This window comes from Molothrus aeneus, chromosome 8, assembly GCF_037042795.1.
Source record: "Molothrus aeneus isolate 106 chromosome 8, BPBGC_Maene_1.0, whole genome shotgun sequence".
NCBI lineage: Eukaryota > Metazoa > Chordata > Aves > Passeriformes > Icteridae > Molothrus > Molothrus aeneus.
The window spans coordinates 30,717,296-30,860,492 of NC_089653.1; the positions used below are offsets into that span (position 1 = coordinate 30,717,296).

Sequence of the window (143,197 nt, forward strand, 5' to 3'; positions counted from 1 at the left end):
TTCAAAGAGATCAACAATTTGTATTTAAGGAAGAGAGAGAAACCATTTTTCTGCTACAGCCATGTGAAAAGAAAGCAGCAGAGTCAGTGCAGGGGAGGAAGGGGTCCTAACTGAAATCCAGAAGTTACACTTGACTTGTTAACTTTACAAATGCAAGTTTTCTTTCACCTGATAGCACGTTTGCAGCATAGAGCCCCAAATTTATGAATGCCAAAACAAATCTGCTCAGGGCAATTGATCACTTACTGACCTACACTTAGACTCATGAGACTGCATTTGAAATAAGGTTTAAGCCCATCTGAAAATCTCTTCTTTTTAAGAGGCTTGAGAGTGGTTATTGAGAACTGTCACTCTTTATTTTAAAGTAATAATACAGCATGTGAATTACACTGCAATATGTGTAGCATTTGGGCTGTGAACTCTCTGCTTAGTTCTAGGTGGAAGGTTGATTGATGCTGCTTCTTGTTTCATTTTCATCATCAACAGCACTGTGTGAGAATACACAATGTCTTGTAACCTTCTGGCTGCTCCAGCTTTGGGAGCAGCATTTGAGGCATTCTAGAAGAAGAGGTGTGAAAGTTCAGCTGCCTGCATAATTCCTGCATGAACTCACTTCAGTGGCACATTGCTCATGCAGGGTTACATTTCAGCTGAGGACACAAACCTGACATCATGTAACAAAAATACTTAAATTGAGGAAAATCAGCTGTGGATTTTTAGAACTGAGCTTTCTAAGCAAAGTGTGTGGGGAGGTATAAGGCCCTATCTTTTAATGGTTTCTCTTAGTAGACCACTAAAATAATCCAGATCAAAACCACCTCATTAACTGAGGTGGCACAGTGGAAATTAGGGTTATTTAAGTATTTACAGGGAACTAAACAGGTGCTAGATTTCTAATACATGTCATCTGCTGCTAATGGGGCCTGATTCATGTTTCATTATTCAGTGTTGGGCAGAGTAGGTGGAGTCAAACTGAATTACAACTGATGGGTGCTTTTAAGAAGCAAAGCTGGAGGTGGAGCTGCACTCTGCCAAGTGCTGCTTTAAAAGTTGATTCTTAAAGTCGGTGCTACTACTGCAGAGTTAGGTACAACTCAAAACAAAGTGAGGTTTCATGATGTGGCCTAATAAGGGAAAGCACATTTGTCTGCCCTGGAGCTGCCTAGCTGGAGACTGGTGCTCTGACTCATAGGCTCTCTTTGTTTCCTCTCTTGCTCAAGACTCAACTGCGCCCAGTCCAGCTTATATGTCTGGACACATCAGCATAGCTACAAACCCTGCATATGGGCTGGGAGCAGGGAGGGGCCAAGGAGGAGGCAGCTGGAGATTCCCACCCATTCCCTGTGAGCTCCTGACCTACTCTGTGCAGAGCCTGTTTGCTGCCTTGACTCGGTACCAAGGATGTGAGGAGCTGGCAGGGGAGGGGAAGGGGATTCCTCCTTCTCTGCCTTTCTGCAGGATGGTGGTACCTGCTCTGTGCTTTCACCCTGGGGGACAGCTGGAAACTTTGCTTTGAAACTCAGGTAGAAAGCACTTAAGAGTTTAAAGCCATGAGAATTATTACATTAATTCTCAAATACAGCTGTGCTCAACAAACAGCAGCTGTGCTGTTGAATGCAAGGCTTTCAAATACACGGTGCATTTGCAGTAGCCATTTCAAAAAATTGAACAAATTTTTTGTTCAAGAAATGCAATTTATTCAAAAGCAAATGATCCCCTGTCAGTGAAAGGCACTGATTCAGCTCATTTGAAAGTAGCAGGCGGGATATGAAAAGCCTGTACATGGAACCACAGTAAAAGCTTAGGCTATTTTCTGATTGCACTATCTTGTCCAGCTAGTGCTATTTTAAATGCCAGTAGTGGCCTGTTCTCTATATTTAAACCCTCACAGCAGCAAGGCATTGTGTTTCCTGTAAATATAGCACTTTGACTATTTATTTACAGGCTGCCAAGCCATGCCATGCCCCGAGGAAGGGGCAGCAGGTACATTGCCCCCAGGGAGCAGGGTGAGACAGGAATTGGTGTCTAATTCCTCTCCAGAGGCAGGGACAAACCCTTTACCTGGGGTCTGTTTTGCTTTCAGCTCGATGCTGGCTCAGCTGTGTTTGCAGGCAGGGTGGGGAGGGAAAGGGGCACAAACCACGCTCCACCCAGGAGGCAGGAAAGCAGCACAGCAGTTTGTAGAGGCAGATTCTGCCCCTGCACCTCAGGCTAAGGTAAGTCGAGGAAAGGCCTGATCCAGTGTCCTCAGGGAGGGTATCTCTTTTAAAAATAATTATAATAAAAAAATAGCTTCTGCTGGCTGGCACACAGCTGCTGAAGAGGACAAATCTCAGTCAAGGTATGCTTATGAGAAGGTTTTAATTTGCTACGTTTTCGGCTTCCCTCCTTAAATAATGTGCATGTCTTGATCTTTTTAAATACTCAGGTAATCAAGTAGAAGGCACCATATCATGAACTCAAATAAAATGTACACAAACATGGGGGAAAACTGGCTTAGACTAAAGGCCTAGTAATGGGCAATAATTTCTGTGCTTTTGGTCCTGTTGTGTCCAAGAAATAAAATGCAGATGTCCTAGAAACAAATCTTGGTGCTGTAAAAGTTGAATATCATAAAATTTTGGGTTTGTTACAAAATCCAGCAGTAAAACAGTTTTTTTGACAGAAACAAATCCAGCCTTTCTGGGCCACTTGGGTAAAGGAGGCCTTCAGGAAAAACTAATCAGAGCCCAGCACTTGCTGTGGAACACAGATTGAAGCCAGAAGTTAACCATACAAAATACCATTTCCTGGAGCCTTACTGTAAATATTAAAACTCTAAAGCCAAACTTCTCTGGGTAGATATAGTACTGCCATTAATGAAATATGAACTCAATCATTTTAGCATTTAGCAAGCAGTGGTTTTATTGGCACTTTCACCTATTTATGTGCAATGGTACAGGAGAGCCAAATACAAGTGTGTTTATTCTTTCTTGAGATAAATCTTCTGCTTAAAGATAAATGGATGGCACTGAGATCCATTGGCCTTTAAGACTGGATAATTTGGGTTCCTGAGCTCTGCCCAAAGAACACATCCATGGGGTTGCACGAAGGGACCGTGGATGGTCTGTAACACTATAGACCAATGTAACTGAATGCCAGCCCCTCTAATCCAGAGCAAGAGTTATTTTAAGATGGGCAAGAGGCTGGTTACAAAGCAGGGGAACACACCAATTCTCAGTCAAACACCTTTCCAGGATCTATAAATAAGCAACTTAAAAAGAATAAAGAGGCTAGTTCAGTTGTTCCTGCTGGAATTTCCACTCCAGAAGTTGGAAATCTGCATGAAAGGAAGGAACAGGTCCAGCCAGCCTTTATCTTCCATATGTCCCTGCACCAGCAAATTGTAGTGCAAGCAGAAGTGGAGGGTCTTGCATTAAATTTCAGACTGTAAGAATAAAAGCACATTTGCCACACATATTTCAGAAAACAATTCCGAAATGCAATGTTCTGTAAGGACCCACTTCATGTTTCAGAATTAAAAATGTAATCTGGAGTTCTTCATCCCTGGTTCTGTACATTTGACATCTATTCAAGGACTGTGCAATGTTCTCTGACGTGTGCCACAACAAACACAGAAATCACTGATAGGGTTTGCACTAAAGATAACGTTGTTGGAAGTCTTGGGAAAAAGGCTGGAGATAGAGATGAAAATAATTAACTATTTCCAGTTAATTATTTCATTTCTAATGAAATATGGTGCCTATGTTAGGAATGAGGTGATCAGGCAAGAAAATGGAACAAACTTTGAAATATTACTACTTATATCTATTCAGTGGGTAGATGATTCATCTGACTTCACAAATATAATTTTTTTAAATGGGAGATTAACTGAGTTTTAAAACAGTAAAAGAAATACCCTGAATTTAGCAACAACAGGGCTATGGAACTTAGCCTGTTTTTTACTGCATTTATTCAGCCCCTGACAGTGAACAGATGAGATTTGCAAAATCATCCGCATGGGTTACTTGAAGCCCTGATTTATTGCTTTTCATCATTTTGTGAACTTTGAGTTCTCATCCATTTCTGTCTTGTCAGGAAAGCTCTGCTCCTTCCATTTGCAGAAATGAGCAGTGTCTGGAATAATTCCCTTGTGCATTTCCCACAGGGCTGGCAGGCAGATAATGTGGGTTTTTTCTGCAGCCCATACTGATCTGTGGCAAAGAATAGGAGTTGTCAGCACTCTGTCTTGCCACTCCAAGTGCACAGCTCAGATTGTAAAATCTGTTAGTGAGAGCCATAATGTTTAACCCAGTGTGAGCTTGCCTATTTTATTTAAATCAGGATGAGATGAAAGCAAGGAAAACCTAAAGCAGTTTTGCCCAGCAGCCACACATGCAGCAATTTTTGCTTGCAAAGGACTGATGAAATGATAACACACATCCCCAGCTGGGCATTTCAGGTGTTGGTGAGTACTTGGTCCCCAGGACCTTCCCTCGTGTCACAATTGATGATGAGCTCCTGTCTCATCCCCATTCCTGCTCTCCCCAGCTGCCTTTCCACAACCATGAAATGTTTCTTTCCCTTGACCTATTACCACTTAGAAAAAAGAGCAAGACAGAGCATGTGAAGATTTCTCCTAAAAATTTAAAGAGTTTGTTCCAAAAAAGTGCTGGGAGTTCAACTCGAACCTCTCTCATCAATGAAAAGTGATCTTGACCTTGAGCCAATAAACTCAAACATTTGTCAAGGTTTCTGCATGACTGCATACCCAGTATAAAGCCAGCTCTTAAGATGGAACATGCCTGGAAGAATGAAAACAAGGATCAAGGTAACTATAAATCAATCCAAATTGGGCTTCTCTCCACCCAAGAGTGAAATCATCCAATTTGCTTTAAAACTTTGGAAAGTTGCACTATGGCAGATGGAAGCATCTGCTGGTGCTGAAAGTGCACTGAAGCACTACCAAATTTTAAATGGCCTTATTTGTTTCATTTAGTTCCTAAGCTTGTTAACTAGCACCCTGACAAATATTAAATCTTGTACATCAGAGGTATCTTTTCATTCTAAAGAGTAGTTACTTCAATATGCTACTCTGTGACAAACTAAAGTATCAGGACTGAAGTTTAGCTGTATGGATGTATTAGATTACACAGAATAAAGGATGTAAGGTAGGGCTGGATAACAATATCATAAACAAATACTGCTGCCTAGAAACAGCAGGCATAGACACATTAAAATATTTAAGGTACCTTTAATATTAACTACCTAGCAACAAGTCCCTGATTACTTCAAGGAGAATAGGCACTACTGGAGAAGGCAGGAATTATAGCAATTATTATTGTTATACCTTTTTTCCCCCCTCAGTAACAATTAGACACGTAACTCTTGTTATATAACATACAATTACCTGCGTAGGGAATCCCTGCCTTGAATAGTTTGTGCTTGACTACGCTAAGAAAGAGGCATGGTTGTGAAATTAGAGGATGGGATTTGATAGAGCTGCATGAGAAGCTGCCTGGCTGAACTCTGGTTCCTCCTGTACCTCAGATTTATGGTGTGAGCCCAGCAGCTCCTCTGTGTGCCCATCCCTGGTTTGGGATTGCAGTCAGAGTCTAATGTATCCAGCTGTGGCACAGGAACCTGAGGCACCTCACAGGATGTCATTCGATGAGAGAACCGGGGCAGGGTGCAGGTCTTGATGCCTCAGGTTTGGCTTTTCTATGTTTCCCATTCTGTGCTGCTTTAGTGTGTGGGTCTGGGCTCACATCAGGGGATGCTGAGCTCTGTGCACAGAGCAGGGAGACAAAACAATTCCTGCTCCAGCTGGGCACCAAGGACAAATGATCCAAATCTCAGCCCCAGAGCACAAACCCCGTGGGCTGGAGAGAGAAAAACAAGCAGGGTGGGACTGCAGGGGCTAAAGCTGGAATGGGACAATGAACTGCAAGATGCAAATGGAGCAGAACTGATCCCAGGGACAGAGCCCGTGCCCGCTCGTGCATTTTGGGACCATTTTGCTTCACCTGGGGTGTGGCCCTGGCTGGGCTCTTGTGCTGCCCAAGGTGTGTCCATTGAGGCTTTCTAATAAATCCCTGCTTTATTCTTTAGCTCTGTTCAGTCTCTGTTCTAGGTCACCTTTCACAAGGCATCAGTCTCTCCTCCTGGGACACTGCTGATGTCCCCATGAGGGTCCCAGAGTGGCACTGCCACCTCCCTGCAGCACCACTGCCCCTCCCAGGCACCAGAATTTCCTCCTTCTGTGCTGGAAAAGCAGAAGGACCACTATGGTTTCCTGTAATAGTGAAGAGAATTTTCTCACCTTGCCTGTGCCCACCGTGCTGGCAGGGTGCTCCCCAGCGGTGTGGGCAGGCTCTGGGGGATGCCTGCATTTCTAGGGTTTCTTTTCAAAGCCTATAAAAGGTGTCAGGTTTGCATTGGAGGCCTTGGCGTCCTGCAGTTCCAGTTTTAGCAAACAACATTGACATACCCATCATTTTAACAAACACTTACAGATTTGGCTTCCAAGCTGGGTTTTGTAGAACACTGCTTGCACACTCTTGATCTTCACGTAAAAACAATAAATATTTCCAGTCTAGGTCTACATGAACATAATTACCCCACCACAGACATTAGAGTTTCAGTTTATAAACCCCCCAAAAAAAGCCATTGGCTCATTTCTGCACCTCTTTATTCCATAACCACAACTCTAATCCTCATCCCAAATCTCAAAACCACCCACAATCCTAATCCATCAATCTCAAAATACAAGCCTGCAGATTCAGAAAGAACAAACCCGGAATTTTTCCAGCAGCTCTTCTGGAGTGAACACAAACAGCAGATCTTAATTTCCTGCGGCCTTGAAACTGAGCACAGCCTAACTGAGGGAGAGGATGGTAAACTGAAGTGGACAAAGCACTGGGGGAAGGTGTGGTTTCAAACACCTTGTTCTCAGTGACACCTGCTTTTGAGATTAGTGAGCAGGTCAGCGTTGGTGTGATGGGCCTGGCTTTTCTACAGGAGAGAATGAATCAGCCAGCTGCAAAACCAGGCCCTGTATCAATGCTCACACAGAAAAGCTTGCAAATTTTACTCACTCACTTGAATTTTTGGTTTTTATCAACCAAGGAATGTAGAATTGAGACACATCTTTATTATTTGTGAGAGTGTATTGTACTTTCCTCTGATAAATCTGATAAAAGTTATTTCTTTAGCATAAGTGATGCCTTCTTGGCTTAATTAAAATTGAACATGCGTTCTCAGATTTTTACAGAGAGGCTTAAAGCATTTATCTTGATAATTTATTCACGTTTTGTACCATCCAAGCTACATCACCAAGAGGGTGAAATTCTCTCAGTGTTACATGGTGATATTTTTACTTTTTGTCCCTCAGTTTTCCATTGGGAGCTCTGCATGAGTCCCCAGTAGTGGCTGGTGAAGCCTGATCCATTGGAGTAATCCCCTCCTGCTGCTTCTTTTCCTTAACTCTCCTCTCAGGGGCAGGAGATTTAAGGAGCTTTTTGTGCTTACAATTTCCCCTGTCCTCCCTGGTGGATTTTCTGTCTCAAGGACTGGACAGCCAAAGCTGTTCAAAAGTTGGAACAGAGCCTGAGTATATTTATGTAAATGACAGAGCAAGAAAAGACTCGATTTTTGTATTAGCTCAAATGGACATTTCCAGTGTGAGTCAAGCAGGTCATGTGCAAAAGGCACATCTTGGGAAACAAAACCTGAAGGGTCTGTCAAATTTTAAATCTTGGCAAAAGATTGGCAAAACAAAACCCCAATAGTCTGTTGAATTTAAAATCTCAACTCCTGAAGTTCCTTGGGCTTGATCTGAGCCACTTGTTCCTACTAAAGTGTTTTGCTACATGATGCTCTGCTAAAGTCAAAGTCCACTCAGTGGAAGAACCCAACAGTGCCAGTGAGTGGTGATGAAGCACTCATCATACCAATTTTGAGATGGGAACATTAAGGTTCGATATTATAAGAATTTTCTTTCATTCTCTGGGTTCTCAGGCATTGGGAATTGGTTGCCCATGGCGATGGTGGTGTCACCATCCCTGGAGCGTTCACGAGGAGCTGGGTGCAGTGCTTTGGGGTTTAGGGGCGGACAGCTGGGCTGGATGATCCCGCAGGTCTCCCCCAGCCTTGGCAATTCAGTGATTCTGTGACTTCGCACAGGCGCACCATGAAAATGGCCCATGAGAGCCCCATCAGCATTAACCAGGAGGTTAATGGTGACTAAAGTGACAATGGTGACTAAAGCCACCTTGCCCCGGTGCCCCGAGGCTCGGCGCTGTGCGGGGACACCCCCCGCTCGCCTCGCTATGACGTCATACACAGCCCCGTGACGTAGCGCGGCGGCGGCCGGCAGGGGGCAGCAGCGCCCCGCGGATGGCGGCGGACCCGAACCCCGCGGCTGTACCGGAAACCGGGGCTGTGACGTCACCGAGCCCCGCACGGCGCGACAGAGACGGGAGCGCTTGTGCCGGTCTAAGGGCACGTAAACATCAGATGGCTCAGGTGCTGCTCTTAGAAACCTCCAAAACCTCCAAACTGCGAAATAAGAGCAGGATTTAAGTAGTCCCAGCGCTTTGTATCGGCTATTTTTACTTATACAGACTTGGGAGATGTACTATGAGGAGCAGCAAGATGTAAAATTTCAGCCCTGCTTTTAAATAAAGTGCTGCTTGAAGGGAAACGTTAGGCTAACAATCTCCTGAGGTCCCTGCTGAGCAGCAGTGGAACACTTTGATTTCTGAAAAACCCATTTTGAAAGGGCAAGACATTAAAATCGCAATCAATCTATTCAGTAAATGTTTCTTTTGGTGAGGGTGCTCTTGGTCAAAGCCAGGCTGGGTCAGAATTCATATGAGCCACCATTTCCCTGAGAGGAAGTGATTGCATATCCCTTCAGAGTGACTTATGTCACCAAGAAAGGCTGCCAAGGAGCCACAAACCTCTGACTCTAAGGATTGCTCCAGTTTTTATGGTTTGATAGCTGAGACAGCCTTCTCTTGAACAAACTGGGCTGTAAGAAGAAGACATGTAAATACAGAGCAAAAAATTGGTCTTTGTGCGATGGAGTAGTGTCCACATAAATTAATCCTATTATCACAATTGTTGGGGATTATTTTTCACCTGATTTCCATCTCAGAGAACTTTGCATGCTCCTGTGTGTACTTGTGTAGTCTTTTAATTACCTGATTCCAAAGTGCTTTCCAGTCATGAAGTACTCCATGGCAGAGGTCATGTGCCCATTATTCCAGTTTACAAGTAGCACAGGGAATTATTTGAGTGTCAGTTATATAACCCAGTGGTGTTGATTCCCAGTGCTCCTCAAATCCTTTCCCCACAGGCATTATAGAACAGTGGCAGGACATAAATTTTTCATTTTATCTTTCTTAAACTGAATCAAATATATTAAACAAAACTGATATTTAAAATTACACACTCTGACTGAGAATCTATCCTATTGCCACGGTTGATTTTGTTAGTATTAAATTGTGTTTGCTTTTGGATGCTGTGTTTGATTAAGAGTGGGACAGGAGCTCCTATTTTTAGGATTGTTAGCAAATTTAACTAGAGTTTGTGTTTATGTTTTTCACTGTAATTAACATTGCAGCTTGAGGCAAATCAAATCAGCCAAACAGAACAATTGCTTGTGTGGTGCACCAGCTGGTCTCAGAAACCTCATTTCAAACTGGCTTAGTTGAGCAGAAAAGTTATTTGGGGACTTGCTCATCTTGCTTTCTCATTTTTTGGGGTGTTTTTTTTTGCCCATTCAGGGCTGTTTTTTCTGTAAAGAGGTAAATATGTCTGAGGGGGGAGAAATGGAATGGCAGCCTTTTTGCTCTTTTTTTCTCCTTTTTTTCCTTCCACAGCTTACAACAGCCGCCTAGGAAAAAAAATAAATTAATAAATGCCACAGAAAGAAACAAAACTCTTGTGAAGGAGGCTTTCTTTTCTTAATTGAGAAGCTGTGGCCCAAACCTTCTGGTGAAGTATCTGCAGCCTTAGGGAAGTGCTGGGATCCACTGAAATGTGACAATTCTACCATTTCTCAGGTGGCTCTGGATGCCCAAGTTCAATTTGCACCATATTTCTAACGAGGCAGTGACCTCAGAAGTGCAGCACACAGGACATGACATGAAGCCCGTTGTTCAGAAGGCTCAGAACCCAGCAGGAAGAGGCACAGAAAGCAAAGAGGGTTGAGTAGGATGGATGTTGCAATTTCTTGCAGCTGGCAAGTATTTGCAGTTCTGTGGGATTGCTACAGAAACTTCTACTGCTGCTTGACAGATCCATGCATGAGACAAGAAAGACAGGGAATGGGTGAAAAGAAGGTTAAAGAAATGTGGAAATGGGCAAAGAGACTGAGATTCATAAAAATTAAGGGTGCAGCAAGTCCTCGTAGGTTGTGAATAGGAAGAGATCACATTATCTCGTTCCTGTCTTGCCTAACCTGTTCTTAAACAACACCAGCAAGGAACAGTGCCCAGATAATGTCACTGAGCTGTCTATTCCCAGGCCTGTTTAGCCAAATGCTTTGTTTCTAACTCATTCTTTGTTTGTCTAACTCATTCTTCCCGTGGTTATGCTCAGTACTTGTATTTTCTGGAATAAGACTTGGGATTGTTTAGCCTCAAAATGAAAAGACTAAGGGGAGAACCTTTTCAATGTGTGTAAATGCCTGAAGGGAGGAAGAAAAGAAGATGGGGCTAGACTCTTCTCATGGATTTCCTGTGAATGGACAAGAGGAAATGGCTGCAAACTGAAATACAGGAAATTTCACTTAGAGTTAAGAATTTTTATTTTTCTGTGAGGGTGGTCAAACAGTGGCACAGATTGCCCAGGGTGGGGTGGAGTCACTGTCTTTGGAGATACCCAAATCCCTCTGGACATGAACCTGGACAACCTTCCCTGGCTGATCCTGCTGTGAGCAGAGGGCTTGAACCACAGGTACCTTTCAGCCTCCACCATTCTGTGCTTCAGCAACACTGGGCAAAGAAACCAGTTATTCTTGTCCTCTTTCCAGCAACTCTTGTGTGTTTCAGGACTGTTTTCCTGTTTCCAATGAGAAACCAGTCCAAAAAAATCCCTCTTCTTGAAATAATAAATCACAGCTTTGAAAGTTCAGATTACCCTTGATTTCCTTTGGCTTGTTTTTTGTAGATAATTCTTAAAATGGTTGTATCAAACTGAATATAGAATTCCCACTGAGGTCTGAGTCAGAGCAGAGTAAAAGGATTACTGCATAGGTCTTATGCATAATGCTCCTGTGTATTCATTGTAATATGAATGGATTTCTTTTTCACTTTTTTGTTGATGGCTCCTCCATCAATTTATGATCTAGGATTAGCCCAGAACTCCTGATTAACCAACTGTTCCTGAGCTTGTATTTATACAGATGATTATTACTCTTGAAAATTTTTCCTCTTGCCAGGCATTTCATTCATTTCAGGTAATTTATTCAGCTTGCCACAATGACCTCACAATGGAATCCTGATACACAGGGGGCTTTCTGACCCTTCTAGCCTGACGAGTTTCCTAAGTACACTTGTTATTCCATTATTGGGGCCATTGGCAAAGGTCCAGGATAGCACCAAACTGGAGTGTCAACCATTAGCAACCACTCTCCAGGAGAAAATTCCCAAATGTTAGGACTGTGGAGGTGCCAGAAGTGGACCATATTTCCTTAGGTAGTTACAGGGAAATCACAAGGAACAGGATCAAAAGTCATATAAATTGCAGGCACAGCTATTGCCCAGGTCTGCTAAACTTTCATAAGAAGAAAGGATCTTACTTCAATCTCATGTTTACTATCTTAACTGTTCACGCTTTGTTGTCTTGGAGGTATTTGAAAGTACATACTTTGGGTTTTTTTCTGTTCTTTCTTTTCATTTAAGAAAAGATGTAAAATTCTGTGACTCTTCCTACTTTCCCTTTGTTAGGTTCAGGATGGTGGCACAGATTCCTCAATACATAGTAAGTTATAAGCACCCAGTGGTTTCACAGACATTGGGAAACAATAGGAAATTAGAAACCTGAATACTTTTCCTACCTTCTGGGGCCTCATCCTCTGTCAGTTTTCAAAGGTCAGCACTTACTTCTCCAAGCTGATCATGTCTGCAGCTGGCCCTACCAGACTGATGACCCAGTGTAACTCCTGCAACAACAACACATGCTTCTCATTTTCCCTTCAGTAATCACTCAGGGACAGCTCTATTTCCTCCTACATCCTGTATGGTGCAATGGTGTATATCACCTTAATACATAAAAGAGTGCCTTGCAATTCTTCATGTGTCTCTTCCCCCAAAGAGGCAGTTGACCATTTATATGCAGTTTCTAGGCTATTTAAAAATTTTGTTTAGGAATGCCTTTGACCTTATCTCAGAAACATCAGGTGAAGCTGAGTCATTTGTGTAGCTCCATACCTGTCAAAATGTTACAGCCCTCCGATTTATCACACATAGCCATAAAGCCAGAGTAAAAACCTATTACAGAAATGCAGTACATAAATTCTTCAGATAGATAGATGTTGTAATATAATTAAAATATCAAAGTGAAAAGCACATTGCCAAGTGTTTCACGTGGCTCTTATGCCACCTTGCTCCACACCAATCTTGCCTCTCACTGGCAGTCCCCCCCACAATTGCAGAACCTGACTGACTCCAACAAAAATACAGAACTGCCCTGAGTTGTTTGAGGTATGATCATACATAAATTCTATTTTATTATTATTACCATAAAAGATAGACCTTGCTCTCGTTTATCTGCATATAAATACAAATGTAAACTGTTGTCATGGCAATTTAAAACATTTTACACATATCATTGTAGTCTGGCTATAAGACTTTTGCATAGTAGGGAACAAATGTTACCTTTAGTCATCAATGTAAAAGTGTGGTGCAAAGAACCTGCTGTGTGTTCAAGGACAAGGACTCACACTTTCTGATTTTCAATCCTCTTTTTCCGTCTCATGTCTATCTTCTTTCCCTAGGTTTGACAATGACCTACATAGCATTGCACAAGGAAAGCAAAGCCAGCAATAAACACTTTTAGCCTGTATATAGCAATGATCATCTCTCCCAGTCACTCAAGTATAGAACATATAATCTCACAGGAAAATGAAGTTCTTTTAATCTTCTGGTTTTGTCCTTTGAGAGTCATAAGAATTCTAATTACTGGCACAGTACTTAACTGAGCATCAAGAGCTTGAGGATTGCCAGATCTACACAGGACTTTTTTATGCCACAGATGAAGGAAAAGCTGATAAGTGTTTTTTCACCTAAATTGTTGCCTGGCAGCTAGAGTTTCTGCTCTTGGGGGGAGAGGGTTGAGTGTCACTTTCTGAACTTCACACATCCCTACTCCTCTTAAACACTGAGGTGTCTCTGCAGTGTAAATGCAGCATTATGTAGAGGCTGAGCTTCTGTAAATAAGAGTTCTCTTGAAGACCAGTGGATACGTGTGTGAGTGAGGTTTTTTATGGCTCCACATTTCTGCCTGAGTAATTTCACTTCCAGTGTTAAAAGCAATCAATCACCTCATCTCTGTTGGTGAATGTCTGAGATAGAGCAAGGCTTCCAGAAGAGCACTCTTCCTGTTCCACCTCATGACATTTGGGAAAGGTGATGGAGCTGAAAAAGCTCCTTTGGATGACACTCTCTGAGGCTCATCCCAGAGCTCTGCTGTTCCATATGTGGGCACATGAATTGGTTTCCTTAAGAGTTGCAACAGAAAACAGGAGATGTACTTTAGAACTGCCTCTGACAGGCTCCAGCTGCTGAGGGGTCTGTAGGACAAAACCAGATCTAATCTTAAATGAAGCCTGAGGAGGGGTCTGTAGGCCAAAACCAGATCTAATCTTAAATGAAGCCTGAGGAGGGGTCTGTAGGCCAAAACCAGATCTAATCTTAAATGAAGCCCCTGGAGTGGGCATAGCTCAGAAGCTGGATCCTCAGCAGCAGCTGTCTAGTTAAACTCTTGCTTTTAATACTGGAAGTGAAATTACTCAGAGGGCAGTTCTATGGCACTGTGTCCTAACCTAGGCACGGTTGGCATTAACAGACCCATACCATGGACATGATCTGATTCTGCTCACTGTGACACTGGCACTGTCTGAGTGACACTAAGGTAGGTGACCCCACAAAATCAGGCTCCTTCTGCTCAGTAAGGCCAGGTGAGTCTGTTCTAACCTCAGTCACTGTGATATCCAGTTTCAAAAATAGTATTTAATAGGTTATTGTGCATCTGCAAACCCAGCTGACAATATACTGCACAAATGCTTGTGGCTATCCAGCGCAGGCATGGGACAGGAATAGAAACACACAGCTGGGAAGGAGGCAAGGATTATTTAAGCTGGCTTTAGCAGCATCCAGTATTGCTGCTGAATGTCACAGCGTGTCAGACCTTACCCTGCAAAGTTCCCTCCGGAACAACTTCTGGGGTGAGGAAAGGAGGGTTTGACCCCAAGTTAATTTGTGGCATAGGCTTTTGCTGTAGCTGTACAAGTGCTATTTTGAAAGCATGTTATTCTCAATATAGAGAATGGAGTGATATAATATAAATATTTATGTTAAAACTTTATTAATTGAATGGAGTAATAAAGTAATTTTCCATCTCAACTCGGTAATGCTTAAATCCTGGAAAGCTGAGACCACTGGCTTCCAAGCTGATGAAAAATGCCTCATCATCTTATCCCTTAAACACCTTATTCTGTTATTGACCTTGCCTTTTGTAATGGCTCTAAATCCCTGGAATCTGAGCAGCCATTGCTGGCTCTGCACAGCACCTCGCACAGTGGGGATCCTTATCACAACTGGAGCTCCTGGGCATGGCATGAATGTAAACAGTGCATAATAATTCATAAATATTGTATAAATAATGAGTGCCAGGAGACCAGGGAGCAAGAGGAATGTGATTCAACCCCTCCCTCCCACTTTTCCTGCATTTATTTCCATCACATATGACTGACAGATTTTTGCACTGAATAGCTAATACATATCCTTTTCCTAGGGCAGCCAAACCCAGGGAAAAGTGACAAAAAGACATGTATAACACTTCAGCACTTGGCAACTACTGTGTTCTTCAGGTGTCATTTGATGCTTGGCCCCCACAGCATTCAAAGTCATGCAAAAATACAAAGTTAGTTATGCAAAAATTGAATATATATATATATGCATTCAATTGAATATATATATATATATATATATATATATATATATATATAGTTACTTTTAATGTTTTATTGTCTAATCTACTGATACATCCTGAGGAAGAAGCTGGATTCAATCAGCTGTTCAGCAGTAACATTACAAAAACGATGATGTTTTTTGTTTCTATAATATTAAAATGGAAAAAAAAAACCCTAGGGAAATTAAAGCAACTTCCAAGAAAGCTAATTGTAAAATGAATTCAAATTGGCTAAATGGTATCAGGAAAAAAAACCTTTTAAAAATCTTTTTTTTTCTAAAAGACAAATTCCAGTGATCCTGAAATTTTACTTTTTATCCTTTCTAAAGGCAGAATTTTTCTTTTTGTAATGTGAGCTATTTTGCTCTTTGGACAAACCCCAGCCCAAATTACAAGTAAAGAAAGGGAGAGAAGTTCTTCCAAAGGGTAATAAAACCATTAACTTTTCAGACTGAGGAAAAGTGAGTAGAATCTGTTTTAAATGAGATGCAAATTTGATTACAATGGCCGTGAAGAACAGCCTGCTGTTTACTTTGGAGAAATTAGGAATTAAATGCAGCCTTGGTACAGTATAAACCATATTTTAACTGAGGAAGGCAGCCCAACAACACAGTAAGGAATCTTTTTGTGTGCACCAGCTTGGTCGGCTTGGCAAAGTGCAATTTGCAATTCCAGAATAAAAGAATCGTAGGCAATCAAAACATTCTCATTTATTTTTGAAAATGGTCCCATTGATTTGCTCTTAAGAGCCAGTGCAACAGAGGGAAATCAATGCACTGTCCATAAGCCTTAGAGTGTATTGCAGATATTAACCACATACACATTGCTTTGAAGGGAGAAGGTTGTTCACTTCCTAGTGCTCACCGAAATAGAAATATTCCCATTGCAAGTAAGAGATCTTCATGGCGAAGGAGGAAATACCAGAGTTCCTCTTCCTTTAGATATAACTACAGCTGCCACAAAAAGCTTCTTCAGTGAAAAGAAAGCTAAAAATAAATTCAGGCAAAAATTCTTATGCAGAACTGCTTTCCCTGGGTTTTGAGAGTTTTCATTTTCTTGCCAAAAAGCGAATGTTCCTGCCAGTAGTTTTATATTTTTCTGTTATAAAACACAACACACAACTATTTTTCAGTAGTACATTTACAGGCACTTCAGAAAATGTTCTAGTCCCAAACAAATCTCTTTTATCCACTAGATTGCCTGCCAGGAGACCCTCTTGTGTTGCTCTTGCTCTGAGGAGGTTCCTTCTCAAAGCAGACTCTTCAGTCTCTGTTTAATGCACAGCAGACCCTCTCTAAAAAGCACACAAAAGCTTTCTCAAAAACATATCTCAGAAGAGGAGAGAAACCTCACTAAGAGAACCTCCCTAAGCTCCAAAGGAAAACAGAAGTGGGTAGGGAATGCCAGGGAGGAATATAGAGGGGTTGCCTTGGGCACAAAGGGATGAACATAGAAGAGACAAAGCACTGTTGGATTAAAAACTAGCAAGGAGTACGAAGGATAACAAGAAAGGCTTCTGTAGTTACTTTGGCATCATCAAAAAAGATGACCCAAGATTTTTCTAATGTTTCTCTGGAAGCTGCCAGGAGCATTGAGGCCAAACAAACAAAACAATTGTTGCATGACTTCTTAATAGCCAACATTTAGAAATAAAGTTCCTCCCCCCGTCTACAGTGCCATTTCCAAATCTGGTACCCTTCACCTCAGGAGGAGTGGTGTATTTGTCCAATCTATCCAGCCAATTGGACTTCCAATTGTATTTCCAAGTGTGGAGTGTTACTAAATCACATCTCTTCCTGTTAACCAACATTGAAACTTGAACTCAAGCTGCTGGCAATCAGGTAACACTGAGACTGCATGACTAATTGTCAGCCTACGCATTTCCCTACCGTCAGCTAGTGACAATGAATTGCAAAAATGCAAAATTAATCTTTCAGGTTTTTTCTCCTATGCTAACTAAAGCTGAAAGGCTCATAAAAACAGCACCCAGCTGTGAATCTATGGAAAAACACGCTGAATGCAAACAGAAAACTACCCACAGGGAGGAAAAAAAAAAAAGCTCTGATCAAAGCGTGAAAAAGGGCAAAACAAAAGTCTGTCCTTGAAATCCCTGCAAGCATTTTAATGGTGACCCTGTGCATTGTGCTACAACACTGAACTGCTTGGGAAATGCAAGCAGAATAGAGATGAGAAATATTTAATGAATGATAGTGCAGACTAAAGATATGGGAGCAAAAATGATGTTTGGACCCACTGAGAAGCTCAGTTCCTAGTCCCAAAGCAGAAAAGTTCTTGAAGTGCATACTTATCTTAAAAGATGTTATGTTCTATTAAAGCTATTTAAATTATACATTTAAAGTCATGCCTGCACTTAAATGCTTTTTTAGACTGTACCTCCCAAAATCAAGCTCTTCCCTGGCTCTTGAATGTTCACATTTAATAATGAGATTTCTCATTTCTTAATGTCCTTTAGTCACTTAGTGTTTTGTAGCATCACTAATATGTATCAATGGAGAAAAATAGTATGAGAAAAACAGATCTTTTCAAAGAGTGGTTTGAAAGTAATGTTTTTCGCCTACTGTAGGTGGTTTAACAATAATTGGTAAATGTTTTAGTTTGTGAATTGAAGCAGCCAGCAGCCCTTCACTGGGACGCCGGGTGCCCAGCAGAGCTGCTCCATCCCTGCCCTGGCCGTATGCAGGACAGGATGCTTTCTGTTTGTGTCCATCTCTTCCTCAATTTCACAGCGAGTGGGACTTCAGCTTCTGTGATGAAACAAAAGCTCTGGAAGCTTGTGGACAAGCCCTCAGTAAGGCTGGGAAGGGTCTGCAGCAGTGACAAGTTTGCATGTACATTTTCCAGTGTTGCCTGCTGAAGAAATGGAATGATTTGCCCTTTCATCAGATGCCGCCTTCTGGATAAATATTTAACATAACGACGAGCCGTGTGCTGTGGTCCTGAGATTTCCTTTCAGCACGAGTTATACCGTGTATCACCTTCTGAGGGCTGAGGGGAGCGGAACTCAGGGGAGAGGGGATGAGAAGATCCGGACTGAGGGGAGCGGGGACGAGGGAAGGTGGGCTGAGGGAAGGTGGGCTGAGGGGAGCGGGATTGAGGGGAGCTGGGCTGTGGGGAGCCGGGCTGAGGGGAGCCGGGCTGTGGGGAGCCGGGCTGAGGGGAGCCGAGCTGAGGGGAAGCAGCTGAGGAAAAACCACTGTACGACCTCCGGGGCCGCAGACCCTCCGCCTCCCCTTCGCAGACCCCGCCTCCAGCACAGGCCCCGCCCCCTCGGGCCCCGCCCCCTGCTCTACCCCTTTAAGCGCGCGCGGGGCGGGGCCGGGCGCTGTCACGTGCGGCGGCGGGAGCGGAACCCGAGCTCGAGCCCGCTCCGCCCGCTCGCGCCCCGGCTCCGGGGCAGCGCCCGCGTGCGCGCGGCTGCTCGGGAGCGCGCGCCCCCGCGCCGGCCATTCCCCCTTCCGCCCCGGGGCCGCGCGCGGCGGCGGCGGTGGCGGGAGCGCCCCTTCCTCCCGTGCCGCCCTCCGTCCCTCTCCGCCGGCGGCTCCCCCGCGCCAGCATGGAGCTGTTCCAAGCCAAGGACCACTACATCCTGCAGAGCGGGGAGCGGGCGCTCTGGTGCAGCCGGAGGGACGGCAGCCTGCAGCTGCGAGCCGGTGAGGAGACCCCCGCGGCCGCGCCCGCCGCCTGCGCGGGCAAGGGCGGGCTGGGAGCCAGCCGGGAGCGGGCGGGGCCGGTCCCCGGCGGGTCGGTAGCGCTGCCCGTCGCCCCGCAGGTCGCAGGAGCAGCCCCGGGCCGCGGGAGGTCCCGGTGTCCCGGCTGCCGCGCCTCTCCGTGCGGTCGTTTCCCCGGTAATAAAGCAGCGCTGCCCCCGCTCCGCGCCCGGTGTGACCGGAGCGGTGCCGGTGGCCGTAGGCAGCCGGTGATCCCCGGGGAGCATCGCTGGGGCGAGGGGCCGGTGTCCGCCTTACATAAGGGATGCTCCCGGGCATTGCGTCTGTGGGCAGATGGGTCCCGTGGTGGCCTCTTCCAGAAACTGAACAGGTGGATACAGCGGGAGGGACTGGGTCATCTGTAAGGTCCATTCCAGCCCTTCGACGTTCTGTGATTCTGTGGCTTCTGAAGTGCTTCTGAATTTTTCAGTGATGAAAGGCTGTGTGACCATTGCTCAGGGCTCCACTGTGTATTAGTACAAGACTGAAGGGAAGGCAGCGCGAGCAAGAATTGAGCTGTGTAAAAGGGAATTTTGAAACCATGGTGGTTATCCTGTCCTACCTAGGAGTAAAGGTGTCTCTAAAATAAAATGCCACCCTTGCTTTGTGCCATGTGTGCTCCCTGCCCATGGCAGGAGGTTGGAACCAGGTGGTCTTTAAGGTCCCTTCTGAGCCAAACCATTCTATGAGTTTTTGTCATTCTCTGTGATTCTAATACGTAGTTTTGGTGGAGAGGACCACGCTGACCCTGCTTGTATGAGAAAGAAACTCTAAATAGCTGTGTTTCACCAAACATGTGGCAGGCTGCACAGATGTTACTTAGAGCTTTCTAAAACTGGGATCTGTGTTATGCCAAAAAAGGTGGCTAAACATGTATATGACCAGGCTGGCTATCCAAGTACAGTAGACTTTAGGAGCTTCTGTGAAAGGCTGGTCAAACTTTAAACATAAACATCAAATACCGTTGTTATCTGTGTTTTTTCAAAGAACTGTTTTTCATACTTCACTTTCTTGTGTCATGTTTTCATCCTTGAGTTGTGTCTTCTCAGTGTAGTTTGTTTATGTCTCTTAGATAAAATTGCAATCTGTGTCAAGTTAGCATGACTAATTCCTGTCCATCAACTTCACTAATCCAGCAATGCTTTGATTTGCAAGTGACCTTACAAAATAATTGGTGTTAAGCTAGCAGGCAGTGCTGCTATTCAGTGAAATGTGTGCTTTCACAGGGGAGAAAACCCCTCAGGTTGAGGTTTGTGATGGTTACAGCCATCTGCATGGGCTGAAAGCTCTTCCTTGACCCACAGTAATTAAAACAACTAATGATCTGTAGTTCTGGAGATTAGTGTTTGATAACTTCAAATTTAAAAGCATCAGTGCCTTGGTTTCATGCAGCCATTGCTGCGTTTTATTTTTTCTTGGTGTCCTTTAGCCTCCTGGAGGCTTTGCCAGTGCCCAGCAGTTTGTCTGCCTGCTGTTCAAGCAGCATTTTGTCCTGTGCCTGCCTCTGCGTTTTCAGGCAGTTTCCATGTGATCCCTATTGTGTGTGACCTGCAGATTAACTAAAGGTAATGTGATATTGAAGTCCCCTGGCCCGCTTGAAACTCTCAATTGTTAGCAGTGCTTTCCCATTCCCATGTGTTTGCAGCTTTGTTTTTCCAGCCCTCTCTGTGGATCATCTTCTTGACAGTGGACTGAAATGAAATACCTTAGCAGGTAGAAAGTAAGCCCAAGAAAGAAACAGTTCTCTCACAAGGAAGTGTTTCTTGGATCAATAGCTCTTTCTTGTATTAAGACAAAACTTCATATCCTCAAGTTTGCAATTTTATTACATTTGACCATTTATTATTGGGGCCAGTTTCATGCCTGGAAATGAGTAAATGGATTTCTGTGTGATGAGTCACTGCTGTGTTAAAAAAAAAAACAACAAAGTCATAACTTGTGTTCATTGACATGTTTAATAATCTGTCAAAAGGCTGTGATCTGGCTCTGTGTCTCTGCTTGGTTTTGGAGGCCTTGGTTTTAAAAATTCTGTCTCACAGAGGCTGCTCTGAATTAATCTTTGCACATTCATGGGTTGAAATAGATAATACTGGTAAACCTTGCAAATCATTACTTGAGAGAGTAGGTCTGAATCTAAAGAGCTGATGCTAAGCTTGAAAGTACGCCCCTCCCTCAGCTATAAAGGCATGTTCAGAAATTGGCCGATATTGAAAGCTGTATTTCTGACCTCTTTGAATCATGGAGATAACAGCTTGAATTAAAAAAAAAAAAGTCAAATAATCTTGGTAAATATTTGCCATAAGCAAAGTCTGAGGTTGGCCCTCATTTGAAAGATGTCAGCCTGTGTTTACAAGACGTTTCTGGGTTTTTTCAATTCTCTAAAGTGAAAGCACTAATGAGTCACCTGCAGGAAATCCATGAATCACTTTGGCATCACAGACTTTTTTTTTTAATAATTTGGCTATTGAGAGTGTGCATTTTTCAGTGTAGTGAAAAAACATGTGCTGTTCAACCATGCCTTCCTTACATGAGGTCTTGGTCAGGATTTCACTCTTGGATTACTCTGTTTATGCTCTGGGTGGCTCTTGATTGATAGTTCTACACAGATTACAAATATTTTTTTATTGATGATGTTTGTATAAATTGTGTTTATTTTTGCATATGAATACATATATATGTGTGTGTAAAGGCTAAAAAGTATTGAAGGCACTGAATTCTTCTCAGCTTTTTTTAGCAGCAGTAGAAGGAATGAGACTGTTATGGTGTAAAGCTTCTATTATCATTGTGCTGGCCTTGATAGTACTCCAGGCAGTAATGTCAGAGAAGTTCTACTAAAACTGTTTCTTCTAACTGTGCTGATTCCCATTGCTCTGGAGAACAAAACCCTACCAAATATTTTGAGGGATACACAGATTGGAATTTAACTCAGCTTTTGGGGATGTCATGCTCAAAGACTTCATTGCCTCTGCCTGAGTTAGATGGGTTAAGCTGTGTTTTACCTCTGGAACTGTAAACTAGTGGCAGATGGCCATTTGTTTGTTTCAAACAAACACTTTAGGAATTTATTGTTACAGAATTCATTTTCATCTGTTGAAAATGGTTGTGAGTCAGCAACTGAAGCAATGCACTTTAAATACATTCAGTGAGGGATGTGTTACCAAACAGTATTTTCAGAGTAGCAGGGGACACATTTCATGTTAGGTGTCTTAGTCTGATAGTGTGAAGTCATCTCTGAATCACAAATCATAAGGCCATCTAATATTCCAGCTGTGTGCTTGCCTTCCTCCTCCAAGGCATTGCAGGAGTCATGTAGAAGTGACTTGTCAGAATTCCTGAGCTGCTCCTCATGGCTGCAGACTGGAGGAGCAAGAGCAGTTCCTTTGTGCAAGCCTGGGAGCGCTCAAGTGAAGGCCCTGAGCTAATGAATGGTGTAAGGAGTGATGCCACGGCCACCAAAGCATTTATTACTAAGTTTTATTCTGCAGAGCAGTCCTAGACAGGGCTCTGAGGGGTGACAGCCTGGCTGTGAAGTCATGCTGCTGAATTGTTTCATACAAAAGTGCCTTCCTGAATTTCAGTAGTATGTCTTGGAAACTGCCTATCTATTCTGGGCAATGAATTCCACAGGAGGCTGGAACTTTAGTATTTCAAGTCACTTCAGAAGGAACCTCAAGCTGTTTTTTGACACCTTTTTAGCTGCAGTGGGTACTGCACTGTTTCTCACCCTTGCTTGCTCATTCTGTTCCTCTGTTCCCTCCCCTCTCTAGGTTGTCAGCACCACGTCCTTGTGGCGTCTGTGACAAACCAGATGTCAGAGCTGATCTGCATTAGCTGGAGAATGTAGGCTGAAAAAATCTGCAGCACTTGGGTCCCTGGTGCTGCTTTTGCCTTCCTGGGAAAGAGAACAGAGGGGAGCAGGGGAGTGGGCTGGGCTGCTCTGTATCCTGCCTCTGATTAAATATTGCATACATTAGTCACTGTGGTAGCTGCTGACTCTGAGATGAGATCTTCCTATATATTTATAAGAGAGAAATTATTTTGTACCTTTTATAAATAAAATCTACTTTGTAATTCCACCTGCAGTTCTTTTTATGGAACATAGTAAAACTAAAACTGAGACTTAAGTGGGTAGGTAGTGTGTTAAAGCCTGGCCTGGTGAGAATTAAATACACCTTGAGGTGAGGTGTTTCTTTACTTTCCTGTAGAGTCTTAGGAGGTGATGAGTTGAATATGACAAGGGTGTTCCCCTCTCTTTTTTTTTCTCTTTTTCTTTCTATGAAGAGTTCTGAAAATGCCAAACTTGTCCCAACTCAGATGTGTAGATGTCTTGGAATTCCTGTTCATGCTGAAATGACCTGAGGTTTTAAATACAGGAAAAACTCCTAATGCTAATGCCTCATATCTTGATGTTGCTGGTTCTTTTTTTTTTTTTTTTTCCTTCCCCCAGTATTAAAATGAATCTAATTCAAGTGGATTTCTTTGGCTTGTATTTTTCTGGCAGAAGTGACTCATCTTTGATCTCATCAGTTAGTATTAACTAAATATTGAGTAGGAAATTGCAGACTAACTGCAGCTAAAATATTTAGAACAGAGGACTCTGATTTCAATTAAGAAAGGTCTGCATCTGTACCAAGGGCTTGTCGTTTTTTCATGAGAACACTGCTCTTCTTGTTAGGTTGTTTCACAGTTTATTGGTGTGGGTGATATTTCATCTTTATGTGTAAGGAAACGTGAAAACTTTTGTGATTTTAAGTTTTAAACTCTGAACTGCAGGACAAGGCAGCCACTTGTTTGATGTGCTGCTTGTGTTCTTTCAAAACAACTGTTGCAGATGGGAATGGGATAGAAAATAAAGTAATGGGAGTGGAGTATGAAGAAGAGGAGAATTTATTGGTTGTGTATCTAGAGGAAGAATTTGGAAGTAGTGCAGAAACTGTTTTTTATTAAAGCTTGGCTTTAGTAGTCAGGACTATTAATACTTAATCATCAGTTGTATTTTCTTGCTCCACACATCTTCCCCAATAAAAACTGGGAGAGGACTTTTTTCCTGAAAAGCTGAACCCAAATGAATGAAATAGCATTTGAACACTGAGGTTTTCCTTTTAAGGCAGAAACCTTACTTGAATAGAGCCCTGGAGCAGTGTTTGCTGAGTCTCTGAAACACTGAAAACAAGGCCCTTGAACATCCTTTGAACTGGAAAACGGAATTCTGAGCCAAATTTAAAAGTAAATAACCTTGCCCAAGAGCTGGTTGCAAGATCTGAATGGCAAATATGCTGGTCTGTCATTAATTGTTATCTTTCAGTTTTTTTCCTTGTCTGTTTCTCAGTTAAGGAAAAACAGCAACTTTTGCACATGGGGTGATGGTTAAGTTTTTCCCTATATTTGCATGCCTTCCAGTAACACTTAAATAATATGTTGCTGCTTGTTATCTGAGTAGTCAAATTTTCCCCAACAATTAAAAGAAAATAGAAATAAAGGGAGGAATACGGGGGGTGGTAGTGGCTTGAAATCCTGTCTGTTCCTGAAACACATGCCAAATTTTTGAGTATAACTCCCATATTTAGTGTTAGAAATGGTTGTTCCCAATCCATAACTCATCTTGTGCTTTGAGACTGATGAGTTGGACAGTCAGAGAGGAAATTTAATTATGGCATCAGAAGAACAGGTGATGGTGAGGGAAAACTTTACCTTGCTTCAACTTGGCTCACACTGTAATTCTCCCATGGCTCTTAAGGAGCATTAGCATAAGTCAGCTCAGTGATTAGTAAAACAAACTAATTTCCATAATTGTGAAATCCTTCTGCTCAGTAAATGTTTATGTTTTAAATTTTTGAGCATAGGATAGCTTTCCTGTGTTCTTCTTTCAGTATGGCTGTAGCTGAGCAAACTTTTAATAGACAATCTTCAGAATGAGTGAACATAGTGTTTAAGCTGTCAGGTTTGTAAGTAGGTTTGAATAAAATCTTTCTCCTGCCTGATTGATAGTTTCCTTCTTGCAGAGTAAATAGGATTTTAAAAAATGTAGACAGCCTACTGCTTTCTTAGCTTTAAGGGTATATCCTCAAACAACTTGAGCTCTGTTGAAATATCAGCTAAAAATGGGAATGAATGTGTGTTGGTGTGGAATAATATTAATTAGTGCAGAGTTGTTGCTTTTGGAAGGATAAAAGATATTTTTTCCATTTCTATTTTACTTCTGAGAAAATGTGTTTGCTAACAGAGTTCAGCAATGTGAAGAATAAAAGGAAGCTCTAAAGTTAAAAAGAAAAGCAAAATAAAGCCAAACCAACCAAGCAAAAAACCAACCCTCTGAGCTCCAGTGGCTTGGCACTTATTTGCATTTTAAGAGTCCCTGCTGGGTGATTTTCTGAGTGGTATTTACAGGTTTGTGGAAGGGATGTGAGGAGCTGATTCTTATCTCGAAGGCTGAGGTGCACATCAAAGCTTTTTGGATGTATTTAGCCATCAGTGGTCTCTGAAGTGGGGTGCACACACCTTGGGGGTGCTCAAGGCAGTCCACCGGGGGTGTGGGAAGAAAATACTTTGTACCATTAATAAAAATAAACGCTGTTTGAAAATAATGCTTATTTCACCCATTAAAAACCTCTTATCTTTTTTATGTTTTATAATACACGCAATAAAAATTATTTACATGTTCTACTGGACAAATAAACATACATATTTGGGATATGTGCTAATTTAGTTTTTCTTGGTGTGGCATTTGATCAGAATGTTCGGAAGGCAGTGATGCACAGGCTCAGACTGTGTTTGGAGCAGTCACTGGTGGCAGCAGTTTGTTTGCACTCCTAGCACAGGGGCTCCTTGTGCGGTTCCATGTAGCACTGGAGGCTCTCCAGACAACTGAACATTTCCCGTATGTTTTCCAGTTTCCCAAGCAATGCCTGGTGACTCAAGGGATTTTCTGGCTGCACCAGAATACAAAGAAGTATTTCTTTATCAAGATGAGCAGTAGGGATTCATTTATTCATTTTTGTTAGTTGCTTTTTCCTGCTTTGGCAGCAGCACTATAAATGTCTATTATTGCGTGCTGCCGTCCCCACTGCTTTAAATCTGTCACTAAATTGTACTTGACCTGTTTGTGGTCATCTTTTTTAATGCTGAGATATTGAAGGGAAGTGTCCCAGAAAAGCAGGTGATTAACTCAAGGGATAACTTGTTTAAAGTTTGGAGGAGAACATGCCAGTAAATAAAGTTAACACTTCATGACAATTAAGAGCTTGTAATACTCAATGTCTTAATGCTTCATCTTTCTGCAAGTAGCTTAAAGACAGTTTTAGAAGTCTGTGTTGAAAAGAAAACTCAATTAGCCTAAGTTTTATTTGTATAAGTAGTACTTTATTTCCTCCAAGAGAAAGAAATTCAACTTTATATTCTTAAGTCTTCCCAGTTAATTTGTAATCTCTTAATCCTGGCTAAAATTCCAGAACACTATTCAAAGATGAACTGGAACTTGAAAGCAGACTTTCTTTTGAGAAGCCACAGGAGATCATAAAGGTCAAATAATGCTAATAATAAAGCCTTGCTGTTGTTTTTGATCTAAATCAGACACAATTTAAAGGGAAAAAAAAACCCCACCCTTAAATCTATTTTAAAATATTGAAGCTTCTTCCTGAAAATTAACACTTCTGGTGTTAAAATTTACATTAGCAGAGCTGCGTGATTTATTTTGGCTGTACATAGTGAGTCATTCTGCTTTTATTTTTTCTATATAAATATCCATGGCTTGTGTTGAATGATGAAAATGATGGAGAATCAGTGCTCTGTCAGACCCCAGGAAGACTTTTTGAGAACTGCCACATGAATGTCCATGCTCATTCAGGTAGGTGTAACCTGAAGGAAATCCAGGGATGATGTGCATGTTCTGTATTGAACACACTGTCAGGAAACACTTCCTAGCTGAGCTTCACTCCCAAATGCCAACAGCAAGGGACATGAGAGGTGTGTGTGCCCTCTGAACTACAGCAGGGTCGGAAAAAATAATTACAGCTGCTCCATGGCTTGAACCAGGCACTATGGGCTAGATTCAAATGATAACAAATTAAATCATCTTTTCTTCCTGCCTTCTCCTGAGGAAGCTGCCAGCCTTGCCTCCAGCCATTCTGTGTTGAGCAAGTGGTTTATCCCAAAGCAGTGGTTTGTTTTCTAATCAGAGTTTGTGCCTGACCTTGGATCAGCTCAGCTGGTGGTAGACTGCAGAAGGAGCCAGAAAGCAGTTTTGGGTTTTGATGCTCTTCCAAGTTGCTTTTGTATCACCTTTATCAGGGTTATGTGTGTGTAAACACAAAGAATGAAAGAGACTTTATCTGGTGGTGCAAGGCTCTGTGTGCTGCTGGTGAGCTCTGAGGGTGGTGGTGGTGGTGGAAGTCAATCACATCAAAGCTGGTTTTGTTATGAATTTGTGACAGAACTTCTGTTGTGCTGCAGCTGAATGCTGATACAATCACTGTGAATGGTAAATGCATTGCAGTGGTCATTTATCTCTGACAGGAATCAGCAAAAAACCCCAACGTTTGTTTCAGTAGCTTGAATTTATTTAGTAGGATGAGGGAAAGAAAGAATGAGCAATTTTGTACTTCAGGATGGAAGCTTGGTGAGCAAGTGTATCCATCAGTGTTAAGAGCTGTCAAACACTGGCAGTTCTCTCCAATTTAAACACATTGAGGGCAGCAGAGAATTCTTCAAGTCAGGGAATATCTTCCCTGGGACTCATCTCACTGCTCACAGTGATTCTTTCTGGACTTTCTGCTTCCATTGACAGTGACTGTTTTGGCACTGCTCTTTTATCATCAGCACAGTACTGTAAGAAGTCTGTTTCAACATCCCTGTGTTGCAGTTTAAAGTTGATAAGTCTTTGTTCCTGGCTCTGTGAGGTTTAAAGGAGGACTGTATGACATTTATAGGAAGTTAAGCTTGTGTGGGGAAACAAGAGTGACTATTGATAAGTTGTATTTCACATTATATCTCAAAACATTGTCTGTTTTGTCTGTAAGGAAAGTTCAGTTTCCTTTGACAGAGCCTTGTGGTGGTTAATTCTTACTGATAGGCATTTCTTTAAAAAAGAAAACAAGAATCAAACTTGTCATGAGTTCTTTCAGCATTCAGCAGTCAAATGTGGCCAGGTTTCATGTATACTGTCTGAAAACTTTGAACTGAACATTTTCAGTTTTATTTTGTATGGTTATTTTTACGACTTTAAAAGGATGTGGGTACCTTCTGTAGCCTGTATCACTGTCTACCATCTTAGGTTGCCTCTTAAATTCTGTAAAATATAATACAGTTCAATACTTATATCCTGCAGGCTTCCAGTTAACATTTTTGGATCTCTGAATCTTTGCTTATGTAATGATTTTAAATATAGAGTGGTTATAATTTTCAAAGATACAAGACAGTGACTGGAGATTGCTGCTGCCAGTTTTCCCAAATGGCTTCAAGGAAACAGTCTTGATCAATTTTAGTGTTAGACAAAAGTTGGAGGCATCTTTTTCCTATACAGAGTGGATAGGAGTGCACTCAGCATGAAAGCCCATCTTTGGGCCTGAGTGGGAAAATTATATTTAAACCTTTATTTTGTTTGGCTCATCCATCTCTTATTTCCAGAGTGCACTCATCAGGAGCTAGAGGTTCATATTGGTGTTTTCTGTAGTGATATTTATTCAGCATGGTTGGGTGTTGGCTCTGAGCTGAGATAGGATTGTCACACAGGAAACTGAATTCTAACTAATAACAAAGTTCTAATCAGGTTGGAATCAGATTTGCTTTATTTAGTTAAAAAAAAACCAAAAAACCAAACAACTGCCTTGCTTCTGTGCTGTCACACATACTTTCCTATAAAATATTATCTAGAAATAGTGTATGAAAACCAAATTTTGTGGTGCTGTCACCAAAAGGAAGTCTGTGATTCCACAAGTGGTGTTTTTTTCATAGCCTGCAAGCATTTCTCCTGTAAGGCTTCTTTGCATCTAGGTTTTCTTGGACACTGAGAAAAACATGGTAAGCTCCTTATATATTGCTAAATGAGTCTTTTTTTCCTCTATGCCCTGCCTTCCCCAAGGAAAGTTTTCTTAAAGCAGTCAGCCTTTACCATGAGCAGCTTGATAATCACCCTGACCTGAGAGCCAGTGCTGCCCAGCTGGTGGGTCTGTATTTGCTGCCTTTAAACTCTGAAAGTGGAATATTTGCATTCCACAGTGGAATGTTTGATTCCAAATGCATTCTCATCTTTTCCAAAATTTGTCTGTACTTAAAGTTTAGAGCCATTTCTCATTGTGTCTCTGCTGCTGGGGTAGGAGGATTCCTGTAGAAGGCTTGGATTCCACAAGAGGAATAAAATATCTGTGTAAGATGTTCTATTTTCTTATGTCCTTTTTCTTGTGTTCTATTTTCTTATAGCAGGTCTAAAATTTTCTTTCTTTATTCCTCTAGTTAAAACAAAAATCTTGTTTCCTCATTTTTTTTTATCTCTTGTAAACTCCTAGAGGAAGGCTCCGGATAGCAAGTGAGGTTTTTTTGCTAATAATACTTTATCACAGCAGGAAATCAGAGTTTTAGAAAGACATAGAATGTATTGTAGATTACCAAGCTTATGGTGGTCATGGCAAACCTTCCCTGATTTGGTTCTTTAAATTCCTCCTGTGTCTGGCTTTGTTTGCTGCTTGATACCACTGGCAGGTGGAAATATGAATTTAAGGCTAATTACAAAGAGAGCAATGAGTAGATGAAGTGTGAGGCAGTGCAGCTGTAGAAGAGTCCAAGGGTTTAGACAGAACTGGGAAGGAAGGGGGAAGGTTTGGGAGTGAGGAAGGCTGCCTGCATTCCTCTTTGCTGCCAGTGCAGATTTCCCACTCAGCACAGAGATTCTCCTGAGTGTTATTTGGAGTGAAACTGAGCTCAGGCTGTTCTAGGGCTCGTTTTGTATGAGCACAAATCTGCCAGGAGGATACAAGATGTGTTCAGGTGCTTCAGCAGGGACTGAGGGCACACCAAACCTGTCACACCCACTGTCACTGACTTCCTGATGCTCAGCTGTGTTAGTCTCCCCAGGGAGTTGATTTTATTCTGCCATGATTCACACGAGGTTCTGTGCAGCTAAAGTCTCCAGAGAAAGGAAGAAACAGGAATTTGGTCCAGTGTGGTTACACACATTAATTGCAGCCCTGCATGCTGCTGCAAACATGGCTTTAAATTCTGCTGCTGTGGGCTTTTAGTTCTTGCTTGTCTGTGTCCATCCCATTTAATGAGTTCATTCCAGATCTACCCTGACTGCAACCATTTCTACTGTAGCTCATGGAAATGCTTGTATTTAATGAGGAAATTAGCTGAATCTTGTACTATTAAATGTTATGCTGGAAGCTGGGAAAACAATGTGTGTTCTTGGAATATCAAGGCCTCAATTACAAATCTTTCAAGGATGATTCAGTGTTCTAAAACAACTGTGTAAAAAAAAATCCTACTGTCAGTTGTCACCTGCAGATCTCAGATTTACAAGAAGAAACGGAGGTATTTTAGATAAAGTGTTTATGTAGATAATTTGTACTCTTTTGTGAGTTTGTTCTTTCAAATATTCATCTACTTACACCAATAGCTACGACATTCAGTCTGGATGTTACAACTGGAGAAGCTCTTTTACCTTGGAACAAGTGTGTTTTAGTAAATAATAAGAAGCTTGTCCTTCATGGTATAGAAAAGCTTCTTCTCCTTTGAGATTTTTCTCTCCTACACAGATACTTGCTTTGAAGTATTTGTTTTCACTTTAAAGATTTGAATTAGGAATTTCCTTTTCCCCCCACTCTCAAATCCTTGAACAGGTACTGCAGCACAGTTAGAAACTCATTTTCTTCCTGCTTTCTCTTCTACTTCCTATGTGGTTCTTTGGAATTTGTTAAGAGTTGGAGAACTAGAAACCTAAACCTTAACTTTGTGTGCTCTGATATTCCATGTGCCTGTGGAGAGTGCTTGAACAGAAGGGGAAGTGTCTGTGTGTGTGTGTTTATAGAAAGAGGATGTGAAAGTCATAGTAATTGGATACAAATGGGAGGGAGCTGGGGGTGAAAGTCAACATCTGCTGGGTTTTGAGGCTGTGCTTGGTAACTCAGTGACCTCTATTCAGTTTCACTACAGCCAGTAAAATTTTGCTTACATTAAAAATTCTAGTGGATATGAGAACAATTAAGCCTCCATTAAATTTAATCACTGCTGCCTAAAGCTACTTTCCCCCCTCAAAAATGTGGAAAATATCTGTGGTAGGGCTTTATGTTGAAAACTTAGTCACTTTTTCATAGCAAGCAAAAATGGACATGTACATCATCTTATTATTGCTGGAATTATTTTACATTTTCCACCCTCTAAAGTGGGGAAAGTGGAGAAGGGTGACTGTTCAATTTAATTGTCCTGTTTGGTTTACTGTTTAAAAACAGGAGCTTTGTTCTTTTTTTGCAGCCACTGATCTTCTTCTGGCTTGGAATCCCATTTGTCTGGGCCTGGTAGAGGGAGTCATTGGGAAAGTCCAGCTTCATACAGGTATGTTCTCATCTGATGGGGTTTTTGTTTACTGCTGAAACTCTGTGATATTACAAATTGTACTGCCTAGCTCCAATGGAGCAGTGTAGTGTTCTTTGCTGTGGGGAGCACTCCCCAAATGGACTTGTCAGGGTGGTTCTGTTATAGCTGCACATGTAAATTCACTCTGCTCTCCAGTGAATGAATTGTGGTTTGGCATTGTCTTGTAAAAACAGAGACCTGCATTCACAAATACTAGAAACTTGTGTTTGAAATTCTATCTAAATTTCCATGTGAGATTTATAAAATTCTTAAATCTTTTGTAATAATCCTTTCAAGGAGATTCCTGTTGTTCTCCTGTGGTACAGTGCAAAAACTAATAAAGGAAGCTTTTACAAAAGTATAAGCTTGAATTCTCAATGCTGTATGAAAACCTGAAGAATAATTGTTGCCTTGGTAGAGGAATTTTTGAAAGCAAGAGGAACACTTAAACTTGTTTGCAGTTAAATGACAGAGCTATAAAACTCAAGCAGGTGTAGAATTCATTGTTATTTTAATGATAAGCTTGTCTCTAACTGATAGTAGTAATGTTTTCCTGTAAAATAAACTCACTACTCCTTTTGCTTTATCAGCTGCAAATTCCTGTAGCCATAATAAGTATTTATTTTGATATATACCAGCTTTGTCCAGCAAGATAGCTCTGCCAGTAGAGTTCTGGCAGGTAGGAAAGGTGGTCAGCATCCCTTGCTCTGTGCCATTGTTTTTGTGAGTGCCTACACCCTGCATTTAAAGTAGTGCCTGGCAATATGATCAATACAGGTAAAGTTTCAAGTGTGTTCCAGGAGGGCAGGATGGATTAAGTGCTGAAATGGATCAGATGTTTGTGGGGCCTTGAATAGAAACAGATTGCTCAGGGTGGCAATAATGGGATGGAGAGCAGGGACTGGGACACCCTGGCATGAGTGTAGGGCAGACAAATCCTAGGAGTTATTGTGGCTCCACAGGTACTGTGACCCCTGGTCCTGTTTCTGGGATTGATAGTTCAGAGCCCACCTCTCCATGAAGTTTATGGTCATGTCCTCCTTCTAGTCACATCACTTCATCTTCTTTGAGTTCACCTGATATTTCTGTCTGTGCTCATTCTCCAGATTTGTTCAACCACCCTTTTTCAGATCTGGTGCTGTGAAGTGGTTCAGACTCTGCCATCTCACTTTCTGTTCTCTTCATCCAGGTTGTCTGTGCTGGTCAGGATGTGCTGTCCATGATGAATGATGGCTAAACTCCAGTAATGCCCTTTTTCTGCTGTGGGAAAGTGCTCAGTGATTGGTTTTGACACATGTTTTTGTCTTTGTGTTTGTGTGGAGTGTGGTGTTTTAAAACCAGGCCCTTGGGTACACAAAAGCCTTCCCCCCTTCTCTCTAGGGAATCTACTTAAAAAAGCCTTTGAAAAGGGACACTTCAAATGCTTTCTGGAAGGTTTTTTTAGTGTGTTGTGGCAACTGATGATCTTTGCATGTGTTTTTATTGTGAGCTGCTTCCTCTGCTTATGAAATCTGAGTTGAAACTTTCCCCAGAGTGTGATACTTCAACAGGTGTCATCTTGCTGTTGTCAGGTAAATTAAGATTATCAGGTAATAAGCCTGATATCTCTTCTTTCCATGTGTCCTATAGAGCTCCTGAATCAATTAAGTTCATCCAGGTATTCCACTCAGCTGCTGCTTAGGTCAGTGGAAGTGTTTCCTTTTGTCTCTGCCTTGGTCAGCTGCCACCATCACAAACTGTTCATCCTTTTTGTTGCAGATATTCTAGTATTTAGTGATGCAACTCTCCTATAAATGGTGTCTTGTTTTCTACTATTAAATGGCTGAAGAAAGACAGCCTCCAGCTATTTATCCCTACTTTTCTTTTGAGATGCCTTGGAATTTGCTGCCATTTCCTGATGAGTGTCATCTATCAGGCTGCAGTGACAAGGAGAGGGACTGACTGAGGTGTCTCACACAGCTCTCCTCAAACCTGCTATTTTCAATGAGCTTGGTCATATTCAATGTAGCTTGATGTTATCCTCAGGCTGAATCATCTAGCAGTCTGTAACAGTAACCTGTCTTCATTACTTATTCTAGTATCAATCTTTGTCACCTGGAAACTTTATCAGCAGAAGTTGTATAAATATTTAACATGGCTGGATGGTTCTGTCCAGGCTCAGCAGGAGAACTGTGCTGCAGGAGCTGGGTGAAATGCCTGACCTGCAACAGGAGGACTTGCTGCTCTGATTTCTGCTCCCCTGCCCCCAGGTTATCAGGATCAGAAAAATTAGTTTGAAGCTCATTTGGTGAATTTGGCCTTGTCCTGTTCAGAGCCTTGTTATCAGCTGTTGTTGAAAAGAGGTTTTAAAAATCCTTGGAACACGAAAAAAGACTAAGAACTTCAAATGCCTTTTTAAGTGTTGGAGTTGCTACCAGTGCACTCTAGAGCTGTGGCAAAGCCTGTATGCACTTGAATGTCTTGGACATAGATCCTCATGTGTTCTTGAAGGATTTGTTTATTGCAGGAATGCTGGAATTGTCTAAGATGACCTTGAAATGTCCCTGTAATCAGTCATGGGCTGTCTGTAATTTAGCATTGGAATACCCTTGCCAATGAGCTGTAACTAGGGATGGGTTTTAATTTACTCTTAATCTTGCTGGTTTTGTTGCTTGCCTCATACAGGAGAATTTGTAGGAAAGCTGCTGTGACAGGGAAACTGTCTCATAGAAACCAGCTAGCCAATATTACATGGTTTATTTTTTAATTCTCCAAAGAATTTTTGACATGAGGGGGCCAGTTGTACCTCTGAACATAATTGTACACTTAGATTTGAGATTCAAATCTATTTAAAGCCATATTTTGTTCTTCCCCAAAGTGAATTTTCTTAAACATTCAGATACTTTATTTTTTTGTGTGTGTGGGGAACTCAACCCCAAACAATAAAACGTTGGTTGAATATAAGAATATCATTGCTTACCATAATATGGCCCATCCCAAAAGCACTTGTAAGAAAATGCAGAGTATCAATGGGAATAAAAGGAAAAGGGTTTTAGGATGTATTGTGGAGATGTTACTGCAACAGATTATTGCACATTTTCTTGGTAAGATGCACAGTTAAAATTGTCTTTTCATAATCTTTCCATATAAAGGCAAACACATGTCTTGCATTAAGGATCTCCTTTATAGAATTTAATTTTGTTTTCCAGTATATCTGACTAAAACCAAAGCTGGATTTCCTGACCAGTTCCAGCAATTACCAAATAACACAATCATTTCTCCCACAGGTTCTTGTGTTTCTTGGTCAAAGCATACCCCTGTGCAGTGCAGCATCTGTGCTTGGATTCATTTGGAATGTTCCAGTGCTGGTTAATTAAGACCCAGGTTAAATGCTGCTGGCAAGAGTCCACAGACTCTGTAAACAGGGAGTTCTTCCTTCCTTATCCCCAGCTTTTTTTTTGTTTGCATGCCTCTGAATCTTGATAGAAACTACAGGCTGTTCTGAAATCTCCTCACTGAATTTCATACAGTCAACAACCCAAAGCATTCTTTTTGCATACAGCCAATTTTGAAGTTGTTCAAGTAACAAAAAGTATGAAATTGGTGGTGTAGAATTTCTTGGCTAAAATCAAAATCCTTGCAGAAAGCAGCATTTGTAATAAACTCATGTGCAGTTTATGAAAAGTTACTGCAGGAGCATTTGGGGGAAAGTAAATGCTAGATTGTTAGAGAAGTGTTAGAGAAAAACAGCAGTGTTGTGCTGACAGTGTTGAAACAACAGAGGAGTAAATTTCCATTTTAGTGAGGAATGAGAGGTAATAGCTTCCTTTGGATGCAATACTTCAAACTAGTTGTCACCATCTGCTCTGCCTTAGTTCATAAAACACTGAGAATGAACATTATATCCTGAGAGATGACTTGAAAAGTGCACTTTTCTGGGGTGGCATGCAGCTGTCCTGTTCTGCAGTGCACACCATACCTCACACATTGAGCAGGCAGTCTCTAATCTGTGGAACTGCTTTTTTCCTCCTGACTGCAGAAGCACATTCTCTATATTTAGGGATTCAGTTATTTAGGTACTGCTGATTATTATAATGTGCTGCTTTTATGGCTATTGTTGAAGCTTTTACTTCAGGGCATACTTTATCTGCATAATTACTTCCTGACTGTTTACTTTTGATCTGCTGGGGAATTCCTGTTTTCTTTCAATGTTCTGTGGCTCTGGCTATAATACAAAGAGTTTTGCAGTGTACACCAAAATGACATTTCAGTGCCTTTTAAAAATGACAGAAGGATACTCAACTCACTTGTCTGTATAAAGCTCTTAAGTTCTTGTTTACAGCTAACAGGATTTGTTAATATAGGTAGGGGGAAGATTGGGCAGAGATTTTTCCTTTTCCAGTTTTTTACTGTGGTTTACCTGCTCAGAAATGTCTTTACCTTACACTAATCTCCAGTTGAACCCTACTGATTAATTCACTGGAGCTCTGATGGTTGCCTTTGTTAGAAGAATATCTGTTTTGTTTGTTGACATGCACTGGTGAGCTCCTAGGAGTAAATTGTATGGCCAATATTTTGTTTTCCCACCTCTGCAGGTGGGAATAGATGAGATTACAGGGCTGCCCAGCAGGAGTACCTGCCTGGATGCCTTGTGAAAGCTTGCATTGCCCTGGCTTTCAGACACTGCTGGTTTTTCCTACTGGAAATCAGCATAGAAAGGGTAGATTTTTCAGATGAACTGATAGGCATCTTTATGTGCTGCTGGTGGGTTTGGCAGCATTTCAATTTTTCCTTTGCAAAAGGATTTTTTGAACCTGTTCATTGGTCTTCTTGCTGTTACATAAAATCTGTCATTTTCCTCAGCTTCCCTTTGCCCATAGCTGCTGGGGCAAAGGCAGGAGTTCTCCAAGGCGTGTTCCTACAAGTGCACAGAGGAGCTGCTCCAGCAGTGCTGGGCCCTGGGGATCACTGAGTGGCATTTTCTGTCCCCCTCCTCTCCTGGTCTGGTGTCCTTTGGGCAGTTTTAGGGGATTGTGCTTCTGTGACAGCTTGGATTGTTCCTGTCCCTGCTCCTCCATCAGGGTGACCCCCTGAGCTCCCTCCTGACCGGAGGTGTCTGATCCTGCAGAGATCTGGATTCTGCTGCAGGGTTCAGGAGCAGCGCAGGGCTCCCTTTACAGGACCATACATAATTAAGAAGTGGTGCCTGTCTTCATTCCCCTTCCCCTCCTGCCTTTTTGGGAGGCACCCTCTGGCTCTCACAACCTGTCTGTAGTTATGAAATTTTAAAAGGCTTCTCAATACCCAAGAAAAAACATATCCCTTTTTTAAAGCAGTAATGCAGAATCCAAGGGGGGAGTGCAGTGGCACAGCACACAGTTGGCTTTTGGCAGTGACTATTCCTGCTCTTTAGATAAAAGGAACTGCTGGGGTTTTCTGTGTTTTTCTAAGCATTCAGAGGATAAAATACTGTTTAGAATTTACTGAGCAAGGAGAACAGGGTTTGTATTTGCTATAGAGCTGCTAAATAGATTTTTCAAAGGCTGTGTATGGTATTCAGAGGCACAATACATGACACATTCTGCCATCACAAGTGTGGGAGCATATTTGAGTCTATCACAGCAGGCTTTTTATGTCTTTATGTCACCTTTTCAGCTGAACTCCGTTGGCTGCTTCTCAGCTGGGAGAAGTAGTGAGTGTCTATGTTTGTCACTAGGACTTTCTCTGCCTTTTCCATCTCCCTTAACAGAACTTTTGCTTTTGGCTGCTGAAAGCCCAGCACTCAACTCCTGCTCTAGCCAAGGGATTGAAATCTGGGAGTGTCCAGGCACTCCTCAGCAGTCAGTGGGAATGTTTGCTGTGTTTCCCAGTCTCACTAAAGTGTGGGTGCTATAGCTGCAAGTGCTGGAGGCTGGATGTGTTCATGGAATGCACTTGTCTCAATATCTTCATATTAATTTTTATCTCACTAATTTCTCCACTACTCTGTGCTCTTCAGTCATGAGCCTTTAAACATGTGTAAACTGCTTTATGTGGTGCAGTCCATGTTCGCTCAGCAGATTTCTGCACTCATGAATCTTGCAGTCAGGTGTTACCTGCATCTGTCTTGTTTGCTACGTGACAGGAGGTACAAAGGGAAATTCTTAACTTGCTCTTTGACTTCCAGCTGCCATCAGTGGGAATGTGCATCATCCTAGAGATGGTTAATTGCTATAAGTGACGCAGGGGTAACTTTAATGTAAGTCTGTGAAATAGTTAATCTCCTTATTAGAGACTGAATAAATATTTTAAAGTATTTTTTCAATTTCATTACAATGCATAATAACAAAACACAGCAATAACAAATCATCATTCACTGGGTTCTTCTAGTCAAATGGTTTCTGGCACACTAATCAAAATAAATTCCTGACAAAACAAATAAAAGCATCTACTGATCTCTTTTTTCCCCAGATTTACCATGGTGGCTGCTTTTAATTCGTCAGAAAGCATTGATTGGCAAACTTCCAGGAGATCACGAGGTGTGCAAAATAACCAAGATTGCAGTGATTCCACTTTCTGAGACAGAACCTCAGGATCTGGAACTGGAGGTATGGCCATCCTCAAGGAACTCTGACTGTCCTCCTCCTGCTTCAGTGAAATAAAAGTCAAATGCCTCTTGTCTCTTTTGCCTGATATAAGCAAACACTTGGAATATTTTGTGCTTTTTAAAACACTTGAATTTAAATTAAAATGTTTTTTGATAAAAAGTATTTTTTAAACAGAAATCACAAGTTCTGTTGGCGGGGGGAGGGGGGGAATTGCAACAAAATAATACCTAAATTTCCTAAAAATCATTGGAAATACCACACAAGAAAAAAGATTTACTGAACCAGGAGCAAGTATATTTTTTAATGGATTCTCTTGCTTTCATCCCATTTTGGAATCTTAATTCTATAACTTAGGTTGAAGGGAAACTCTTACTTAAAATGTTGCACTTTTTTCCCCAAAAGAGAATGGATAAAGGAACAAAAATAAAAATAAAATTGAGTAGTGCTAATTTAATTTGGGTGGGAAGTTGGGGGGGGTCTGGGTACTCAAGTCATGTCAAGTTCAGGCAGAGTCTCACAATCACAGGAGAAAATGCCTTTCATAGAAGAGGGAGAATTAGGTTATAGATGGAAACCTGCATATTCCCCCTCTATTTCAGTGTCTCCCCTAGGTCTGTGGACATCAAAATCTTGCTTTTGTAGACTTTGTTTTCTTGGACCTTTCTAAAGAGTATTTAAATGTTGGCTTTAATTCAATGTCATTATTTTAGCTTTGTAAAAAGCACCATTTTGGGATAAACAAACCAGAGAAGATAACACAGTCCCCAGATGATACAAAATTCCTGCTGAAGACTCTTACTCAAATTAAATCTAATGTGTCTGCTCCAAATAAAAAGAAGGTAAAGTTTTCTACTCTTTCATTATTTGTTCCAAAATATTGAGTTTATAATTCAGAAGTTTTGATGGATGATCAAACGGAATACAAAGACCTTTAAAAATTGCAGAATGTGGAGCTACTGTCTTGATGCCCAGTTTAATTTTTTTGATTACTTAGCTATGGCTCTTCTGTAATTTTTTTTCATTTTGTAATTACATCATTTTGGCAGAATTGCTAATAGAGTTCTTTTTTACTAGCATTAGCTTCTAGTGAGGTTCTAAACTTCTAGAAATTTCTTTGCATAAATAGCTCTTATAATAGAGAATTGGACACAGAATTTGGTGCCTGGTTCCTCAGAGCACCAAACAATCTCATCTAACTGCTTTAAACCAATAATGGCTTGGATTAGGAAGTCAAAACAATAGTTAGTAAAATTAGAATTGTGTTTCTCAGGCTGCTGTCTCTTGTGTTTTTCTTTGCTGCGAGTTTTAAGGTCCTGCTCATCACTGGGAAACTGTTTGTCCTCCAAGGTTAGAAATGGAAAATATGACTGGAGTCTTTTTCACTCACAGAGAAAGACATGAGAGCCATTATTTTCTTTCAGATTAGAGAAAGCAAAGAGAAAGAGAGACTGGAGAAGAGATTATTGGAAGAGTTGTTCAAGATGTTCATGGATTCAGACTCCTTTTACTACAGCCTGAGCTATGACCTGACAAATTCTGTGCAGAGGCAGAGCGCCTGTGAGAAAACCAACCTGCCCCTGTGGCGCAAAGTGAGTGCTTGGGTTTCTTTGTGTTTGTGCAATTTGTGTTTGTTTGTGTTTGTTCTATTGTTTCTTCAGCTGGGGGATGAGCTTCCAATAATGGTCATGGTCCAAGCCAGGCTGGTCACATTTTACAGAACACCTTGTCCTGTAACCAGCCCAGGTGCAAGGAAACAAAAGTCTGCAGCAGCATGACCTGAACCGAAGTGTTTTATTTAAAGCTCTGGCTTGGCTGTACAGGTGTGGTGAATAAACTGATGGACACTGGTGTCCTTCCCATAGACATTGCCAAACATAACTTGTAGTGCTGCAAAAACTGCCCTTTTGTCTTTTGAACAGGTGGATGACAGATTCTTTTGGAACAAGCACATGATTGAAGATCTCATCAGCATTGATGTGAGTTGTATTTCTAAGATGAATTATGAGAACAATTCTTTAGCTGTTTTTAGTTGAGATGTTTGCTTAAGGCCTCGTGGGGGTTTGGTTACAAACCTGCTTGGCAGACAGGTCAGGATCAGGGCTGTGCCTTCTGTAGCTGAGCAGCTGGCACTGCCTTCTGCCCCCAGCCAGCCTGTGGTCATTGCTAAGAAGGAAACTTCAGCTGAAATAAAACATGAAATTCAATAAAGCAATGTAGAATAACTTTGTGTGATGTGTTTGTGCTGATTTCTGAAGGTAAAGTTGAGTTGTGTTTTTATGTGAAATGGATTATCTCTGAACAGAGCTGAACTTGATAATGAGGAGGAGCCAGGAAAGAAATAACCTCTGAATTCTAGAGTTTCCCTGAGATAAGATTTTGGTCCTCCACAGTGGAGGTTAGTGTTTTGTCTCTTGGAGCACAGTAGCTGATCAGTGTAAAAGCAGTGTAGAATAAGTTGTTCTGAACATCTGTCCAGAGTAAATAAAACATTTTCCTGGCAAATGAGCACATAAAGAAGCAGCAAGCCACCACTTTTTCTTCAATTAATGACCTTCCATAATTTTAAATTAACCTCTTAGACCAAGGACTAAGTTGCTAACTTCTGTGTGCCAGTTTAGGCCAAGTCTAATTTTCCTTAGAGGTAACAGCAGGCATCTTGCCTTATGCCCTGCTTCTCTTTCTTGGATAATTATACATAAACAAATGGTTATGGAGTCACAGCAGGGTAAACCTATGTCCTCTGTGAAAAGTTACACATGTAATGCAGGAGTTTAATGAGTTGTGTTTTCCATGTTATCAGATATAAATGGATAACCTGAGTTATTGGGGAATTTGGATCTCATTTCTGTTTAAGAAATCAATGTTTTAAGGTGCAGAGCCATGAACCAGGTGGTTTGAGCACTAAATTAGCCCATATGAAGGTTTGTACTCTTATGTGTTGCAGAAAACAGGCTAACATCTACCTTCCTGTACAAATGTGATACAGTATGTGTCCACACAGAGGTTTTAAAACTGCCTTAAAGCAGAAACTAGGTCAAAAAATTGCTTTCTTTCTTCTGATTTAAAAACCCTGTGACTGATGGAGGAAAAATGCTGCTATCTCGTACAGAAATAAGGATATGGCAAAAATTAAAGCATGAAAAGTATGTGAAGCAACTGCTTTATTAACATGAGAAATGGCAGAAATAATTGTAGCTAATGTTGGACCGACAGGAAAGTAAATGTATTTTGTACCCTTCAGAATGCTGAAGTGGACTTCTGGATTATCCCCATCATTCAAGGATTTGTGCAAATTGAAGAACTCGTAGTAAACTACAGTGAATCTTCTGATGATGATAAGAGCAGCCCTGAAACTCCTCCTCAGGAGTCCTCTTGTGTGGATGACATCCACCCCACGTTTCTGGTGGCACTCATCTCCCGCCGGAGTCGGCACAGAGCTGGTGGGCAAACACACTGCAGGCTGCTGGGGTGATCCTGAGCACTGCAGGGCATGCAGCTGGTGAAATTGGACAGTGCTGAGCTGTTCAATCTTTGCTCAGGATTTAATGTGTGAGATGGTATTTGTTGTTCAGACTCAGGTGTTTGTTAGCTCTGGTCTCTTGGGCTGCTTGTGGGACCTCTGTGAGAAGTGGAGCCTCTGCCAGTAAAAGTGGCCTTTAGGTTCATGGAAAATACTGAGCACTAGAATAAAACTTTGTGCTAAATGTGACAAAACAGGAAGAAATGTGTCTTTTAAGATGGACCAGAGGTATTTGTGGCATTAATCTGCCCTGTCCTGTCAGCTTACATTCTGCTGCTCACGGTGTATCAGTAAATAAACTTTATCCATACAGTCAAAATAACTTTTGAGGAATAAACTAGGATAGGAGTGGCTTCTACCATTGGGAATGGATTTGGGCTAGAACTCTTGTTTTGGGTTGGCATTGTCAAAACCAGCAACATAAACTATTAATGTTTAAGGCAAATACTTTGATGTGACTTGACCGTTCTCATTATTCCCCCAGGAATGCGGTATAAGCGGAGAGGTGTTGATAAAAATGGAAATGTGGCAAATTATGTTGAGACAGAGCAACTGATCCATGTCCACAATCACACCCTTTCCTACATCCAAACACGAGGCTCTGTGCCTGTTTTCTGGAGCCAGGTTGGATACAGATACAACCCACGGCCCCGGCTGGACAAGAGTAAGTGTTTGGGAGAAAAACCTAAAAATCAGGGCCCCCTGGAACTCCTCTTTTGGAAGAGATGTTTATGTGGGTGTGGTGCATATGTAGAAGGATGAAGCAGGCTTATTAAAAGTTAATTTTTTGTCCCATCTCCTCTGCACAAAAAGCAAAATGCAGCAAAATTCAAGAACGTGTTTGCTTATAACAGCAATGTTGAAGCTGAGCAAATTAATGAAAGGCCTTTTAAAGTAATTTTGTACTATGTGTTATTATCTTTAAGCTAAGGTATCTTGGTTTTTTAAAATACAAATTTGGGCATGATTTAATACATCAAACAGGATTTGTTGCTGAACAGGCTGCTTCTGTCTAACACTGCTCTGCCTTGTAGGTGAAAATGAAACCGTGTCCTGTTTTCGTGCACACTTTGAAGAGCAGCTGAAAAATTACAAAAAGCAGGTGAGTGCTACATGGCAGAAGAGTAGTCTCATGAAAATGCAGGGGCTGAAAGTTAATGTTTTTAGGTTGTTTTTCTTGGTGATGTGTTGTGGGTTTTTTTAGAAGCCTGTTGACAATCGGAAGGTTGGTACATAAATAGAATTTTACTTCAGGTTTTTCAAATATCCTTGTAAATAACCAGTAAAACCCAGGAATAACTTATGGCAGTGTTTAAAACTTATTTCTGTATACCTGTCCTATGCATTCAGAGCTTCTCTGTATTTAAATTTGTGTAGGCAGGGAACTGTTGGAGCTTATTTGTCTTAGGTACAATCTGTCAAAGGTTGTAACTTCAGCAAGATTCATAGCAATCTTTAACTCTGGAGCTATTTGTTATTGCATGGTGTAAATCTAAGCAAGTTGTGTAGCAGATGATGAGTGTTAAATAATTAAACTTTTGAACAGGTTATTATTAACTTGGTGGACCAGACAGGCAGAGAGAAGATTATTGGAGACGCTTACCTTAAACAAGTTCTTCTCTACAACAATGCAAATCTGACTTATGTTTCATTTGACTTCCATGAGCACTGGTAAGAAACCTTTTGAAAATGTCACTTTGCATCTTTTTTATTGCCATGAAATGCAAGTATAAATGAAGAGAAGACTCATTATTTCTACTTCTGCATGAAACACTGATTTTTAGACAGGAATACAGTTTTTAAACTAAAGCACTATAAAATTTAAAACTTGGGTAACCAAGCACTGCTGTTTGTGATATTGTGTCCCTGACCTGTTAAATATGCAGTTACTTATTGGGCAAAGCTTAATAGTCCCACATTTTAAGAGTTTCCTTAAACATGCCGTGAGTGTAAAGCTGTGGCTGACCTGCTTTTTCAAGCTATGTAGCATTTTGCTTTTAATTCTCTATTTCTGTTTCTCTTGCTTGTTTCTATAAAAACACCATGGGTTCTTTCAGGACCCTGATGCTGTTATTTCAATATAAAATACAGGAATTTTATCTTGATCCAGTGTGAGTAGTTGTTTTCATGACTGCCCTCTGATGCTGCCATGCTCACATACCCTAGCATGTCATCTGTCACAGACATGTATTTCTCCTGCTCCCCTCAAGCAGGCTGCATTTGTGTGGGATCTAAAGTGGTTTAATCTTCACTTCCATACCTAATCTAGGGATTGCAGCTGGCCTGGGAGAGCATTACTGGCTGACTGAGTGTGGCATTAGTAGATACTGTCAGAGGGGGTGGTGGCAAGGGAAACCCCTCTCAGAGCAGTATTGGCCTTTGAGAGTTCTGTGGGACTGTTGGCACCCTGGATTGATTTGATAATTAATCTTTTGTTTAGAGGAACTTTCATTTTCCTTTATTTACTTTTTTCCTACAAACAGCTGCAGTGACCAGGACTGTTTCTGCACTGTGAGCAGGAGTGAATTGAGAACAATCCTGAAAAATAACCAGATGGGGTAGGGGGAGGAGGGGGGATGTATCTCTAGGTGGTTTTCTCTGTAAAATCACTGGCAAAGCAGGACTCATCATCCCAGTTCCAAATCTACTGTAGTTACTTTTCTTGAGACTAAAATGAGAACAGAGTGTTGCACATGCCTGAAAAGCTGCACACTTGCTCTTCCTAATGGAAGCAGCATTAAAAAATGCAAAGTCCTGAGAATTGAATGATCTTTTAACCTCTTGCCTTGGATTTGGACATTGAACTGTACTGCAAAATAGCTCTGAATCTTGGCTCCCGATTAAAGCTCATTGCAGGAGGGAATGCTTGTCTCTCTCATTTAGCCAAAACCCCATATTTGTTAACAGTACAAATAAGATAAAGTTTTTCAGTAAAGTCACTGCTCTAGTTCAAACTAACTTTTGTGAAATTCTGTGTTTCAGCCGAGGAATGAAATTTGAAAATGTTCAAACACTGACTGATGCCATTCATGATATTATTCTTGACATGAAGTGGTGCTGGTAGGTACTTAACTGTTTTGAGACTAGTAGGAAACATCTGTAGAGGAAAACTCCAACAAAGAGTAGATATTCAGAGGCCTTAATTTTCTCCAAACCAATATGTTTTATATATTTCTCTTTTGGTGTCCAGCTTGTTTGTCAGAGTTTTTGTCTTCTGAAGTGTTGGTGTTCTACCCATGTGAAGGCAGAAATTCTCAGGTGCTGTTTCCTGCCTGAGGTTTATTGCATTTCTGCATTACACACTTTTAGGTTTGCTCACATTTAGTGTGAAACACTCAGTATTTGACCCAGAAGCCCTAGGATGGCAGCCTGACTGTTGACAGCAAGCAGAGATTAGTTGGAACTGATTAAAGTTCATACATTTGGGTAACAAGTGTGGCTGCAGCCTCAGTCAGTTCCTCTGTATTGTTCTGTGTTGCTGTCATTATCATTGGCTTCTCTGTTCTTGAAATTAAATGCCTTTGCTCTTGAAAGCTTGTATTATGTATGTATGAGTTGAATTCAGCATCTGATTGCATTTCAAGTTTGTGGCCTCAGGATTTATGTCTGATATCCAGCCTAGATTAAAGACGAGGAGAAGTTGGAACAAGAGGAGTGAATTCAGTGTGGGGTGTGGCTGGGGGTGTGAGTGCAGCCATAAATAGTGCTCCATGTGTAAAATGTTCTACTGTTTGTAGCAGCTGATGAATTACACTGGATTTTCAGTGTCTCAGTGTGCTTTTGTTCTCTCCCTGTTGGCAGGGTTGACCAAGCTGGGGTGATCTGTAAGCAGGAGGGGATTTTCCGGGTGAACTGCATGGACTGCCTGGATCGCACCAACGTGGTGCAGGCTGCTATTGCCAGAGTGGTCATGGAGCAGCAGGCACGTACAACTGAGGGGCTCTGCCAAGGGCTGAGTGCCTCACACCTTCATTTCTGTGCACAGAGAAATCTGTGGTTTGAAAAATGCCAAACTGACCTCTACGAAAAAATCTGTGCAAAATACTTGAAGAGCCATTGTGGAAGCTTGTAGGCAGCCCCAACATGGGAAGAGAAGAGAATCTGACTCCATGTTTTAGAAGGCTGATTTGTTACTGATTTATTATTTTATGATAGATATATTATATTAAAACTATACTAAAATAATAGAAGAAAGGATTTCATCAGAAGGCTGGCTAAGAAGGGAAAGGAATGGAATGATAACAAAGGCTCGTGACTCTCACACAGTCTGAGACAGCTGGACTGAATTTGGCTCTTAATTAAAAACAACCCTGAGACCAATCCCAGATGCACCTGTTGCATTCCACAGCAGCAGATAATAATTGTTTACATTTTGTCCCTGAGGCCTCTCAGCTTCTCAGGAGAAAAAATCCTAAGGAAAGATTTTTCAGAAAATATCATGGCTACAAGCCATGAAGTCAAGAGGAATAATATATACAAATGCAAAACTTGAAATAATTATAGAACAGTGATGCCTCCTCTGTCCTCCTTCAGAAAGGACTGACTGTCCACAACTTGGAGAGGATGGTCTTCTTTGGATTTAGTAATTTAAGTTATGTAGGAATACAGAGTTTAGAAACAGGACACCTTCTCCCCCAATTGCCTCACTGAAATGATATTGAAGGACAAAAATCTAACAAGTTGGGTGGTATTTTACGAGCTTTGAAGTGAAATACTGTGATGCAGCAAGTAGGGAGATGAGTTGTCCCTTCTGTGTGTAGAGGAATAATTAATTCATGATGTAAATAGCCCTGATGGCTGTGACTGTTGTGCTGTGGAATAGTTCTCCCTGTACAGAGGAGGGATTTCCAAGCAGACTGAGAGTGCTTTCCTTTAGTTTTCCTCTTTGCTCAGGCCCTCACTTGTTTTCTAGAAGCTCAGTGGTGACTCTGGTCCCTGACACAGTACTGCTACAGACATAATAAAGACTTAATGATCTGTAGCTGGAACATCAAAGCCCCAGTCACAGCCCAAAATGAGCAAACCTGATTATGATTAAAGTGAAGGAGAAAGGATGAAGTGGGCCCTTCATTAGGGTGAAAAGGGACTGGATCTGGCCATTGTACCTGGCAGTTCCTCTTTGGGATCTGCTGTTGTGAGCTCCTGACATAGGAGTGCTGAGGGCAGGGGAGGGATCAGCAATCTCACTGCCATTACTTTAAAATAGGATTTCTATTCAGGGTAACTCTCAAGTTCCAAGGCAATTCTTTGAAAAACAAGAACGTTACAGATTGTTGTGAAGAGGCTAAATCATTACTGAAGTGTGAGCTTGTGATGTGCTGCATCGTTGTCATCCTGGAGCTGAAGTACTTGGGAATCATTAATGACTGAGAAATGCCCTGAGCATTGCAGGGGCAGTGGCATGGAGTGAAGGACTGAGGGTTCATGTACCTCACACTTCTCTTCCTTGGAACTACTGCTTTCTCTCATCTGGGAACTTGAAGGGCTTTCAGAGTTAATGAGCAGCTCTGTGTTAATTTTCATCTAACTTGCAAAGAGTGCTTGAGCAGCTGTAAATGGAAGTTTTCTTATGATTTATTCCAAGTTATCCCTATCATTTATTGACTGCACTGCAGTTATATGTGCTGCTCTGCCCTCTCAGTGTGTGTACAAAGCCTGATGTTGGTGTTGTACCCAAGGCTTATCTGGGGAAAACTGAAGGACTGGGTGTTCTAAGAGGGAGAGATCTTACTCTAGTATCAGTGACAAGCAGTAACTGTCCAAAATGTGCAAGCACTCATAATAAACCAACATAAGAAGTTAGTTTTATTTGTTTTCCGACCCTTGAGGTCATGAATGCCTTTGCAATAGAAGACATATTAACTTGTTTATTTTAAAATTGTGATATCTGTTTCTTGGATGGTTCTCTATTGAAAAATTTCCTATATCTTGAGAATCTCCAGTAGCTTGTTTTCCTTCAGCTAATTTTTTTGATGATTGACTTAACATCCATAATTAATGTTCCTGCTGCCTCCAGTGATGTGATGTTTAGTAATAAACCACCAATTCATTAATTTAATCTGACAAATCAGCACAATGGCTTCCTCCCCCCATCAAACAAAATCTAACAATTAAACACTTGGCAAACACTTCCGTTTACTTCACTGAGCTCTGACACTGAGAATGACTTTTACTTTGGGCACTGAATTAATCCATATGTCAAATTCCAGCTCAAAAAACTGGGTGTGATGCCACCAGAGCAGCCTCTGCCAGTGAAGTGCAACAGGATCTACCAGATCATGTGGGCCAACAACGGCGATGCCATCAGCCGGCAGTACGCGGGCACGGCAGCCCTGAAGGTAAGGGGGGAGCCTCCATGCCCCCAGCAGTGCCTGGGGATACAGGGCTCATGTGCACTGCAAAACCCTGGGATACTGTCTGGGTTTGAAAGGGTTCCCTGCTAAGGAAGGCAGGAGCCTCCCTTGAAATGGAAAATGTAAACCCCCTCCCTCCGAATTGTTATCGTTTGGAAATTAAGGGGCTCTCAGGCAAAGATACAGGAATAGGAATAACAGAATAACAGTTCTTTACTAGGAAAATCAAAAATACAAATGCAATAGTACAAAAAAAGCACTCACAGAGTCAGACCATGCCCTGTCCCCCTGTGTGCCAGGGGGTGGCACAGCCCCATCCCATGGGGGCTCAGCCCTCCTGCAGTGCCAGCTGTGGCTCTGCTGGAGCAGGGATCCTGCACAAGGGGGGAGTTTTCCTCTGCAGCTCCAGGGCTGCTGGAGATGGGCCTGGGCTCCCTCTGGCAATGCAGGGCAGCAGAAGCTGCTCCTCTGGCAATGCACTGGGCAAGGGCTGCTGTGGTGTCCCAAAGCTCAGATTGTACCCAGGTAGGAATGCTTGGCTCCTCCCCTGGGCGCAGCATCTCCCCATGGGATGATGGAATTGGATCAGCCCTGCAGGGACACTCATTGCCCATGGACAGCAGAGATCTCCTGGAGGAAGGATGGCTTGTGGAAGAGATAAAGAAAACTGCCCAATGAACAGAGGTGATAACTGTCCCACCTCTAACAGATGGCAATAGAATACACACCCCCAGCCGCATCTTGCATCTCCAACCTAAGACAGATATTTAAAAGTTCACCAAGTTCTCTGTGTGGTTTTGTTCTGGAGAGATGAGGCTTTGCAATGGAAGAAGGTTTTGTGCTGTGCATGGTGTGAGTCAGAGAAGAGTTGAGTGCTCCCTGCACTTCACCTGCATTCTGTTCTCTTCAACAAAAACCACAGCAGGGATAAGAGATTGAGAGATATTAACTATTACATCCATTTATATTTTATCATGGTTATAGTACTTCTAAGCAGTAACAATACTTAAAGAATACTCTAAAGTTCTGGAGATCAAGCTATGTAGGTAAATGGGTGATATTAATTAGCTGTGTTTTCTAAGGACTCTTCTTAATTAGCTGTAATGCACTCTGTGTACCAAGATCAAGCATGAAACTCCTTGCTCTGTACTTCCACTGCTTTGAAAAGTCATAGAATTTGAGGTATTTGCTGTGTGTGACTGGTGGAACAAATTTTAGTAGTGTTTACATTTGGCATAAGAAAAATCATTATGGTGGAAATGCTTAACACTTAAATCTCTCTGTAAATATCTCTACTGAGCTTTGATTAGTTTGCACTAATATTACATTGCACTAATATTAAAAAAAAAAGCCTAACATGCTTGTTTTCATTGAGTATATTAAACTTTAAATCTGAAGTGCAGACCTCAATTTATAGATCTAAATTTTCAGCCCTTCTGCTGGAAGACTTCTCCACCCACTGTTGAGGTTCATGGATTAAATTAATTATTTTTAATTGTGGTACTTCTTTTAGTTTGAAAGTGAAACACACTTGGAATATTCTTCATAGGAGTTGATGTTGCTTTTAGAACTGCACTGTGCCAGTGTGTCTCTGAAAATAGAATCCTCTAATGAAGTGTAACTACAAAAACAACTTTTTATTCAAATTCTAAGCCTTCTGTGGCCTAGAAACTTTCTTTTGTTTCTGAGGCTGTGAGGATATGTGCTGCTTTCCCCCAGTATGTTATGTTTGTCTTATTTTGGTAGCAAAAGCAGTGAGATAAAAACCATTTTTCAGTAAGCTTCAGTCTTCTCTACTGTTCCAGTAGTGTTCCTTTTACATTAAAGGCCAAAAAAAAATAAAGGGATTTTTTCTCTTGGAGGTATTGAATCATCACAGTGATTGATGTATTTAAAGTCCTGCTTCAATGTTAGCTGGCTTATATGTCCAGATTTGTCTTCTGTTGGAATTTCCTACTGAAATTGTAAGTCTATATAAAACACAGGATTCTCTGCAGAGGCAATGCCAGAAGATGCTCTTTGAAAGAAATCAATATTTTCAACTTCTGTATGAAGTAATTACTTGAAGATAATTCCTGAGTTTCCATCTATTCAGTTCTGAGTTTCAGAGTGCTAAATCCTTTGAGCTGAGCCTGCTGCTCCAAAGTTTGATGTAAAGATTTGCATGTTGTGTGTGACAGGGTGACTTCACAAGGACTGGTGAAAGGAAGCTGGCAGGGGTGATGAAGGATGGAGTGAACTCTGCAAACAGATACTACCTGAATCGTTTCAGGGATGCTTACAGGCAAGCAGTCATAGGTAAGAGCACAATTTCAACCCAGCTGAGCTGTGGTATTTAGAAAAGATTATTAAATCATATTGGTTTTGTCTTTCTGACTGATTTTTTTTCCCTGTTGCTTAAAAGCATTGTGACTGGGTACATGTCTGTACTGGACTCTACAAGGAACAGTCTCACTTTGGAATTTAAGCAACACTCAATTCAGAGGAATTGCATGCACTGTGACTCATTGGAGGCTTTGCCCCAGCTTCATTTTAGCATTAAATGTCTTCTAGCATCTCTTTTTTTTAAGACAAAGTTAAATTTATGTAGCAAGTATCTCTTAAAATCATGAGGAACTCTTGTTTTCCACTGAAAGTAGCGTTACACCTTCTGAGTTTTCAGTTAAGGAAACATTCTCTTCAGAAAGACTACCAAGAGCATCATTAAAATGCAGCATTTGGAAGGAATTTACAAACTCTTACCATGTATCACTTTTAACTGTTTCTTGCTTGATATTTCCTGGGGTTTATTTAGATTTGATGCAGGGCATCCCTGTGACAGAGGACCTGTACTCCATATTTACAAAAGAGAAGGAGCACGAAGCCCTGCACAAGGAGAACTTGAGGAGCCACCAGGAATTGATCAGCCAGCTGCTGCAGAGCTACATGAAACTGCTCTTGCCAGATGATGAAAAATTCCATGGAGGTTGGGCACTCATTGACTGTGACCCAAGGTTTGTTGAACAGAGCTAAAATTGATCAGCTGCTACTCTGACACCTCTGTTAATTACTACTGATGTTAAAAGGTTTTGATAGCTGATGTGTGAGCAGTTCTGTAGAAAAGGACAGGAGTGCTTGAAGGGTTTGAACACTTGGAAAAGTCATCTAAACATGTGCTTTCCCCAAAGTGCCATAAAAATGGTGCATGCTGGAATGACCTTTGAGAGATCATCTGGAAATGGATGGATGTGGTCAATATTGCCAAAATGTGGCAGGTACCATGAAGAGAACTTGTGGAACTAAGGGTGGTTAAAATGGAGTGCTTGAGGAGCTGTTGTTCCTTAATGCTTTATAGGGAAAGTGTAATTGAACTGATCAGATTGAATCCTTGGGGAATGAGTCAGCAGCTGGACAGTCTGGATTTCTGTTCATGGCAAGTAATGAGCATAAACTCTGAACTTCACTCCTTATCAAGTTCAGAGTTCAGGAGCTTGCAAGAGAAAAATAGTGGCTAGATCCCCTGCAGGTTATACTTCAGCATCTACAAATAGCAGAGCAGGTTGTTATGACAGCTATTCAATTCAGGGCACAGGCTCATCACCCTCACTGAGTCTGAGGTATTTTTCCATTTCTCTGGTAGCATTTTTAATAGCTTGTGGGCTTTCTATTTATTTTTGGACCTTCTGCTGACATATTTGAGCTGTTAGGTAACTTGAGGATGGAGAGAAACTGTTGCTTACATGGATTTGATAACACACTGTGATTGAAACTTCTTGTAACTTGGGTTCAGCTTTCAAAGAGTGTCCCCAAAACACACTGGGCACAGGCTACAGCTCTGCAAATAAAACCTTCTACCCTGTATTTATTTTCCTTCCCTTCAGTCTCATCGATGCCACTCATAAGGATGTGGATGTGCTGCTTTTACTTTCAAACTCTGCCTATTATGTGGCCTAGTAAGTTACCACTTTCCCTTACTCTGTGTAGTTTCTTTTAGCAGCTCTGCTTTAGATTAGTAGGAAGCACTAAATTCTGTTTCTTTTTTCTAGTTACGATGATGAAATCGACAAAGTGAATCAGTACCAAAGGTTAAGTCTTGAAGCTCTGGAAAAAATAGAAATAGGTAAGAAAACAGTCACTCTGTCTTTTTTTGAAAGCTCTTAACAATGGCTTGAGCACTTACCAAAGCATCCTACAAATGTATTGAAGCAGCAGTCCTTGAAGTGGGGCACATGCCCTGGGCACCCCATCCAGAAATGGCCCCTCTGGCTGGTGACAGATGCCAGGCTCCTCCTGCTGCTGGAAATGGAAGCTTTGATCACTGGAAGGTTCTAAAATTTTCCCTCTTTCAAACTCCTAAAAGACCCACGGAGCCATCCAAACAGATTTCATTGTTTATCAAATGGCAGTAACAATTTTGCCAACTTCTGTAATGAGTCATGGGTTTGTGCATTCAGGGCTCTCTTCCTTTGATCCAAACACAGCTACTGGCTCAGAATTGTACTTCAGATCTGTTTCACAGCCTTGTAAATCTTCTTTCTCAAGGGCTGATAACAAACATGCTGTTACAAAAGCACCTTATGATGCTGGTTTAATTTATTTGCTATAGAATGTAACATCTGCAGGTTAAATCCAGCATTTTCTGCTGGAAGCATTAAAGATGTGATGTCTTTAAATCATGAAAAAGGTGATCCAGGTGGGGAGAAGGGAGTGTGTGGCCTCCTGATGGAGTTTAATCCTCCATTACACAACACACAGTGATTTCATCATCTCCTGCCTAACTTTCACTGTGTCTGTGCAATTTCTGAGCATTCAGGGGAAAGGTCTCTCTCACTTGTGTACTGGGGAGATTTGTATCCTGAGGCACAGAGCAGAGTCCAACATCTACATCCACACCTCATTTAATGTAGATTATGCAGTGCACTGAAGTACTGGTCTAAGTCTTGAAATTTCAATTACACCCCCCTGATAAAAATAGTAGCTTTCCCTTTGATCCTTGCAGGAGCATTCCCTAAAAAACCCACAGGATGTAAAAAGTGTAAAACTTTTTTTCCCTTCTATTTGAAAGGGTGATCTGCAATAAACAATCAGGCTGGATTGTAACAGACATACAGAGAGTCTAATTGCTTTTTTTAAATTATTGATTGTTTAGTTAATGTGAAAATCTTTCATTTAAAGTGTCAGTCCTGCTCTTATGAAAACATGAAGCATTTTAGGCAGAAAAAGACTGTCAGCACTTACATAGCCTTAGGTGCAGGCTCTGCAGTATCTCTTTCAGTGTTTGGTTAAAGATTTCTAAAGATTTCTCCTGGTTTCTCTCTCAGGGCCTGAGCCTACTCTCTTTGGCAAACCCAAGTTCTCTTGCATGAGGCTGCATTACAAATACAAAGAAATGAGTGGATATTTTCACACTCTCAGGGCTGTGGCTCGCAGCCCAGAAGAAGATGGAAAAGGTTTGTGTCCTGTGTAGAAGTTTTAGACATAGAAGTGTATCCAATGTGTTGGTGTTTCTCTAAAAAATGCTTGTTCTATTGCTCTCAAAATTTATCCTTCTTCAGAAATCACTCCTATAAAATCCTGTTGTGATGTTGGAAAACAATTTAAAAAAATCACTCAGATGTTACTGTTTTAATAGAAAGAAAAATAAGTTTCTCTCTAGAACTTGAGTTATTTCCCTGTCCAGGTCTTTACTGCTTCAAAAACTTAGAAAATGAAGTTAAAATTAACTCCTAAAGAGGTAAAGAAATCGATTTCTTTAGTGAAATCAGTGTCTGGAAATGTTCTTGCTTGTTGTTCAACTAGATTAAACAAACACTAACAAGGGAAAAAATATCACTTCATACCTGGAGCACTGAGTTTTGTCAGCAAGGATTAGAATAAATAAAATTGCTTCTCTTCCTTCCTCAAACGAGGCAGTGTGGCAGTGATTTGCTTAATGCTGAGTATTTAGGGCTGAAGGAGAGTTTATTTTTGAGGTTTGTCTTGTAAGCTTTTAATCAGAATTGCAACTTGAAGGGCACAACTGCTCTGCAGGGTGAAAGGAAAAAAAGCAATAAAACCAAACAAAATTATGTTAAAATTAGACCTGATTCTTTGTAGATTGTGGAATATGGGTTTTTAAGGGTGTTTGTAAGGGTCTGACAGGCTGCTGCTTGGATTTCAGACACTCTTCAGTGCATTGCAGAAATGCTGAGAATCACAAAGCAAGCAATGGGAATGGATGTGCCCATTATTGAGAAGAAGCTGGAGAGGTGAGTTCCTCAATGATGTGATCCTTCTGTATCCCACCTTTGCTCTCATCTCAGCTGCTTCTCCCAGCTGAGTAGAAAGTGTAGCAAAAAACCTTGTTCTTTTTACAGGTATTGCCCTGAATATTGTCTGAATATTTGCTAAATCTGGCTACTGGGTATAGACAAAGTTAGGGTTAAAAAAATGGAGAATTCAAATCCTTTTTCATCAAAAACTAAAGTGCCTGCAGAAACTGCCTGTTCCCCTTGTTTGGCTACTGTTCTGTATCAACCCTCCTTTGTTGGTTTCAGCTTGATTCACTTATATGGGTACAATATTGTTATGTTAAAAAAAGGATTAAATTTATTATTTATGTAAGAAAAGGGTAACTTAGGAACTGAAATGTCCATTTCTGTTACAGAAATAGACTGGAAGACAGTGTACACTTGGTGCTTTGATTGTACATTAAAGGTCTTCTTCCTCTTCTAGGAGGAGCAGCAAACCTCATGAAGACATCATTGGCATTCGGTCTCAGAACAGAGGGTCCCTGGCCCAAGGCAAGAATTATTTACTGAGCAAGTTCTCCTCCCTCAATCAAAAGGTGAAACAAACCAAATCCAACGTAAACATCAGCAACCTTCGGAAGCTGGGCAGCTTTGCCAAACCTGAAGTGAAAGTCAATTTCTTAAAGCCAAATTTGAAAGTGAATCTTTGGAAGTCGGACAGCAGCCTCGAAACCCTGGAGAACCCAGGGGTGGATCCGAAAGCCCCCAGTGAATCTGACACAGAAGCCTCAGACAACGACTCCTTCCACTCGGATGACTTCCTGAGCAACTCCAAGTCGGACGAGGAGGCGCAGCTGGGGGGGTCCCTGGAGAACATGGGCCCCACGGACTACGTGCTGCCCAGCTGCGGCATCATCGCCTCGGCTCCGCGCCTGGGCAGCCGCTCGCAGTCCCTGAGCAGCGCCGACGCCAGCCTCAGCCTTGCCGTGCCGGCCGAGGGCCAGGACGCCGCCCTGCCTGCCGCTGACAGCGCGGAGCTGGGGCTGGCCAAGCCCGTGGATGTGTACTGCCAGAGGTTCGTGCAGGATGCCCAGAGCAAGGGCTGCGATGTGCTGGAGCTCTCTGAGGCTGGTCCTCGGGAGCCCCCCCACACACCGACCCAAACCAGCAGGAGTGCTGCCAAGAAGGCAGAACCCAAAGCTGAAGCTGTTGCAGACGTTCCTTCCAGGCCATCGAAGCTGGATGTTCGCTCTTCTGAGCCAAACCCTCAGCTCTTGGCTGTGGGTGGGCCTGACTGCAGCAAATGGCACAGGAGCCCGGGCTCTGTGTCCGGGGGCCACGAGGCAGGACTCCACGGCACTCCTTCCCCCGCCGACGGCAGCAGGGCCGTGTCTCCCTTCGCTAAAATCCGCAGCTCCATGGTCCAGGTTGCCAACATCACCCAGGCAGGATTGACTCAGGGGATTAATTTTGCTGTGGCAAAGGTCCAAAAGAGCCCTGCGGAACCAGAAGCTTTAAATGAAATCAAACAAAAAGAACTGAGAGAAATGTTTACGCAATGCCAGACGAGAATAATTCAGATCTAGTTGCTCATTTGGGAAGTGTTCTTCTAGCTGTGGCTTCTAATAAAATAACCCAATGACATCAGGACTATTGTGGCATGAACTGCTACTGGATACTGGGATTGATAATAGGTAATTTGTTTACAAGCAGTGAGAGATGCAAATGAATTTGGTTCTGATCAAGCTTCAGAATTCCCTCAGGCAGGTGAGACAGAACCTGTATAAACCATATTTAAACAGGTAGCTTAGACACTGGGATTCAATAAGCATGCTGTCTATCTTAGATGTGTTGCACAGTTATTTTTTTGAGACTAATTTTGTAGCTCTTCTGAATTATGTAGAAAGTATTTATACTCAAAAGGATGATACTGCACTTCTCTGACCTTACTTACCTTGCACTACACCAGCAAAATAAAGTACCGGTAAATTACATTTTATTTATTTTTGGACTAGCATTTTTACTTGTTTTCAATGAAGTTCTAGATGCAGCTCTCTGAATTGTGCCTCTACAATGGGAACCAATGTGTTTTTGTTGAATTTAAGTATGTTAACCAGAAAGTAAGATTTCTTTGCTATCCTTTTCTTTCCAGACATCCTGGGACACTTTCATTATAGATGAATCTTAGAGACCCAATCTGAAATACCCACAATCCTGCAGTGCAAATTTCTTCTGTAATTGGTTTTTTTCCTCACTTGTTTTGACGTGGGGGGAAATGAAGCAAATGTCTTTGAATTGTCTTGCCCATGTTAAAGCAGTTAATTTTTTTAAATTCCAAACTCTGCCCCTTTGCTCTAATTTTTTGTCTCTGTAAAGCAGGATGAGCCAGATACCTGCCCATCAGGCACTGTGTCCCTCTGTGCTAGGATTCTCTCTAAGTATGAAAAACGATGCAAAATCCCAACTAACATCTGAAGCAGAAGGCCAGTGCACTGCTTTGTAAGATCAGGGTTGCATTAGAGCATAGCTGTCAGCATCTGTTCAAGACCAAATTCCTGACCAGCTCCAGCTTTGCACCTCACAGGGTGGAGCATCTGCTCCTGCTGGGAACTGGATTAAAAAACCCCTTTGCTCTGTGTGTCCAAGGATTCCGCCTATTAAATCTTCCTTCCCAGGAATGCCTTGCCATGCCATTCCAGTCTAGGACCTTGTCCAGAAGCTGCTGTGAAGCAGGACCTTCCTGTGCTGTGGTTTGTGACTGTAAGCACCCTGACAGACCCAGTGCCTCTGTCCCTGTCCCTGTACTGTAGATAGGCTGCACGTGGTGTCCCCACAACGTCGTGTCCTGGCCTAGGGTAGCTCTGTGTCTTAGGACTTGTACTGTGTCTGAAATCATTTATCACCTGAAACTTTGATAAACAAATTTGGTTTATTTATTTTATTAAAGTGATGTGGGTTTGGGTTTTTGTTCTTTTTTTGAGTGTCTATACTTGTGGCTATATTTAAAATTAAACTACTGCTGTATTTTAATGTGAGCAATATACATGAGATATTTTAATAAAAAAAGTGGAATCAAAAGCTGGGCTTGGTATGTGAGATGTTAAGGGATGTGGGACTGCAGGGCTTGGGGGTTTCTTTCAGAATTCCGGACACAATTGCCCTGGTAGTCAAGGGACACAGCCATGACTTCACTTCTTTATCCTCTTTGAATGGTGCTGCTTTTCTGGGCAACTTGTGCCAGGACCTCACCACCCTCACAGGGAAGAACTTCTTCATATTTCATCTAAATCTACCCTCTGTTAGTTTGAAGTCATCACCCCTTGTCCTGTTCAATGTCCTTCCAGCTTGGGAACTGTCCCATCCCTGGCTATGAACTATTGGAGATGGCAATAGGCACAAAAACATCCCCTGAGGCAATCTTAGAACCCAACCCTGCATTCCAGCCCAGCTGCCTTTTGAAAAGTGTTCATTTTCTTCCTCATTTGTTCAGTTGCTTCACTTCACAGTAATGCAGCACAAGTCAGGCAAAACCATGAATATTCATTTTTAGTGTTCAAAAAAAAAAAAAAAAGAAAAGAAATAAGCTCTAAGTAATTTGAAACAGCACCAAGCTTGGCTCAAGTTTAGGATACACAAAAAATGTTTCTCATAATAAGTACTCATTGTTAGTGTGAAGAGACAAAATATCCAGATTGGCTGTACAGCAAAAGCCCTCATGTTTAAAACAGGAAAATGCCATAAAAAAGGGGGTTCCTGTCCCTGTGATTTCAATTAGCAGAAAGCACTAAGTAAACCATTTAAACACCCTGCAGTACTGCCAAGGTAGAAAGTGAAGATGTGTTTTGTGTGAGTAAAGGAGTATCACTCACTGTCCAGTCATCGTGGGGATTTTTAAGAAGCTGTACCAGGACAAAGCTCACTGGAGAAATTAGAGAAGTCGTGGTCTGCTCTAAGCACAAGGCAAATACATTTCATACCTGAGCTGGTCAAATCACTGCTCGGTTCCACACTGTGATACCATCACAATGATGCTGCTGCTGCTCTGAGTGTGACCTGCCCCAGCTCACAGAACAGCACAGAGAGTGAAGGCAGCACCTCCTCCAGCTGCAGCTGCTGGCCAGCTGAGAGCTCTGATGCTCACAATTCAGCCAAGCAGAAATTAGAGCACAAATGTCCTCCAGAACAGAGCATACCACTGCTATGTTTGAAGGGCTCTGGCTTAAATTCTCTTATTATTATTAAAGGGAGTAAGTTTACACAACCTCAGTATTAAAGTTTAATATCAAACAATTTGCTCAATGTTACCAATTTTCAATTACAAAACAGGGTCCAAAAAAATTCCATAAAATATGTTTAGGTGGCTGAACAGAGTTAAGCGCGTTCAGACCGCAAGGGTAAATATCCATAACTTTTTGGTATAAATTATCTACAAAAACTGGTATGAACAATATTCCAATCTTAGTATGGGTTCCACCTAGGATTAGAGACATTTTCAGGGTGACATCCAGCAGCTGTTAAAGTTCATTGCCATTGACACATTGCTGCTGCTGCAGCCTGGCCTTGCGCAGGGCCTCCAGCTGCTTCGCTCGCAGCCACCTCTCCCTGGACAGCGTCGTCTGCCCCGCGCTGAGCGACAGGAACCTGGGGGAGCACAAAGAGCCAGTCAGGAACAGCTGCTGCAGCTGCTGCTGCAACCCACACAGCTCAGACCCAGCCCAGCTCTCTCTGACCCAGCCCAGCTCTCTCTGACCCAGCTGGCCTTCAGCAGTAAGAAAGCATGGGATGAAAGCAGGGAGGGAATACTTGGCCTAACTAAGAATCTCCTCTGCCTCATTCCTCTGGCTGGCTAGTCTGACACAATTCAGCTGCAGACCAAGGGCTGGCTCAAGCTGCAGCTTGCTGGGAAGCCCTGAGTGGTGACAGGCACCACACCCACCTGGCCACCAGCAGCATTTTGTGCAGGTCATCGGCCGTGACGCTCTCGGGGTTGTTCTTGCGCATTTCCACAAAGTCTTCTTCCACCGCCTGGAACAACACAGCGTGGAATTATGGAGCAAAACAGATCTCCAGGAGGAGATAAGAACACTGTAACAAGCTTTAGATTTCAACGTTTCAACTCTGCTGTCCAGACGTGAGCCTGAGAAAAAGCAGGCTACTTCTCATCTTTGCAAAGAACCCAGTTTCAAAATGAGCTTTAGAAAGCAGGTTACATGCACTGTTCCTTATCTAATAAATTCAGTATATACTTTACAAACCCTTGAAGGCACATCAGGATGTGAAAACACTTCTATTTGGGTTTTGTAAAACTTAAAGGAGAATCACTGACAGGGCAAGTACAGTAAGTGTCTACTACGGTGCTTTCTATCCAAATACACTGCTGAAAACAAATGAGGGAAGTGTCCATACCTTGGTCACCTCATCAGATATACTGTAGTCCAGCAGCCTCAACAAACTCAGGTAAATTCGGAATTTGTTCAGCACAGAGGGCAGCACTGCAGTGAGGAGGCTGCTCATGTACTCTTCCATGTTCGGGGGAATTATCTGTGGCTGTAAGTGGACTTGGCAATCTGACTGAAAGAGAAAATCACATTTCTTTCATCTCTTTCCACATCCCACTATTTTCTATTCCAAGACTAATTTACTCTCAGAAGCAGCAGAAGCCACCATTTCCCAGAACCAAGGTAAGATAATTCTTGAAACATTCCCCAGCTCGCGTTTTGAACAGCTCCTGATTCAAGCAGGAGAGCCAAGGCTCAGTGGACAAAGCTGGCATGTCAGAGAGCAGATGTTTGCAAGCTCAGGCTACTGCAGGGGCAGTGCCACATCTGTGCCCATCACCTCAGCACCCACCATGCCCGAGGGAGGCTTGGAGAGCAGCACATCTCTGCAGCTTTACCCACTCCCGAGTCCTTCACGACCTCACCGCCCCTGTTCAGGCAGGAGGAGGAGGGAAGCTCCGTCTCTGTTTTCTGGCCACGAGGGAGGAGGCAGCAGCTACTGCCAGTGTCACACCCTCCCTGGTCACAAGACATGTTTCCTGTCCCCGCTTGTCCCTGGCAGAAGCTGGAGGCCCCTCCCTCCCATACCGGCAGGAGCGAGCGGCCCTCGGAAGTGATCAGCACATTAATGTTGCATGGGAATTCCATCCGGTGGTAATTGAAGTCATAATCCACCTTCTGCCAGGTGATCAGGTTACCCAGGGCTGTCACATTATGGACACCTGCAAGAGCAACAATGAATTCCCTGAGCACTGGACCTAAACAAATGTCAGCCCTGATTTTTGTTTCCCATCTGTCCTGGAGGAGCAGCAAGCAGAAGGATTCCTGCAATCATCTTGTTCCTTCTTGTGTCTGAGGTGTCTTCAGAGACAACCACTTCTGAATGTGAATCAAATTAAGAATTCTTGATTTCAGGCCCAAACCTTGTCTGGCTTAGTGCATTAGTACATGAGTTTATAGCTCATGTCTTCATTGGCCCTACAAAGCCAGGTATCTATTTAGAGAGAAAAACAAAAAAAGCAATCTCTCCTCAAAAGCAGAAAAACATTAGCAATTTAATTTTGCCAATTTTTTAACAGTAGTCACTTGCCTTACCTGGAATTAAGTTATTTAAAATATTGACAAATTAACTGGTTGACCCTTGGGATTCTCTCTTTGAAAAACCAACAGGTACCTGACAAACTGGATTTCTCTTCAGCAGTTACTGCATCAAATGACAAAACTACTGTTATGGTTTTGCCTTTAAATACTTAGTACTAATTCAGTACATTGTAAATAAAGGCAAAGTTAGCAAATAAAGGCAAATTTAATATTAGGGTTGACTTCTGGGACATTTTTCCATTTGAAATTTCTAAGCTGTAGCTTCCAAGAGTTCCAAACCAACTACTACATCTGAAGACACTCTAGGATTAAATTTGGTTCCCAACGCTGCAGCAAGAAATGAAAAATTTTTACTTCTTTACACTAAATTCAGTAGAAAACAACATCACATCAGCAAAAAAGAAATAAAATTACCAAGCCTTTTTTATCTGCAACTTTTAATATCTAAAATATTATTTTTTCACTAAATGCTGAGTATTTTTAAACATTACAGACAATCATTTTAGAAAACCTATAAACCAGCACAGTGAGAGTTCTCTCTCAATGGGAGTTTATCATATTTTAACTATTTTTTGGAAACAGACAATGCAGAGCTTGTTACTTGTTTTACTATTTTCTTTAGCAAAATTTTGTAGCTTTTCTAAAGCTGAGTAGCAAAAACTACTGAAAATTCAAAAGCAATTGAATAATTTTAATGAGCAACTTTTAAGAGCAGTAATTAAAAAAAACCAAAGCAGTTTTCTCCAGACAGCATTTTTATTTTAAAATTAAATTACTTGCAGTGATTTCCTATTGTTTCATAGGATCTTCTGAGTTGGAAGGAACCCATAGGGATCACTGGGCTCCAGCTGCTGGCCCTGCACAGGACAGCCCCAGGACTCACCAAGGACACCTGTACTGTACATTCTCCAGATACTGAGCTTTTAATGCAACTCAGCTCTTTTAAGTGAGTTATAATTAAATTAATTTCTAAAGCTCTGCTGAAAGCATGCTACACAGTGCTACATCAGCTTGTAAGATAGAATCCCCACTACTTTTAAGACAGTAATAGCAATCTTTTTTCTCCAGTTCTCAGGGATGGTTTCCAGATATACAGTAAAAATTTAGAGCATAAGGCATCAGCATATGCTTTGCCCACTTCACACACTATCACAGGAAACTGAAAGGCCACTCCAATGAATCAGAGTTATTTTGGTAATGAAAAATTCTCCCAATTTGTCTTAAGTTGGCTGAGAAGGCTGCAGGAAGCTGCTTCAAAGCAGTGCAATAGGATGTAGAAACCACAAAGAGTTTTGCACTAGACCCCTTATCAGCGGGACACGATTATCACCGTGTCTTGCAACACAGCAGCTTTTAACCTCCCAAATGAGCAGAAGCTGTGTACCTGCAGTGTCCAGCTGTCCCTGCTCCAGCTGGGTCTCATCTATGACCAGGGAGGTGTTGCTGGCCAGCTGCAGCAGCCCGCTGACCAGGCGGTTGGCCGTGTAGTCCTTGTGAGGGGTGAAGCGTGAGTGGTTCATGCTCTCGATGCTCATCCGCAGGTGGTAGGACTGCAACCAGAAACAAAGCATCAGCACCCCAGGGAATGCTGCTTCCTGCAGCCACAGCTGGCCTGGGAGCCTGCACAGCAAAGCAAAACTTGGCACTGCAATGCTTTATCCCTAACATCCAAATGCTGTGTATTTCAAAATTTCCCAAAGGAAAATATTGCTGTTAGGAATTCCTATCACCTGTTCTGCACATCTAGGATGAGCTCAATAAAAAATGATTTATTGCAGCAATACTGTTAGTGTGACCCCAAATTGAATTATTGTGGCTTTTCTGCAGAGCAGTATCCACAAACTTGAGTAAACCCTAATGACACCATTGTAGCCATGATATTTTCTGAAAAATCTTTTCCTTAGGATTTTTTCTCCTGAGAAGCTGAGAGGCCTGAGGAACAAAATGTAACAATGATTATCTGCTGCTGTGGAATGCAACAGGTGCATCTGGGATTGGTCTCATGTGGTTGTTTCTGATTAATGGCCAATCACAGCCCAGCTGTCTGGACTGTCTCAGTCAGTCACAAGCCTTTTTTTAATTCATTCTTTTTCTATTCTTAGCCAGCCTTCTGATGAAATCCTTTCTTCTATTCTTTTAGTATAGTTTTAATATAATATATATCATAAAATAATAAATCAAGCCTTCTGAAACATGGAGTCAACATTCTCGTCTCTTCCCTCATTTTAAGACCCCTGTGAAGACCACCACACACCATAATTTAATAACCCAAATGTCTAAACACATCAATCCAGAAAGACCAAATAAAGCATGCAGCATCTGCCTGTCAGTTCAATACCTCTGAGGAGAGGATTTCATTGCATATTCATCCTAGATGATGAGGCACACAGACTTAAACACACAGGCCAGCCCCATCTCTATTGTTACCTGCTCTCTACAGGGGAGCAGGAGAGCATTTCAGCCTGCCTTGGCCAGGCTGGATCAGTGAGAGCAGGCCCCCCAGCCCTGCCCAGGCACAGCCCCATCTCTATTGTTACCTGCTCTCTAAATGGGGAGCAGGAGAGCATTCCTGCCTGCCTTGGCCAGGCTGGATCAGTGAGAGCAGACCCCCAGCCCTGCCCAGGCAATGCTTACTGCTGGCACCAGCTGCTGGATGAGGCGGTACAGGTGCTCGGTGAAGGCGCTGCTCCGGGGACAGCCGCTCAGGTTGACGGTGAATTTTCCCAGAGGAAGCACATCCCGTCTGCCATAGCTGCAGCAAAAGCAGCACAGGTTAGGCAAACACCTGGCTAACACTGGGTACAGGTGTTAGCAGCTGGAGCATTGTGTGGTGTCTCTGACAGCCAGCAGGATTTCAGAGCACACACACCGAAATCAGCCAGCTCCTCTGCCTTCCTTCCCCAGTGCCCAAGGAGCTGAGCCAGGCTGAAGCTGCTCCTCACAGCACCACACAAAAGCAGTAATTTACAGTACTTGGCCTTCCAGACATTCTGTTCTCCCTGTACCCTGCTGTTACTCAGTGAACACACTCCATTCTTTTCCTTTCTGCTGTCCAATCTCAACTTCCCTCCTTATCACACTTGTTCATCTCCTTTACCTGCCCTCAGCTTTCCTCTCCCTCTTCTCACTGTGTATCGCCTCCCCAGTCTTGACAACTCTCAACCTTTTTGTGATACCAGCTAAGAGAGAAAATACATTCTAGGCTAAGTGTTGGAATATTCACAGTCCCACAAAAAAGAATGAGAACAACTAGTTTTGATTTTGAAGACTAAAATGACTAACATTAAATTTGGGCCTGAACAATAATTTCTGAAGTTTCACACTTAAGATTTTAATCAATCCAAGGATGCTGCTCTTTCACCCATAGATAGTTTAAACCAACATAAAAATAAATTTCTATCACATGCTAAATAGAACTTACCAATAAACAGGCTTACAGTTAATTAAACAAATTCCCACAATGTACCTTGCAGTACCTAAGCAATAATTCCTGCAGTCAGGAAAGGCTGTCTTTGGGAAATCAGTGGCATGTCCTATTCCTTAAAAGAAGCCAGAGGCAGAAAGATGTTTTCATACCTCTGTTTAAAAGCGTCTTGGAGATTCTGTCAGCTCTCAAAGCAGCACTGAAAGTACACACTGCCATAAAGCTGGTCTTTTATTAATATTTACTGTTATTTCAGACACTGAAACCTGCCTTTGTGAATATTGTGACAGGACAACTCTACCTGGACAAAGTATTACTGAAATAAATATTATTTAAGCTATTTCTGCCATTTATTTGCAGACTGGTGAAGAACCCCATAGAAGGAGATTTCTTTTAAATGATCAATACATAAATTCTCAGCACACATGTAAATACTTACACTGTAGAAATGAGATGCAGTATCAGGTATTCAGCAGCCAAACTGTCTCCCAAGAGGGCGTGGGTGAGGAACCCCAGCAACTCTGCTCTCACTGGTGACAGCTCAGACATGAAATTAGAAACAACTGGCAAAAAAGCAGAGGACAAATGTCAGAAAATGTTCTTGTTTCTCACCCTCTTCCCTCTATATAAATTTGACTTTCTGTCACAGTTTGATGAAGAAAAATGTTTATTCCAAAGCAGTCAAGGAAAAAACCCCAAATGCTCATTGGTTTTTTCAATTGGCTTTGGACAACCTGAATCACTCAACACTTCCTTGGAATTTATTTTTAAAAAAGATTAGATATTGTGTAATGCATTTGCAGTAGGGTATGAAGTGTAGAGCCAAATTTATAAAATTCATAGCTGCTCCATTTTATATTAAAGGCAGAAAAAACTTCTTACATATTGCTCAGAACAAGCAATACAAGGCACTCAAGGAAGAAAGTCATAAATATCAGAGGTCTGCATGCAATAATTCAGTGAAAAAATAACAGTCAAACAAGGAATAGCACAGTTGCTTAAAAGCAGAATTGCCTTATTTTGTGCACAGTATTAGAAGTCCCTGTATTATCAGTATGTTTCTTATTTCCAGTATCACACTAAATTGGAAATCTAATTTTCCAGCAATTCACAACTCTCTTTGAAAACAAATCAAATCTTATGGCTGAACAACATGGCAAAATCCTTGGGCACGTAGAATGCAGAACCAAATTCCACATAAATCACTTTTATTTCAGCCAAATAAAAATGTAAACATCATATACACACAAACATCTGCATCCTGTGTAGCACTGCATGCAGGTAATTTACCAAGATTCACCAATCATTTACCAAGATTTAAATTCAAACCCTGCTGTTGAGGCATTTTGCCTCTGAGCAAAGCAGCATTTGTTCAGATGTCCTGGAAAGTGCCAGACACTCACAGGTTTTGCTCTCCTCTTCGTTAAGGCAGGCAGGCAGCAAGGGGTTAATGTGTTGCAGCTTCTGTGCCAGAATGACGTGGATCCTGGGCACTAGGGAGGCCGGGGGGCTGTGCACCCTCTGCTCCTCCATGGTGTCCATGCACTCCATAGGATCCAGGCTGGAGCTGTCCCTGCAGAGGGGGCACAGCACAGCTGCACTCAGAAACATCCCACGGGAATTTCTGTCCCTCTGAGCCACAGCAGCTGGAAGCAGGCCAAGAACAGAGGAACAAACAACATCCCTGCCGGCTCCTGCTGACTCCTCCCACACTCTAACCACCTTCTTCAGAATCTTTATAAACACCACAAGTACTGAATTACAATTACATAATGACATATTAACACCAAAGCAGGCTCGACCCAAAATATCTGGATTCTATTATTGTCAGAAAATAATCAAGCCATTTTTTTCTGAAGAAAAAAACCAACACAACAAAAAACCCTCAAACCAAACCCCACAAATAAAAATCACATTTATTATTTGCTGCATATAGGCTGTAGCTTCAAGTAAAATATCACACACTGTTCTGTCCAGCCTGTACTGAAGTCTAAAGAGAAGCTTTTAAAAAAATAAGGTCATTTATTACATTTGTCTCTGTAAGCACATGTGGGATTTTCATCTCCCACCAAGTTCTGGAGCCTGACAAGATCTTCTAGGCAGTCACATTACATCTCTATCACTGGCTGAGTAAAAGAACTGTGAATAAATAAACCCTAATGTACCTCTGCTGGAACCTGGAGGTATTACCTCTTCATTTAAGAGTTCAGATACACAAGCTTTGCTCTCCCTGAAGATGTCTTACAAAATTTCTTCCAGGTGGTTTTCATTTTTAGAAAGTAAAATCCCTAAAGTGACTCTATCAGATGACAGTAAAGTTTAGCACAGATTTCATCTTCTTGTACTGGTTTTAAAAACTGTCAGGCTTTATTACTTCAAAGCCACTTCAGCAGTTCATCCACACACTATCCACACTCTGTCCATTAAAAGAGATTCCTTTTGTCTGTATTCAAAATGTTGCTAAATGCCACCATTTTGTCTTCTTGTTACAGAATGACACAGGGAAAAACCCACAAGCACCTGTGACAGTGCAACTGAGCTGTCAGTCTGGGATTAGCTGTCACACAGATGATAACAAAAAGCAGCTGACCAGGCTGAGGTAGTTTTTAAGAAGTTGGCACTATAAAGGATTCACATTGCACTCTGGGTGTCCTACTTGCCAGAGATGAACAAACTCACCAACAGAAATGATTCAGAGTGCAATGGTTCAAGACATCAGCAATTTTTATGTTAGATTTTGGTCAAGAGTTTTATTTTGCAAATTGACTTCTTGCATCCTAAATGATTTCGTATTTTGTCAGGCAAGGAATTGCAGAACAGCAGGTGAAATGGGAGATTTCTATCAGTGGATTAAGAAGATGAGATACCTTAATTAGTGAAAAATCAACCAATTTTTTACTCATTTTGGTCACTATCACTCTACATGCAGACATGCAAACTTTTTTCTTATATTCTTCAGAAATATTTACATTTCTGGTAACAACTTCCATGGACTTAGAAATTACTTCAGAAGGACATTTACAATTTTAAAGCTTCCTTGAAAGCTTTGCTCACTATTCACTCATTCACTGAAAATTTAGTACATATGAAAGAGTACAAAACATTTAGCTACAGAAGCATTTTCTGCTTTACAGACTGTAAAACAACCTAAAAAAAGATGCACTGGGTATCCAAGGATATGGATGTGCCAGAGCACATTGGACTTCAGTTTCCAGGATGCTGGATGTAACACTTTCCTCATCAAGCTATTTTAAAGCAACAAATTCACTTCTCAAGCATAATTATCATGTATTTATACATTTCCTTGTCTGCTCACTGCAATAAAATCCTGCATTTCAGGGCAGCCTTACCTCTCTTCACTGTTCACTATGCTCAGCACTGGATCCACAGACAGAACACCAAACACCTCCAGCACATCATTGACTTTGAAGCTCTCCCAGCTCTCATAGATCTGCCCCAAAGAGAAAATAAAAAAAAAAAGAAAAAAGCTGAGGCAGATGGGCCAGATGCAGGACAGCAGAAAAGCTGTCAAATAAAGGAAACTCAGGAGACTCAGCTGTGGCCTGAGAACAGTCTGAGTGAAGGAAGAGGTCTCCCCTTGCTCTCCGTGTCACCAAGCTTACACTGGGAAAGGGACTTGTCAGGGAGTTCACAGCAGTTTTATGATTCCATGCTTTTTCTATTGGCATTCTTTGCCACATGAGTGTAAACAATTGTATTCTACTCTGATTCATCAAGATTTGCTAAATAAGAAAGAAGTCAATACAGCAACAGCTGTGTAAAGTTTCACAGTAACACAACATAGCAGTGAATCAAGGACTATTTCAAATTCAGTACACAAATGTGTAGTTTATTGGATTTTCAGCTTGGTTTTTCACAGCTGTTTTTCAATTAGAGGAAATATCCCAAAAGAAAAATACCAGGGCTCAATACCAGCTGCACCCTCAAGCATCTAATACTGGAATCTTTTTCTTTTAAACTAAGTGGGGTGAGATGGTGCAAGCTCTAATAAATGCTGCTGAAGGATTCCAGCAATTCAAATGCAGCACTCAAGAAGAGAAACATTGTGTTAGTGAAGAGAAAGAATGTAATTATCTCTGGAAACAAAATTTTGAATTTGAGACACATTTCTGTGCCTAGAAACCAGTGCAAGGCTGATTCTGAGAGCACAGCCTCAGCTCTCCTTCTCTCACCTTTACAAGACATGCTGGTCCCTTCTCTCCTGGCAAGGGAAAATTTAGGTCAAGTGGAGGGGAGCAGTTGGGAGAAATGACATGATGACCTGCAGAAGCTTCTGTTTCTAATCTCTTTGGCTCCACACATCCATGGATATCACCTCCACTGCCTGAAAAACAGGATTTGCAGGCTTTTTAAAAAGAAATGCAGAACTTAACAACTTTCTTCAGTGAGCAACGCAGAATAAAACTAACTTAAGACATCTGAGACAAGAATATTTAATAATGCAATATACTTGACAGAATAACCTCTTAATATGAGAAGTCTCACAAGTGCATATTATATGTAATCAAGTTAAGTGTGAGAGAGAGCTCTGGCAGATCTATGTGTCTTGGAAATCCAAACACGGCCAGAAATCTGATTTTCAAAATGCAATGTTTAAACCAGGGGAAGGATTTTTTTTTCCTATAGTCCATAGGACTGCAAAAGTAATATTTTTCTGCACTTCATGTTTAAAAAAACAGGTCAGAATATGCATAAAACCCAGTTTATACTAAAAATTTCTGTAAATTGTCAGCAAGTCATACAGCACACATATAACACTATAGGCTTTCCACACTCCTTCAAATCAAACCACTGACTTCAACAAAGCCTCCAAATCATAAAGGCCGCAACAACAATAATAATTAAATAATAACAACAACAATGAAAACAACTGCCAATATTTCAGGTTTTAGCAATGATTTTTGGCCAAATCCTGGAAAGATATGAGAACAACCATTGAGCAGCTCTTACCCATGTGCTGCTCCTTCTGTTTGGAGGGATGCAGGTCCATGTCCTCATCCTCCTCGTAGCTCCTCTTGTGGCGGCTGGGGGTGTAGGAGGTGGAGGGGCTCACCCGGGCCTGGCTGGCACTGATGTAGGCGTGGGGCCAAGGGTTAAGGAAGCCTCACACTGAGCAGGGAAAACTCACCCACACTAAGGTTTAGTTGTGGGGCTTTTTTAACAAAATCCTAATTTTAACATGCTCAGCTACGGGTGTTTTACAGGAGACTCTCACTGTGTAAGTGTCCTGCTGTAGAAAATGCCAGTAGCTCAACTGAAGTTTCTCTTTTCCTAAGCATTTGCAACTAGAAATTAACAGAAATTTTCAAGGCTCTCCCAAGCAAAAATGTCTACTAAATCAAAACAAGTGCTCCTAAATTAATTTGCATTCTCTTTGTGCATATTACATGCCATCAACTTTCTTTTTTTCTCTTTCTACACCCACACCTTTCCAGATTCACTTTAAAAAAAGAATTTTTAAATAAACTTATTCCTTAAATCTAATTAATTAGTTTGTGATCACTGATTGTATAACAAAGCACTGGCTCAGTCAAAAAAGATATTTCCTTCACCCATGCAGATTCACCAGGCACTGGAACACAGTAGAAAGTCTGTCTCTCTGAGGTGACTGTTTGTGGGGAGTTCAAATCAATTTCCTGCTGAGGCTGGAATCCCAAGAGAAATTCTGTTAAAAATCTGATTACAGTTTGTTTTCTTTTTTTTAAACTAACCCCACAGATTCAGTTACTCAGCCAGAAGTTACAATTAACATGTAAGACTACATAACTCAGGAAAAAGTGAATATATAATGTTTTGATTCAAATTGCCCTGCACTACTAAAAGCAACTATTTTCCATAGCAGACAGATTCAAGGTCATGGGCACTCCCCCCTCCACTCAACCAAAACAAATTTTAAATACAACAGAAACAGCTGGAAGCCTGTGGAAATTAGAATGCCAGTGAGCAGTTATGAATACTCTGCTTCCCAAACCAAAGATTAACTTTGCATTTAGAGCAGTATCTTCAGAATCCATTGCCAAGTACCAAAGAAGCTCTGTCGCACATAAAACTACCACTTTCCATTCCAATATTTCTTCTCTAAGTTCATATAATTTACAGTACTTACCCCACATTCTGCCACATCTCTGTATTTACCAAAATGCAAAACCTGTCAAGAGGGAAAAGGCAATGCAATCATTCTGTTTCTGACAGCATCCTGAACATCAATCACACCAAAATCACTGAAGCCCAAAGCCCCTCACAGACGTCCTGCCAAACCTTTCATCATTTTAACATTTTCTATTCCTCAACAGAAACGTAACAAGTTATGTTTTACTGATGCCACTTGAGCTGAACACAGTTACTATCAGTGTCCACACTCCACAGGTTTAACTCACAAACTAGAGAAATACAAGGACCAGAATGAGTAAAATGACAAACATTTGCTAAAATAGTAACTCAGTATTTCACTTACACGTGCATTTGTGTTTGGGTCAACTGTTTCATAGACTCCCATGTAAAACTCAGGATCAAACATATCTTGAACCATGCAGCGAAATTTCACTAAGCTGTTGGGTTTTAGGTAATGTACAGGAACATCATTCAGTGATGGGACCTGTGAAAAAACAGATTATTCTATACAACTGGTATATATTGAGCAGTGCTCTGAAGTGAGCCAAAACCAGCACAAAAACTTAATTCTCTGACCATCCAGTATGTCCTGCTCATCACACCTCTATATTTATAACACACTTAATATTTTCTGAGTGCATTTCCCATCCCACTTTAAGCAGTAACAAAGTGTATCTATCCCAACACCTTCCTGCAATGGCTGCTACAGATAATTGTTACAATTCACAGGCACTTAACAGCTCCCAAATTCTTCCAGTCCCAAATACTGGACTATGAAAGAACTGGTTATAGGTCACTGGAACTCTACGAAAACTGTACAATATTTGAAACTAACTTTTAAAGGATTAAACAGAATTTACTACTTATCTTATTTCTACTTAACAGCACTTCCACCATGTGCTATGTACCAGCAGTACTGGAACAATTTGTATGCACAATTTCTTATAACAAAGGGTCCTGGAAAACCTGTATGTTAATTTCCAAGTCCACATTGGGGAAGTCTTTTTCACACAGTTTTACATGACAATGTGAAAATAGAAAGAAAAAAAAATCAATGCCTAAGCACGTGGTATAACTTCAAAGAATTTGCAATATGAATAGGGTTTTCTAAATCTGAAGAGAAAATATTTGTTGAAAAAGCCCACGTCCAACATTAAAATGCAACAAAAGCTGTAAGTGGCCCTATAGGAAATGGCATTTTAACAAAAGTGTATCCTGTCATGTTTTTTTGAGTAAGAAAATATTATTTCAATTCCTTCTGATGTTGTAAAGTTTACTCAATTTTGCCATTAATACTTTGATTTAGGCAACCATTTAATGCTAAATACAGAATACTTTCACAGACAGAGAAAGAAAAATAATTTTCACCTGGTTTTAGTGACAGGTAGAACAGATTTGATCTGAAAGTTTCTAATCCCACTATCACTCCCATTACATCATTTCTGCTACAGCCCTTTAGAAAAGTATCAGCTTTTGAACTCAACTGTGCACACTTTATTTTCAAAACCTAAAGCACAGCTTCCCTGCTAAACTGCTCAAACCAGGCCTGACTCAGCTCAATAAAGCACAGTTTTAGTAGGAAAAGCATTTTTTCTTTAAAACCTGAAGGTCCAGGCAACTATTTATTCAACGCACACAAGTTTTGCATTGTGATAAAAGCTCCTGAGAGAAGAGGTTTATGAGCAGCAGCCCGTGGTGCACAGTGAGGACTCACACTTCCCCAAAAATGACAATATTTGTCATCTCCTGCCATCTACTGACTGTGCTACAGAGTGGCAGCACCCGCCAGCGATGGCCTGGGGGAAGGAGGGTGCTGAAGGCAGGGGATGGATGGGCTGGGATTTCACATCCCGGCTTTGCACTCAGGTTAAGGCAGCCGAGGTGCAAATTCCACATCCCAAAGCTTGGGCGTGAAATTGAGCTGCACACTTATCGTGAAATTGCAGGACTTTATCAAAAGCAAGCCACTGCAATAAAGTGTAAAAAAAAACAACAAAGCTTAAGAAAAAGTATAACTCGAAAAGAAACAAACACTCTTACCCAGTTAGTAGCATTATTTTCTTTCAACTTCTCCTTGAAGTATTCAGTTACCTTCTTCTCCCAGTCAGAGTTTGGAGCATTTTGGGCTACAAAAAAACAACATATCAACGTCCCCGTTATCACCACGTAAGAGACTTTTACCCAGCATTCTCCCAGCACATCAAACAAACCCAACTTTCACTTCTATCTTAGGGAAGTAAGTGCATCTCGGACTAATTTATTCCCCTTGCAATTCACTGACTTCCCATTTCAAACCACTCGAGAAGCACAGAGCCATTCCTGGGAGCAAGGGAAAGCTCCTCAACACCGCAGTGGGCACGGGCAGGAGCCGAGGCACCGCAAATTTTAATGCCAGTATTCTTTTAGGGAAGATTAAACCCAGATTTAATTTTCAGTGTCTAAAATAACCGTAAAGAATCTTAAAAAAAAAAAAAAAAAAAAAATTAAGCCGCGGCTCATAGCGCTGGTACCACCAGCAGCGCTCGGCAGCGCGGGCAGCCAGCACGCGTTGCTGCCGGAACCCAGAGGTACACGAGATACACAAAACACACGCTGTAGACGAGATATATAAGATATAAAACAGATACATAAGACACAGAGCCGGCCCCGCCACCACCCCACGAGGGAAAGCGCCGTCCGGTTCCGGGCGCCCGCGGGGCGCTCCCGCCGCCGCCCGGGGACGCGGGCCCCGCCTCACCGAAGATGCCCTGCACGATGCTCAGGGGGCTGTTCAGCCAGTCGCCCACGCACGGCATGGCGGGGTCGCGCCTCACCGCGGGGCTGCCGGCACCCTGCGGCCGCCGAGTCCCGCTCGCCAGCCCAGCGCGGGGATCACCGCCGCTTCCTCCTCCTCCTCCTCTTCTTTGCCCTCCTCCTCCTCTTCCTGCGGGAATGGCGGCCGGGCCCGCCTCCAGCCCCTCACAGCTGCGCGCGGCCGCCGCCGCCATCTTGGGTGAGGGCGGAAGGGGCCGGGGCAGGGACGTGGCCGGGGCGCGGCTATGGCGGCGGCGAAGCCCGGGGGAGGCACCGGCAGCAGCACCAACCTGCTCTTCTCCTCCTCCGCCACCGAGCTCAGCTTCAACGTGCCCTTCATCCCCGTCAGCCAAGCGCCGGCCGCGCCGCCCGGCCCCGCGCTGCTGCCCGCCGGTACGGAGAGAGGGAGAGCGGGAGAGGGGGAGGGAGGGCAGCCGGGAGCGCTGGGGATGTGCGGGGTCCCGCCGGGTGCCGCCACCGCCGGGAAGGGCCGGTGGGGCCGGGGGAGTCCCCAGAGCCGAACCGGGGCTCTAGGGGGGGCTGTGGGCCGGGGGGGCCCGGTCTGTGTGGGCTGGACCCGGCGCTGGGAATTCCCGAGCCGAGTGTCCCTGGCTGTGCCTCAGCAGAGACACTGCTCGGAATTACATTTTCCGCTTTCCGGCACTTCATTCCTTCTACTTCCCTCTGCTTAATGCCTGTGTGTGTGCGGGTTTTAGCGCTGTGTCTAAGGACGGGCGCTGATCATCCGCTTCCAGCTCACTGTGCTTCCATTCAGTGCCTACTGAATGTTTTCGTGGTTTTTAAACCCCTCTCTTATGTTATCTTCTCTTTCCCCGGTTTGAAAATAGCACGTTAAGCAGCCGCCTTAAATATCCTTGTTAATTTAATCCTGGTTCTAATATCCTTTTCTCCCAAAGCTTTAATGGTGTTCCCAACACATGCGTGTGTAACTTAAAATCTGGTGTTCAGGCAGTTCCAGAGAAAGGAATGGATTTTTTGGCGAATGTGTTCAGTCAGAGATTAAAGCTGGAAGCATTAGAAATGCATCTAGAAACCAAATATTTCAAATTTGACTGTGTTGTGCATGTTGGGGTTGGACTAATGACCTTTGAAGGTCCCTTTTAACCCAAACTGTTTTATGCTGAGTCTTCAAGACTTCATTTCAGCACTGCTGTATCTTAGCTAAAGTAAGTATTAATATAGCTGCAGATCAGTGCAGTACTTCTCTGTAGATTTAATAAAATGTTTGCCAAGTATGGCTTTGGAATAGTTTTTTAGATCAACTACATTTTTTTGATAGGAGGGATAAAAGCATTAAAATATTACTTCGACTTACTTGAGGTATCTAGGTAGTTGATACATTTACTAATTCTATACTAATACTTTGTGCAATCCTCATAGTTTTTCTTTCATGCAAATACACATTAATTTTTCATTAAGAAAATAAAACAATTTTGAAGTGCTGATCTGGCTAGTAGCTTTACACAAATGGCTGTCCTGGCAATTTCCTGAACATTTTGAAGCTGGAGATAAAATCTGATGGGATTTGGTTAATGTGGTGAATCTTTTTCTCTCCATGTGACTTAAAATTTGATCAGATGAGGATCCATGGTTTTGCAGCTGGAGTGAATTGTGCTTGTTTGTACAACATAGTTTGTGCAAAATTAGGAAAAGTCAAGATAAACAGTAACGTTTTGTGTTGGAAAACTGCATGTGTGTACACATATACCTATAGGGGTTTTTTAGGCAGAACTTTTGTCACCCTCATTTTGCAAGGAAAGCTGCCCTTAGGCTAAATCTCCAAAACCTATTTGAAACTGGAGAATAGCAGGAGTTTTGTGAACATTCATTTGCTGAAGGCCCTGAGAGCTCTTGGGCACACTGCTGCCTGTTTGTGGTGGCCTGCCACGGTGAGGTGAAGGGCCTGCTCTGCTGCCAGTTGTTTGGGGAAGCTGAGAGTTGACAGTGTGGTTTGCAGCGTGCTTCTCTCTGTCCCACTCTCTTTATGAAATGTGAAAGGAAGGTGGATTTTGTTGTTTAGAAGCTGAGACCTTTTATTTAGTAAAAATGGCTACTGCTTGCAGCTGGTAGATGATCCCCAGACCTGACTTTAGAGGGGTCACTGGGTCTGAGGGATTTCAGCATTCTCCACAGAGAGATTTTGGTTTTGTTCCTCAAAGTCGGATCAAGTGCTGTAAGGGAGAGCAAGAGGAGTTTGAAGCAGGTGATGCCTCAAATTGACACCGTCTGCACAGACTAAATAAAAGATGGTTAAAATAGTTCTTTTTAATCTTGGCAGCTGCCTCTTTTATGATTAATTAATTAGAACAGCAGCTTCCTAGGGAGGCTTCTCAGTGGATTCCCCTGTACTCCCTAGGTGCTCCCTGTTACAGTTGTGTTGGCTGTGGATAAAGGCATTTGTTGTTGGCTGCTCACAGCTGCAGAGACTCTTGGTCTGTCTGCCTGGGGACTGAGCAGCAGAGATGTTCTGTGGTGTCTTCCCCTCAGCCTGGGCTCATTTGGCTGCCAGGCAGGTGAAACACTGAAAACATCTGCTGGTTTTGCAGATGGCACTGACTCCTGTTCCCTCAGGAGGCAGAGCTGCTCAGGCCATCACAGCCTGAGGTGAGCTTGCTGTGAGACCTCAAATCATGACAAACCTCCTTTTCCCCCACTCGTTCCTAGATCACTGCAAAATAGAAAACTGTGCTTGATCAGGACTTCTTTTATTTATTTTCTCCATGTGGAAGGGCATTCGTGGCCTTGCATCTTTTTAAATCCTCTCCTGCAATTATACAGAATGATTTTTATGCATCAGAGATGCAGCTTTTATGCAAGTCTAGAGTAGGATTTTTACAGAGAACTGGACTAAGTCCTGCTCATAAGTGGCTTAGGATCATGAGTTATAGCCACCTTGCAAGTTAGATGAGAAACCTTGAGAGGGCTCTGCTGAAGGAGCAGGCAGAATAAGAATGGATGGTTTAACCTGTAAGTTTGGCCTATTTAGGAATGTTTTTAAACTCTATCCTAAAAATAGGACATAAAGTCCTATGCTTATAGTCCTAGCTGTTTTAATGGTGAAAGGATATGAACCAAGGTTGCTCTTGCTTTTGAGGAATGAATGAAGTTGGAAGGTTTTAGTGAAGTTTTAGGTGAAGTTTTAGTGCCTGCCACATTGCCCTGGGAAGGTCCCGACTCCAGTTATATTTTGGTTTCTTATTTAATATTTGTTGCTTTTTCCGTGTACACTGAGTGACTTCCATGGTCCATTTTAAATGTTCTTGAAGACTTGGTATCTCCTGTTTCATTTTATGATGTGCTGAATCAAGGATGTGTAAACTTTATGGGGGCCAGCAGTTTTGGCCATAGCTGATGCTGGGTGTTCCAGAACATCTTGACCCCATGCAGTGATTTGAAGGTCTCACAAGATCTCTGGTGACCCTTTTGTTTTTGCAGATGATTCTGGAGAGGTTGGGGAAGAGGACAGCTTCCTGGGTCAGACATCAGCCAGCCCCAACCCCCCACAGACTTTCAGCTACTTCTCTCAAGTTCCCAGCAGCAGTGATCCCTTTGGGAATATTGGACAACCACCCTTAACAACTGTTTCAACCCCTGTCGGAGCACCAGCCTTCTCCAGACCTCCCACTTCACTTCCACTCGTGTCTGGCTCCCAGGATGGGCAAAATGCCTTTTCACCACATATTCCCAAATCCCAGGCTTACAGTGCCCCACCCACTTCGCAGGTGGGAATGGCCCCGTACCAGCCCCCTCAGCAGAGCTGTCCCCCGCCTGCCAGCACTGCCCTGCCCGTGGGCACCCCACAGCAGCAGGGCTACAACCCCTACAGGCACACCACCCTGAGCAGCAGGGCCAACCCCTACCTCACCCCCCCCCAGCTGCAGCAGAGCCACCCCCCTGCCACAGCGTCCCCTGTGCCACCCGTGCAGATGTACCAGACACCCCCGGGGCCGCTGACACAGGTACGTGACTGCTCCTGGCTGCCACAGCTAAACAAGTCACTTTGCTCTTTCAGCTGTGTGCTTTATCTTTTGAAGATTTTTTTTTTCTCTGCCAAAACCCCAGAAGAAGTCTTGAACTGTTTATAACAGCAAAAGCTTTTCACTAGAAGTAGCTTGGAACTCATGTTCCAGGATGTCTTCCTGATCTTTGAAGTGAGTGTACCCTGAGGCTGTAGCTCTGTGAGCCTCTGGGCATCAGAAACAAGATCAGGCTGTGAAGTTCTGTTGCTCTTTTCTGTGGGTTTCTGAGTTTGCTGAGTTTCAGCTGTGCTGCTGCATTTTTTGTACCTCAGCTTTAAATCAGGTCATTCAGCCACTTCAAAGATATGGGCTAAAATCTCTTTTTAAGCTGGTTTTGTTGGTGAAGCCAGAATTTTTTTTTAAACTAAGTCACATAAAATTGTCAGCAAATTCTTCGAAACAAATTGGTTGAGGATTTTGTGTGATTTTTTGTGTATAAAGCAATAATCCTTATTATTTTCTACCTGCACAAAATCACTATTAAAGTAATGCCAATAGGTTAATAAAACCTGGCATGTTTGCCTTGAAAATGGTAAAAGCTGTTTTTATTTTTGCCTGAGCTACTGTTATATTTCTGTTATCATGAATAAAGAATGTGAAGGTTATATAATGACAAAACATAGCAAAGGCAGTAAAGCCTAGACAGTCTGGAGTTTTAGACTATATAATTTCAGAACTTCTGTTTATTGGATTTTATATATTGTACAATATTTTGGTGCCCCTTTTTTTTCCCCCTTTAAATGTATCATCAACCAAGGCAGTTGCTGCTGCTGCTGACATCAGCTGCTTTTAGTTGTACTGACTGGGATTTTTGTAAAATTTGTATGAAATCATACATAAAATCAGTTCCTTTTCTTGTGCCACTGATGCTACATTTGAGTTTGCAATGTGCCTGTTCTGGTCACTTTGCAAGAAGAGAGCTGTAGCTGAAGTGGCCACTCATTAAAATTGGGAGTCTTTATGCAAAAGCATTATTATATGTAAATGAACAATGAGAAAAATATGGGTTTATTTTCATGTCAGTTTTTGTGGTTGTAAGAAACAAGTTCAGCTCAAGTTTTGAAAATTTAAGAGAATATTTAAAATCTCACTGGTTTTAGATAATCATGATGCTAAACCATGGCAGTTTTTAGCAGTGTTTGTGTAATGAAATCCACATTCTTTCTCAGTTTGAGAAGGTGTAAGTTCTCAAACACATGATGAAGTGGACAATACTTTTAGAATGGAAGGTAATGTTCTTGGGGAGGGAAACATGTTTGAAATACAGGTTCAGAGTATTTCCTGTAGCAAAATATAGAAGAGTTCTGTAAAAACCCTGTGAGACTAAGGTGCTGAGCCTATCTCTTTTCAGTTCCCACCGCCCCAGCTCCAGCCTGCCAGGCCTGCAGGGCCCCTGGTCCCAGCCCCTCCTGTGCTGCTGCAGAACCAATATGAGCCAGTTCAGCCCCACTGGTTCTACTGTAAGGAGGTGGAGGACAAGCAAATATGGATGCCATTCAGCATTCTGGATTCTGCAAAACTAGAGGAGGTCTATAATTCTGGTAAGTCCTGTCTTATCTAGAGGTGAGCAGAAGGACTAAAGGAAAATATTGGGGTAATGCCACTCATGTGTGTGGCAGTAATAAGTTATGTTTTGAAGATGTGTTTTTTGCCACTTAATTTATTTCACTGTCATCATCACTGCTTGATGCTGTCAGTGTTAAGATCATTTGGTTATATATATATATATATATATATATATATATATATATATATATATATGTATGTATGTATGTATGTATATGTTATAGATACCCAAATGGATATCAGATTTTCATATAGAACTCCTGGTTATTTGTGTTTTGGGTTGCCTTTTTTTTTAAACTGTCAGTTCTGGAGTAAGTGTTTGTATTTGGGAGTTTTTCCAAGCGTTTTGTTGTGTACAGAGCATATAGAAGCATTCTAGAAGCATCTCAGTGTTACAAAGCTTCTCTGCCATGGTGTGACTGTCAGTGCTAATGGCCTGATATTGATCACAGGAGTAGCTGGGGCTGGGCTGAGAGAGCAGAGATGTGTCAGTGTGAGAGCACGTGTGGCTGTGCCCCAGTCCAGCCTGACCCCAGAGCATGGTACTGAGCACAGAGCAGTGTCCGTGTGGTGAGCAGGTGTGTCTGTGTGTCCCAGTCCAGCCTGACCCCAGAGCGTGGTGCTGAGCACAGACAGAGCAGAGCAGTGCAGTGTCTGTGTGGTGAGCAGGTGTGTCTGTGTGTCCCAGTCCAGCCTGACCCCAGAGCGTGGTGCTGAGCACAGAGCAGTGTCCGTGTGGTGAGCAGGTGTGTCTGTGTGTCCCAGTCCAGCCTGACCTCAGAGCGTGGTGCTGAGCACAGAGCAGTGTCCGTGTGGTGAGCAGGTGTGTCTGTGTGTCCCAGTCCAGCCTGACCTCAGAGCGTGGTGCTGAGCACAGACAGAGCAGAGCAGTGCAGTGTCCGTGTGGTGAGCAGGTGTGTCTGTGTGTCCCAGTCCAGCCTGACCCCGAGAGCGTGGTGCTGAGCACAGAGCAGTGTCCGTGTGGTGAGCAGGTGTGTCTGTGTGTCCCAGTCCAGCCTGACCCCAGAGCGTGGTGCTGAGCACAGACAGAGCAGAGCAGTGCAGTGTCCGTGTGGTGAGCAGGTGTGTCTGTGTGTCCCAGTCCAGCCTGACCCCGAGAGCGTGGTGCTGAGCACAGAGCAGTGTCCGTGTGGTGAGCAGGTGTGTCTGTGTGTCCCAGTCCAGCCTGACCCCAGAGCGTGGTGCTGAGCACAGACAGAGCAGAGCAGTGCAGTGTCCGTGTGGTGAGCAGGTGTGTCTGTGTGTCCCAGTCCAGCCTGACCCCGAGAGCGTGGTGCTGAGCACAGAGCAGTGTCCGTGTGGTGAGCAGGTGTGTCTGTGTGTCCCAGTCCAGCCTGACCTCAGAGCGTGGTGCTGAGCACAGAGCAGTGTCCGTGTGGTGAGCAGGTGTGTCTGTGTGTCCCAGTCCAGCCTGACCCCAGAGCGTGGTGCTGAGCACGGACAGAGCAGAGCAGTGCAGTGTCCGTGTGGTGAGCAGGTGTGTCTGTGTGTCCCAGTCCAGCCTGACCCCGAGAGCGTGGTGCTGAGCACGGACGGCGGGCGCTATGACGTGTTCCTGTACGAGCGCCTGAGGAAAGCCGTGTACTGGGACGAGGAGCCCTCGGAAGTGCGGCGCTGCCTGTGGTTCTACAAGGGAGACAAGGACAGCCGCTTCATCCCTTACACTGAGGACTTCAGTGACAAGCTGGAGGTTAGTAAGTCACAGAGGCCTTGTTTTAATTAGTTCATTGTGTTAATCGCCTTAGAAACAGTTCTTTCTGTTTCATGAAGATGATTTTCAGAGTGCACTTTCTGGAACGTAAGCAAACCCTGGAAAGAGGAGTGTCTAGAAGGCCACATTGCTCCTGCATCAGTCTTGCACTGCTGTCATCTAAAATTTACTTGTGTAGTTCTACATGTGACATTTTTATATAAAGAAAGTTTTGTAAATTTTTACTGTGGCATTACATGAGGCCACAAAATACTGAGAATGTTGCCTTGCTGACTTTATGTAACTTGTTTTGTTTCAGGCAGAATATAAAAGGGCTGTAACTACAAATCAGTGGCATCGGCGACTTGAATTTCCAAATGGGGAGACAATTGTTATGCATAATCCCAAGGTAATAGATTTTGGCAATTGTGTCTTGCAGGATTCATTAAGGGGGAGTGAGCAAATGGATGGAAGCATAAATTGAATGTGCTCTTAATCTTGCATGAAACGTAGCAGTTGTTTGTTCTAGGTGTGTGTGTGCATTAAAGATGATCAAGTTTACAGAACACTGAACTTGTGCTTGCTTCAATGTGCTGTCATGTAGTTAAAAGACAGCATTTCTGAAACCTAAAGAGAAGAAGGGTTTGCATAGTAAATATTTTGGCTAGGCATAACTGGCAGCAAATGGTCAGCAATTTGAATTGGTTTAACCTCAGTCTGTACCAAATGAAATTAAAACAAAGAGCTTTCATGTGGAGAAGAGCACTAATCAAGCTATAAGGTAAATAGTTTCTTTAAGGCCTGAGAAGGTTTCTTCTTATTTTTAGGCCATGAGAAAGTATAGCAAGACAAGCTTTAAAAGTTCTAAGAACTCTGTGAACAGTCTCATGTGATTGAAACATGGACTTCAGCCTTATTGATCAATACTGTTAACTGTTCACTTATCACAAATGCAGTAATTAATACACAGAACTATCCAAGGAACAGAATCTGGTTGCTCCTGCTTGAAATGTTTAATAATCCTGGTTAGGGAAGTCTGTTCAGTAAAAATCTAGAGAAAGAACATTTAAATCACTTGGTGTCATAAATATGAGTTCAAACTGTAAGTCCTATTAACAACTGTACTACTGAATTATTTACTTTTTAGGGTTTCTGGACTACTTCAGATGCTGTTGTCTTTCTCTGAAAAGCACTGCACTTATTTTTTTCCATTTCCCCTTGTGATAGAGGTGTTGTAAATCAGGTAGCACTCAATTTCCTCACATTAGAAGTAATCTGCTAAGGAAGAGTAGATACTGGAGACTAGGAAGGAGGAGCTTGAATAATGCCTGGCTGGGGAGTTAAAATGGTGATTCTGAACCATGAGCAGGCCCAGCTTCTTCACCTAGTGGTTACTTTGAGTCATCAGTTTGCTTTTCACACTAATGGGGATTTTGTGGAAGAAAACATTTGATTTTCAGATGAAAGGTAAAGCAATCAAAAAGTGTGTTGAACTATGCAGTGCTGTCAGACTAACAGTATGAGTCACGAGGCTTTTCTGTGCTTGGAATTGGACACTGTGTTTGTTGCAGGTCATAGTTCAGTTCCAGCCTTCTGCCACACCAGATGAATGGGGCACCTCTCAAGATGGGCAGGCAAGGCCAAGGGTAGTGAAACGTGGAATTGATGATGATCATGATGAGATTCCTGATGGTAGGTGATGAGATTCCTGGTGCACTTGGGTCTGCACTGGGAGCAGTTTGTGTGTGCAGAAGCTGGACAATGGTGGGTGGAGTGGCTGTGTGCTGTTCATGCCTGGAGTCTAAAGACTAAAGTTATTCCTTCATCTCAGCTGTTTGCTGAGGTTATCTGGTTTTGGGGTGTTTTAATCCTGTGGGCTCTGTTATGTCCTGAACCATGTTAGGTAATAGGCTTATTAAACAAGTGTGTATGACACTTGCTAGACTCCTGAACTTCACTCCTGCTGTATATATTGGTACTCTGAATGTTTTCCTTGTTTTTTCCTACAGGAGAAATGTCCCAAATTGACCATCTGGTATTTATGGTTCATGGCATAGGTCCTGTATGTGACTTGAGGTTTAGAAGCATTGTTGAATGTGGTAAGTTTGGGCTTGTATAATGAGCAGTTGTATTCTTGCTGTTTAAATGTGGCTCTCTCAAGCTCATATTTAGATAAACACATCTTCCTAAGTTTTTTTTTAAAGAAAAGTCTCTAGTGTTAAGAAATTCAGGTTTTTCATTATTATTTTCCAAAGGCAGAACCTGTGTTCTGTCAAAGTTGAAGCTTTAGCTGTTATTATCCTGCTCACCAGGATAATAACAGCTCACCAGGATAATAAAACACCCCTCACCACACATCCCACAACCCAAATCACCCTGCAAGTGTGGCAGTTCTCAATACCACACTTGCATGGTGATTTGGGTTTTGGGATGTGTGGTGAGGGGGGTTTTTTGGTTGGTTTGGTTTTTTCTTTTTGTGGTGTGAGTGGATGTGTTTGCTTTGTGTGGCTTGGTGTGTTTGCTTTCTTTTTTTTTTAATACACTCTGGTAGAACTGAGTAAATTAACAAAGCCCTCTCTGGTTATGGAGTGAACAGGCAATCATTGTGAGATAAATAGAAACTTGCTAAAAAATCCACTCTAACATAAATGAGTACTTTCTTATTGTTAGAATGGTAATACTTGAAAAGATTTTTCCAGTTTTCAATTTGCATCATTTGTATTCTGACTATCTGTGAAATTAAGGGGAAGGAGGGACTATTTGTGTGTTACTTGAGTTCTGCAGCTATCAGATTTTCATTATTCTTTTTCTTCACAGTTGATGATTTTAGGACTGTTTCTCTGAAGTTGTTGCAGACTCACTTTAAGAAGTATTTGGAGGAAGGCAAAGTGAGCAGGGTGGAATTCCTTCCAGTTCACTGGCACAGTTCTCTGCATGGAGATGCAACAGGTGTAGACAGGTGAGGTGAGGGTGTTGTTTAATGTTGAAAACATCTTAAAAGCTGCTGTTTAATGGGTTATGGAAAGTGGAGAAAAAGAGCAGTTCATATGTGTGTGACTGGATTAGAGAATTGCAGATTTTTTAAAATTAACATTTTGATGAGGAGTATTTGGAAAGCTGGAAGGGCTTGAGGAATATTTCTCTTGTTTATTTTCATGCACACAACTTTTCAGTTCAGGATTTGCATGAGAGTGGCCAATGCGCGATACTTGATGAGTGAGTGTGTAGAGATTGTGATCAGAAGGATGAGGTGGTGAGTCTGGAGATGTTCTGTCCATGAGGTGTGCACAATTTAGAGTAGAGAGTTTTCTGTTCTTTAATTTCCTGCAGTCTGATTGAGTTTCACCCTTTCTGAGGAAGGCATTGAGCCCTCTGTCCAGTCCTAGAGGAGTGCCTGAATTATGATTAGGCACTTGAGCTGAGGGGTTCTATTTTTGAAGCAAAATATCTATACTTGGGTAAGAATGTTACAGCATTTAAAAATCTGTTTTAAAATCCTTTCTCTGTGCCTACCCCTCTGCTATGACTTCAGAGTTCAAGCTGTTTCCCTTGCTCAAATCTGGGGAAGTAAAAATTGTGAGGGTGGCAACCAGTGGCACTTAATGTGATGCTGATGTTCTCCAGACTGTTGTAGCTCAGTGAAATCACACTGCTTTGCTCCAGCCTTGCTGTTTTATTTGCATTTGAGCACTGCATGAAGAGGGAGCCTTATTCTGTTAATCAAACCAGACAGTCTCAAGTCTATAGCAATTCCAGTGCAGCTGTCTTGACTCCAGGCAGGCAGATGGTGATGCCAAGCTTCTTCAAAAAGAGAGTATTACCATTCTCTGAGTCTAATTTTATATGCAAGTTCCTTTTTCTCTTCCACTTCAATCTGCTCACCAAACTTCCCTGGTGCTTCATGAGAGTAGTGTTGGAATGGAGAAGAGGTTATTTCAGGCATTCCCTCAGCCTGGAGAGAAAAGAAAATAGCTGTATCTTTCTGAAATATTACAATCAGCAGGTAGCATTAATGTGTGAATATGCAACAAGGCCAGAAGGCTGTATGGGTTTTTAAAATCTCTTTAGAGACCCTTTCTGTAGCATTTACATTGCATTAATTTCAAAAGCTAACAAATTTCTCACGAGCGTTTCTTAAAAGCCTTTCATGCTTTTAACGATTCTGTGTTACCAGGAACATAAAGAAAATCACTTTGCCGAGCATTAGTCGCCTGAGGCACTTCACCAACGAGACGCTGCTCGACATCCTGTTCTACAACAGCCCCACCTACTGCCAGACCATCGTGGATAAAGTGGGCATGGAAATGAACCGCCTGTACGCGCTCTTCATGAGCCGCAACCCCGACTTCAAAGGGGGAGTCTCTGTGGCTGGGCACAGCTTAGGTGATTGTCTGAGGAATGCTGCTTTTATCCCAAATCAGTTCCTCTTAAAAGGAAAATGGCCCCTTTGTTATCCATAAAACTCAAAGTAGCGGTTAGGGCATGGCTGTCTTTCAGAAAACAGCTGACAAACTCCTCTCAACAGCTGAGTTTATCAGGCTTTGAGAGAAAGTTACTTCTCTTCATGAAAACTTAGTGTCTCATCTGTGTTTAAAAGTTAACAGATTATCTGGTGACTTGTTAGGTGGGTGATGTCTGTGTCTCAGAACCCCACTTAGTAAAAGTACAATCATTTTTATAGAATAAGTGTTAGAGCAGAATATTGACATACTGGTTTGGACTGGAACTTTTCCTCCTGTTCACCAAGCAGTCTCAGGTGTTTAAGGAAAAATAGTTTAGTCCTGGCAACTACATAAAGCATGAGCAGGGAAGAAAAGGGGCTGCTTTTAGCTTTTTATGTTCATGTTGAGTATTTTCATTCAGCCATCTCTTGATCAAGCTATACCATGACATTACTATTGCATATAAATCTTGCTCAAGATTTAGGGACAGGAAAACCTGATATTTTCCCCAAATCAACTCTAATCCCTGTTTGCAGGTTCCTTAATTCTATTTGACATATTGTCTAACCAGAAGGACTTGGCTTCATCAGTAAATTCTGGACCATTCTCTGGTGTTAATGGGAATGTGAAGGATGTGGCTGCTCATGATAAACAGGTAATTTGCATGCTGGTCTTTCCAGGTCTATAGATCTGATATTTTCAATCTTTTTTTTCTTAACTTTTCAGACTTTATTAGCTGAACCAAATCTGTGGGTTTTGATAGTACATTTAAACACGTTAATGGAAAGATGCTGTTTTGTAAATATTGTAATTTCTCAGGACAAATTAATTAGCTCTCTCTTATGTTTCAAGTAGGCCAGTAATGAGATTTGGTGGTGAACATCAGCTTTGACCCTTGTGAACATGTAACTTTGTCTAACAGTAAATGATGGGGCAGATGTATAAAAGAATTTTAGACTAGAAATGGTGACCAGTTGTTTGAGGAATAAAAGGAAGCATTTTTGAGTGTTTTGTCCCTCACAGTAATTTTTAAATATTTATTTTGCAGTTCTATTTTAGTGCAAAATTTGTGTCCTGCTTCACTAAAAATCGATATATATTTACAGAGCTTGCTTGATAATGTTTTTAAGAGAAAATAGTTCAACTTGGTTTTGCTTGCTGCTTACTGGTTTCCTACTTTTAGAGAGTGTGATTCTGTTTGTGTGCTATTTTGTTGAGATGACTGAAGATACCAGTTCCTTGGGCTCCTCCATTGCTACTTCTGCTGATGACCTTTGTGAGGCTGAAGCAGAGGAAGATGTTCCCACTCTGCAGAAGACTCTGGAAATGCTCAGTTTGTCGGAGTACGTGAGCACCTTCGAAAAGGAGCGGATCGACATGGAGTCTCTGGTACTGAAATCTTCACTGCACCTGCAGGGGCTGCCCAGGGAATGGAGCTTTATGTTTGGGTTTTCTTCTTGTTTTGTTTTTCCTCTCAGTGCCCATGAGAGCAGTTGCAAAGATAAGATCATCAATGCATGACTTGAAGACTCAGTGTTCTGCAGCTCTTGTTTTTTCTTGATGTGGTGCATCCACCCAGTTGCTAGGGCACTCTGTCTTCTTAATTTTTTGTATTTTCTGTAGCTTTATAAATTGACTTAACAAATTCATAAGTCATTGCCAGTATGAAATTATTCATTTTACTAGAAAAATAAATTTTTATGTGTGTGTTTGGTGTTTGTTTCTTTAGCTCATGTGTACAGTTGATGACCTGAAGGAGATGGGGATACCTCTTGGACCAAGAAAGAAAATAGCTAATTTTGTAAAAGACAGAGCAGCCAAGCAGGTAAATACATATTTCAGGATGGAAATTAAAAGTTGTTAAGCAAATGTTAACAAGCTTCTATTCTTGAATACTCTTGTTAACATCCTGAATATATTAAAGGAATTTTGACAGCTGTGAAATTAACCTTTTTTCTCCCTAACTTTAAAACTTTTCTCAAAAGGAACAAAAGAAAGCAGTAGCAGAAAAGAAAGCAGTGCTGGCTGCCACACTCCAGACTCAAGAAGACACCCAGAAATCAAAAGAGGCAGTTTCTCCTGTGTCACCTTCAGAGCCTGGTCAGATGCACTCAAAGAGGAAGCTCCCAGTTGGTGCATCTGTGTCTTCTGTGAACATTGACTATGAGTATTTTGAAATTGGAACTGGCCAGGTGAGACTCTAGATCTAAATGAGCTGAACAATTTAAAGGATTTGATCAGTCCTCTCTTTTTACTATAGTTTTTTTAATGTTGATGACCTTTTGCTAGTTCCTTTGAAGCTGACAGTTCTGAGAGATGATGTGTCTGATTTCCCTCTGGTAGGTTTCTGTGGTTTACGGTGCACTGGACTTTGAACCAGATATTTTCTTTGCTCTTGGTTCCCCAATTGGTGTGTTCCTTACTGTGAGGGGTGTGGAGAAGATTGATGAAAACTACAGACTCCCCACCTGCAAGGGGTTCTTCAATATCTATCACCCAGTGAGTAGCAGTGCTTTTGACATTTGATTTTAGTTGATGTAGATGACAAAAAAGGCAGAATATTATGTTTTACTTTCTGAGCATTATACCTCTTGTTCCCCTCTGTACATTTCCTAAAACACTTCCAGGTATAGGTTGTTTTCATAGTATTTGCCTTGTTTCTTTTCAGAATTAAGGAAGTTTTTGGGGGGGTTGTTAGGATTTTTAAAATTAATTTGAGGCCACTCTTGTAGGTTTTTATGGAATATTTGTGGTTTTGCATGCAGTGTTTGTTCTCTGTCTCATTTTGTTTAACAGTTTAATGTTCATAGAGATTGAGTGTAAGGAAATCTTGCTGTTGTGTTTTCTCATTAGAATCCCCTTCTGTAGGGAGAACAAGACCAAGGTAATTCATGAACCTGCTTAATGTCATGAACTGAATTTCTGTAAATTCAAATAGTGCAGAAATGAAAAATGGTTGTCTATAATCCATAAATGGGGATTTTTTTTTTCACTGAAATGTGATAAATAGAATAATTTTAAAGATAACTAAATGTCAATGTGTTGTCTCTTAACAGCTTGATCCAGTAGCTTACAGGTTAGAACCAATGATCATTGAAGACCTGGATTTAAAACCAGTTCTCATTCCACATCATAAAGGCAGAAAAAGACTTCATCTGGGTAAAAAGAAAACTTACTTCATATGGATCCTATTCATTATTTCTCATTTGATGCATCAGAATATTGTAAGATTTTAAGAGATTGATTAATATCCCTGGATATCTGACTCCATATTTTTCCTAAACATCAGAGGTGATTTCCCCCAGCCCCATAAGCTGGGCATTCACAATTCCATTCAAAAGTAACAATCACATTTCCTCCAGATTTAACCTTCTCATTACCAAAGTTCTATTAAGACATTGCTTGATCACCTTCATTTCTAAGAAGCTGTGAAACAGAAACTAAATTTATTGGTGTTCCTAACGACCACCATGGTCTGTTCAACCAGTCTGTTCAGTGTTGGCAGCCCTGAGGGAAAAGGAGCTTCTGTGACCATTGGAGGGCAGGGACTGACTTTGTTGCTCATGGCTGCACATCAGACCAAGGTGCTCCACTTAAATTTTGCACATCTAATAAGGAAAGTCAGTTTTGCTGTTGTGCAAGTTCACAGAGCCCTGCTGAAAACCTCTGTTCAGGCACTTGGAAAGATTCTGTCCTTTGGAATTATCCATTAGAGAGAGTCTGCTTTGCTAGACTACACAAGATACTTGTTTCAGGTTACAGCTCTCCAAAAGTGTGTATAGTAAAGGAGAAAAAATATGGTTTGTTGCTCCTTGTTGTTTTGACTTTGATCTGGGTGGATTCATTGACCCATTCAGTAAGAAGGCAATTGTGTATTAATTGCATTCCACCTAATATTTTCAAATGGAATGGAGAAGTAAGAAACATGCATTAATTTTTATGTGTATTAATTGCATTTCGCCTCATCTTTTAAAATGGAATGGAGAAGCAAGAAACACACATTAATTTTTATGTGTATTAATTGCATTTCACCTCATCTTTTAAAATGGAATGGAGAAGCAAGAAACATGCTTTTATGACATAGCAGGCCTGTTTCTGCTGCTAATTGAGATGTTTATTGAACAGAACTTTATCATTCTGCTTTTAGTTGGTAATTTTAAATCCTTCTGAATTCAATTTTTGGTGTGTTTTTTTTCTTTCTCAGAGCTGAAAGACTCTCTGTCTCGTATGGGATCTGACCTGAAGCAGGGCTTTATTAGCTCTTTGAAGAGTGCATGGCAGACCCTTAATGAGTTTGCACGTGCTCATACATCTTCCACCCAGCTGCAAGCAGAGCTGGAGAAAGTAGCTAACCAAATTAAAGAGGAGGAAGAAAAGCAAGTGGTGGAAGGTACATGGACACCTTATTGGTTTTTCTGTAATTTACTTGTCTCAAATAAGTTGACACTTGAGTATCCCAGTGACTGTTTGCTATTGATTTTCCTGACCCTGTTAAGGAGATCTCTGCTAAATGCCAGGTTCCCACCAAAGCTGCTCTGTCACTCTCCTCCTCAGCTGGGTGTGGGAGAGGAATTACAATGAAAGCTTTGTGGGTTGGAGTGAGTTCAGGGAGAGATCACTCAGCAGTTACTTCTTTAGAAAACTGTTAAAACTGTTAGGAAAGAAGTAAGCCTATAGTTCAGTAACCTTTCTGAACCATGCTGGGCAGTTCAGGTTATTATTGTCTTATCACAAACATTTGGAAATTACACAGAAAAATGGCTAATATTCCTTAATTATAGTCAAGCAGGCTGTGCTTGAAAATAGTTTAAATGTGAAACTCTTTGATTTTAGCTGAGAAGATCACTGAGAGTGCAGACCCTCCAAAAGATGAAGATGTTTCAGTGAAGGTTGGGATGCTGAACGGAGGGCGTCGCATCGATTATGTTCTACAAGAGAAGCCAATAGAAAGCTTCAATGAGTACCTGTTTGCTTTGCAGAGTCACCTGTGCTACTGGTAAGGGGAGATGCCTGTGATTCCAGAAACACTGCTCAAGGGACACAGTGTATGTGATTGCCCAGGAGTGTCGGGCTCAGGGTGTTGTGCTTGGATGTCACTATGTGATAATCCTACTTCAAAGTAAAATTCTGTGACCAAATCTGTTTGCAGTAAAGACATTGCACACCCTTCTCTTGACCTTTGACACTCCAAACACACATTTTAAGCTACTGTCATTTTCAAAACAACGAGAGCTCTGGAAGCATTTTCACAACTGCAGCTTTTCAAATAAAACTGTTCACGAAGGATTTTTATTAGACTACAATAAGTGGTAAAACTTTATTGCTTCTTCTGGCAGAGCAAAGGATTTGTGAACTATATTTAACAACACACCTGGAATGTAATAGCCAACCTTGGGTGTCAGCTGTGAGCTGTGCAAAGTGATGTTGGTGAGGAGGAGTGACTGGTCTCTCATTTTGAGTTCAGCAGGTGCTGGACAAAGAGTGCTCTACGTTCTTTCTGAAGGTTTTGATTTTCAGCAGGTCATTTTAGCAGCAGGCATTTTTTCCAGAGGTTAAAACACAGCTCTGAAGGCATTACCTGAAGGGACTCATTAGAGCCATCATCACTTGAATGATGAAGCTCAGCACCTGCCAGAGGAGGGGTTCCGGGGCTGCTGTGAGCACTGGGCTGTCAGCGTGACCCGGTGGTGGCAGTGCCGTTCCACAGGCAGGGCTGAAGGGAGCGGAATTCCTTCCACAGGGTGGCAGCCGATCACTGCCAGGATCTTAAAAGCCTGGTACCTGTGCCTGTTTTTGTCATTCGAGTAAGGAAGATAAGCGCAGTGATTAATGACCCGAATAGGAGAGCATTTTTTTCCTGAGGAATGGTGGGAAAAGCTTTAAATGAAATGCTCTGAGTGTTGGAGAGATTGGAGCTTCTGTGTTGAACCTTCCTCTTGCTTGTTTGCTGCTCATTTAATGCAGAGACCATCAAGAGAGGTCTGTGCTGAATTGTGGAATGTACATGTATTCCCTTAGCTTGTGTGTTTAATTCTGTACAGGTCTTCTGCAAATCATGTTCCTCACGTTTGGAGGATCACACTTCTGACCATCTAAATCTCATTCACTGCTCCCTATATGATTTATTTTAAAAAGCACAGGAAGCTGCCCTCATCAAACAACTCCTGCAGCTCTGGAACTTTGTTAAAATTTGCCTGTTTAACATTGTTATTTTTTGTGTTGGTATTGTTTATGTGTGTTTAAATAGCATTTTATAGATGAAGAAGAAGATTAAGTCTCTTCATGTTAACTTTAAATTCAGATAGCCTGAAGCTTTGCTTTTTGAAAAGAGGAGGGAACACAGCCACTTGGAAACATGGCACTTGAATGATACTAATCTTTGAATTATTGGAGATTTATCTAACATTTTAGTGGTAAGCAAGAGAGGAAGACTATGGGTGTTTAACATGGTCTGTTTACAATTAAGGGCCTGCCAACTAGAGAAGAATTAGAATATTGCTGCTAGAACTGGGCTAATTAATGGAGTGGGACAAAATGAGTAGGATGGAGTGTGGAATACATTCAGAACAAAAAGTGAAACATTATTTGAGGAGATTAAGACAAGGAAGTAGCATCAAAGAAGTGGTTAGAGGAGGGGATTTGGAATTGCAGCACAGGACATTAGGGAGGACAGGAGGAGGAAATGCAAGAGAAAAAAGGTAAATGCATAGGCGAGGGTAGATAGCAGAATTAATTCAAAACTTGTGTAGAATTACAGCTTGAAGGAAGCTGGCAGAGGTAAGGCCATGTTCATGACAAATAAATACTGGGCCAAGAGGTTGTGCAAACTCTTTGGAGAGCTGAAATAGGCTGGAATGTGACTTAGGAGAATTAGAAGATGGATCATATTGAACTAACTTTTTCCTTTTTTTTCTTCCCTTTTTTCCTTTTGTTTTATTTATTCCATTCCTCATAGGGGATCTGAAGACACTGCCTTGCTGTTTCTCAAAGAAATATACAGGACCATGAATATCAATCCTGAGCAGCCACAGCATTGATGTATAAAAACATGAATTTGTAAGTTTGCTCTAATGTAACTTGTGTGCTCATATCATATTCAGCTACAGCTTAGATGTCTTTACTTTCCCTTTCTCCTCTGAAGTTTAAATTACGAAGCAGACAGCCATAAAATGTCATTTTGATTGCAAAAAACAATTTCTAAACTTGAATGCAGAGGAAGTCTTTTTCTTCTTCCTTTCATTTCCAGAAGATATTTGATCTTAGTCCTTTTGGTACTGGATAATAATTGCTACTACAAATACAACCAAAGTATGATCTCTCTCTTCTGCTTCTCCCTCAGTTTTTTGTTCAGTGAATGTTCAAGAATAGGAAAATGTGGTGAAATTGGATATGATGAAACTTTATTTACAGTGCAGTAGATTAAAGAACCCCAAAAGTGTTTCAGTGGTGAATGTAAATACTGGATTGTTTCACCAGTGGTGCACATTTGTCAGCAAAAAGCTGTTTGTCTCCTAAGAAAGTGTTAAACATTACTATTGTTAAATTAATCAGACCCTTATATAGGTCAGTATTTTATTATCTTTGTATAGATTAAGAATTTCAGTAGAACAAGTGAAATGACACAGCATGGAAATCTACTTTGGAAAGAAATTAAATACATGGTACAGTTGAGTATCTTAGATCTGAAATATTCTTGCAGGTATTTTTATTTTAAGCTGTAGGTTTCCAGACTAAGGATCTGTGTTGTACCAGTTTGCCTCACTGGTTGTTACAGAAAAGAAAATACTTTCTTTTGAGAGGCATGGAAGAAATAATATGCACCTTGCCTTTTTGGAATCATACAAGCTAGTTTCTGATGTATTTCTCCATTTTCAGAAGAGCTGATAATGTCAAGGTACATAAATACCCAGCATGAAGAGAAATGCTTGACATTTCAGAGGAATATTTTAGGTATCTTTCATTGCTACCATACAGTTTTAGTACTCTTTTGTAACAGAATGCTTCTGATGGTCAGTTGATAGCAGCTTCTTTTTTTTAAATAAAATGTCAAGGCTGATCAAACACATTTCTTTAAAGCATGGAGAGGTAAAAGGAAAAAGGCACCAGCTGGCTGCACAGCTCTGACAGTGCTGTATCAGTCATCACAATGGCTTATGCACAGTTTCCAGTCACAGTTGCAGAATTTTTTCTCTGCTATTTCTTTATGATGGCTCTGGTTGAAATCATAGGAATCTCATTGCAAAGGGAAAGCCTTTCAGCCTCATTGCAGGGGGGAATGGGGTGTGATGATTTATCAGTGCAGAGCTCAGAGGAGTTTGCTCTCAGCTGCAGCAGACACTGGGATAATTGTGGTTTTTTGAGGACTCCACTGCTGGGGAACAGTTCAGCAGGATGTCACACAGCAAAGCACAGTCAGGGAAGTCTGTAATTCCATCAGGAATTGCTCACAATGTTCCCCAGCACTGGTTTGACTGGACAGTGTGTGAGACTGGGATTCAGATACCAGAGGCCTAAATGGGAGGGCAGATTGCACTGAAGTGGTGTCTTGGGAAGGCTGCACACCACAAGACCAGGAATCTTTTCCACATGCCAAGAAATGTCTTTCCATGTGCTGAGTTAAATATTATCACATCACAAGGAATTACTGAAGTGGAAAATTCTGCCTCAGTGTTAGCAGTCATGTGGGTTTTTCTCTTTTTTTCTGTTCTTTTAAGACCTTCAAATGTGAAAGGTGGCAGTGTGAAGGTAATTATTACCAGTGGTGCCTCTGACAGCAACATCCATTTTATTCTGTTAGAGTGGCTTGATTTAGCTCTTCTAGAAGCTGCTCTTTGTGAAACAGTAGTGTAAGAAAGAAGTGCACCAGCAGATTAAACCTTGGACATATAAACTGTCACCATCCTCACTAGGATAATTTATTACCAAAAGCTAAAGAATCTAACAGCTGGTTAAAATGTATAATTAATGACACCCTATTAGCAGTTGTTGTGAGCTTTTTCTGTTTGCAGTTGTAATTGCCAATTTATGTCTACAGAAAGTACATTTCAGAGTCTTGCTGTATGAAAAGTTTGATTAAAAACATGTATGGATTTTTAGATCTTTTTGAACCTTCTTGAAATTGAATGGTGGCATATTGAATATGATCAGTACTACTGCAGGAATAGAAAACCTGATGGATTTCCTATTTCCAATATGTCCATGTTCTGTTTTCTCTTGCTCCAGCAGACCTGGTGAAAACCCCTCTGAAGAACATCTGGTATTTTCAGAGCTGCATATGAGAGGAGAAACATCAGAGGGTTTTTTCCTGCCATTCCAGAACTTACTTGGATTCTACCTTCTTGAGTCACTTCAAGCAAACTTAAGTTATGAGATGATCAGGACTGTCATTCAGGAGATGGATGGAATGACACAGTTTTGATCTTAAAGCAGCTCAGTTGTACCATTGCCAAATACAAGGAGATTGAAGGAGGTTTTTTTTGGCATGCAAATCATAACTTCTCTCCTTCAGCTCTCCTGTCTCAGCTGGCTGCCAGACATCTTTGCCTACCAAGGCAGCATGTCCTCAGTAAAAAGGACTTGATGAGAAACAGCAATAATCTACTGTTCTTGACACATTTGTTCATGCCCCTTTAAGAAATGAAATGTGAACTGAGGTTATAACCATCTTTAATATAGATTACACAAACCAGTTCATATTTACTAAAAACTAGCAACCAGAATAATTTTCTTACTATTGTAAGTGTGATGGAGATTATTTTATAAAGACCTTTTTAAGCCTCTGTTAAGAGTTTTATTGTGGCTTTTTTTTAAGTAAAAATGAACTTTTGACTTTGAAAATATTAGAAGTTTGTTACAGCTAGTTCATTGTTCACATATCCTGAAATGAACGATTTACAATGACATTTTGATCTGGTAATTATAGAATCACAGACTATTCTAAGTTAATTAAGGCAATTTTAGTGAAACTAGGCTGCAGTTATGAGAACTAAAACACTTACCTTGACCTTGCAGTTTAACATCTCAGAACTGTTACTGTAAATAGGAACCTGAAGCTTATGGGTGCTAGATAATAATCTAGATGCAGCCCTGCAATCCAGACTCCATTTTCATGTAATGAGGTTGAGGTGAGTTAGGTATTGTGAAACCCTTGGAATTAATGTCTCTGAGTACTGAGCTTCTGTAGCTTCAATTTACACACACATTGTGGCTTTCCTTAATATTAGTGGCTTAACCTTATTCCTGACTATTTGCCTCTGTTATTGCAGTAAACAAATTTTGAAATGCAGTATGGTTTTTTTTTTTTCCTTGATATATGTAAAATACACATTATTGTGTATACAAATTGATGGCTGTAATTAAAATTACCTTACTTCCAGTGAGTCTTTTCAACAAGGTTTTGTATTTAAACACACAGAATAGTTTGGAGGGTTGCTTAGTCCAACTTCCCTGCTTAGGGCCTTGTCCAAGGCTGGAGATCCTTTGCCTCTCTGGCCCTGGTGTAAGGTTTGACTGCTTGGATTGCAGGATTTTCTTCTGGTACACAGTTGAAATTTTCTGGGTGGGCTTGTATCTGTGGCCTTTTGTCCTTTCTCTGCATCTTCAGGGATAACATCTCTGTCTTTTGTAATCTCACATTTGATAGCTGAGGACAAGGAGGAGATTTTCCTGTTTGGCTTCTCAAAACCCAACACTTCCCTTGGCATCTCTTGCCTGCCATGGGCTGTGGCCCTCTAGTGAGTCTTGGGGTTTCCAAAATCCTTCTTGCTCTGGGGAGAGGGTTTGCCAAAGGAAACTTTTTATCCAAAGCAAACAAATGTCTTTATAAATTACCCTGTCAGACAGAAATTTTTAAGCTTTACAATGTCCTTTGTTAGTTAGAATACAAATTTTTTTAATGTATACATACACAACACAAACACCATGACCACTGCCCTCATTGCCATGTTAAATATCAGAGTGGAGGGTTATATACATTTATATTTATCAGCTCTGTGCCACATGAGCAATCTGATGAGTTTGCTTAAATAGCATTTTTAAGCAGGTGCTGGGCTGTGACACATCCCCTTGGGAGGGGACAGCAGCACCAAGGAGCAGTCAGATTTTATGGGTGTGTGTGAGAGGAATTGCTGCAGGGGGACCCTGGCAGGCCAAGAGCTGCCTTGCAATGGAAGGGGGAACGGGAGGATGCTGCAGGAATCAGGAGCATCTGGAGTGCAGAAATTGGTTGGGGAATATGGCACAAAAAGTTCTAGTTATAGAAACAAAAAATGGGCTGCAACTACAGTAACAGGCCATTCTTACATCTTAAAAGCAAATGGAAGTTTGGACATAAAGGAAATCAAAATGAGTGTAACCTATAGTTGTATAAAACAAAAAAAAAAATAAATTGAGTTTATAGCGTGATTTTAAGTCTGCTACAAATGAATACTTTGCTTCCTCAGCAGAAATCTTCCTTGTGTGCTGCAACACACACCATACACAGCACAGCTTCCAATATATTCAGTAAATTTTGATTTATTTTTGTATGTATTATAATGCATAATTAAACAAGTAAGGCTAATTACACTTTAATTAGTCAATCTGCATACAAAAATTTAAAGTTTTCCCTGTTATATTTTCATCTGTGCTGAAGTGATTGCAAGCATTAAAAAAAAAAGTCTAGAAGATTAAAAAAAATTTAAATATCTATGGAACAGGGCATAGAAAGGAGGTAGAAATTTTTATGAATTAATTCCAAGCAAAAAATTCAGAGCCTCTAAGAAATCCATTACTTTCCTGAAAAATTCTCATTTGGACAGAAGTGAATTTTTTATTGAAAACCTTTTCTTTTGGAAAACTTTTTATCCACTGCTTCTCTCCCTGTGTTCCCTGCTTGTGGCAGTAGGAATGTTCCTGTCCCTTGGGAACACCTCCTCTCCCAGCTGTTCATAAAAGTAGCACAGTGAAATAATTCCTCCTTGTGCCTTGCATGGCACAGAAAATTTCCAGTGTCTGTGCTGGAGTTGTCCTGGTCCTTTCCCAAGGAATGTTAAATTAATGTTTATAACTTTGTGTCTGCAATATGACAAATGTTTTACAAACTCTGTCTAAAATGCCATTTCCATAATAATATTCTCCCTGATTCCTCTCTGCATGTGATTTTTTTTTTTTAAACATATGATGAATAATAAAATCTAGCATTTCATATTTCCTACAAAATGATCAGTGCCAGGGTGCTGCTGGATGTCCATATAGGAGCAGGGACTGGGGCAGAGCTGTATTAATGGACTATTATTTTTAATCATCCCTTTGAATTAGGGTGTGTTCCCCAGAGCTGAAATAAAAAATCCCATTCATTTCTGTTTAATAATGGGAAATATTATTTCACATGCCTGTTCCCATTTCAGTGCTCTTGGCAAACCTGTGCTTAATCCAAATGGTGGAGTCACTGGCAACTACTTGGATTTAATGGGAGCAGTCTGGGGTTTTTTTTCATACTCTTCTAACAGCAACTCTTGAACTCTGAGCTTGGCTCTAGACCTGATTTTTGTAACTGTAAATCAGAATTAACTTCCCAAAGGCTGATGGAAGCACTCCAGTGTAAATATGATCACAGGCAGCCTGCAGGGCATTTGCACAGAGCCACTGAGGAGGGGTTTATTTGCCTCAGGTGCAGATGGAGCAGGGATGTCCTCTAAAGAGTTCCCATTTTCCCCTGGGGGCAGGAATGGGGTGGAGGGAAGCAGGAGATGGGCTCTGGGTACCACACAGCTCCTGGGGCTCTGCCAGGAGGGAGGCTGAGGGGAAAGTGGCCATTGCAGCAGTGAGCTGGCACTGCTGCATCCACACAGGACGCTGGGGGCACCCTTGGGGTGTGACCAGAAAACCTGGCAATATGGGAACCCTGTGTTCCCATAAAAACAGGGGCAAGAAAAGCAGGAATGTAATGTTAGCCACAGTGACCAGGAGCCAGGGCTGTTCCTGCAGAGCTGCTTTCCTGCTGGACAGCCCCCATTTCTCCAGCCTGCTGAGTGTCACAGACATCTTTTATGAAAAAGCCTTCCCTTAGGATTTTTTTCTTCTGAGAAGCTGAGAGGCCTCAGGAACAAAATGTAAACAATGATTATCTGCTGCTGTGGAATGCAACAGGTGCATCTGGGATTGGGGTCATGTGGTTGTTTCTAATTAATGGCCAATCACAGCCCAGCTGGCTCGGACTCTCTGGTCAGTCACAAGATTTTATTATCGTTCCATTCCTTTCCTATCAAGTCTTCTGATGAAATCCTTTCTTCTATTCTTTTAGTATAGTTTTAGTATAATATATATCATAAAATAATAAATCAGCCTTCTGAAATAAGGAGTCAGATTCTCCTCTCTTCCCTGGTCCTGGGACCCCTGTGAACACCACCACAAGCTGAGGTCCCCCTGACCTGTGTGACAGCAAAACCATCACCCAGCACTTCCTTGTAGGGTTTATTCCTAACTGCAAAGCCACCTATGGACAGAAAACCAGAACCTGCTCTGCCCTCTGCTGCAGATCCCAAAGACTAAAGTATTTGTCTTTTTTCCACAGTGGAAATTTTCAGTGACCTGAGCAAAGGTGGCCATGAATACAGGCCTTGCTCCTGGCACTCAGCTGAGCTGTTTGGAGAGCACAGAACCCCACCTAATGCACCCCCTTGAAGGTAAAATGCAGTTCCCCAAAGTGCAGGAGGAGTGCTTCTTTCAGCTTGATGGCTCTTAAATGCAGGACTCTCAGGCTTCCCTTACAAATGGAGGCTGTAAAAGAAACATCTTTTGTATGTCTGTAAACCAGCTTCAGATCCATATCAATCCAGACAATCAAAAGTGAAGTGTGTCTATGTAAGAGATGGTTAGAGATGAGAGGAGAACAAATGAAGCAGTTGACCTTGTAGCTCACTTTCTGCCAAAAACCAGTTCAAATAACTTTTAATGTAACCTTGTTAAAATGGCCTCATGAATGCAACCAAAGCAATGTTTATGCTTGAGACTGCTGAGTGCATGAGTAGGACAGGGTTTATTCAGAAACCAGGAGCTCACTTGAGTTTAGTGAGAAGCCAAGTTTTCCTAAGCTGGAGTTTGATATGGGTGTTGTGGAACATTTGGTTGTTCATCTCTTGGTAGCTTAGGGGATTCATGGTGCTCTCTGCATTGCAGGATGTTCAGGCATGATTGTTCTGTCCCCACAAAGGACTGAGAAAATACAGCTCTGAGTATTTAAATAATCAGCTCTAGCTCCAGCAGCCATCAGGGTGGGTCTAAAGTGGTGTTGAAGGGAGCTGGAGAAGGGATCTGAGGGAGAATCAGGTCCCAGATTTCTGCCCCATAAAGTAGGCAGGAAAAGGGGAACTCAGCTTTGTCATGGCAAATACTTCCCCTGGTTTTCCCCCTCCACTTCTCAGTGGAAGCTCCATGTGGAGAAAATATTGACAGTGAAAACCAGGAGTCGTAGCTGGAGAGCAGAAATAAATCACCTCTGAAAGTCCTTCACGAAGGTGGCAGCATTTCTGCAAAATATCTTGGCTAAATGATTTGTTAAGGGACTGTCCTTTCTCAGAGCTGAGCTCTGTCAATAAACAAGATTAGTTTTGTTTTTCAGGCCATCCTTTGTACAAATATATGTGGTTACAGCCACTGGAAGCCTCTTTGTTAATAGGGTCATGATACAAGTTTATTGACTGAGATGTGGTGACATCTCGTATTGAGTGATTTGTGAAATCCTCTCAGGAGATAACACTTAGAACACAGTGGTGCCTGACAGCAGCATCAAAAGAGCCATTACCAGAAACTACCAGCTGAGACAGAATTAACAATTAGGGATAAATGCATATGTCCATATTGTGGTGTGTTCACAGGGTCCCAGGCAGGGAAGAGATGAGAATCTTGACTCCATGTTTCAGAAGGCTGATTTATAATTTTATGATATATATTATATTAAAAGAAAATTATATATTAAAACTATACTAAAAGAATAGAAGAAAGGATTTCATCAGAAGGCTGGCAAGGAATAGAAATGAATGATAATAAAATCTTGTGACTGACCAGAGAGTCCAGGACAGCTGGACTGTGATTGGCCATTAATTAGAAACAACCACATGAGACCAATCCCAGATGCACCTGTTGCATTCCACAGCAGCAGAAAATCATTCTTCTCAGCTTCTCAGGAGGAAAATCCTGGCAAAGGGATTTTTCAGAAAATATCATGGCAACATACAAATTACGTGTTTATAATGAGGCACCTGTTTGAGAAGTCCTGAGGACAGCAGAAGGAAATCTCCTGTATCATCAATGCTTGATTTGCAAAGGGGCTGAGAACCTGTGCCCTGAAACCTGTGAAGCAGGAGCTCACTGCAGTCTCAGTGCCTGGGCACAGAGAACTGCCTGAGCAGGAGCTGCAATAAACTGGGTTTGGCTCCCAAGTCCTCCTGAGCTCAGCCATCTGTGCAAAACTGCTCTGTGCACCCAGATGTTTTATTACTCATAAACTGGAAGAGGAAATAAAGAAGTGCCAAATACATGTGCAGAATATGGGCAGCTTCTTCAGCCTTTTGTCCTTAGTTTTGATAATAGATCCCAAGCCTAACCCTTCCTCCAGGAGAAATTCTACAATTATAAACCCTCAAAGATGTATTGAACTGAAATACACTTGAGTGATTTTGTTATGTCCCCAATTTATTTTCAATATGACCTTGACATTGGTGCCTTTCTTTTAAATGGCATTAAGTTCAAAATGCCAGCTGCAGCAGACCACTGACACAGCAGATTCAAGGCAGTTGAAATACATGTGCTCTGTGTTCAAAGGGCTCATGTCAGGCTCCTTTTACTCTAATGTGAACTCAGTAATTAATTCTGCAATCAGTCAGGTGGTGTTTTGACGTATTTGGAGTAGTAACATCACCCTACAAGGCTCTTTCCCTATTTTGGTCACTCAGCTGCCTGCTTGGATGTGTCTGTGCAGCTGTGAGGCTGCCTGGGGACCTGGACTCAGGTTAAAAGGAGCTCAGAAGGGAGTAAAAGCTTTTTCCTCTGGATCAGCTCCTGGTTCAGGTGAACCAAAGAACTTCTCAGCCACAGCAGAGGTGACAGCCTTGGGCTGTGGAGCAACACTGCTGGAAAAAAAAATGCTTGTCAAGCTGTTCCTTGGGAGGTTTATGTGGCAAGAATTATTTTTTTAAATTATTTGAGATGAAAACATTGGTATCTGTGCAGACTGGACTACTTAACAAATATCTTCTGCATTCTTTAATCTGAGTCATTTTTATAATATATAAAGGATTTTTGCTCACTAATGTCCAAGGGAGGTTTTTAGCCAGGCAGTCTCCTGTTGACCACAAGCAAATATCCTTAGCAAAAAAATCTAATGTACCATTAGCACAGGAGTAAAAACCCTTTGGACAGTCTGTGTGTGCTGAACTCACAGTGTGCCTAATTTGCTGGTAAATGTACCTTGTTAGGTATGATTTTCTCCAGATATGCATTGACCTTTCCTTGGGTTTCAGCAGGAGGTTCATAGTTAAAGTACAAGATAATTAATGGCCTAGCTAATCATATCAGATGTTGTACTGGAAGCACTGAGGGTAAAGCAATTAGGGATTAGTTCAGTAGAAGTTAATATAATCTGTAGGCTAAAAACGCTGTGGGTTTGGGCTTGGCCAGCAGTGAAACTTTGGAAGTCTGTAGGAAGAACAAACTCTTTCAAAAAAGGCATAAATTCAATGAGCTTAACACTGGTCCTTCATCAGCCACAGCCCTAAGCAAAGCTTGAGGCATCCTGTGCTTTCTCTAGCAGGGGTCAGGATTTTGAAGTTCACCAAATTTATTTAAAATTGAAGCTGATGGTAGGATGGGGAAGGAAAGGGAAAGCTTGTACAACCTTAATTGCTGGAAATTGTTAAGATGAATAGAGTGAAGAATAGATGTGAGAGCAAAGTAGAAAAACCTTTTGCAGAGATTTTGTCTGTGCTGGCAGCTGGACCCTCCTGTGGCTGAGCAGCTCCTGGCACAGTACCTGGGATGCCTCTGATGGAAGGAAGATTGGGCTTCTTGTGGGCTTCTTCTCCCCTTGTCCTGCCCAAGGAAAACGCCTCATTCCAAAACCCCTTCCTTGCCTGGTGCATCGAGTCCAAGCTCATTTCTTCTGGCCACAGAGTCAGCTGTGAGTGCTCAGAGCCTGCAGGAGGGCTCAGCTCTGCCCACACAATGTATCTGCAGAGAATGAATTAATATTTTCCTTTTATTGCTCTTCATTCCAGGTGTCTGTGTATGGAACTCTCCAATGCACCCTTGCTAATCAAAGCAATATTCTGCAACGTGGATTTTTTTACACTGCCCACATTTATTTTACTAGAATATCCACTGGGACAGAGCAGCCAGTGCAGCAGAATGGCACCTGTAAATAATCCTGGATCTGGGTGAAACAAGCAAGAATCCACAATGTGGACTTGGTGATATGATAATATACCATAATAAATGCAAATAACAGAGCAGTGATCTGCAAGACGTCAGTGCTAGAAGAAGAAATTCCTACCAGCAAAGGGCAATGCAAAAAATATTCACTGCCTGGCTTAAACTAGATTTGATCATTACAAACCTACAATTTACAGCCCAAATTAGGCTTTTGAGTTGAAAACATTATTTCTGGCTTAACTTATGGATGTGGAAGCAGAGAAAACACCAGAAGTAGGGACAGATGGCTCGTCATCGCTGTAAGCAGTTCTGTTAGGAATGCACCAACTTTCAAACACGGAGAATATGTGCCACTTGCCAAGGTTTGTTACAGAGCTCCACAATCCCTTGACTCCAGAGCTGCACAGGAAAGGTCTGTGTGAAGAGCACAGCTCTCTGGATGAACTGTCTTTTTAGGTACCCAAGAGAGTGATTGGAAAATCCCATTGGAATATAGAGGGAAAGGAATCTGTTCTAGATGCCTGGCAAACCACAGAAGTCATGCACAGCATGTCTGAGGACAAACAAGATAGTGCAATTCCTTTTGTGTCCCCTGCAGTTTTTTGGTGGTGTCTGACCATATCTGGCACCAAAATATGCTGCCTACATTTTAACAAGGGCTTGCTATGGATAAAAATTGTTCCTGTCCAACCTTGCCCATTTTCCAGGGGTAAACTTCATGTGCCAGTGGCAACCTGCAATGAAAAGGTAATAAATGTCTCATTTCTTGCTCTCTTGAGGGCACTTTAAAATGACAATGAACTCCACAGTCTTTACCTTTCCATGCTGAATTTCAAGAAAGAATTCCTTCAGGAGGGAAAGGAATTTCTTAAATTCTCTTTAGTAAGGGAATTTCAGCACAGATTGTTAAGGGTTTCACCTTCAGCACAGTGAGTTAAGGTCTTGGAGCTGAGCTATGTGCTGATATATTTTGCAGAACTCCAGCTCTGACAAAGGAGCTCCTGCAATGCCCGCCAGCAATAAAAGCAAACCTTGAGTTTATCTTGGCAACACTCTCACTGGCATTCTGTCCAAAACCATAAAATACTACTATCAGCCCTGAATCCACGGCTTCTGAGCAATGAGCTTCAGGATTCAATTAGTGTATCATTATTAATCTACACCAGAGAATGGCTCTAAGTACCTTTCTCAGAGATAATGGCAATGCCTTTACTGAGGCAGGGATGGTGTCCATGAGATAACCTGTACTGCAAACCAGAGACCTTGAGAATGTGTGTCCATGGTGTGCTCATGTCCTGCAAAAATACAGCTGGTTTAAATGTGTAATTTAAACTTCTGCTCAAAACCAGACCAGGTTCTGTCCTGCACTTTGGCAGGGAGGCCCTGATATTTCCCCCTGCAGGGGGGGGGAAATGGCTTTTAGGAGCTCTGTTAGTATTGACCATTTTATATATATATACACTGCAGAACTTGTTTTAATTTTATCTTTTTGAGGGTGCTTGAGCAGAACCTAACTAGCTATTTTCATGCCCAGTATGGAATGTGGGAAGTACTATATAAAATGAGGATTAATCATATCAGAAATGGAAAGCCAGTTGAAAGAGAATGGGAGTTTGTTAGTGCTTCAGTGGGATTTGGACCTGGCTTGGATGTTTTTGGAGGGCAAGCCCTGCTGAGAACCTCCTGCCCTTCCCTCCATGGCCAGTTCATTCCACACCTCTGCAAAGGCAGTTCACAAAAATGTGCAGCAAAATCAAAAATCCTATTTGAATGTAAAAATACCCATGATGGGTTCTTACTTTTAAGATCCAAAATGTATTCATTTGCACTAATTAGTCAGATACAGGAGTAAAGGAGGTCAAATAAAATGTTCATGCCTTTATCTTGCTCTGAGACAATAATTTGGTTTGCAGCATAAATTGATTATGCTCACACAGACTTTTCCTGTGCATGTTTCAGAGGGGGGCTTCATTCATATTTTTATTCAGGAACAGGGAAACAAAACCATGGAAATGAATTAAAATTTCTTCTTTGACATGGGAAGGAAAGACCAGCAGCAAGAATTTTTCCAGAGAAAACTGAGTAAGTGTGAGAGACTCCTGTTTGTGCCAGTCCCCCACAGACAGCAGCACCCTCCTGTCCAAAAGATTCCATCACCGGGAAATTTCACCTGGCCCAAGTTGTTTTTGGGAAGCAAAACCTCCCAGTGGATCTATCCTGCTTTTCCTGAGCTGGCAGCAGATTGTTTTTTCCCAAGGAGCAGAGAAATAAAGAAGCAAAGGCAGGAGCTGTGTGGAAATTCAATCCATCCATCCTTCTTGTCACCCCGGTGCAATCAAGCTCTCTCATATTTCTTGAGGAGACTCAAGGGCCATTTAATCTCTTGGAAGGAAGAGTTGATGAGCCAGAAAATGAATGAATTATCAGCAAGTGCAGACAATCCATGGGAGAACAATACACGCAATGTTGACCTTGTGTAAGAGAATTTGTGTGTAAGACATGGAACCAAACACTGATGATTTTTTTTCTCTCTTTAGTTGTAACTCTAAGCAGTAAGGAAAGCATTACAGGCTGAAATTCTACCCACCTGGATGGCCTGTGTTAATTATTCTTCTTCATGAAATTCAGAAGTTTTCTCTCTCAGGCACTTCAGTTGTATCTATTATTGTTGTCAGATAACTTATGTTTTGTGGGAAGGCAAAAGTCATTCTGTAGGAACAAATATTGATTAAATTATTTTCTTGTATTTTCATTCTGTTCAAATGAAAGGAATGTTTTTACCTACAAACCTCTCTGAGCATTTTACATGTTACAAACCCCTGTTAAAATGTGACAACCCAGAAAGCAAAATAGTGACAGATGTTTTTATTGCCCAAGACATCTAATGTGTGAGTGGTAAATTACTGAAGAGAAAAATCAGATTTCAAAAGTTCTTTCAGATTTAATAATATCGAATAATATCAGCAGCACAGGTTGGGCTTGGTTTTAATAAGATTTTTCAGCTGTCAATTTAAAAAATCCCCCAAATCAATACTTTATAGGCAGGACAGCTGCCACAAAATATCATGCCAAGAAAAACAAAGCCCTGTTTAACATGAGAATGGTTTTCCATTTTCTTCATTTCTGTGCTTAGCAGCATTTAATTCCTGGAACTATTCTGGTCCTGATTACAATTTGCAGCTAATCACAAAATCACTCCCTTTGGAAGCCCTGTCTTTTGGCATGTTGTGTAAGTAACATTATTCATGGGGATCCTAGCTCACTTGTATGTCCATCAGTCACAGCTTCATTTGGATTTTTTTTTTAGTGTTTTTTTACCTTCTTTTTTCTGTTGGTTTATTGGTTTCCTGTCAGAAATGGAATATTGCATGACAGCTCCATTTATATCTAATACAGAACATGGAATTATGACATTTCTATTATCTCATAAGAAGTAATGGTTACAATGTGTTCTTGCAGAAAGTATAAAACTACAACCAAAACATTTATATAAAATAGATGGAAGTGATCTAATTAACAGAGCAAACTCAACATGCATTAAAATTAAACTTCATTCAAAATGCCTCATTAAAATATAACAAAGTAATTAGAATAAAATCATTAAACTGTTTAGGGAAAAAAATACATTTACACTGATGAGACAAGTACAGCTTCTACTATTCCCAGTCAGCATAAGGTGATGTTTTCTCTCCAGTCCAGCTGAATCACAAAAATATAAACTCATCTATACATGTGTCAGAACTGACAATCTAATCTGTTAAAGGCAATCTTTGTACATAAGAAAGAATAAGGTTGTTTTACAGCACCTTCGGGATCTTTTATAAATAAAACCCTGAAAAGAAGTTCAGCCAGAACTTCTTTTTGAGTTTCACTGGTTCTGCAGGAGCAGCAGCTCTGCTTTCAAACAGCAACGTGGCCCTTGCAGCCACGGGAGGATGAGCCCAGTCACTCCTGGTGACCTGACCTGCTGGGGAGGTTTCTGTCCAAGTGCCTGTGTCTGTACAAAAGGGATGGAGTTGTGCCAACAACCACCATCCTCTGTCTTGACATTACTCTGCTAAAATTTGAGCTATTTGCAGTGCAGAACAGGATTCATTTGCCTGCAAGCTCAGTAGCCAAACAAGAGAGTAAGTAAAATTGCTGTGGGTGGTCTTTGCAAAATCATTAACTATGACTTTGCTACCAGCAGCCATTGAGATTTTAATTTTTTTTTTTTTTTTTTTTTTTTTTTTTTTTTTTTAATTTCCTATTAACACCATGAAGAGGCATCGGCCAGAAAATGATGCCCAGGAAGTTCCACCTGAAGATGAGGAAGAACTTTCCTGTGCAGGGAATGAGCACTGGAACAGAGACCAGAGGTGTGTGGGGTTTCCCCCACTGGTGGTGTTCCAGACCCCTCTGGACACAATCCTGTTCTCTGTGCTCTGGGATGGCCCTGCTTGAGCAGGGAGGTGGGACCAGGTGAGGCACTGAGCTCCCAAAAATCCTCTGATTCTGGGAGAATCATGCAGCACTCTCCTGTCTTTCTTCATGCTATGAAATTTTTAGAGCTAGCAAAGATTTTTTTTTTTTTCCTTAACCAATCTTGAGAGGTTAAAAAGGGATTTTCATTTTTCTTTTCCTGGCACTGTTTATCATTATTGTCCCACATCTTAAACCATTAGCAAAGCTACCATGGGAGCTTCAGGGGGAACTGCATCTTTTCTGGGACCTTTATAAGCTGCAGCTGTGACTCACTGATGTGAAAGCAGAAAGATCAAAAAATACAACCCAGATCAGCTTCACTTCTCTCTTTTGGTTGCTGTTTCCCTTTCTGTAGCATGTGAGGGCATTCCTGATGCTCTCTGACACCTGCAGACACTTTGCTGGGGACATGCAGAGCCTGTCTCAGCCCCTTCTCCCTTCCCTCTGCCTTTCACCTCCTGCAAAGAGCAGATTGAGGCAATGGAGGGGAATTAAAAATGCTGGAGCCTGCATTGCACCACCCAAGGGCCTGGCACAGCTCTGTCACCATTCTAGGGCACTAAAAAGCCTTAAACAGCCTCACCTGAGACCTCTGCTCCCAGCCCTGGGCTCAGGGATTATATATAAACTCATTTTAGGTATAAACAATGAGGTTTCTGTGAATGAAACAGGAGAATTCCTTATTCAGGAACAGTTTGAGGCAGCTCTCTTATCCCACTGAGCTGTGACTTTCAGTTAAATTTTAAGACAACACTGTATTGCCCCAAAACATCAGAAAGGTGGATTGCTGCAAGGAATGTTTGTGACAGACAGAGCAACTTGCCACTTGTGGGAGCTCATTTTAGCTCAGTCTCTGAAATCCTCTCTGAACTCATCCCACACTGCATGTCCTGCTGCTGCCATCCCCAGCAGAGCAGCATGGCAATGAAAGGGAGCTTTGCAGCCCTGCATTTGCAGATGTTTGCAGCTGGGGAGAGCTTTGCAGCCCTGCATTTGCAGATGTTTGCAGCTGGGGAGAGGTTTGCAGCACTGCATTTGCAGATGTTTGCAGCTGGGGAGAGGTTTGCAGCACTGTATTTGCAGATGTTTGCAGCTGGGGAGAGGTTTGCAGCACTGTATTTGCAGATGTTTGCAGCTGGGGAGAGCTTTGCAGCACTGCATTTGCAGATGTTTGCAGCTGGGGAGAGCTTTGCAGCACTGCATTTGCAGATGTTTGCAGCTGGAGAGAGCTTTGCAGCCCTGCATTTGCGGATGTTTGCAGCTGGGGAGAGGTTTGCAGCACTGCATTTGCAGATGTTTGCAGCTGGGGAGAGCTTTGCAGCAGTGCATTTACAGATGTTTGCAGCTGGGGAGAGCTTTGCAGCACTGCATTTGCAGATGTTTGCAGCTGGGGAGAGCTTTGCAGCCCTGCATTCACAGCTGCAGTGGGTTTGGGACATGGACTCCATGCCCTGCTGCTTCCCCAGCCTGCACTCACAGGTGACTTTGTCACTTTGCACAGCAGCAGCCAGGGCTTGGGGTTCAGCAGGAGAATGATGGAGGGGTGGCTCCTTTCCAGATCCATTTTGTGTTGCTGATTTTCTGCTGCCTACTTTGCTGGAACTGCAGGGGTTATTGGGGGAACAGCCCTTGATTAAAGCAGGCAGGGACAGTGTCCCACCAGGAATCTTCAGCTTATCCTGCTGAAGTCACAGCAGCAAAGTGACCACACACCAGCTTCTCTTTCTTAAAAAAAAGGAAAAATTAACTCAAAAATCCATCTAATTAGTCTTAGCATGATTCAGATAAAAATATGTTCTAGAAGATTGGTTTAGTAGGTTTTTTTTCTTATCTAGGCTCAGCCTGTTGTGTAATATTTCCCAGGTTCAGTGCCTTTTGTTAGCATCAGTGGAACTCCACTGTGCTAAATACTGATGTGTTTGCTGTGTGCCTTTGGTCTCAGTCTGATGTAGCTCAGTAGGAATGATTGCCTTCCTCTTGATGTACTTTGGAATGAAGCAAAGGGATCACTCTCCCCTTTTTTGTTCTAAATAGATACCATATCAGTATAATTTTTGCAAATTCTGTCTTCTCAATGTACGCAGAGAAAAAATTCCTCCAGGGAAAGAACTTGATGAATAGCTCCTGTGAGGCTTTGTTGAAATTAAAAATAATGCCAAATACAGGGATTAGAGCCCTGCCACTCACTTTATTTCTATATTTCTAATGTTTTTCTTGAACACTCTTTTCCTTGTACCAGCTAATGATAACAAATGAGCTGCCAGTAGCAATCTCACCACCTGTTGAGTTTCATTTCTCAAACCCTCCCACCAACAGATCCCCAGAGCTCCAGAGGGCAGGAGGAAAGGGAAGCAAAGGTTCTGTGAAACCAGAGCCCCAGGGCCCCAGGGAGCTCTGCACCTCACCCAACCACAGACCCCAGCTATGCAGGCAAGAAATGACCTTGAAATGCAACTTAGGTGGACATTTCCCAGCAGGACAGGTACCTGGGACAGCACTCAGCTGTTTGATGGCAGCTTTTCATTCCAAACATCAGCATTTCCCTGCAGAAAAGCAGAGAATCCACCACACCAAAGCACCAGGCTACTGGAGCTGGCTTTACATGCTACCCAGGAAAAATGATTTCTGTTCTCAGAGTGGAAAATGCCCATCTGGAGTATTTAGCTGTTAAAAGGAGGGACTTGTTATTACCTGAAGCCAGCTACTAAAATTTGGTTTATTTTTAAATGGAGGGTACATTTCATTCACAGGAATTCCTGCTCATTGCTTTTCTAGAACAGATGATGAAGGGCCAAAAAATACAAATACGTATAAGGTCACTTTCCTAGATCCCTATATTAAAAATTCAGTCTCTAAGATGGTACAGTATATGTAGCTTATGGAAAAAAGAGATAAAAGTAAGTGGAACAAACTGAAGCATTGATATACACCACTGTGGCATCACTATAGAAAGAGATGTTAGATGTTCAAGTCCTAAATACTGCCTTTAATGAGTTCACCTTGAAAAATACAGTATTTTCTTTTCTGTTTCCCTCTAAAGGATAAAAAGCCTTATTTTGCACAGTTATATAAATGCATAGTTCCAAAGCTGTAAACTTTTATATTTCCAAGCAATCAAGATTTTTTCTTTTAGGGAAATCAGTCAAAAATCCAATTTCTTTTGTTATTTTCAAATTGCACATGAAGAACTGCAGCTTTATTATTGCTGCCTGTCACTGCTATGATTTGAGACTCTTTTAAGGCCAGAATATGAACATTTTGGAATCTGGGAGTTACTGTGAGCATTGGGAGGCTCCACATTGTGGTGAGTGTCTGGATCTGATCACAGTGCAATCATCTTTTTGTAAGTCAGTATCTTCATCCAGACAATGGATGAATTTCTCTATTTCTCCCATTTCTCTATCAAGACGATGAACCAAGATGAGCAAATACTCTGCTTTTAGAGCAGGTTTAGATGGGATTTTGGGGAGGAATCCTTCCCTGAGAGGGTGGGGAGGCCCTGGCACAGGGTGCTCAGAGAAGCTGTGGGCATCCCTGAATCCCTGGAAATGTCCAAGGCCAGGCTGGACAGGGCTTGGAGCAGCCTGGGATAGTGGAAGGCGTCCCTGCCATGGCACTGGATGGGATTTAGGATCCCTTCTTTCTGGTTCTTTGATTTGAACCTTTTCAGCTTCTGGCCACATCCAGAAACTGAAAAGTTGCTTGGTGCCGAGAACTTCATTGAGGTCTGCAGGATTTGAAGGGAAGAGAGAAGTTGTTATTATGTAGCACTTAATTCACAGCCCAATAAAGAATTCAGGAGTAAAAAAGTTCACCTGAGGGAGCACAGACAGTGATTAAACTTAAGCAGAACTTTCCTGCTCAGTTAATAGATAATACAGGGATTAAAACCAGAGGATCATTACTAGAGCTCAGCAATGTAACTTGTACTTATTAAGGAAAAGCAGAATCAAACTGAAACTCCTTTTTCTGTTTCTTCTGGGATTTCTGGCATCAGATGGATGAGATTCAGAGCCTAATAAAAGATCCTGGAATTAAGGATTTGTACTTTAGGTAGGTTTGTTTCAAATTCCTGCATCTGGCACTGACTTTCAAAACAAGAGTGAATTCTGTCCTTCTGATGGATACTGGCCACTATAAATCCCAGTTTGACCACTGGGACAGGAGGACATGTATGGCCTCTGTATGGAAAAAGCTGAAAGTTCCAATTACAGAAAAACACTGGTTTGGCTCTTCTCTTGAATCTTGCCTTTGCCCAGGTTGGAATCAAGCACACAGACTTGTCCCTTTGGGAAAGATGGTCTGGCCCTAAACTGTGTCCTCTTGGGGTTCCTGCTTGGACTTGGATGACAGATATTGAATGGTTCCAAGCTGCCTATTAACTGTGAAAACCATCTGTTCTTTGATATACTTTAAACAGAGACCTAATTAAAGTTCTGAGAGAGAGTGATGCTCACAGGGGCTTTGTTTCCTTTAGAAAAGCCTTTTCATAGCCCGGGCTTTTGTAATTCCTGTTTTTTGAACCCTTCTTGTTTGCTTACATCCTTTAAGACACTCATTAAAGTGGCCTGGGAGTTATTTCAAAAACTGTAAGATAATCTTTCATATTTCTGAGTGGAGAAAACAGCACTTCTAAACGAGGGGGAAGAAAAGAACCAAGTTCCTTCCAATCTGCACACTGACTGATTTATGTTGTACCTTTTTGCATTGGCAGCTTGCAATTCAAATACTTTTTAGTGCGCTAGCTGGCCAAAAGTTAGAACTAATTTATACCAAATATAGCACTAATCATAGAAACAGTGCAGCCATGAATAAATAACAAAGAGTGAAATTCCAACAATTCTTTCTGGAATGGAAACCAATCTTTTTTTTATTTGCATGTAGCTGGTTTTAATTGCATTCTTCTGTCATGGGTTATACCACTACCTTCCAACTTTTGCCCTGCTACTGGACTAAGGGGAACAAGAAAGGAAAGACTCACAGACTGGAAAAGGAAAAATACTTCTGAGAAGCCCTGAAGGCAGGTGAAGCAAAAGCTCACTGTGGCAGAGCCCAGGAATGGTCAGCTGGAGCAGGAAAGAAGAAAAAACTTTTTAAAGAGGAAAAAACTCTGCTCATTGCAGCCTTCTGCAGCCACTGGTTGGCTTTCATGGTAGAAGACGACCCAGAATTAGGGGCAGCCCGTGTAAAAGTGGTTTGTATTCTAGATTCCAGCTTCTTCAGTTGCCATGGTAATATTTCACTTTTCCCCACCCTTACTGGGAGGCTGTGAATATTAGTTTAGGATTTTGAGGAGTGATGGTCCCTTCACAGCAACAGCAGCTCTGAAATACCTGCTTGGGTAAGATAGAGAAATGGGATCATCAATTTTCAGTTTTCTGTGACAGCAATTTCTTTGAAGTCAAACAGTTCCTAAAAGCTGATGTTATCTTTTTGAGCATCCTCAGAGCTTTAGAGGCTACTACTATGATCAAAAACATTTTCTTCAACTTTTTTTATCCTCTGCTGAGCTAGTGTTGGTCTTCTCTTTTGGGTTAGAAATTCCAGAGTGAAGTTGCTTGGTATTTATGGCACAGATGAGCTTAAATTATGAAAGCTTATTTCACTATCTAACTCTGAAAAAGCACTTCCATATTCTTGTGTCACTTCTCTTCCAAAATAATCAGAAATGAGTATTTCAAGCTCCACAGAAACCATTTGACACACCCTGTCAAACCCTGCTAACTCTGTGTCAGGTTTTTAGAAGCCATCCAGTGCTATCACACCAGCTTCAAATTCACTTTAGTGACCTTCTGCACACTGAAGAAAACCAGAATTTTCGTTCAGCTGCTCAAGACTTCAAGGTTTTAATTGCTTCTGCAGTACCTGTCGCTCAACCCAGCAAGCAGTGCCCCGTTAGGATTGTTCTCAAGGCTTTTGGGTCTGCAAAAACATGCAAGTAAGAAATCTTTCTGATACTAAAGGAGTTAAAAGTAAAAATGTTTAAAACACAGGATTTCAAGGGACCATTTTTAGCCCATTAAAATGAAAGACAATCCACCCAAAGGGTTTGATGAACATCAGGACAGGCTGCTGGCCCCCAGGCACTTTCTGACACAGTAAACAAAAACTAATGAGCTGTAATTAAAATCACATTGTTTACGATGGATTACTTGGCAGAGGTAATTTTTGCTTTCAAGTTAAAGTCTGGTTCAGTTCTGGAAAGTCACTCTGAGAGTGGCAGGGGGAAATGGCACATTTATTTGTCACTTTAGTCTCCCCAGGTGAGCTTGCTCAGTTCATAAGCAAAAAAAGGCATTTCTTCTGCCTTGTTGCCTGCCCTGTAAATGACATTTTGAAAGGGAATTTGAGCCATGTCCTTCACTGCTTATGATTCATCATCACTGAGCATGATAAAGCCCAGAGAGATCAGAGCTGAGGTAAAAAATGCAAATGAAAGATTCCTGTTGTAACCCTGAATTAAAGATGTATCAGTGATTTGGAACACAGATTTCTGCATTGACTCCAATTACTTTTCCATCTGGTGTTTGGAAGCTAATTCTGAAAGTGTTTATACATCTACTTAGTCCTGATGCTGAAAAAAAATCCCTGTCAGCAAGTGGAAGCCCCATCTAGTCTGGAAAATGAAAATTTGGCTGTAAACTTAAGCTGTAGAACTGATGCTGTGGGGGGAAAAAATTGAGAAGAGGAGAGGAGAAGAGGAGAGGAGGAGAAAAGAGGAGGAGAAAAGATAAGAAACGATAGAATAAAAAAAGAAAAAATAAAATAAAATTAAAAAGAAAAAATAAAAGAAAAAAGAAAAAATAAGAAAAATAAAATAAAAATAAAAATAAAAAATTAAAAAATAAAATAAAAAATTAAAAAATAAAATAAAATAAAATAAATTAGAAAAATAAAATTAAAAATTAAAATAAAAAATTAAAAAATAAGAAAAAATAAGAAAGGAAAAAATAAGAAAAATAAAATAAAAATAAAAAATAAAAAATAAAAAATAAAATAAATAAAATAAAATAGAAAAAATAAAATTAAAAATTAAAATAAAAAATTAAAAAATAAGAAAAAATAAAATAAGAAAAAATAAAAGAAAATAAGAATAAAAATAAGATAATAAAATGAGATAATAAAATAAAGAATAAAAAAATAAAAACCACAAAATAAAATAAGATAAAAATTTAAAAAATAAAAATAAAAACATTTAAAAAATAAAATTAAAAATTCCAAGAAAAGAAATTCTTTTTATTCTGACATTTTCTGTGTCTCAGGCCCACCCAGGTCCTGAAGCTGCTGTGTGCACAAGCAACCTCAGTAACTGTCTGAGCTCCAGCCTCAGAGATTCTGTTAAAATCTGACAAAAAGGTCACAAAGCATGACCAGGACCAAGGGCATGGCACCAAAATGCATTTTCATTGTGTCCTGCAGGTCTTTAATCAATAGAAATGAAACCAAAGTCAGCAGTGCCTGGCCCAGGGGCTGTGCAGGGTGAGGGGTTCACACAGAGCCTCTGCTGTGCTGTTGGGTCTGGGACAGTGACCAAAGGGGTGGAACTAAAATTGTTAATGGAAAATTGGAAGTTTTGGGTGTTCAGGAGGTGCTGAGAGCCTGGGCTGTACCAGGCACCACTGCTGCTCTCCCTGGCTCCTCCATCACCTGCTTTTCCTGTGACCTGCAGATGCAGAACAAAACTGGGGAGGCACTGAGGAGTGAAAAATGGATTAATTACTGTGAAATGAGTTGTGCTTAAAGCAGATCCATTCCCAGCCAGCCTCAGGGCATCCCTGCCCTGCTGGGAGTGCTGCTGTGCCTCAGCGTCCTGCCAGGCAAGGGGGGAGAAGGAAGGAGCTGGAAATGAAGAAACCAACACCTGGTCTGGGAGAAATTCCTGAGCTACAGCAACCTGTGTGTGTGTTTGTGAATAATTACTCTGCAGCAGAAGTCTTCCTGTTGGATGTGGACACCTTATACTGATGGCTCTGGGGAAAACACCTTTTTTCAGGCATAAATAAGATTTTTCTTCAAGTTCTGTCCCAAGCAGATTTTATTTGTGCGGTGAAATGCTGCACTCCCTTTTGCAGGAAGCAGGTGTGCATCTTTAAAACTTCCATTTTCCTTCTCTGAGATAGGAAAGCAAAGCAACCCCTTGGAATGGCAGCAGAGTGCTTGGGGAGGAGCTGGAGATATCTGTGAGGCATCATCTGTTCACTGGCAATGGAAACAGGAAAAAGTGCAGGAGGAAAAGCAACTCTTCAGTTGTATTTCCTAATCTGGAGGGACAAGTGGGTGTGGGAAGTAATGACAGCCTGTAATGGCCTTGGTTGGCCATCTGCTAGGAGCTTCATTTGCTCTGTAAAACAGAGTGAATTTAATACTCAGTTTAGGGAGAAAAAACAGTGCTGTCTGAAAATTCAGTCAGCAAAACAGGAGGAGAGAGAATTTCTGTCATGCCAAAAACACTTGTCAGCGTAGAGGTTCTGTAAATACATACATATATGTATATATAGATTTTTTACATGGACACACAGAGATACCTATGTAAATTCTTCAGAAAATTATCAGACATCTCTAGAGTATGTTGGGCTCTAGTGGGTTAAAGAACCAGTCTCAGAAAAGTAGGAAAAGTTTGAATTTTACACGCTGAATAAATTGAAAGACATCAGCAGGAGCTTACACACAGTCTTCAGTCAACAGCTTTGGAATAACACTTGAAGAGCTGTGAAATCAAACATCCAAAGTTTCAGAGATGGTGAAGTAACAAAATTGGCATTTCAAACACAGTCCAAACTGGTTCATCTGCAGCCTTGGATGTGTTTTCTTGGAGGCTGAGCTGCAGGAAGTTCATTCCTTCAGCAACACTTATTGGTTGAGGTCTCCACCAACCTGCAGCTGTATCCTTGCAGCTCAAAGCTGGAATTAACTCCTTCAGGGATTCTTCATGGAGCTGCTCTCACTGGCAAGGGGAATTTCCAGCACGTTATGATCCTTTGGTTTGTTGTGCAAAGCAGCAACCCAAGGCCTGCCAGCTCTCTCATCGCATTTCATGATGCAATCTTTGAACCAGGACTGAAAAACAGATTCTGGTGTGTCAGAGTGAGGATAGCTAATTCATAGAGTGAGACATAGTTCACAGAGTGAGGCAGTCAATTCAGAATTGTAGAATGGTTTGGCTTGGAAAGGACCTTGAAGATCATCTCATTCCAAGCCCCTGCTGGGGACACAGGTCAGTCTTATCTTCGAAGCTTGAGCAAAACCTCAGGTAGCAGTCACATCTTCAAAGGTGAAACATTAAAAAAAAAAATCCAAAAAAACCCCCCCAAACAACAACAACAACAACAACAACAAAAACCCCATCCCAAAGATTAAGGCAGTGCTCAGGTTTCAATTCAGTATTTACTGTCCTGATTGCAAAGCTAACCTCTGACTGTAGGGAATTTATTATTTGAAAGAAAAAAAATCCTCATGTGAAGAGCAGGCAGCAAAATTTCCACACGCACTGCAAATCATCTTGGCATGGTGACTGAACTAAAATATTAACTTGGGCTCAATGAGAATCCTGGGTGTTGACTTGATATTAGCTTGAGGTACTGACTGCCTCCAGGATTATGAAATACTCAAGGATACAGAGACAGGATTCATTTATCCTGCAGGAAGCACCCACATTCCTTAATTCAGGGTCCTCATATCTCAGTGTAAATACTTTGCCAAAATATTTTCTCATTGTATTTGGGGTTTTAAACTCATTTTTGTCAGTAATTGCTAGAAACTCAAGAAACTTTTTTATTTGTTATTGCACTGCCTAAACACTTTTCTTTATCCAAATGGAAGAGGACCATAAAAAACATTTCTGTTTGATCTCCTTTGAATAAAACCCAGCAGGTGACCACTTCAAATGCAGAAAAATTATTTACAAATTTGAATTTTATATCAAAGCAGTTCTCAGTGTGTTCAGACCACAAGGAGCATCCAAGTTGCTTAATAGGAGGTACCATTTTCGAGACATTTTTTAGTCATTTAAAACATCAATGCTAATGTTGGTCCTTTTTGTTTTCTTCCGGTAACATGGGTATTATACTAGAATCCATCTTTCTGCTCATTAACACTCCAAGAGAGTAAATAAAAACAGGCATCAAGCAACAAATGTGCTTTCTGAGTTTTCATGTTTATGGCACAGAACCTCATAAACTCAGCCTTAAAATGTTTTGTCAGGGTTAGACACTATAAAGATTTGGCTTTTCTACTTTATTTCACAGCCTATCATTTGCCCATTACAGGCTTGTTTTTACTGAATTCCCACTGCATTTCATTTCTTTTTAAAAAGATTTGCTTATATACTCATCTGAAATGTCTTTATGTCTGCATGTTGGGAACATCCCTATCTGAGATCTCTTTGATGATGTTCTCTCTGTTTAATTCAGCTGCTTTTCATATTTGGTGCACTAATTGGCTCTTCACAGTCTGGCTTTTCAACTCTGAATGGTAGATCTTTGTGCATTAAACCCATTTTTACCTTTGTTTCCTCTCCCATTTTCCAGCCTTTCCCCCCTCCCCTTTTATTAGTTCTGTGCCATTGTCTTTCCTGTCAGCAATGTGTAATCACATAGATCAAAATTGCTTCAAATTGACTTTTTGCCCAACTCTTTCCTCACTCTGTGAAAGCTTATTTAGGGCAGACTGACTGAAGCTATAGGACAAAATCTGGAGTCTGGACAGGAGGTGTGAAGTCAAACAATAAATATATATATTTTAAGAACTATTTGTACCAAATAAAAACAGCCTATCTCCATGACATTTGCTTGCAAAGGGAGAATTCCCTTGTCTCTGTTTTGCTCTTCCCATCAAACGTCTTACTTGAAATAAAAGCTTTAAAAAAAACCCAAAACCACTAAAACACACCCTAAAATGTTTAATCCCTCACCCAAAAAGGGATAAATTCCCAAAACTAGATCACATTTACATTAACTTTTTATTAGCATTAGGGTTGATATCTGCTGAGGAAAAAATCTCATATATAAGTTCAGGGAATTGAAATGAAATGGTGGAAAACTGAAATAAATCCTTCCAGCCATGCCCAAAGGAGTGTCAGTGGAGTTTCACCCGTTCCCTGAGGGGTGTCAAAACCAAACAACTTCAATATTTTCCCACACTTTTAAAACTTGTTGCAGATTATGATGGTGGCTGACAGCAAAGCAGGGACTCAGGGATGGGACAAGAAAAAGGAAATCCCCTTGTCCATAGCTCACTGCTGCTTATTGGGAATTCAATTCTGAGACAATGCAGCAATGAAATCAGTTCAGTCACATGCCATGGCAAAATTACCTGTATGCTCATAAAATGAGACCCTGGTGGAAAGGAAATGTTCAAAATCCTGTGGCTGAATTGGAATATATTTAATCTCTCAATATGAATGCTTATTTCTGTCCAATGCCTTAGTCTGTTTTTTTCAGCATGCTAAAATTATTTCCAATACAAGCAGCAGAGCCTGGAATTTACAGGGGAAGAAGACTTGGCAGCCTGTATCTGTTTCCTTATAAAACACTTTGTGAAGTGCATACAGTGAATTAATTAGGAAATAGAACAGAGAAATACAAAGCTTTGCTCTTTATTAGGCTCACTAGGCAGAGTAATTAATATTGCTAGGTACCATATCAGCTTTGGTGACCAAGTGGCCAATTCCAGCTGGTTGGGGAAAAAAGTAAAGCAACTGAAGCCTAAATCACCCTGATGGGATGAGCCAGCTGCACTGAAATGGAAAAACTGGAGGGTGTGGGGTCATGTCATTGAATTTAATGTGTGAATATCCACATCACAGCTCTGGAAGGTTCCTCATGCACTGGGCAGAGGAGGAGCCAAATGCAGGCTCTGGACATGGCACCTGCTCTTCCTCAAGGCTCCTGCTCCTTTTCCAGCACCAGCTTGGAAGCTTCATTTGGAGCTTAGGAGACAAAAATAGGCAACAGAGAGAGAAATTATTTGCAAAGCAGGGAGGATTGGTTTTATACCTCATTTGAAAACCTTGAAAACCTGTGGAGGAAGAACAAAGAGCTTTTGCTGGCCTGGGAAACATCTGGGAAAAGCATGAGAAATGAAGCTGAGAGGGCTGAGGAAGCTCTCCTGTGAGCAGAGGCTGGGGTGTCCAGCCTGGAGAAGGTTCCAGGCAGACCCTGGAGACTCTCCCATTGCCTAAAGAGGCTCCAGGAGAGGTGGACAGGGACCTGGGACAAAGGATGGTACAAAGGGGGAATGGGTTCAGATGGAAGGAGGCAGATTTAGATTTGGGTGTTAGGAAGAAATTCCTCCCTGTGAGGGTGCTGAGCCCTGGCACAGGTGCCCAGAGCAGCTGTGGCTGCCCCTGGATCCCTGGAATTGCCCAAGGCCAGGCTGGATGGGGCTTGGAGCAGCCTGGGACAGTGGAAGGTGTCCCTGCCATGGCAGGGGTGCAAGGAGATGGCCTGAAGGTCTCTTCCAACCCATTCCATGTTCCCATGATCTTTCTCAGGTACCCTCACAGCTTCTCCAAACCAAGCACTGCCTCAGCTCCCTGCTGGACCCTTCTACCCTAAACCTGCATCCCCTTGGTCCCAAATCCTTCCTGACCCCCCCAGGGCACCATCCAGAGCCCTCCTGGTGCTTTCAGTTGCTTTCCACATCCTGGGAAAAGGCTTTTATTTCAGCTGCTGCTCCTGAGATCAGGGTTTTCAGCTGGGGGAGAGGCCCTGGGGAGCAGTTTGTGTGTCAGGAATGAAACCCCAGCACATCCCAGGCTGGGTGCCAGCCCAGCTGAGCAGCACCAGTGGTGTCAGAACCCAGGAAATTCCTCTGGCTGCCCTGGAGAACTCCAGACCCTGACAGGAGGCTCAGAGGCCTTGGCGCAGAGTCAAAACCACCTGTGCCTTCGATTTTAGCCCTTGGAAAAAACAATTACCAACCTTATATGAGGATTCACAAGCCACGAGAGTTTAAGTAGAATGATAGTTAGTTTGTTACAAGATGGAAAAGTAGAATTTTGAGTTTTTAGAATGGGGGTTCAGAAGCCAAGATGGAGGGATTTGGGCAGGCCTTGTCCTTCTTCCTTCTTCTTCTCGGCCTCCATCTTCTGGGTGATGGTGGCATTTTTGGATTGGTTTAGGGTAGAGACAGACTGCCTAACATTAAATTACAAGATAATTGACAAAAGTTATGATAATATACAAAAAGTTAAGATAATAGACAAAAGTTGCAAGATAGAAAAGTAGAATTTTGAGGTTTTAGAACGGGGATTCAGAAGCCAAGATGGAGGGATTTGGGCGGGCCTTGTCCTTCTTCTTCTCGGCCTCCATCTTCTGGGTGATGGTGGCACTTTTGGATTGGTTTAGAGTAGAGACAGACTGTCTAACATGGGTGATGGGCATTGGAAAATTATTGTAAATGAAGTACAGGTAGTTTTTGGCATAAAAAGATAACACCACCGTGGTTATCTGGTCAGAGTGCCACAACCCAACCTGCCAGACAGACCTCAGCAGGTCAGAGAAACAATGTTATAGATAAGAGAAAATAAACAACCTTGAGAGCAGGAACAGAAGAATTCTGACTCCTTCTTTGGCTGCTGGGCTGGGAAAAGAGGCTTGGGGTCACTCTGACCAGCAGAAATCCCCAGACAGTGGAGCTGCTGCCTTGGCCCTGCCTGGTTCCTTCAGCTGGGCTAATGGGATTAAAGTCAGCTTTCCCCACGGAGGGAAACAGAAATGACAGCCTCAATAACACATGGAGCTTTTAAAGTTGCATAGATGGCTCAGCAGACAGAAGTTTCGCCCTGTTTGTGTCTCAAGTCGGAATATTTTCCACTTAAATGAAAATAACTGCTGGTTTATGCAATCAAGGCAAAAGTTGGAATAAGCTACATGGTCTTTTAAGGTAATCATGTCAAAATATCTAACATAAATGGAACTGCTCCCTTAAAATAGACAAAAATATCTTATTCAGAAAAATAACTCCTTCAGATATAACCATCAGTATTCAAGTGCAAAGCAAGCTGTGCTTTCCATCATCATCCATTTGTTCAAATGCAATATGAGATATGAAACACTTTTAGCAATGTTTTTCCCACAACGTTTATTTGGTTTCCTTTTATTTATTTATGACAGCAGAGGATACAATTGTTGTTGGAGACTCTTGGACACCTTTGCACCTTGCACTCTTTGATATTTTATTGCAGTACTGGAGGCAAAGGGATCTGAATGACAAATATAAGCATTCAAAATGAGTTGGGAAACTTGTCTTTAATACTTAATTGGATTTTGTCAGGCACTGTGCCCAGCCAAGAAAACACTCAACATATCCCTGTCTGAAAGTGTCATAATTTTACACAGGGAAACGTCTGTGCCAAATGTATCACCAAAAATTCAAACACAAAACTGCCAGGATTTTCTTTTCAGTACTGACAAGAAATTAAGTAATTGTTAATAGAAAAAGCCCTCAGGTCCCTTACTCACATCATGTGAATAGGGTCACAGTATTACAGTGATGATCTTGTAAGCTTGGATTTCAAACCCAAATAACTAAAAAAAAAAGAAAAATCATACAAAACTTCTGGATGCCAAGGCTGATGGCTTTGCGGTTTTATTTTTTTAATGTGTGATTCTAATGAATTTTGTACAGAATAAATTTTTTCATACAAAGTAAATTAATTTTTCTTCTGCTGTTCAACAAAATTGCTAAAAAGTTATTTCCAAACAAGACAAAAATTATAAAGCTGTTTAGTGCCAAAAAAGTTCAGCTCAAAAAGCAAATTTCTGTTCCAAGAAACAGGAAACAAGATCCACTTTGATTCACTGAATGAAAAGGCAGAGCTTACTGGAAGACTTCAGCTTTTTAATTGTTTTTTCTATTACTGCAGAAGTGCTTCAGAAGCCATAATGGACCTTTTAACTGGGAATAATTCCCCCCCAGTGCTGTTTGCACCAGCACAGACTCTGCCCTCTCTTGCACCTTGGTGAGTGTGCTCTGGGCTTGCACTGAAATTGTTTCCAGTGATTCCAATTCCCACTGACTGACCCTTGGAAAGGCTCATTTAGGTTTCAAGAAATTGAAACCTAAATACCACTTTTGTTACAAGTTTTGCTTCAAGAGAGCACCATCCATTTCATGCCTGCTTCATTTTTTAACAAAGTCGTTTGTGGAGTTGTCAAAACCAAATTAAAGGCACAGTGTGTCTGCCAAATACAGTCACTCTTCCAAAACTTGCTTTTCCAGCAATGATGCTATCCTTTCTCTTCTTTTTTCAGGAAATAGCTGTTTTAGAAGGCAATGATGTGTGTTAGCAACAACTCTGTGAACAGTTATTATTTAAAATAATAAAATAATAATAACTCCTATTTATTGGTCAAAATAGAGCAAAACATTAGACTTTGATGAAGTACAAAAGTGGTGCTGCTGCCTCAGTGCTGTCACCCTTCAGTTTGTGGCATCAGAGTTTAGGAGTTTCATTTCCACTGTAAAGGCCACTATTTCTGAGAGGAAATAGCATTGTAAATTTAATAAACTTGATTCAAACATACAGAACCTGTAACTATAAGGGATGAGGTATCTGACATAAGAGGACCTTCCAACTCCAAAAACAAAAGCCAAACCACAGAAATATAAAAATAATCAAACTCTGAGACAGAACACAGTCCCCTCCAGCTGGTGCTTATCTGGTGTGGCTGATCTGCTGGCCAGGTGACATTTATTAATCAGCAATTGTCCCTGATCCACCACAGCTTCTATAAAAGACTTTTAGACAAGCAGAGGGGTGGCTGCACACATGGAAGGAGCAGGAAGGGGGAATGGCTCAGGTCAGGAGAGGTCAGTGCTGCTCTTATCTGTTTTTTTTCTCAATTTTATGGAAAAAAAAAAATTCAATGTGCTTTGAGGAAGTTGGTGGGGTGTTTTCTGCCTTGTTGGTGTTGTCAGAGCACTTGTTGGGCTGCTGCTGGCCAGTCCCTGGGACAGGCTGGGTTCCTGTAGTTGGGCTTGTGGCTCTGTACAATGAATTGTGTCCAAATATTTTACACATGAATTTTCTGCTGTCTTAGGAAAGTGGGAATAACTCTGCAGTTACAAACCCTGGGCTCTTTCTTGATGGTAAGGCCAGGCAGGGATGGGTCTGGAGCTGAAGTTCAGGTGGAGTTTAGATCTTCATGGATTTTGCTGTAACATTCTTCCCACTGTTTCTTTGCTTTTCTCTCACCCTGTGAACTGAGAGGTTTAGAAAGCATGGACTCATGGCTTGCTTCTTTTTGTGAGGCTTCTGAGAACCAATAAACAAATTAAAAACTGAAGTAAAAGCTCATTCTCTATTTATGGCCAGGGCAATAAATCAGGTGGAGTGACCAGCTCCCAGGGACTGGGATGCCCTGTGTGCCTCAGCCGCCTTTTGTCACAGGTCAAGGACAGGGATGGAGGGAGCTGCTCTGAAAGTGGTGCCTGATGGAGCCTGTGATCACCTCTGAGCCCCTGCTTTTGGTGCTCTTTGCCCTGCTCTGTGCACTGTGCTGCCCTCCAGGGGCACCTGGGTCCCACAGTGGAAGGTGTTGGTGCAGCAGGGCACAGGGTGGATTCCAGCTGCTCCAGCTTCTGTTCCCAGCTCAGGCATCTCCCAGCCTGCAGCTGCTGAGCCTGTGCCCCTGGGTTGCAGCCTTAAATGTTGGATGTTTGCAAGCTGCAGAGTCTGTGAGAAATATCACAGAGAATATTATTAATAATCTGTGAGAAATATCACCTGACAGGGCTTGAAAGGGAACCTTTGTCAAAACCATTCCTCGGTTTCTCTACTTTCCTTGGTCTTCCTTATGCATTGTATTAAGGTAAAAAGCTGGCATGAGATGGGAGGGTGATGAATTTCTTTAATTGTTGGGCTCTGTGTTAACTTCCCTCAGGGGCTGTCACGCACGCCAGGGCTGAGTTTGAGCAGATCTCCTCCAGGGTTCCATCACCAGCACTTTTCCTGGCAATGAAACCTCTCATCTGAAGCTCTGCTGGTGCTTTGCAAATGTCCTTTATGTGTCTTGATGCTCAAGAGAACACAGTGATTGTGTCCTATCTGGTTATAACTTGTGCAAATGAAAATAAGGCCCGGATGTGTAAAGGCAAGGTGGGGCTGTCACAGGTGTGGGTGATGCTGGGGCTGTGCAGGCACTGCTGTCAGCAAAACAGCTTAGAAACCACCTCTTCCCTCTGTCCATTCCTCCCCTATTACAGAATCACAGAACGGTTTGTGTTGGAAGGAACCTTAGAGATCCCATAGTCCTGGCTCAGTGCTAGTGGTTGATAACAAAAATCTCATTCTAGGCCCTTTTTTTTTTGGGTGTAGCAAACACTGGTCTTTTAATGAGCTGTTTATCCATAGACTGCACCTTTTAATTTGGTGTGCTCATGGTTGGAAGCACATTGCTCATGCCAGTGCAGCTTTCCATAGTGCCCAGCACCAGCAAGCCAAGAGAAAATTCAGGTGTTATTTTTACATTGTGCACAGAAATCAGATAATTGCATAACACATCATGGAAGTGGGTGAAAAGAGGGCCCTAATACACCTGGATTACTCTTTTGGTTGAGCTTTTGAGAAGCTGTCTGGTGGTTTCTGCTGTGTTTCTGTGTGGCACAGTGAGAGGCGCTGCTGCAGCCCAGGAGCATTGGATCAATCTCTGCAGCCCTGGGTGGCCACAGGGGCTCACAAGTGCAGCTGGCTCAGCCCTGGCTGTGCTCACAGCAGAGATCCAAGGGAGCTGAGAGCTGCTGGAGCTCCTGGGATGCTGCAGAGGGTGGCTGAGACAAGCTTGGCAGTGAGTGAATGAGGTCTGGCATTTACCACAATGAGTAAAAAGGATTGCTGGTGAAATCAGTCTAATATAATGCAAAGAGTATTGTTGGGATGTGGCTCAATATTTTATTCCATATTTGTGGTGGAAATGGGGTGGCACTGAGGGAACTGGGAAGGGTTCTGTGCTCTGCAGTGGCAGCTCCTCTGCACCATGGAGCACTGCAACACAAATCTGTCTGGTCTGGTGCACCTGGAACAACACTTATGGCACTTCTGAACTAATATTTTTTCAATTTCTGAAGAATTGCTTCCATTCTGCTTACCTTTCTTTAGTTTTACCTAAAAAATACCCCAGACAAAGCTACATTTGTGATTTCTGGAACCTAAACTACTTATAAATGGGTGGTGAAGAGTGATTGCTCTGTAATTGCTGTGTTTAAGTGTCTGTGACTATAATGTTGTGTGATTATATCTGTAGGAAGTAAAAGATGAAAGTAACTTATCAGAATTGTCCCGGGTTTAATCCTGTTCTTCTGCAGTTCTTGGAAGTACTGCCTCTGATTCAGCCTGCCACAGGATTGTGGCTTTCAGGGGTGTTCTTTAGGTTGTCCTGGTTTTGAGCCATTTGAGTCTGAGTAGTGAGCCATGTATTTTTTCTTTTCCAATCACCTGTGTGTATTTAGGCATATTTCATAGTATTAATTTGAATTAAAACTAGCCTTGCTAGTTTTTTGGTCTTAGTGTATTTCTTCAAAAAGGCCCATAAAGCCCCATGAGTCAGTCCAAACTATAAATTAGGTTTGAGGGCAGAAATATGTTAGATTAGAAGTTTGGGTGGTTTTTTTTTTTTTTTTGGGTTTTTTTTTTTTTTTTGTTTTTTTTTTTTTTTTTTTGTTTTTTTTTGTTTTTCTCATGCAGCCTCATAAAGGGTTGGGAGAGTTTTCTTCGTTTAATTCAATCTGGAAAAAACAGACAATGGCCTGCAGGCATCCTTTTTCCTACCCCAATGGTTCTTCTGCCATGAAGATGCCAAGGTGATGTTCTGGTGGTTTTAGGGAGAATTAAGCCTGGAGTTCTGCTAGGAGAGTATCCAACATTTCACTGTGCTCTTTTCTATTGAAAACCAGATCTAATTCTTTTTACTTACAGATGTTCTTCCTCCCTATAGGAGGCAGTGCAAGATAAATTGTGTAATTAGTAGATTGTTTTAATTCTCACACCCATCTACTATTAAATGACTTTTTATTAAATCTTTTGAAATCCTTTTAGTAATGTTCTCTCAATTCTTGTAGCTTACCAGTGGAGAATATGAGGCAATTCCCAATAAAATTGTTTTTTCTCAAACTGTATCCATATGAAAATAATTTAATAAGGGATTGGTCTTGGGATGTTTGCTGTAATGAGCAAGTTTAGTTTCATTAAGAAGAAATTAAAATTTATGGCAGAATACATGACCTAATTTCTTTAGAGAGTGTGTAGTGATGCAATCCTGTGCAGGCAACTTGACTAGGTCTAGTCCTGGGTTTTATAGCTACTTATTGATAATTAATTGTCCATAATTAGTTGAACTTTAGGATTGGATAGTTATTGGTAAATATATTTCTGGGGGTTTGGAACAGAATTCCTCAGAGGAATATCATCCTCCATGAGAGGTCTCCAAATTAGAACCAAACAGACCAGTTTGGACACTGGCTCAGACAGGGCTCAGTGGTGGAACTGGGGTGCACTGGGGAATGATCAAATGTTCCCAGGCAGATTCACCAATTCCCTTGCAGAGTCTAATGAATTTGCTGAACTTTATTTAGTCCCTGGAAAACAGCGATGTGAGGAGCTGCTTATGTAAGTAAGATTAGCATCTGTGCTTACATTAGTTAGAAAAAATTAGGAAGGTTATTAATGCTTCAAATCACTGGCTGAAATTAAAAGGGAAAAAAAAATAGCCCATAATGGCACATCCATGCTGTGGAGTAATTATGTGATCACCCTTTCTCTGATTAAATGCAATTCAAGCTTCTGTTAAAAAGAAATAAAGGAAAAAAACATAGACAGTTACGAACCTCCCTAAAACCCCTACACCTGTTCCTGGTTTATCAACTGCTCCAACCACAATCCTACAGACCTTTGGGGCAAAGAGCAGCCCCAAATATGCAATATCTCCAGGTTTTATTTGGGGTACTAGTGACTGCAGCATTAAACCCACAGGTATAAATGGGTTTACAGGCCTCTCTGTGATCTCATTGTGTTTCTGGAAATGGGAGCAGCTGGTTGATGCCCCTTTCAGGGTTCTGTATCCTCTGCAGGCCATGTGTGATAAGGGATGCTGGCTTGGCAGTTTTGCTCTTCTCTGGATCTTGCTTTGTGCCCAGCTCTGCATTAGAGCCCCTTCCTAACAATGGACAGAACTGGATCATCTCCTTTCTCCCAGCAAAGCCAGTGATCAGAAATGGAAGCTCTTGCTCAGTGGGTGGTGTGTGTTTGGTGTTTAAGTTAACAGCCTTGCATTTTTATATCAATATACTCAATATAATTATTACTTTGTCTGTCTTTTTCAAGTTGCCACTAAATTGAAGAATGCCAGTTTTCTGGACGTGGGAGAAATCTAATTTATCCCTTAAATTAATTAGCAGGAGACTGCATAACACTAGAAATAATTTAATAAAGAAGGACTCCAGATGGCTGAAGGTAGACTCAGGCATTCAGAGCATTCCCCATCCTGATTGCAGTACCATGCACAGCCAGACGTCCTGGTGCTTTGGGGAATTTACAGATGGGCTGCACTGCAATCTGCTGGGAGGCAGAATAGTCCCAGGGCTTCATTGTCACAGAAAAAAAACCATCATTTCTATTGAAGAAAACTAATTGCTGACAGTTTTTGAGCTGGCTTCGGCGCACGATGCATTTGTTCTGCCCTGTAGATTCTTGTTTCAAAAAATAAAGCACACACATGCAAATAGAAACATATTGCTCCAATCTCCATGGCATTTATGTACAATTTCCCTCCAATGACTCCAAGCTCCCTTTGTGTGTACAGGTGTTGAGCTGGCAGTGGGGTATTTCCAGAGATTCCTTTTCAATGCAGCTCTGCTGAGAGACCCTGCATGGCACAGCTCAGGTCCTGAATAACAAACCAGTGAGAGAGGCTTGAAATTATGTTCTTCAGCACATCCTTCTCCCCTTCCAGGAGGCAGAAAGAGAACACAGTGGTTCAGTTTCTCCTCGGGGATGCTGCTCTCATCTGAGAGCAAAGAAAGAGCTGTAATTCAGGACTCTGACCCAGAAACACCTGCAGAAGGGAAGGGAATCCCCCAAACATCTGTTTCTCGTCTCCAGTGGCCACTGTAGCATTTGTTCACAGTTTTTCCTCCTTTTGTCCCTCTCTTGTTGAGGATAATCCAGCAGGCAGTGAGTGTCAATATGACCTTCAAGACTTCAAATTCCCACTGCAAACTGACTTAAAAATGGGAGTGTGTTGTTAGACTGGCTGCAGAGGGCTCACCTGTATATTTGAAATGAGAAGTGTGATAATTCACTTCTGGGGAATTTTGGAAGGAATTTTGAATGAGTTAGAGATGGGACCTCTGAGTTTTTTTTGATGATGTGGTTTATTTTCTTCTGCGTAGACAGGAAGGGTGAGTTTGGCTCACATCTTTACCACATGGTTTAGAAGGTCACAAGACCCTTAGTTACAAGACCTTTTAAGGATTTATTGACCAATAAAACACTGCCAACAAGGACATTTATATTTTTGGCCCAATCCTTAGGTATTTCTTCTTATGGACCCATGCTACAGTGTGATATTTTTATTTAATTGTTATGACACAAACCTACAGTGCTTCATTCTAATCTCCTGGTTTACCTCTGTAACTATTATTTTTTCTGTATCTTAAACTCTAAAACTCTAAGTTAAGCTTTACTTAGCTTAAGATGTCTCTGCTTTAAACTATAAATCCACATTTTTGCTTCTAGCACCTAAATTTGGAAGCCTTTTCCAAGGTCTTGGATCAAATCCTGTGTTTAATTCTAAGCTTTGCCTTACAGGCCCAAAGCTCTGAGAGTTTCCTGCGTTTTGGATTCCAACGGAGGGGGGTTTATGCCATAGAACAGCTTCCAGAATTAAGGCACTCCCATGCAGAGATATGCAGATTAATTACTCACTGATAACTCAATATTAGCCATGTATTCTTGGTAAGTCACTTAGAGGTGTAGAAAAGTTTGTTCTGCAGTTCAGTGGCTTCTCCAGGAAGCAAGGGGACCTGTAGCTTCTCTGAGGTCCTTTTGGGGCTGTGCTTTGATTTTTTTCCCCTGTGAACCCTCATTATCCAGCTCCTGCCCAGTGAAAAGCCATTTATCAGTTTTTCAATGCCGGTCTTGGAGCAGTGGAGAGCTCCTGCAGAAGGAAGGGCACCTGTTGTGTCACAGAAACTGGAAGGTCATCGGTCTTGGAAGGGTTGTGCATGGGCTTTGAGGTTGTGTGAGAGAATTCAGCAGCCAGACTAAGAGAAAATGTGTTTGCAGTGATTAATTAGCTCTGCCTGCTGCTGGGTTTTGCTGATGAAATGTGCTCCTCTGATTTGATTGTCTTGGCTTGGGTACCCAAGGAAGTTGTGGTTGACACTGAGATCCCTTTGTCAGTGTGGAAAAAGACTGAATACACACTTTATATCTGGAATAGAAGTGATTGTGCATGGATTGATTGAAATGGAGCCTCCTGGGATCTGCAGCCACTACTGGGCTCAGAGGAGAATAAATTTTGGCCCAACAGGGTTGTGAAAGGCTGAGAGCATTCAGAGCTGGGAGCCCACACGTGTGAGAGGTCCAGAGGTATCAGGAGAGTCTCCAGCTCAGGGAGTGAGAATCACAAAGTAGTTTGACTTAAAGGGACCTTTAAAGTCACCTCATCCAACCCCCTGCAATCAGCAGGGACATCTTCAACTAGACCAGGACCTGACCTCAGACACTGCCAGGGCATCCAGCCCCTCTCTGGGCAACCTGTGCCAGAGGTTCATGAAGTAATCCTGAGAGTCACAGTTTATACCTTCTCCTCTAAGTAAAATAAAGCAAAAGTTGCAACAGCAAGAAGTTCAGACTTTGTAGAAATGATTTCTTTGCAATATTAATGTAGAGGCTGGATAATGTACCAGGGGAGTGCTGCCAACACAAATGTGACAAAAGAATGAGTGTGGATTATAGGAATAAAACTATTCAACCTCCTCTTGGCATCTGCTATAATCCATCAGACCTCTGGGAAATTCAAATGTAAAAGCAACTCCTGGAACAAAACAATCACTATTGCTTTCCTATTTTAAAATTTCATGTGCCTGGTCATGAGGGGGGAAAAAACAAAAGATCTGAAAATGGTTACAGATCTATCTGCTGCCTTATTCAGGCAGCTCACGTCTGAGATGGGAGCGTTTTAGTGCTGAAAATTGATTTCTGGACAAAATGGGGATCAAAGAGGTAAAAATTGGAACTCAAACCATGTTTTCATCAGCAGCCAGACTTCAGGCAGCTGCATGCAGGGAAGGCTTAGCAGCAGCTGAGCTGTGCCTTGATGATATGATAAACCTGGCTTTGCAATCAGGGATGGAGGATCAGAAATGCTGTGCCTGCCTGACACAAAGCTCAGATCAGAGGGAACTTGCTTGGAGGGTTGAAGTTTTGTTTAAAGGAATTTTTATGGATTAACTTGGGAATGGGAAGGTTTTGTTCCCTGCCTGGAGCTTTGTCAGTGGGCATAAATTTGACAGAAAGGAGCATGAAATTCAGGCTGTGCTCTCTGACTAACCAGAAATGTACAGTTGGTGACTCAGGAGCGTTTTAAATTTTTTTAAATAGAGATAATTGCTATTTTTAAAAAGGAGTATGCTTGTTTTTAGGAGGATGTTTTTTCAAAGACTTTCAAGGAAGCTGGAGCTGTCCAGAGAAGAGTGATGAAGCTGGGAGAGGGTCTAGAAGAAAACACAACTTATGAGGAGCAGCTGAGGGTGCTTTGTCCTGGGAACACCTCCCAGTTATCTTGGTGCCAGCAGAGTTTCTTTGTCCTGGGAACACCTCCCAGTTATCTTGGTGCCAGCAGAGTTTCCTGCTTTTCCTCTTACCCCTCCTGCTTTTACCCCCCTCCGACCTCACTGCTGCCCCTGGGCTTTGCCCTCCACACCTGGTGATGGCCTGAGAGAGAAAACTGACTCCTTTGAGGGACTGAATGAGCAAATCCTGATCTGGTACAGAGTTTAATGCTGCTGAGAGGGAGCCTCTGAGGCCACAGAGGGACCTGTTGCTCAGTGTTCTTGCCTTCACTTTTTATGCACTTTCAAGAATGTCATCTTTGGGAAGTGGGGGAGAAAGATGTGCTCCTCAGGGTTGCTCAGTGAAGCTATGGAAGAACAAGCACAGCACCAGCAGCCACAGCTGGGCTCGCTGAGCCCTTCTGGGGCTTTTTTGAGCATCTTGCAATTTATTCCTTGCCCTATGGCCTTGAAAGTATTTTAACATAATGTGTGTATTGGAATAAACCATGTGAGACTCCACTTTCTTCATGCAGGAGGAAGACCATTCTTTATTCACATAACTCATTTTTTTACATAATTTTTTTTATGCATATAATTTTTATTCCCATAACTAATTTTACAGACCTGGTGTGTGACTCTAAGTGGTTAGCAGCTTTCTTACTAATTACTTTATTGGTTAGTAAAAAAGTATTTCACTTGTCCATCAAATCTCTCTATTCTTAAATTGTTTACATATTTTCTTCACTGGTTTTATGGGATAGATTTAATGTTTATGCAGGTGCAAGTTGTTTTTCACCCGGGAATAGATTGCTGTGCTAACAAACTGTTCACACCAGGATTGCTTTCACATGGCAGCTTGCAAAGTGCTGGTTTGACAGGCCAGCCACTGTTCTCACAGAGCAGGCCTGGTTTTGTGAGGCTTTTCTTCTATAATTTTTCCACCTTACTGCAATGGGTGTGTGAAATTTATCTGTTGTTGAATGGTCTTGATCAAAACACACAGCACTGTTTAATGAAGCACCAATTTTTGTTTGTTGAGTGAAGTTGCCAGGTTATTGTGTTGCAGCTTAAAAAATGGGAGTGTGTTCTTAGAAACTGGAGAAAAATTCCACCAGGGTAAAAGAGACCACGATATTTCTGCCTTTATGGAGAGGTTAAATTCCCTTGATTAAATTAGAGCTGACAAGGATGTGACAAGGGAGAAATACAATTCCTGTAAGGAGTACTGTCCATTCTTTTAAAGAAAAGATATTGAAAGGATCTTGAACTTAAAAGTAATCTAACTATGGTAAAAGTCGTACAAACTAAAGACTCAGTCTCTGCTGAAACAACAGGAACCACAGCTCAGTTTGCTGTGATTCTGTACAAATAGATGTAAATAACCAAATAGCTGTGTGGGAAGCATAATTGCCACACTTTGGAACACGGTGCTGAGCTATCAGGGAGAGATTTCAGCTCCCACTGTGGGGCTGGGGGAGCCTGATGGGATGAGCAGACTGAGTTAGTTCCATGTTTTATTGGGGAATTTCCAGCAAAACAGTTGGTTACTCTATCCCTGACTAGTTTATCAATGTCTTTTTACATTGCTGGTCCAGCCAGATTGTTCAGACTCAGCAATTGTTTCTTCTTATGTGCTGCACCTGGTGTCTTATGGAGAAAGAGTAGAAACAGTTTTCTTATCTAGGGAATCCTTATAAATAAAGCAAATCTAAGATATAATTTGCTCCTTCAAAGAGTCTGCTGTGTTCAATCATGACTTATGCCTTGTTCTGATAAATGTGGTCAACTTTTCTGCTGTGCCTGCTCTGTGCTGGAAAGGCATTGCCTTTTACACCCACTGTGCAAAACCTTTATAACCTATAAATATCCAACAAATTCCACAAGGCTGTAATTTAAATCACAGGAAATTTAACAGTACCACTCTGGGCCAAGATGGTACAAATGCAATTAAAAAAAAATTATCATGAAACACTACTTGCAATGCTATTTTTTCACTTGTCATCCCATTCTTATTGTTGTTCATGGATTTAAGCAATGACAATTTTGCCCTGTATTTTTATTTGCAGACATGAGCAGCAATATTGTTCCTTGTTATTGCAAACTTTACAGTAGAAAAACTAGAGGTAACTCACCTGATTTCACCTAAAGATATCTCCAAGCAGTTAAGGGGAAATGATGTATTTCTGCCAAGCCATTCAGAGAATACTTTGTTAAAAAGTCACTCTTGCCCAAGTCTCATTTTTATGGAGCAATTATAATTAGTTAGGACTGCTCCAAGTGTCAGCCAGGAGTCAGAGTGCTTCAGGGAAATAAGTCCAACAAGTTTATTGCTTCCCACTTTGGAGTGATGGCCTGCCTCAGCAACCTGCAGCATGCCAAATAGCAGCTGATGGGATGAAAACTCAAATTTTATTACTTCTGAAGGTCACAGCATATTAAATGTATCACAAATACACATAAACAGCTGTAAAATGCAAATTTGCTTCCTCTGTGAAGCAAAATCTCCTGTAATATCTTTCTAGTTGGTTTCTTTTACTTGCCTCCTGCTGAAATCAGGTCTGAAAGATTTCTTTATGGAGTGACTGAGTTAGCTTATTTATTGTTTTGTTTATTTTAAAGACCTCAGTTTACATCACTGAACTTTCCAGTTCCATATTTATTTATATCAGATAAACCATAGTGGGTTTTTCCCTTTAATGTGAAATATCTTTTCAATTAAAAAGAACAAAGGTGGTATTAAGATCCCCTTTGTCATGAGGGGTGGCTAAATGTTAAATTCTTGCAGCAGCATGACATGAGGGGCTGTTTCATTGCTAGATCAGAGGTTCAGCCCTGCCTGTGGCAAAGAGAAGTTGCTCCAATGTGTTGGTGCTGCCCAAATTAGCAAGTTGTGACTGATGGCCTTTAATGGAGTGATAACTTTTTTATAGGATAACTTTTTTCCACAAGAATATCTTGTGTTTCACATTTGCTGACTTAAAGCTTCAGGAGTGCTCTCCTAGGGGATTACCTATAACCTTAGTTGGTTTTTTTACTGACAATAAAAGCAATTTTTCTCTTCCCAAAACCCAGTCCTTTCCCAACATATTTTTTCTCTCTTTCACTGAAAGAAAGAAGTCTGGAAATAAGAGTTGCAGAGATCCTTGGAGAGAGGAAAAAAAAGTGTAATCATAACTTATGACTGACTTTTTTTGTCTGAAGATCTGTGATATGTTTTATGAGTATTTTATCTTTCAATAAAAGGATTTTCTGCGGCCTGAATTCACAAGAAATGGCAGCAAAATATTTTCTGGTTTGATGCTTAGATTTTTGAATACTTCTGGTTGACAGGATTATTCATGGAGGCTTTTCTGAGGCTGTCTTTTGGTAGGCTTTGCCATTATTCACTAGGGTAAATTAGAATTAAAAACACTAGAGTTTGAGTTTGCCTTAAAATAATTTGTGTTTAATTTTTTGGTGTTTTATGCTAGTGTTTTCTTAGTCTTGTTATAAAAACGTAAATTAGTCTTTATCCTTTGTTTTTGAAAGAACCCCCATAACCTGCAAACAGAACTGAAAACCCCAACAAGAATCTTCTTGTCTGTCTAAACCATGACTTATGACTGTTTCTTTGGTTTTTTATAAGTTCCAAATTTGGGGCTGAAATTAGTGATAATTTCTATCTCTTCCATTAATGCAAGAAGGCTGTGAAGCTTTTAGGCAGGTTGTGGTTTTGTGTTTGAAGACAGCTAGAGAAATTTGGGCTTTTAGAGCAATTTTTGCATTGCACCTCTCCCAGTCTCTAAAAAAAAAATGTGCAGGCAGTCTTATGCAAGAGTTAATGAATGCAAATTTATAAAAAACCAGAGTTTCTGTTCTGACCCAAGACTTCTGCTGGAGCAGGAGCTGCTTCAGATGCTCCTTGTGGAACAGGGGAGAGGCGGGCACCTCAACTCTCCTGCTCTATAAATGCTGAGGAGGTGAATGATGGTGTTTATGTAGGGTAAATTCCATAAATTTTATCAGTTTAAGACTTCAGTGAAGTTAATGTTTGGAGGAAACTTCTCTGCCTGAAACACCAGCTCTAAAATCTGGTTTCCAATGTGAAGCATCTCCATAGTCAGGGGAGCAAACCTGACCCTTGGGAAGTCAGCTCATCAGGAATGAGGTGGGGGGAAGCTTCATCTGCTTGTGCCTCTCCCCCTGGATTATTTCTGGGGGCTGTGGAAGGAAGGGGGTGACAGAAAAGCCCTGGGTCACTGTCTGGGTCCCACAGGCAGTGGGGCTAAGGACAAGACCAACTCAGCCCTAAATAAGCAGCTGCAGCCTGACTTCAGTGCAGTTTCTGCTGTAGCCATCACTCAGGAGCCTGATGTGCAGGGCAGATCTGATGCTAAATATGCAGTTACTGGCATCATAATGTTTTTCCTGATTTTTCTACTGCAGCTTTTATCAAATTACTGAATTTTCTGCCTCTGTCTGCCTGCAGTGATTGATGGCAGCTTTTCCCATCGCTGCTGCCTTCTGATTTCATTTTCCAGGCATATCTACATCAAATTTTATTATGAAAGATTCCTGTTTTGTAATTTCATTATACAGAGAGAAGGAAGAATTAAAAACATAAACACTTTTATTATAAAGCAATATTTAGATTTCCAGATTCATGTTCTAAAATGTTCACTGACTTAAAAGAAAAACACAGTGCTTGAGGCAGAAAAAGGCAGCCCTGGAATTGAGATTTTTAGGCTCTGGAGAATCCAGCTGAGGCCTCTGCCAGTACAAACAGGCAATTAGAAAAATATCTGCCCCAAAGGCCTTCAGATTTATAGAGAACACAGGCAAGCTGTGCTTTAGGAAAAAGTCTGAGGGGATGTGACAGGGAAGTGACAGAGCCAGAAAATGGTGGCACTTGAACCTTTGTGTGGCTTGTGGTGGCCCCAGGTCCAGGCAGGGTCCCAAAGCCTCTGCCTCTCCCAGCTCAGGAGCTTCTGTGGTGGGAAATGCAGAGCCTGGAGCACCAGGAGAGCTCTGGGACATCCCTGTGGATTCACCCAGCTGAGCTCAGAGGGAGCTGATGAGCTGAGCTGTCATCAGACATGACCAACGTGGGAAATGGAATTGTACAAAGTTCTCAAAGCCTGCCAGAAGTCTCACACAGTGTGTGCATCTGTATGCAAACCTTGAGACAAGGAATGCTGGCTTAGAAATGCCATGGAATGGGACAGACACGGTTGAGAGAGAAATGGAGCTACAAACAAATTTCAAAGGATGCCCTTGCAAATAAGACTAGATACTTTGGAGAAATAGAATTTTGAAAGACACATTGTAGTAGGACCCAAAAAGGGTAATTTTAGGTGATTGGCTTTAAGGCATTTACAGCATGGTGTGGCAAAAGCTGATAGGCCAAGAAACACTTATAATGTATTTTAATTAAGAAATAATTAGCTTCTGATTGTGATGGTGTGAATTATAACATCTGTATTGTCTCACCCTTCTCATGAGACTGAAAATGGAATAGAAGTTTTTAAAACACCTCTGTGGGTCAGAGAAGGGCTTAGTCTGACAGACCATGATCACATATTTGGTTCTCCAACCTGCCCCTCTTGGTGCAGGAGCCCCCAGACCCTGCTCAGCAGCTTTGCCCACTCACCCTCCAGATCTCCACTCCTCTTCCTCCAGTTCCCTGCAGCTGCATCAGAAATTCCAGGGAAGGATGGACTCAAGTAACAGAAAATAGAGCGGAGTTCTGGAAATAAATAACATGTAGCCTAGGATTTCTAAGGAGATTTGAAGTATAAATTTGGCCAGCTTTCCATTAAATATGAGATTTAGAGCTTCAGCTCCTTGAAACTGTTTTGTTTCTTTTTTTTGGAAGTTGTAAACTAAGAGAAAAGAACAAAAAACTTTAGAAACCAAGTGATAAGAGTTGTGTGGCCCAATGCAGAATGGGAAAATCTGACCCTGTAGAGGATCTCTGGCCTCTTCTGGGGAGTGTGGGAGGCTCATTAAATTGAGGTTGGATTGAATGAGGTTGGGGCTCATTAAATTCACACTGGCCTGTGATCCTGTGACAAACAGTGAGCACAAAGCAGAGCCAGGAGTGCTGTCAATGCCAGGCTGTGCCCAACACTTTGGATTCTGACTTCTCTCATGTACCCACTTCTGAGCTGAGAATTATAACAATCCAATAATTAATTTAATTAACTTTTGGTGGTTTTTGTTGTTGTCATTTTTTAGTTTTTTGGGGGGGGGGTGTTTTTTTTGGGTTTTTTTGTTGTTATGGTTTGGTTTTATTTTTGGTTATTTGTTTGTTTTGGTTTCTTGTTGTGGTTTTTTTTTTTTTTTTGCTTTTTTGTTTTCTTTTTGGGAGGTTTTTTGGGGATTTTTGGGGTTTTTTTGTTGCTTGGGTTTTTTTTTGGGTTTTTTGTTGGGTTTTTTTTTTGTTTTGGGGGGAGTTGGCTTTTTTTGGGGGGATTTCTTTTTTGGTTTTTGCTTTCTGTACCATAGGAAACAGTATTGATGACTTGGGTATATGCACTAGAAACATGTTAGTCCCAGCTCATTTGCTGCCAGTAAATTGCCTCCTTGTTGAAGAAGAATGATGATGACTCAAATTATAGTTGATGTTGCATAGCAAATAACAAATAAATATCATAGAGGAGCTTTGGCTATGATGTTGAATGTTCTTTCTCTGATGTTTTAAGTGTAATCACTTAATGATGGTGATATGGGAATAAGTCAAGGGGAAATTCTATTATGTTTTATAGTGGTACAAAGAAAAGCTACAAGTGCAGATCAGTTTTAATACTGGAGGAATGAGTTGTGAGTTATTTTACCTATGAAACTGCCTCAGACCTGCCAAGAACCTCAGCTAAGCTGCCTTTTGCATGGTGTGTAATAAAATTTTTGCTAACCTGAGCCAAACTACTTGTTTATGCAGTTTAAGATATATTTTTTGTATTTGTTTATTATTTATTACATTTTTGTTGTGTTAAAACCCCAAATTTTCTCCTGCATAACCAGATCTTCTACTTAATTTCTCTTTACACTTTCATGAGCATAACAACTTGACTTTATCCAGTTCTTTATGATGGTTGACCTTCAGGAACAGCTGGGATAGGATTACTGCACTTATGTTTTAAGAATCATCTTGTACAAAATTGCATGGACCAGTCTTGTGCCAATAGAGTTAAAAAAAAAATCCCAAACTTTAAAGCCAAATAATGTCTGTAAACCCCATGCCTCTGGGTGATGCTGAGAGGTGCCAGAGGCCTCACAGGAGGGTTAGTGGAGTGTTAATCTGTGATCCTGGAGATGATTTCATCTTGTAAAGGCGTACAACCTCTCAAACAAGCTGTTCTTGAGAGTCCCAAGACTGAAACTTTAATTCCTTAAAAGAGCCTTACAGAGCAATCTGGTTTGAGCAGCTGAGGGTTTTAATAAATAAAATTTGTTCCTTAGTCTTGTGGTGCAGCTATCATGGCATTTGGAAATGGGCCTTTAATGACACACGGTGTCTCAACACTCCTAAATATTGAGTGAGAAGGGCATCAATGCATTGATCTGACTGTCAGACACCTCTGACTAAATGCATCCTCAAATTAGGTGACCTCATACATTAGCAAGGTTTATTTCTGCAGCTGAATTCACAGCTCATTTGTTTACCACTCAGGGAAAAGGGAGGAAAAAAATAAAATCTAGGTTGTTTTTTTTTGTTTTTTTTCTTTTCTTCTAAAGGAATCCTGGCTTGTTGACCAAGTTGTGTATGTATTTCTTCCCAAATAACAGTATTTAGTCACTGAGGTGGGACTGACAGAATAATAGTATTCATCTGAATAAACCACTTGAATTTATTCTATTTTATGGTGATAAAATGCCCATATTCATTTGCTTGTTTTCAATTTCTATGAGATAATGTCTCTCTTCCAATGCCAATCAGCAAAGCATGCAAATAATATCAGTGCATGGAATTAGCCCTGACCAAGAGGAAACAGTGTGTAGTCTGTTGTACAAATAGCCAGACTGATTCCTTCCTTCCTATTTTTTTTTCCCCAGCTCCCTTTAAGATGAAATTCTGTGGAGTATTAAACACACAGGGCTTATTCACTTGTTTGTGTTGGGTGAGTGAATTCAGGGCTTGTGGGAGATGCCAGATGGGCTCTGGGAGAGACAGAAGGTCTCTGTGTCTCCACCAAGCAGCATCACTGTTTGTTTCCCAAAATTGTGCTGCCAAGTGCCTCCAACCTGACCCACAGGTAAGAGGCTGATTTTGATACCCCTTCCATCCTTATTTAATGGATGAATATTCATGTCCTGAATACTCCATTTCTTCCTGGTGTGCTGCTGCTCAGCATGGAGCTTTAGATGCTGCTCATCTTCAACCATCCTTTGAGACAAACACCCAGAAAAGACATAGCAATGATTACACTGCTAAAAAAAGAAAAAAATCCCCAAACAAAAGCATTTCCAGAAGGAAAAAGTCCCATAATTAATTTTCCTTTCAATCCTGAGTGGTTGAAAACAACATGCATAAAACTTGGAGTTGCTGATAGCTTCTCCTGTTTCATATTGCTGTTTATAAGTAAAGAGATTAATTTCATAAATTTATTCTGTTCTAGTCTGGCGCAGTGGGAAAACAAAAGTCTGTATCAATTTAAGACTGAAATTTCCTCTTAGGTTAGTAAAAACTTTCCAAACCACAATATTCTTAACCAGAGAGTTCTGTGTGGACTATACAGAGTCAGGGTCCTGGCTGATTCCAGTTTAAGCCATAGTTTAGTTTCATTTGTTCTCCAGTTGTCATCAGTTGAAAAAGTTGAATGAATGTGGGTGAAATTGAGAGCTACACTGCATTTTCCTGAAGAATACATATAAATATTTGCAGTTGTTCTAGTTTTGTTGCTGTATATTTTGTGGAGCCCATTTCACAAAGTTTAGCAGAGTGGATTTGGTTTTCACTTTGTGACTTGCTAAATTTATCTTGAGAATGAAATGCCAGCAGGAAAATTTCTCAGGTTCTGCTTTTTGGTGATTTTCATAATGTTTTTTTAAGTTTGAAGGGAGATGATTAATTTGGATATTTGGGCAGAAAACAAAAGCTTCAAGGGAAACAAATTGGATTACATGAGAGGGATTGGAGGGCAGCTTTGTTTCAGACAGAACAGGAATTGTAATTATGTATTGTTTTATCTATTTCATGGCAGAGGACTTTCTGAATAATCACAGCAGGACATCAATCATGGCAGGTATTACAACTCAAACCAGACTTAGCAGTTTTCTTTCTGGAATATAACTTCTTAGTCAGATAATCCTTATAAAAACCAACTATAGGATGCCTGCTAGAATTCCAAAGTATTCATGTGTGTAGGAAGTCAGATGAGTTTGCAGCCAATTAATACTTTTTTTTTTTTGCTATAGTTAGACAGAAAATGTCAGTGTTCTTCATGGGTACACCTTAGATCAATCATAGAGCCAGAGAATGGTTTGGGTTTGAAGGAACCTTAAAGATCCTTAAAGCTCTAACCCTCCTGCCCTGAATTTGGAAGGGGTTAATCCTTTGCAGCCCACTGTGAATATTTTAGGCTTAGTATTTTTTTCCCCTGTCTTCAGTGCACAAGCTCATATGAAGTTATAGAAGCAAAGCAATATATTGACTTCCCTCTGAGTACAGAGCTTTGAAATAAGCTTTTGCACCCAGGTGGCTCAGCCAGCAGAACTCAAACAATAGAGACATCTTGGGCTGCTAGATCAATGTCTCATACTAATGAAGCCTCTGTTTGAAATACTATGAGGATGAATCCTAAAAATCAATCTGTTTGTCTTTGGGCTAGAAAAAGGTAATGTTCAACATTCATTCTTCCTGCCTCTTACTTTGGTGTTTAGTTCTTTCTGTTAATTATAGTTTCAGTCTTCTTAATTATTATTTCAGTCTTATAAGGTCCTCAAGCTGCTGTTGGTTTGGTTGCACAGTGTAAAAGAAAGTAGGGAAAGAATCAGGCCTGAGATGCTCTTTCCCTGCTGTCCCCAGAGCAGAAAAAAAATTGAATAATTAAAGGCTGTGGAGGAATGAAAGTGAATCAGGAGGAAAGGAGAAATGAGGGAGCACTGACTGTGTCCTGAGGGAACCTGCTCTGAATTATTATGACAAAGCCAAATTTCAGCCCCAAATGTGAATCTGAAATGTTTTTGTTTTGAGGCACTGTGATCTCAAATAGAGCTTCAAATCCAGGGCAGGACTCTGCTTCCCAGACAAAAGTCCTGACAAACTTTGGGAGAGGCTTGGTGCTTATCTCATTATCTCATCCTGGGGATCTGGATGGGGTTTTGGCTGAACAGAACACACTGGATCTGCCTGAGAGGAGTTAATTTTCCCCTCTGCAGCCCTCACAGTCTGTGCTGGGAGCTGGGCAGGTGCTGAGCACACGCCAGTGTTTGGGAGCAGAGTCAACATTCCTCACTTGGGGGTGGACAAAGTCCTGGGAGGGGACGCAGGCAGGACAGCTGACCCCAAGTGACCAAAGGATGTGCCTTATCACAGGATATCTGCTCAGCAATGGCAGCTGGCAGAAGGGCAGTGTGTGTGTGTGTGTGTGTTCATTATTGCAACATTTGTCTTCTGGAGCGATTGCTATGGGTCCTGCAGCCCTCCTTCCTGGGAATTGGCCAGACATTGCCTGCTGCTGGGGAGTGGAGAATAAATCTTTTGTTTTCCTTTGCTCCTCTGCACTGGTTTTGTTTTATTAAGCTGCCTTTCTCTTGAACCATGAGGGTTTTATCTTTTTTTCCCCATCTTATTTTCTCTGTCTTGCTGAGGAGGGAAATGATAGAGCAGCTTGATGGGCACCAGCAGCCAGGCAAGGTCAACCCACCACACAGAAGAGCTGGAAAGAAGGGGGCAAAATAACCATTTTAACTTGTTGTAATGAGACTTTAACCTCCTTGAAACCTCAAATTAGAGGAAAGCCTGCTCCTCCTGCCTGACCTTGTCACCTTAAAGCCTACATCATCAGCGCTCTGTTCTCCAGGTGCCAATGCATGCCCTGGAAAGGAAGGTTTGGGCAATGTGCTTCTGATACAGAAGCTGCTGTGGCCTTTTTTGCTTTCAGGGCTGTTTGTACATGTTTCTGTCCTGTTTCCATGAGAGCACAGGGCAGGGGAAGCTGTGTGTGGAGGGATGGAATGTAAGAAAATAAAGATAGTGCAGAAGGCAATCTCACACCTGAGGAGCTGCAGCTGTACTGATCACCAAAGATTAGGAACAGGCCTGCCCTTAACAGGCCACAGCTGTGTCCAATAATGATGAGTGCTATAGGAGTGGCTTAGCTGGGTGAGGAGAGAGCTGGAGTTTGTTGGTCGTGCTGTGAGGAGCTGCCCATGAGAAATCACCAAGGAGGTGTGGGAGCTTCACAATAAGATGGCAACAGCTGTGCTGCCCCAGCTCCCAGGGCATGGACACTCAGCTCTGGAGCCACAATTTAACTGAGCAGCTTCCAAACCTTTGGTTCACAGCTTGCCCAAGGACACACACAAATGATCCTGCTACAAACAGGAGCAGGGATCAAGGAAGTGCCGTTTTAAAAGGAGCAGAGGAAGACCCTACAGCCTGCCATGGGTGTGGATTTGGGGAGGTTGATGTGGCATGAACTCTGATCCCAAACTAGGGACTGTTTCTGCTGGCACTGAAGAAAAAGCCATAAAAAAACCAGATCCACTTTCTTATATTTTCCATGTGCACACAGACCACATGTAATCCACCTGCAGGGCAATGCCCATGGATTCTGATGTCCCTGGTAGGGGGAAGCTGCACCTTGGGGCAGGCTCTGTGTACCTGTGGCTCACAGCTCTGCTTGGTGCACTTGGTTCAGAGACAAATATTCCATCTCCTCCCTGACTGCCAGCCTGAGCCAGGAGCAGTAACAATACAACACTGCCTCAGGGCTCTCTCAGAGGTGGGGATGTCACTCTTCCCTTGTCTTGCTTACACAGCACGGTTGTTCCTGTTGGTGCAGATTCATGGGGTGTGTCAGACATTTCTCCTGGCAATAGCACACAAGAACCTGTGGAATTATCTACAGGGGAAGGAATCTTTCCTCTGGTGCAGCCTGTGGTGTGTGCTGTGCCGTGGAGAAGGGGATTATGACTGTGGGATGGCAGTGTAGCACGACCCCTCTGGTGTGAATGGAGCCAGCACTGGGTCAGCCAGCAGGTGAGCCTGTGGAAAAAAAAATACCTTAATTTCTTTGAGATGGAGTGCTGGCCATAATGAAGTTTGCTCACAGGAGCTCTGCAGGCATTGACTGCTTTAATGTGCATCAAGGGCTTTGGAGATGGAAATGTCTGCATAAATCCTGAGGCTGTTGATGGTGACAATGCTGGTTTAGAATCTGGGTGGAATTAGGGATGTTTTTTCTTGGGATAATGGACTCATTTTGCTTTATTGCTCTGTCAGGCTTTACCCTTTGGTGTTGCTGTGCTGTAGCTCATAACTGGAATTACAACATCCACAGCAGTAACTATTATTTCCTCAGCTCCCACTGGATAAAGTCTGTGTAATGGCCTCTGAGGATAATGTTTCTCCCAAAATCTGTGTGTTACCAGTTTACACAAAATTGGGTCTAAACACCGTGGATGTTGTCGAAATACAAATCTTTTTGAATGCAATGAGATGGGAATTTAATGGCAGAAAACTTCAACTTTTCAGCTTTTTATACAGCTTACCTGGGGCAATGCCAAATCTATCTATATGTATT

The 143,197-nt window shown here is 41.6% G+C and overlaps 3 protein-coding genes across 4 annotated transcripts; 2 read left to right on the forward strand and 1 right to left on the reverse strand.

Moving 5' to 3' along the window:
* Positions 1-18,708: 18,708 nt before the first annotated feature.
* On the forward strand, positions 18,709-57,195 carry INPP5F (inositol polyphosphate-5-phosphatase F). The gene is made up of 20 exons (XM_066554679.1): positions 18,709-18,851; positions 31,368-31,448; positions 37,899-38,035; positions 38,746-38,874; positions 39,457-39,624; positions 39,955-40,011; positions 41,277-41,475; positions 42,040-42,219; positions 42,590-42,657; positions 43,102-43,226; positions 44,538-44,615; positions 45,357-45,477; positions 47,765-47,893; positions 50,089-50,206; positions 50,703-50,901; positions 51,769-51,840; positions 51,934-52,007; positions 53,209-53,337; positions 54,048-54,135; positions 54,602-57,195. Exons 1-20 carry the CDS (start codon positions 18,755-18,757, stop codon positions 55,701-55,703), a joined length of 3,351 nt encoding a protein of 1,116 aa, XP_066410776.1. The 5' UTR covers positions 18,709-18,754; the 3' UTR covers positions 55,704-57,195.
* Positions 57,196-58,380: 1,185 nt separating this feature from the next.
* Positions 58,381-73,177, reverse strand: MCMBP (minichromosome maintenance complex binding protein). The gene is made up of 16 exons (XM_066554262.1): positions 73,010-73,177; positions 72,313-72,398; positions 70,616-70,756; positions 70,268-70,309; positions 69,705-69,806; positions 69,112-69,241; positions 68,334-68,485; positions 67,491-67,591; positions 65,544-65,713; positions 64,580-64,703; positions 63,351-63,468; positions 62,101-62,266; positions 60,204-60,337; positions 59,524-59,688; positions 59,054-59,142; positions 58,381-58,758 (listed from the first exon to the last, which is right to left on the reverse strand). The coding sequence occupies exons 1-16, from the start codon at positions 73,065-73,067 to the stop codon at positions 58,632-58,634; spliced, it is 1,905 nt and encodes a 634-aa protein (XP_066410359.1). The 5' UTR covers positions 73,068-73,177; the 3' UTR covers positions 58,381-58,631.
* A 119-nt stretch (positions 73,178-73,296) lies between these two features.
* On the forward strand, positions 73,297-95,199 carry SEC23IP (SEC23 interacting protein). Of its 2 annotated transcripts, none has more exons than XM_066554260.1 (19): positions 73,297-73,458; positions 76,522-77,045; positions 78,457-78,646; positions 80,189-80,382; positions 80,702-80,791; positions 81,954-82,074; positions 82,392-82,481; positions 83,200-83,341; positions 84,557-84,765; positions 85,361-85,479; positions 86,043-86,213; positions 86,554-86,649; positions 86,810-87,016; positions 87,168-87,323; positions 87,881-87,983; positions 89,029-89,214; positions 89,658-89,820; positions 91,780-91,880; positions 94,047-95,199. In XM_066554260.1, exons 1-18 carry the CDS (start codon positions 73,311-73,313, stop codon positions 91,859-91,861), a joined length of 2,991 nt encoding a protein of 996 aa, XP_066410357.1. In that variant the 5' UTR covers positions 73,297-73,310; the 3' UTR covers positions 91,862-91,880; positions 94,047-95,199. The 2 variants fall into 2 exon arrangements, with proteins under 2 accessions (XP_066410357.1, XP_066410358.1); XM_066554261.1 differs by having other exon boundaries at positions 94,050-95,199.
* The last annotated feature ends 47,998 nt before the right edge of the window (positions 95,200-143,197 follow it).

Excerpts from the sequence above, each read along its gene's own strand:
- MCMBP (XM_066554262.1), bottom strand. The coding sequence starts at position 73,067 with ATGCCGTGCGTGGGCGACTGGCTGAACAGCCCCCTGAGCATCGTGCAG. Across the intron at positions 69,807-70,267 it reads GAGATGTGGCAGAATGTGGG|CCTCAGCAGGAAATTGATTT; the intron begins GTAAGTACTGTA and ends TTGGGATTCCAG. Across the intron at positions 67,592-68,333 it reads GACCAGCATGTCTTGTAAAG|ATCTATGAGAGCTGGGAGAG; the intron begins GTGAGAGAAGGA and ends TCTTTGGGGCAG.
- SEC23IP (XM_066554260.1), top strand. The coding sequence starts at position 73,311 with ATGGCGGCGGCGAAGCCCGGGGGAGGCACCGGCAGCAGCACCAACCTG. Across the intron at positions 83,342-84,556 it reads GATGCAACAGGTGTAGACAG|GAACATAAAGAAAATCACTT; the intron begins GTGAGGTGAGGG and ends CTGTGTTACCAG. Across the intron at positions 89,821-91,779 it reads CAGAGTCACCTGTGCTACTG|GGGATCTGAAGACACTGCCT; the intron begins GTAAGGGGAGAT and ends CATTCCTCATAG.
- INPP5F (XM_066554679.1), top strand. The coding sequence starts at position 18,755 with ATGGAGCTGTTCCAAGCCAAGGACCACTACATCCTGCAGAGCGGGGAG. Across the intron at positions 18,852-31,367 it reads CAGCCTGCAGCTGCGAGCCG|CCACTGATCTTCTTCTGGCT; the intron begins GTGAGGAGACCC and ends CTTTTTTTGCAG. Across the intron at positions 44,616-45,356 it reads CTTGACATGAAGTGGTGCTG|GGTTGACCAAGCTGGGGTGA; the intron begins GTAGGTACTTAA and ends CCCTGTTGGCAG.